General features: G+C 35.0%; 9 protein-coding genes and 2 long non-coding RNA genes across 22 annotated transcripts; 1 reads left to right on the top strand and 10 right to left on the bottom strand.

The window, feature by feature from the left end:
• Nucleotides 1-5,876: 5,876 nt before the first annotated feature.
• LOC142551481 (uncharacterized) lies at nt 5,877-9,472 on the bottom strand. Its single transcript, XM_075660745.1, has 6 exons — nt 9,150-9,472; nt 8,614-8,886; nt 6,773-6,933; nt 6,524-6,629; nt 6,274-6,399; nt 5,877-6,169 (listed from the first exon to the last, which is right to left on the bottom strand). The coding sequence occupies exons 1-6, from the start codon at nt 9,339-9,341 to the stop codon at nt 6,035-6,037; spliced, it is 993 nt and encodes a 330-aa protein (XP_075516860.1). The 5' UTR covers nt 9,342-9,472; the 3' UTR covers nt 5,877-6,034.
• A 4,583-nt stretch (nt 9,473-14,055) lies between these two features.
• On the top strand, nt 14,056-24,794 carry LOC142551479 (ubiquitin carboxyl-terminal hydrolase 17-like). The gene is made up of 11 exons (XM_075660744.1): nt 14,056-14,695; nt 18,947-20,255; nt 20,338-20,426; nt 20,871-20,956; nt 21,070-21,232; nt 21,336-21,456; nt 21,548-21,705; nt 22,516-22,600; nt 22,682-22,894; nt 23,751-23,812; nt 23,894-24,794. The coding sequence occupies exons 1-11, from the start codon at nt 14,385-14,387 to the stop codon at nt 24,564-24,566; spliced, it is 3,270 nt and encodes a 1,089-aa protein (XP_075516859.1). The 5' UTR covers nt 14,056-14,384; the 3' UTR covers nt 24,567-24,794.
• A 3,926-nt stretch (nt 24,795-28,720) lies between these two features.
• Nucleotides 28,721-29,830, bottom strand: LOC142551478 (AT-hook motif nuclear-localized protein 28-like). Its single transcript, XM_075660743.1, has one exon. The coding sequence runs from the start codon at nt 29,766-29,768 to the stop codon at nt 28,929-28,931; it is 840 nt and encodes a 279-aa protein (XP_075516858.1). The 5' UTR covers nt 29,769-29,830; the 3' UTR covers nt 28,721-28,928.
• A 3,833-nt stretch (nt 29,831-33,663) lies between these two features.
• LOC142551477 (chaperone protein dnaJ 1, mitochondrial) lies at nt 33,664-48,340 on the bottom strand. 3 transcript variants are annotated; one of them, XM_075660741.1, is made up of 19 exons: nt 48,209-48,340; nt 48,051-48,135; nt 47,881-47,970; nt 47,686-47,777; nt 47,405-47,488; nt 47,265-47,303; nt 47,023-47,139; nt 46,890-46,931; nt 46,704-46,791; nt 45,395-45,459; nt 45,179-45,241; nt 45,034-45,106; nt 44,135-44,226; nt 43,747-43,818; nt 42,519-42,575; nt 41,571-41,619; nt 41,377-41,446; nt 35,744-35,830; nt 33,664-34,207 (listed from the first exon to the last, which is right to left on the bottom strand). In XM_075660741.1, the coding sequence occupies exons 1-19, from the start codon at nt 48,251-48,253 to the stop codon at nt 34,177-34,179; spliced, it is 1,341 nt and encodes a 446-aa protein (XP_075516856.1). In that variant the 5' UTR covers nt 48,254-48,340; the 3' UTR covers nt 33,664-34,176. The 3 variants fall into 3 exon arrangements, with proteins under 3 accessions (XP_075516856.1, XP_075516857.1, XP_075516855.1); XM_075660742.1 differs by having other exon boundaries at nt 33,664-34,204; XM_075660740.1 differs by having other exon boundaries at nt 33,664-34,168.
• Nucleotides 48,341-51,041: 2,701 nt separating this feature from the next.
• On the bottom strand, nt 51,042-55,797 carry LOC142551476 (AP-4 complex subunit mu-like). 2 transcript variants are annotated; one of them, XM_075660739.1, is made up of 13 exons: nt 55,638-55,797; nt 55,274-55,371; nt 54,809-55,012; nt 54,408-54,524; nt 54,138-54,266; nt 53,345-53,465; nt 53,160-53,263; nt 52,961-53,065; nt 52,656-52,750; nt 52,008-52,095; nt 51,840-51,900; nt 51,648-51,721; nt 51,042-51,360 (listed from the first exon to the last, which is right to left on the bottom strand). In XM_075660739.1, the coding sequence occupies exons 1-13, from the start codon at nt 55,693-55,695 to the stop codon at nt 51,262-51,264; spliced, it is 1,353 nt and encodes a 450-aa protein (XP_075516854.1). In that variant the 5' UTR covers nt 55,696-55,797; the 3' UTR covers nt 51,042-51,261. The 2 variants fall into 2 exon arrangements, with proteins under 2 accessions (XP_075516854.1, XP_075516853.1); XM_075660738.1 differs by having other exon boundaries at nt 51,044-51,360; nt 53,339-53,465.
• Nucleotides 55,798-57,232: 1,435 nt separating this feature from the next.
• LOC142551475 (uncharacterized) lies at nt 57,233-60,686 on the bottom strand. 2 transcript variants are annotated; one of them, XM_075660735.1, is made up of 6 exons: nt 60,249-60,686; nt 59,771-59,855; nt 59,413-59,573; nt 58,207-58,234; nt 57,944-58,052; nt 57,233-57,511 (listed from the first exon to the last, which is right to left on the bottom strand). In XM_075660735.1, exons 1-6 carry the CDS (start codon nt 60,459-60,461, stop codon nt 57,430-57,432), a joined length of 678 nt encoding a protein of 225 aa, XP_075516850.1. In that variant the 5' UTR covers nt 60,462-60,686; the 3' UTR covers nt 57,233-57,429. The 2 variants fall into 2 exon arrangements, with proteins under 2 accessions (XP_075516850.1, XP_075516852.1); XM_075660737.1 differs by lacking the exon at nt 58,207-58,234.
• Nucleotides 60,687-62,725: 2,039 nt separating this feature from the next.
• LOC142551474 (protein ALTERED SEED GERMINATION 2) lies at nt 62,726-86,427 on the bottom strand. 3 transcript variants are annotated; one of them, XM_075660732.1, is made up of 20 exons: nt 86,241-86,427; nt 85,502-85,570; nt 84,211-84,288; nt 81,447-81,581; nt 81,256-81,363; nt 81,033-81,161; nt 80,018-80,133; nt 79,820-79,937; nt 78,726-78,831; nt 77,193-77,341; nt 76,941-77,111; nt 76,738-76,848; nt 76,396-76,507; nt 74,739-75,076; nt 74,039-74,129; nt 65,125-65,220; nt 64,333-64,403; nt 64,130-64,257; nt 63,417-63,512; nt 62,726-62,795 (listed from the first exon to the last, which is right to left on the bottom strand). In XM_075660732.1, exons 1-19 carry the CDS (start codon nt 86,313-86,315, stop codon nt 63,431-63,433), a joined length of 2,283 nt encoding a protein of 760 aa, XP_075516847.1. In that variant the 5' UTR covers nt 86,316-86,427; the 3' UTR covers nt 62,726-62,795; nt 63,417-63,430. The 3 variants fall into 3 exon arrangements, with proteins under 3 accessions (XP_075516847.1, XP_075516849.1, XP_075516848.1); XM_075660734.1 differs by having other exon boundaries at nt 74,739-75,064; XM_075660733.1 differs by having other exon boundaries at nt 77,193-77,338.
• A 1,603-nt stretch (nt 86,428-88,030) lies between these two features.
• Nucleotides 88,031-89,947, bottom strand: LOC142551472 (uncharacterized). 2 transcript variants are annotated; one of them, XR_012821578.1, is made up of 5 exons: nt 89,621-89,947; nt 89,370-89,527; nt 89,264-89,287; nt 89,016-89,063; nt 88,031-88,304 (listed from the first exon to the last, which is right to left on the bottom strand). It is a non-coding gene; the product is annotated as an uncharacterized LOC142551472 (long non-coding RNA). The 2 variants fall into 2 exon arrangements; XR_012821577.1 differs by having other exon boundaries at nt 89,425-89,527.
• A 293-nt stretch (nt 89,948-90,240) lies between these two features.
• On the bottom strand, nt 90,241-94,758 carry LOC142550712 (uncharacterized). Its single transcript, XM_075659789.1, has 5 exons — nt 94,158-94,758; nt 92,952-93,800; nt 91,957-92,012; nt 90,877-91,845; nt 90,241-90,765 (listed from the first exon to the last, which is right to left on the bottom strand). The coding sequence occupies exons 1-5, from the start codon at nt 94,756-94,758 to the stop codon at nt 90,241-90,243; spliced, it is 3,000 nt and encodes a 999-aa protein (XP_075515904.1).
• An 824-nt stretch (nt 94,759-95,582) lies between these two features.
• On the bottom strand, nt 95,583-96,975 carry LOC142550898 (uncharacterized). Of its 2 annotated transcripts, XR_012821448.1 has the most exons (4): nt 96,754-96,975; nt 96,558-96,660; nt 96,397-96,420; nt 95,583-96,197 (listed from the first exon to the last, which is right to left on the bottom strand). It is a non-coding gene; the product is annotated as an uncharacterized LOC142550898 (long non-coding RNA). The 2 variants fall into 2 exon arrangements; XR_012821447.1 differs by having other exon boundaries at nt 96,558-96,975.
• A 1,545-nt stretch (nt 96,976-98,520) lies between these two features.
• Nucleotides 98,521-129,383, bottom strand: LOC142551471 (rho GTPase-activating protein REN1-like). Of its 4 annotated transcripts, none has more exons than XM_075660730.1 (24): nt 129,127-129,383; nt 128,939-129,024; nt 128,769-128,840; nt 128,051-128,087; nt 126,429-126,505; nt 125,973-126,043; nt 125,780-125,858; nt 124,542-124,686; nt 120,649-120,765; nt 119,604-119,681; nt 119,003-119,058; nt 118,851-118,920; nt 112,892-112,976; nt 112,270-112,513; nt 111,027-111,233; nt 110,186-110,485; nt 109,909-109,958; nt 106,239-106,299; nt 106,054-106,137; nt 105,699-105,812; nt 105,458-105,627; nt 100,520-100,592; nt 99,936-100,145; nt 98,521-98,891 (listed from the first exon to the last, which is right to left on the bottom strand). In XM_075660730.1, the coding sequence occupies exons 2-24, from the start codon at nt 128,966-128,968 to the stop codon at nt 98,583-98,585; spliced, it is 2,739 nt and encodes a 912-aa protein (XP_075516845.1). In that variant the 5' UTR covers nt 128,969-129,024; nt 129,127-129,383; the 3' UTR covers nt 98,521-98,582. The 4 variants fall into 4 exon arrangements, with proteins under 4 accessions (XP_075516845.1, XP_075516843.1, XP_075516844.1 ...); XM_075660728.1 differs by having other exon boundaries at nt 98,521-98,951; nt 129,127-129,379; XM_075660729.1 differs by having other exon boundaries at nt 98,521-98,951; nt 110,186-110,479; nt 129,127-129,377.
• Nucleotides 129,384-134,737: the final 5,354 nt, after the last annotated feature.

Genomic DNA, 134,737 nt, shown 5'->3' with positions numbered 1-134,737 from the left:
GAGCTTGATATCGAGACAAATTTGTATGTAAAATTAATGACGTGTTTATCTTCGAAATTGTAAATTTGAGTTTAAATTATATATGAATCGAAAACAAAAATTTCAAAATATTTACCATTTCTTTTTTATCAGGCTTAGTTGCGATCCACCAAAACTTAAAAACTCTGTCATTGGGGATATACATGTATAAATTAATTCCAAAAGAACTATGGTCGGACATACAAATATGGTGTTAATTCGAGTTGCTTTAGTTTTATTTAGACTTTTTTTAATATAATTTTTTTTATTTCTTTTTGATAATATTTTAATAGAGTAGGTCTCTTGTGAGACGGTCTCACGAATCTTTATCTGTGAGACGGGTCAATCCTACATATATTTACAATAAAAAGTAATACTCTTAACATAAAAAGTAATACTTTTTCACGGATGACGCAAATAAGATATATGTCTCACAAAATATGACCCGTGAAACCGTCTTCACACAAGTTTTTACCAATTTAATAATATGTTTAAAGAGATTATGTTAACTCAAATCCATAGTCATCATATTTTATGGTACATGTCCACTTTTGAGTTTTTAGTCAATTAATTAATTGTCCAAATTTTAGTGAACTAACTTTTATTTTCAGTTATTTTAGTCTAACTGCTGACGTGGTGTCGGATATGTAAACAATATTCAGTGTGTCATGTCAGTATTTTTCGACAACATATCAGCATTTTCTAATGCGATTTAGGAATATTTAATAAACCAAAATCCAAAATATAATAATAAGAAGTTAAATGTACGTAACATTTTAATATGCTAGTGACTAAATTTATCTATTCGAATGCTGTAAAAAAATGCAATGCCTATATAATGACCAAGTTTTGTTACAGAAATACTTCCAACATTACATTGCTGATGGACAAAAGGAACAGCCTCTTTTGGAGTGAACATTACATACTGAAGAAGATGGTTGAAGAACGTCTCAGGAACCACCAGTCGATCGATCGGAGCAGCATGCAGTTGGATGTTGAGGAAGTGATGGTGGTGGTTTTGGTGATGCCGTCGTTATAGGTGGTCATAGCATACGCGTCTCAAAGCATCTCATCTCATGTATCAAACGATATAAAGATCGAGAAATCAACTATATGTCATGACTTGTGCATTTGTTCCGTGTCATGTGTGTGTGTGTGAACTTGCTAAGGGTGTCACCGACCGTAAAGTTCTTGCCACTAGTCCAGCTTAATTTCACAGAAGACATCAAGTGACCAAACCATTCGTCGAATCCCCGACCAAATATCTCGTTGCCGGAACTCCGGTAACTGAACTGTAAATCACCATCAAATTCGAAATCCGGCCACCAAAATTTTCGATTGATTTATTTATAAAATTTGAATCAAATCAATTAATGTTTTATGTTGTTAGTAGTTAATTATATTATTTTTCTAAAATAATCATAAGATTTATCTGATTTGATGATAATTGAATTGGATTTAATATCGAAAATATATACGACCAAACACTCAACATCTCAATAAAAAATTCAAGTTTCTAAAAAACATAAAACATGACGATGTCAAGTTTGCGAGTTTAGTACGAGATTAAGTACGAGAAAGCGTTTTTAATTTTACTATAATTTTAATTATATCATATCAATTACAAGAAAACATAAATATACAATATTTAAGAATAAACATATAAATTTTAGAAATTATTTGCTATCAAAAGCAACCATTAAAAGCATTTCGGGGTCTTTAAGGTTTTTTTTTAAAAAAAAAAATTCATATCATTAAAGATTTTAAATTATATAAAAATAAAAAAAATTAAAATTAAAAATAAAATATAACTCAAAATTTATCTAAAAAACTCACACACTTAATCATGTTTTTCTAGCGCTTAATATGGTCAAATGAGGGGAAAATTTGTAAAATAACCTCGGTCAACTATTTATTTAGGAAAATGACCTCATCGTAGTGTATTTGAAATACACATGAGGATGTCATTTTCTTAATTAAATAGTTGACCGATGTTAAAAAACAAAATACCCCTCAAATGAGCTCACCTCACAAGTCACGATCCGGATTTTGTTCGTGTGCCATAGAACTAAACACGAACAAACTCAAGCTCGAACAACACCCTACTCGAGTAATTTTTGGGTAAATCGAGCTCGAACATGACAAACTCGGTTTGTTGTAACATCATTCGAACTTGATTCCACGACCTACGAGAATACCCTTTAATATTTACAAAATCCATTGTTAAATATGCAACTTATGATAAAAACAAGAACAAAGTAGTAACTTAAACAACAGTTAAAAATTTAGGTTCAGCTAAGATGATGTTTGGCTCAATGACAGTACTCTTTCAGTGGAAACAACGGTGGTCGGGTGTAGGCTTTGCCAAAGTGAAGGATTTATTCCACAACTATGAGAACCGAAGCTTGTGCACAACTCAAGATATGCTCGAGCTCTTTCGAGCTTGAATCAAGTCGAGCTTTCCTCGGGCTGCTTGACATGCTTCCACTGCTGGTGAAAGAAACTGCAACACTCATTAATATAAATCAATGTTACCAAATAAACACAAAAGAAAGACCACAATTCAAGATCATCAAAATACTGCATGAAATTGTTGTGGTACAAGACCAAATTCACAATCATTTAGTACTCGAAGTGTATTAAAAGTAGGAAGGATCCAAAACACTAACAGAAAATATCAAAGTATTTCATCCAGTAGGTATATTATACTGTAACGTAACAACATCAAGTACTTCAAAATCAGCCCAAATACCTTTAATTTTCAACATCACTCTGGTTACAAACATATGAAATACTAACATGAGAATTGGACAGAGTATTACAAGTAAATGGCTGCTCGGGGTCTGTAATCCACACAGTAACAAATGAGGGTCTTTCGTTTCGTGCAGCTTCGAATATTTCGGAAGCTGTTATCACTGAAGCAAAGGTAGTTGGAGTGGGGTCAAAATTGTTTTATTCATTGAAGCATAACCAGGATGGGACTTAAAACACTGGTATAGGGAGAGTACAAGGATCCCAAACGAAGACAAGTTATCACATGGTTAACCATGGATTACTACGAGGAAAATGCTACAACTATTACATTGCCTCATAAGATTTGACACCAAACATGGATGCTGTCTGTGAAATGATAAGTGCGAGAATCAAGATTCCTTATAACCAAAGGCATGCCCATATAGCTATGCTTCTCTTCCTTGCAGCGATCTTGATGGTTACATGGATTACGGGATTTAGAAGAAAAGCAAACGCTGAAGATCATATATTATACTCCAGTGCTCCAAAATATGAATGATCTTACATCGAAATACTTACGTATGATCTGAACTATACAGTTAAAATATTAGAGGATAACAAAAAGTAAACGTTGACAAAATGGTTAAACGAAGAGAGCCGAGCTTATGGAGAAATGTAAAAACTCTCAGCCTCAAGTGATTAAACCTCCGCTGCATCAAGTTTCTCTAATTGCTTGGTAAAATTCTCAGACTCGATGGTTACCTTTGTCTCCTGTCTCAGAAATCTTCTACTGCGAGCGGCATGAATTGGTCGTCCCATAAACTCCTGCAAAACAAGAACTTCTTAGAAGTTTTTACTCCAACCCATGTAATTAAAATCCATTCTTGCAGGCGAAAGTCTTCAAAAGTCTCCTGCAAAACAAGAACTTCTTAGAAGCTTTTACCCCAACCCATGTAATGAAAATCCATTCTTGCAGGGGAAAGTCTTCAAAAGTTGTACGAACCCCGATAGGTCCATTAGAAACAATGTTTTTCAATTATAACTCACAAAAGCTAGTTCAAAGTTTATGATTTCATTCTTTAACATGCATCATCGCATATATGCCGGAGATTGAAGTTAATATCATGACGCATGCCTGCACGTTGGGTGTGCTGTGGTTGGTCTAGGTTTTTAATATGGTATTTGCATATCAGGAGTTTAAGCTTGTGACCACCAGCTCTAACACCACATTATTAGAAACTACTTTTTCCAAAAGCTTGCATTCATGAGAGCTGAGCAAAAGGCCTCAAACAGTAGGTAAAAAAAGATTATTGGTGATCAGCTTCCCTTCAAATATGGCAAGTGCTGCAAGCCTCAGCCTCGGTGTTGTAGGAAACAAAGCAAGCTTTCGATAAGGCAAAACATGAGCCAAAAAAAAAAACAAAGATTGCATTTTTTGGTGAAAAACGTAATTATGAAAACATCAAATTCTCCCATAAAATTGATCCCAAATCCTCAAAATGGAAGCTAGCAACCATGATCTTTCCAAATAAAGACTCAGTAACATGTATCTGATACTCCATAAGGGTCCAGGTCATCATTAATTCGGTTTGTTACTTGGATAGCCGAGATCAGAGCCAATATGCCGGACACTTTCCTCAAGACCCGGACACTTCTTCTCTTCCTGGGTAATCACCAGATAGCCCGAGCTCTCAGACATATGCCCGGGTACCTTACCACCCGGGCACCTCGAGAATTGCACCACACTCAAGTATGATTGATACATGCTGTCTAATATGTCAGAACCAATTGGGCTTGGAGTTTCCGAGAAGTCAATCAGAGTATGGGCAACCGACTTACCATACTTAGTAGCTGGCACTGGAATCGAGGTACCTACCTCATTTTCTACTATAAATAGCAGGTATACTTCTTATTAAAGGATTCTGAATTCTTGAATTCTCAAGCATTTACATATATTCTCTCATATATTTGTTTGTGTTCATCCTCAACCTGCTAACTTAAGTATCGGAGTGGCTACGCCAGACACTCCTCCGGCACCCATTCACGAGTTCCTTTCTTGTTTGCAGGTGCCGTTGCAGCCATTATCTTCGCTCAAACTCCCAAACACTAAAAATTACTGGTTTGATCTGTTGGAGCCCCTTATCCTGGCTCATCCATTTCAGCGAGATCACATCAGTATCATACTAGGTGAACGAATAAAACATGCCACCCCATACTAAAAAATCAATATCCCCACACAAACAGAGAGCAAAGATTAAAAAGAACACCTTAATATCAATACCGGAACCATGATTTTCAAAGAGGGGACGAATATCATCAGCAGAGCATGTCCAGGGAACATTTCTTTGAAAAAAAATGTTGTGCTTAGTTGGATATTTTTTTAAAAAACTTTAACCAAATAAATATGTCATATATAATTTTATTACTAATATGTGAGAAAATAGTTAAAGACACGTAAAAAGACACATTTCCTCTCATTTTTTTGAACAATATTCTAATTTATTTATTTTTAAATGAAGAGTTGGACCGTAATCATAATCATTGGTTAACTGTAATTATGATAGGAATCGTCAAATAAGGTTATCGTTAAGGGTTGAACTATTTTAAAATCAATATGAGATTTTTTATTTTAAAAAAAAACTGATTTCTTAATATTATCAATTAAAAAAACATGCTTTCTTAATAGAATGTAGATCACATATTCAAATCATATCCCATACATTTATATACTTTTTATATATAAAAAGAAAACTTTCAATTCATTGTATATTTTTTATTCCTTTAAGCAAAAATTTTGCTACTTGTAATAGACTTTGATTTTTTACTAGATATGATTTGAAATTCAATTATAAAATCTGTTATCTAATCAAATTTCTTTATACAAATTAAACATATCCATCCAAATTTAATTTTTTTTTGGCATTCCATATTGCATTTTTATGCTTCACAATTTATCATTGATTGAATCAAATTTGTTTATGTGCAAATGTTAGGATGGTGTTCTTTGGAATTAAAGCATCTAAGAGTTGAGAATTTGCATGATATAAATTTATTTCGATCAAATTGCAAACTATAGCAGTTTTATTTTTCTTTTAAAAAAAATGGAGAAATAACTTATTCAGATATCATATAGCAAAAGGGGAGGAAAATAATTGGTTTCTTTAACATCAAAATCACTTAGCATCATGATTTCATCCAAGTAAATGTCCCTAACTTGAATAACTAACTATTCACCCAAAAAAAAAAACAGGGATATACAGCAACATTCAGAATATATATGGAGCTACTTCTTGCGTATCCTAGATTTGGGTGAGTTAGAAAGCAGAGGCGAAAGTGGCTGTCTTTGTGAATCAGCGTCACTGTAATCAATTTTCTTCTCCAGGGGACTGCTTGTTTTCGGGCTAGACTTCCGTTTCCCCTGCAAACATATTTCATTGACTTTTACACCCCAACGGAATATCTATGATAAAAAATAGTAAACTCAATGCAACAGATGGTGCGTCTCATTCTAGTACTACTAACCTTTCCAGAAGTACTACTCCTGCACTTTCCGTCGGAAGCAGAAATATGCATTTCTCTGTTACGTTGTCGTATCAACCTTTTGTTTTCCTCATCTAGCTTGCTGCATGCTTCAAACAGAACGTTCACCTGAAAATGCAAGGACTTGTTTTGTTTCTAGGAAGACCTACAAGCTAAAGTATGTATGCACGCACGTGTGTGTGTGTGGTAATACACATATATGAACTTCATATTTTTTATACACATGCCATACCTCCTCTTCAGCTTTATGAAGGTTAACCTTTAAATTATCCTTATTATTTTCCAAGTTCTTAGTTTCTGCTACCATTGCTACAATCTTCTGCGTCACAGGCTTCAGGCTAGAATGAAAAGAGGAACTTCAGAAATCATTTGACAAAAGCAGAAAGAAAAGCATATCGAAATCTGAAGTGATATAATAGATAATACTGTTTGATAAATTCCTAGTTAACATCAGTTGAATTCTTTAAAATATTAGTCTCACCTACTCCACATTTTAAGTATTTTTGAGCAAACTTCAATTCCACTATTTGCCTCCAAAAAGCCAAGTGCAGTTATTTCTAAATCATCCTTGCCAAACATAGAAGTTAATAGTGAATCGAGTAACGCTTGTTCCATATGCAGTTCATTGTCAGGCACATCAACCTTCAGTAATCACAAGAATAGAGTTGTTAGAATCAAAAGAAGTGGACATCCAGAACATTTAAGTAACACATTGTAATTAACCAAATCCATCTGCATAATCCATTGTGAGTAGGTCTTCTGTGAGACGGGTCGACCTTATTCATATCTACAGTCAAAAATAAAACTTTTGACATAAAATTAATATTTTTCCATAGGTCGCGTTGGGTCGGAGATCTGTCTCACAAAATTGACTCGTGAGACGGTCTCATAGAAGTTTTTGTGATCCATTGAACATTCGGGAAAAACATTCAAGGCGACATAGCGGACTAAAAGTAATAACTAACAACCTCTGCACACAAGAAAGTCAAAAGATTACATACAACTCAAAAGATTAGATTATAGATTTTTGAAACCATAAGCCAAGTTACATAACTTAGAAGCAAGCACTTGGATCTTGCATTGACAGACCAAGTTCCTCAGCCTGTCATTTATATTAAAACTTGAATGACAATGATTTTAGTGAATAAATGGAACATTGAAGGTGAAGGCTCTGCGGAAGCATATAAGCTTTCATCATCATCATAGCACATTTTTATTAGTTGCGGATCGATTACATGGATAATAGTTCTCTAAAAGCATATAAGATTTGATAGAAAAGATTGAACTTTGTAATACGGCAGCCCTTTACAGCACAACCAACACATTTTCAACCAAATAACTATATAGTTAACATAGATGACATCATTCGAAAAACAGATGGGACTTGGGACTGGGGGAGTTTCACAACAAATATTAAGATGGAACTATGTTGGATCACATCCCAAGGGCAACTGGTTACAGGGCTGCATGAGAAATGGTACTATCATGTGGTGCCGACCAAAAATATGTCGTAAGCTTCCTAACGCCGCCTGTTATCAAGACGATTTTAGGTCGAAATAACTCCACAGTTTCATTCCTGGGTTTTTCGAGGTCAGGTTTTGAAAAAATGTTCAAACATAACAATGAAGAGGAGTATAATGGAGAAGGTCGACATTTGGCCAGTCAGGAGCAGGAAGATGAAAGTGGTATCTCCCTGCCCATTGTTGTTCAAACACGAGAGAAGACAATGGCAACTGGATTCAACTGTAATAACATCCTCATTTGACAAAACTGTCGCAACAAGCAATGTCTGAATATAATATTCCAACTCACATACAGCACATCCATAATAATGCTTCTCTTGCCAAAAAGGATTCCAAAAAATATCCACATAAAAAAGAGAGATATTCAACTTGCGATGAAAGGCCGATAAAAAGTGTGTCAGTGCATGCTTACACAGTAATGAATCACTCCACAGTGGAGAAAATTTGGGTGAAGACGTAATGAGATCAACAAGTTTCTTAGAAGAGAATCGTGCTGATGGCATTCACAATTTATTGCTAGTCTGATGTAGCAAGTTCGCTTCATATTCTATCATGAATATAAGGAATTATCATCAGGATTTCAATATATTTAATCTTCTAAAAAACAAACTGTCAACAATTATATTTCTACCATCCAAAAAGTTACCAGCTAGAGTGCTACAGACAACGGCACAAAATTTTCCAAATGGTTTGTCAAACCTTCTAAAAGCTTCAGAACAGCAATTTACTTAGCATATAATGCATCATTAAGATCAATTAAGCAACACCATTGACTTAACATAGTCATGACTTGAATTACCGTATGTGCCTCAGATCGTAACTTAAAAAATTGCAACTCTTCTAACAATTTCTTGTTCTGCTCCACCAATTCTTGGTTGCGAGACTCAGCTTCCTTGCCTTTCTCATCTGCCTCATTTGCAAAATCCATTAATGCTTCACGATCTCGGTCGTAAAGTAAGCACTCCCTCTCCCATTTGTTGCTCTGTTCCAACAAATTGGTGCATTCCACGGCCAATTTTTGGTTTTCATCCACAAATTTCTTTAAAGCAATTGCATTCATACTCGCCTCAGCCTGAAAATATAAAAATTCGAAACCTTTTTTTACATGTCACGAAATGCGAGTGTGCAGAAGGGGAAAAACAATGGGTGAGTGTAAAAACCCTAGCCCGTTCAATTTTATACGTTAAATCCTATTCCCAACTTGAACAGTGAACATGAGTCCGAGAAAAGCATAAATAAAGTCCTAAAATCTTTACAAGACACGTCGTCTTTCCCAAATCGAACAAAGAAGTTGACGTGCACAAGGGAGAAAATCAGGGATAAAAGAGTAAGAACCCTAGCCCGTTCGATAATTTCGTCTTTCTCTCTCATCTTGGATTGCAGTGACAGATATTGCTGGCGGAGGCAAAGGTTGGCCGCTTCGACTGCACGAAGCTTATCAAGCACAGTGTTGGAGGACACCATGAGGCCTACGCTGTGATCGATCGATTCTCGAAGATAATCTTCCGTTTCCTGTGGGAGTTCCATTGCTGCAAAAAACACCGATTAGGGTTGATTCCCAGAGCGATTGAAAATTTTGGGGAAAATCACTAGGTTGGATTGATTCTTGCCAAAAAAAAAAAAAATTGGCCCCTTTACAATACATACATACATATATATAGTATACACACACACGAGCATAGAGGAAAAGGTGGGATATGTTCGAAGAAACTAGCCGTTGAATCGTTGAATCCACTATTTATTTATTTTTTGTTTAGATATATTTTAAGAAAATGGTGTAGCATAAAATATCGATATTAGTTTACGGAAAAATATATTTATTCTAAGGTAAAAACTTGTATGAGACGGTTTCACATATCGTATTTTGTGAGACGTATCTTTTATTTGGATAATTCATGAAAAAATATTATTTTTTATACTAAAAATATTACTTTTTATTGTGAATATCGGTAGAATTGACATGTGATAAAGATTCGTGAGACCGTATCACAAAAAACATACTCTTATTCTAACAGAATTTCTATTGCTAGATTCGTATTAAATATTTTTGAATTTTTAATAAATTTCAATAAATTATAGGTTCATGTGTTCTGTTGCAAAGATAAGCTACGAAAATATTTGGATAAAACAAATATTACGAGATAATACTGAAACGTAATAATGACAGATTTAGTGAGATTTATAAATTGAGGATAATTTTTCAGATATTGTGATAAATACTGAGGATGTTTTTTATTATTTCATTTAAATTTATATAATTTTAAAAAAATAAGTCAGTAGGTGTTTAAAAAAAATCAAATAATGTCTAAAAAGTGAAAATAATAATTAGTGAGATGTGAGATTTAGAAAAAAAATAAATTGAGGATAACTTTTCAGATATTGTGATAAATACTGAGGATGTTTTTTATTACTTCAGTTAAATTTATACACAAAGCATATCACACAATTTTATATGAATATATATCCATGATTAAGATCAAAATGTTTGAAATTGAACTGTTTATATTATATATATATATATATATATATATATATATATATATATATATCAACTACTAATGTTTTTCATACAATAATTTTATTGGGGAAAATTATTATCGTAAACTCCTTCTTGGAACTTCACAAAAACAAACATACGAAATTATAATATTGACTATATATATGTTAATTAATAAATTAAAATTACATGATAAAAATATTTTCAACTTTTTTTAACCGAATAAAAAAATCGGTCATAATATGTTTTCTAAGAATATGTTTGGAAAGGATATTTTGAAAAAAAAACAATATAAAATTTGTGAAAAGTTGGGGTTTTTTTTATAAGAAAATTAATGGAGTTTGAATTGGACGAATTTGGAAGATTGCAGCTAAAGGTGAACTTCTATTGTCCTCTTTCACAAAAAATCTGTTGTGGAGGAATAAATGAGCTTAGACTATGTTTGGGCTCAATCTCAATTCAAAATAGTTCTTGAGTTATTCGAACTTAAATGTCCATGTTGAAATTTTATTCGATGGAAAGCCATAAAAATATTTTAAATAAATTATGTATTTTATGATAGTTTTTTGTGTACAAAATATTCAATGAAGATTTTCTGGAAAAAAAAAAAAACAAAAAAAAACACAACAGCAGCTCGACTGTTGGATGGATATCAAGTTTGACACTTCAAAGCTCAAACTCCACTTGACAGTACTGTTAAAGTTCAACTTATTTGAGCTCAAACTGAGTATCACGGAAAATCTGACTTGGATATAATCTTATGAGTAGGTTTTTTGTGAAACGATCTCACGAATCTTTATCTGTGAGACGAGTCAACTCTACCGATATTCACAATAAAAAGTAATACTTTTTCATGAATAATCCAAATAATAGATTCGTCTCACACAAGTTTTTGTCTAATCTCATATATATACTTACATATATTTAATGATTGTTATCATTGTTTTGCACGAAAAGAATGAATAATTTTACAGAAATACAAAGGAAAAATTACAAATTATGATTTTTTTTGTTTTGGTTTTTCTTCTCGAAATCAGTAAATTCATCGAATATAGTTAATTTGAAATTGATTCTCTCATACGTAACATATGTAGCGAGAAGTAAGCACATATTACTCAAACTAAAATTCATCATATAAAAAAGAGAAAAATAAAGTAAAAAGACTTCAATAATTCAAAATGAGCGGAAGAAAATTTGCCGTTTTCCTTTTTTTATTTATGTATATTTTAATGTGTATATTTTAAGTTTTATTCTTGTCACATGAACCATGTAGTAGAGTATCGGCGTCAATTAAGTAATATTCGATGGATTTAGTGGTTTTGGGGAAAAAAAGTCAAATAAAAAAAAATCCAAATTCTTAAATGAAAATCGAACTTGACAAATTACATTACTAAAATTCAAAATAAACCAATTTACGGAACAAAATGACAATTATATCAAATACAAAAATTCAATCGGGGACCATGTCATATAGGACTGTCAGTTTTTTGGAACAGAATATTGTCATACCTTTTTCAAACTTTATTTAGAACACTTTAATATAAATTTAAATATAAATATTTTAATATATATAAAATTTATGCAACACGGCTTTTGTTGACAGGTTCTCATACTTGGACTTACTAGTCGGATTGAAGTGATTTTGGAATATATATTGTTTTGATATGTAGTCGATTTATTATGACTATTTTACGTCAATTAATAAAGTGATACTTATTTATTAAAAATACAATTTGGATACACTTCACTACATCTAATAGGTGAATGTCATCTTATTGATAAATACAGAAGTGACCACGATGAACGTAGAATATATAAAACTATATATATATATATATATTCTAAAAAAATAATAAAAATAAAACAATAAATCCTAACATTTAATTGTTTTGCCCCACTTTTGTGTCTTGTCATCATTTGAAAGGTCCCCTGACTTTCGAGGATGCGATTTTTTTCATTTCTCAAAAAATATTAAGTCTCCCGGTCCTAAATAAATAAATCTTAATTATAATTTACTTAATAATTAATATTCTAAATTTAAATTTTATTTTATAATTTGAGTTAAAAATAATTTAAAATTTGTTCAAGTAATACTATTTAACTATGATCACTCATATTTAAAAAATAGACTATTTAACTCAACTTTTCAGAGCATGATTAGTAGTTTGAGAATGAAATAAACATTTCCAATCTCGTTCTCGTTTTCATGCTTGGTTCTCTATTGAAATGAGAATACTCATTTCAATATGAATGATTATTTTTACTATTTATTATTGTACATATTTATCAATATATTCTATATTTTTAATTTTTTGAATATTTTAATAATAGAAATGTTATCTTTTTTTTATTAATAATCATAATAAAATAATAAATATCACAAATAGTAGCAAAAATAATATTAATAATAACATGATAACAATAATTTTATAAGAACAATAAACATAAAACTATTATTATGATTATTATATGATGGTAAAAATAAAAGATAAGAAATTAATATTATCTGATGGTAAAAATAAAAGATAAGAAATTAATAATAATAATATAATAATTAAATTAAATAATAATATTAAAATTATCATTTAATAATAATATTTCAAAACTACATAAAATTAGTTATTATTTCACAACACAATTTTCATTTTATTTGATATTAATCACATAAATATAATAAATTTCTCGTTTCATTTTCTCTTTTTCTATTCCAAAATTGATTTTATTATTTTTTATTCTATGTAAAAACTTGTTTGAGACGGTTTTACGAAGAGTATTTTGTGAGACGAATATCTTATTTAAGTCATCCATGAAAAAATATTACTTTTTATGTTAGTAATATTACTTTTTATTATGAATATCGGTAGGATTGACTCGGCTCACATATAAAAATAAAGATTCATAGTCATCTAACAAAATACTTAATCTATACTATTATATTAAGTATGAGGCCCTAATAATAACCGCTCTATGAGGACACCAACTTTTTTTCCTGTTTTACCCTTTTTAATTTTTTATATTTACTATTTTATTATAGTTGAGCCCCCTAATAATAACCGCTTTATGAGGACACCAACTTTCTTTCCTATTTTACCCTTTCTCATTTTTTATATTATAAGAGGACTAATCATATCAGATATCTTAGGAAAATCTATCAACTTTGAATAATCCTTCCCAATAAGAATAATAATTATAATAGGAGAATGAGGAATAGAGCCTACTATGATGCGCCCTAATATTCAAAAACTTCCTAGATATTGATTGATGATTTTGAACATGAAAATATTTATATTTATATTGAGGTTCCTCGTTCAAGTCTAGATATATGAGATAGTATGGTACCTGCTATTTTTTGTATGGTACCTGCAATTTTTGTACCTAACGGCTTTTGATTCATAAATTATATAAATTTCTTTCTCTATAAGGGTGGACGATATTATAGGTGTATTTTTTTTAACAAATAATATAATATTCACCGTTATAAGAAACTGCTCACGTGAAAAATAATATTATTTATTCTCCAAACTAGCCACCGTGAAAAATAAACTCTCTTCTTTATGTTTTGACGTCATTATGTTGTAATATCATAAATATTTAATATATTAGCCACATATATTCAGGACACACGCAACATGTGTGCCACGGTTACTGGTCTTTATTATGTTCAAACGTACTCATATGCCTTAAAATCATTTTGTTTAATTTAGAATAATATGCTTAGTTGAGAAATAAAAAGATACTGTTCTTAATTGAGAAAATATAGCCCAGCGAATATAATTTCCGAAGTACAATAATTTTCTTACCTTTTTGTTGTATACTTTCCTTCTGGACAAAATTTCTCTATCAAGATTTGAAGAACAGCCCTTAAATCTCGATCTTAGGATCTGGGTTGGAGTGATTTCTTCAAGAATTTGCGCTGTTTCTTGTGCTGGAGAGAATCTCTCGGTCGATGGTATTTGGGGTATTATTTGTTGCGGGGTTTTTTTTTAGCCATTAGGGTTGGGGAATGTAATCGATGACAGTGGAGGAATTGGGTTTTTCTAGAAGCTGTGTAAATCATTGCTGTTTATGAATAAATGCTTTTGGGAGCGGATCTAGGGTGGTGGTTGTCCAGTGTGGTGGTGGTGGTGGTTGGTTGGTTCGTTGCCCGCCGGAAATGGCGGCGCGCGGTGGCACGAAGGCAGGAGATCAAGAGGTTATTGGCCTTGGCATCGGAGGAAACAGCTAGGGCCGAGCACGAGGTTGTAGCTACTTTCGGCGGTTATGAGGAAGAACCATTAGCCATGGCGCCGGGATCGTCTCCCCAACGAAAATTCCAGTATCAGTGTGAGGTCTGCTTTAGTCCGACTACAACTCGTTGCAAGAGATGTAAAGCTGTTCACTACTGGTACGTTGGTTCACCGCCCCAAATTTTGGATTTTTTAAAAATCATTTAGCTTGTCTCTCCTTATATTTTTGTCTTGGTGCACGAATTTCCTGGTTAAATCTGGCTCAAAAACAAGGAAGCATATGAAGTTCTGGTTTCTCTGACTGTTATGTGGCAAATTAAACGGTGAATCAATAAGAGAAAATGTTATTAGGTTAATTTACTTTACATAGTTTAAAGAATAATTGACTTATATCTTGGATCAGGGAACCACATGTGATCTTATCGCTGGTCATGTGCCTAAATCCACCTTGAAGTGGAAGCAGGTGTTGAATGCTTACTCATATCCTGTTTATAAATGGAAAATATTTATTAAATAGGAAGGACATAATAAAAATTGATTTTGCAAGGAAAGGGACTGTTAATGAGGAGTAAGTACTCCCTTGCAAGCATCTCGACACTCACTAAAATAAAAGAATAAAAACAAATTAAAATTTGTCTTGTCGTATCACAATTCAAACATTTGATATATTATTATTAAATATCGTTCAACTTCACACAAACCCTCACCAGTGCAATGCACGCTGTTTCCAGTTCATTCCACATTTACCCCACACAGCTAACTTTCTACCCAATGGAACTAGTTTCAATATCATGTTATTTCTTCTCTGTTAGTTTACTTGTCTGAAATGTTAGTGATCTTATAAATATTGATCATTAAATCCCAGGGAATGAGGATAAAACACATATAAATTTCCTGAAATAATATGCTTTATTGCTTTTATATAATTTGAGTATGTATGGTACATGGCCAGCACACATTAGTGATGACTGAATGATCCTTCTTTCTTGCTAAGAATGTTAAGTGCTTTTCCCTCTAGGTTGATTAATTTGTATTTTACGATGTGTTTGTCATCTGGTTGGCATGATTTACAAATATCACTTGCCACAAAAAAAGAGGATGCTCTTGCTGAAGATTTAAATGTAGACACCCGTAAAATAATTACTTTTTCTTGATTTATTTTGGTAGAAATCTCATGTGAACCTACTGTACTTAAACTTAATAAATAACTCTATATCTGCTTATATTGTTTTGCCTGTATTTACCCTCGTTATTTATGGCTCATTGTTAAGTGGGTGGACCATAACTATTTGATTCAAATTATTGATCTCATAAATCAGAGTCAACCTACGAGCTAGCATCCTTGTATTAAGTTGTGTTTGGTTTACGTGACGAGTAGCGATTCATAAAATAATCTTGCATATCCCTTTATGTATACCATTTTTGTTAAGCCAAAAACAAATTCATACCCCTAATAATAAAACATATTGTTGATGCCTCATGATGTATGTGACCAATAAAGTGGGATAATTGATTGATTAAGGCCCTAATAACTTAGTTGACGTCGTATTGCTCTATGACCAACCTCACATCACCATCTTACTTATAATATAGCACGTAGGTGTGGAGGCAAAAGCTAGACAATAAAAGGCTGTATGTGAGCCTTGACTATAGGATGGTGATACTTGATAGCACCAGAAATCATTGCTTCAGAGGGCATTGTTTAAATTTTTGAATCATAAAAACTGGAGTAGAGACTGAAAAATATTAAAAACGAGAGGTGATGATGATTTGGCGTGGTGAGGGTGGTGGTTATAATGGTGAAGCTATTGGTTTTGGTGGATGTGGCATAGCAAAAATATCCTTTTTTGTGTTTGAAAGACATTGGAAAATATGAACTTTTCTTGGAACTATTTATGCTGGGAAATTTTACAACTTACAAGAGAAGGTCGGCAGATCGGATCTTTTAAAATACCACGTGCACCTTCTTCATTTGTCTCGCCAGCACTCTCAATGCTTCTGAATTTTTACACTTGGTCATGGCTACTGGCAACCATGAGCTCTTCTTTTCCAGGAAAAGGAGAAACATAAATGTTGTTTTTTTAGGTAAACTTCCATAAATGTTGCTTGCTCTAGTTAACCATTTGACTTGGTGCTAAAATGATTGGAGAGGAAATATAATGAAGAGTTTATGGAGTAGAGAATGACGGTTTTGCCTAAAGAACACGGGGAAGATGAAAAAGGCCCATAGGAAAGATAACAAACAAAAATATTCTTTTATTAACACAATTTCGTCTCCTATAAAAAAAATGGAAAAAGGTCATGGGAAAGACAAAGACAAGCAATTAGTAATTGAAGTTTGTTATCAAAATAAAATTAATGAAGCTGACTCAGTGGAGCATAATTTTTGATGAAATGCTACCTTTTTGGTTATCTTTGGTTGTTCCAGTCGGTCACACATACAACCAATTCACTCATTTTACTTTTGAACCCATCATATGGAATTCCTTATAATTTATGCCATCAATCACTCAATGCAACCAAACATACCCTTACACTTTATACCGTGGAAGATTAGACTTATAAGATGCTACCTTCTTTTATTATTCTCATATAACTTACTAATGTTTTATCAAACCAAATATTATGTTACTATTCTAGTCATTATCTCTAATTTTATTGAGCCAGCAAGTTGGTCTTTTCCTTGTAGTTTTATGTTGTAATGAGTATAATTTCAATTTCCTGTGTAGAAACATTTATTAGACATTGACTTATCGACATTTGGCTTTCTAACATTGGTAGGGCCTTTTCATATAATTACACCATATAATGTGGTTTTTACGATTGCATATCTCCATAAGTTTTCGAGGCTGCTCCTGTACGAACTCCATCAGAAATAAGTGCTCCTACCCCAATGTTTTTGGTGATGGATTATTAAAATATGGCCCTTTTATTTCACTAGATTTGGAAAGAATACGAACATCTGAGTGTCTCACAAATTTACAGGGACTGGAATTTTGTTCTCGTTTAAGATGTGTTGAACTTGTTTTTAATTTTCGTAGGAGTTTTATTCCAAATTAGCGGATGTCTTATCCGCCTATTGTACTAAATCCCTTTTCATCATTAATATTATATGTCTCTTATCAAAAAAAAAAAAAAAAGATTTGGAAATGAGTGCATATATGGGATCTTCTGGATGATTCTTTGTTTTTATGGCTAAAAATCTCCTGATTTGATTTTTTTCCATTCAGACTTAACAAATATGTAAAATAAGAAGTTAATGTCTTTCCGACGTAACTTAGAAAAATGTCAATTAAATATGCCTTCTTATTATAAAGTGGACTTGCATACAGCATACGCTATTCATTTGTTGTGACGAGATGATTAATTAAATTTATATTCACATTCGATTAATTTTCCTAATTGATCATGTATATGGATAATGATTTAACTGCGGTAGAGTCACTCTTTAAATGACAATGCTCACTCTAACACACATATATTGTAGTTTTGGTGTTGACGTGATTTGTCATTCTATGCTATGATAGCTTAATATATTTGCAGCTTAAGAAGTGCCGACAAACAATATTTGCATCAATCTTATGAATCATTGCGAGTAATTTTAGGTCTACAAGTGATTGAAAAATCTTAGTTTGCTATTCTAGATTCAGAAAATCTGGTGTTATTTTTTTGACAATGGTAAGGAGATGCCACAGATATGACATTGATTATGACACTTCTAGAGTATCTTAAATGCCAGTTGAGTGAGGATAGCGACATGTTAATCGAGGGCGCATGTGATGATACACTGTTTGTTGTTCTCTTCATGATATACCTGCAGCTTAGAAGCTTCATTCTCTCGGAAGCATAGGAAAGAAAGAGGAAAAAAGTACAGATTAAATTTGAGTGAGGGTATGTTAAATAAAGCTGTGTATGAACATGATGATTATGTACGGAAGGGTGTTGTATAACGAATATTAAATGAATAGGCGTCGGAAATGCTTAACCATGATATTAACTGATTCTTTACCTGGCATTGCATGCACATAACTCTAATGCAACGTTGTTATTCAACGTTATCGATTATTCTTGTGTACTTGGCAATAGGTTACGTCTCTTTGTTAAGGATGATGTATTAGTACTTAATCATGAATCCATGACGGTTCAATATTTAAGATGTTAGGAAGGCTACTTTTTATCATGCACAGGGTAGACTTCTGCTAGTTTTGGAATGTAGTAGTCACCATGCCACTATTCTTCATTATGTTTGCGTGTAGCATGTTTAAACTTTGATGATGTGTATGTTTTACAGTTTACCATGCAGTCTTATTTCACATTGTGCTTTTTTGTAGTTATGATGCTGCTATATGTTGTCTTGTGTTATATGGGTTCTCGTGTTACATTTATAAATACATTACAAATGGTTGCAGCTCTGGAAAATGTCAAATAATTCATTGGCGACAAGGTCACAAGGATGAATGCAGTTCATCTTCCTCTCACCGGAGCAATGTGGTGCTCCTTAATGAAGATGAGTTTCAAAACAGCAACTATTTGAATGGGATTGCTTCAAGGCATCCTTCATCATCCGGAGACCACATATTTTCTAATCCTTCTGTTCATCTGCTCAATGGGAAGAATGACAATACAATCACAAACAAATATAATGGGAAAGAAATTGGTAATATTGACGAGGCATTAGTTGACTCACTTCCTGACGAGCAAACTGCATCCACCATTTTGAGTGACAGGCCTATTGCTTCAACAAGCAATTTGAATGACTCCATTCAATTTGAGGCAGTTAAGCCCCTCTCTTCCAAGCAATCTAGTTCGGCCAATCTTGTACAGGATGTTGCTGCACCTGGTGTTTCTCTTCAGTTCAAATCTGGTTGCATGGATATAGATGAGCTATCAGAATCTTCAATTTCATCGGGCTGTGATGCTTCAAGATCTGAAGAACTTTCACTTTCTGAACCTTCTACACCTTCCTCTGATTTTTGGGAGGCAACAGTTGAACCCATTAGATCTAACATTGATACACCTGATGAATTGTGCATCAAAAAAGATCAAAATTCTTGTTCTTCTTGTTTTTCCTCTTCAGGTAGAAGTGATGCTCACATGGAAGTGCTCAGTTTTAGCATGAACAAAGTCATGGCAGATACTCTCAGTCCTACATCTATGGCCACAAATCCAACATATGACGCTGCACTATCAGAGAAGGGAAATACAGATTTGATGTCCAGAGGACCAATTTTATTGAACTACCAAGTGCCTATCCATGTTAATGTTAAAAAAACTTCTCCTGAATGGAGCTCAAAGATGGAAGATGCTAAATCCTCCTTTTCTGATACTTGTCTTGAACATAAAGATTCCGAATTTAAAGAGCATGCACCAAAGAAAGATGTTGTGGAAGTACGTGGCTTGCAATATTTGGATCCTAAAATTTCAAGGAGTAAAATTGATAGGACATTTGCTAATTCAGATGCTGTGGAATATCGAGTAAATGATTCTCTGACCCTCAGAGATTCTAAAACTGATATGCCTTCTAATGGCTGCACCAGGAAGCATGCTATTCTGGACGTGCAGTCTGTGAAAAATGGAAGTGACCGTGGTTGTGATGTGCACAATGCTAAAATTGGTGTTAATGCGCCAACAAGGAGAGTGGCGGACCAAATTCAAGCTTCTAACTTCATTAAGCATAGTTGTTTGGGTTCTAAAAGTGGATCTATAGGAATATACGAGGTATGTTTGAAGCTTCCATTATCATTTTAATCACCCGCCTCCCTTGTGCCATGAGAACTGTGACGTGATTCCAATTTTACAGGGTTCATTTTCATACGAACATTTTGTACAGCTTTACAACTGGAACAAGGTTGAGTTACGCCCTTGCGGATTCATAAATTGTGGGAATAGGTAATTTTCAACATAGCGTTGTAAATTGAAACATGAACATAAAACCTTGTGCGTTCTTGGGTTTTCATTGTTCAATACTTTGGCTTGAATAGCAGTAAATATGTCTTGTGACATTTTTCGCACTATAAATTACTATGTTTAGTATTAAATGATGAGCCGCATTATGTCAAACCTATCTGTATGCGTAGAGTTTGCCACATTTTGTGATATGCTGAACATTTTATGTTATATCTTTAGTTTTTATATTCTGGCTTATGACTTCTGATTAGTTGCTTGAGAAACTAGTCTCTCTCAGGCTTGTGTGTATGTGTTTTCCTGGGGGCCTTCTATAAATTTTTTATTGTCGGTCTCATCTTCTGACAGGCCTTTGATACCATCATTATCATTATTTTTATTAAAAATTAATACCCCATGATAGGCTTCTTTTGTCCGAGTTTCCTGCAGTTGTTATGCAAATGCTGTACTCCAGTGTCTGGTGTTTACGCCACCCCTCACAGCTTATTTTCTACAGGGACTTCATTCTAAAACTTGTAAGTAGTTTCCATGCTTATTGTTTTATTTTCCCATTAACTGTTATTTTTTAATACTTAAGTCTCCTGTTTTTTGTTTTTAACTTTTTATGCAATTTTGTTTGTTGTATCAGGTGGAAAGAGAGGATGGTGCTTCACCTGTGAGTTTGAGTTGCTAGTTAAGAAGGCCAAAGAAGGAAATTCTCCTCTGTCTCCTGCCCCTGTGCTGTCTCAGATGGAGCGTCTAGGAAGCCATTTGGGTCATGGGAGGGAGGAAGATGCTCATGAATTTCTCAGGTGAGTTGGTGTTGGCCTACCTGGAATTTGCTTAGCCGAATAGACTCTTCCATGGTTTTGTAGTTCATTAGTCCTCAAGTACATGTGGATTTGCATTCCACAGATATGCTATCGATGCAATGCAATTTGTACACCTTAAAGAAGCTAGGTTTAACAAGCCAAACTCTTTGAATGAAGAAACCACTTTGGTTGGGCTCACATTTGGAGGGTACCTCCGTTCAAAGGTTATTTTGATGAATCTTTTGAATATTTTTAGTGATGTGGGCTTTATCTAGTAGATTAATATTTGGTTTGTGTTGTGTGGATCAAATTCAGATTGAGTGCATGAGATGCGGAGGTAAATCAGAACAACATGAAAGAATAATGGATCTCTCAGTTGAGATAGGAGGAGATATTGGGACTTTAGAAGAGGCTCTACATCAGTTCACTCGCTCAGAGATTTTGGATGGTGAAAATAAATACCACTGTGGCAGGTCTGACTATCAGTTTGCTATACTCACTTTTCTTTCTATGAAATGTCCTGCTATCTTCTGGATGTCCACGTTTCCATTTTCAACGATGACAATATTTTTTCCAAAAAGTTTCGTCTAGTTAGGTAACAATGTTAACATCATGAGCTCCAACAACTACTTGGTGCAACAAAGTAAATTTTGGTGGTTCGTGCATTTTGATTTCCCAGTATGTTTTTTATCAGAAGCGTGACTGTTTCACTGAATTTGCTTATATCATTAAGGATTTGACAAAACGGGGGGAGTGATAAAGGGCACTTTTATCTATTTTTTGATAGTACGGTCTTTATTTAGTTATCTCTGGTAAATGAACTTGGAAACACAAGGAATTGAAGACGTTGGGATCTTAAATGCCGTACACAGCTTTATCTTTCCTGCTACAAGTTTGTTCACAAACATTTCGACTTGCCAAGTTTTTTCAGATAGCTTCTCCATATTTTTCAGTCTTCACGGACACAAGTTGAAATTAAACTTGAAAATTCATGTTTTCTCCAACTAATTACGTCATTTTGATCAATTACTGAACAAGGAAATTGATATTGTTGGTAATTTTCATTTGATGAAAAACTTCTCCAGTATATTGGGACATTTTTTTATTCTGGTTTATGAAGTGGTATTTTCATGCTAATTTAACGCTGTTTCAGATCTTTGGGGAGGTGGGGTGAGATATGTTTTGTTCAGTTCCTTGTTTTGATTATATAGGAGATATATTATATCTAGGAATTGAGATGATAGACTTGAGTGACAATGAATTAGTTGTATTATTTTTGGCAGATGCAAATGCTACGAGAGGGCCAAAAAGAAGTTGAGGGTGTTGGAGGCTCCTAATGTTCTCACTGTTGCTCTGAAAAGATTTCAGGTATCTAGGAATAAAATATGTACTTAATTTGTTTTTTTAGGGGTAAATGGTTGCTTACATCTGTCGTTATTGCCATTGCAGTCAGGTCAATATGGGAAGCTGAATAAAGTAGTCAAGTTCCCTGAGGTTTTGAATTTAGCTCCATATATGAGTGGAACTAGTGACAAATCCCCAATTTACCGGCTTTATGGGGTAGTAGTTCACTTGGATTCTATGAATGCCACATTTTCTGGTCACTATGTGTGTTACCTAAAGAATAATGGGGGATGGTGGTTCAAAGCTGATGACTTGACAGTGAGTTCTTCCTAACAAGTTCAAACATTTTTCACTGTATTGCAGCATCTGTTTTCTGGTTGCTCGGTTATATATCAATATTTTATCAAGGCATTTATATATTTTTCCTTCTGAACCCCTGAATTGAGCCAATATGTTAGAATTTAACTGATTTTACTTTGAACAATAAGTTGTGTTAGTGGAGAATTGACAGGCTTTATGATTTAGTTCCATTTCCCCGAGGAACCATCCTTGTTTTCCAACCTTTTCTACTACAAACCCATCAAATTTAAATAAAACAGAAGACTCTTGGCCCTGTGAAGGGTAAGTAAAAATACAGTTCTGAAATCTCAGTACACCTGCGACCGGTTGCTACTAGTGCTTATGCTGTGACTCCACCTATACAATACGGAGGAATCTATCTGTTTATACCATTATTTTAGTTGTTTGCTTCATATGTATATTCTGATGGCTAAAACTAGGCCTAGTTTAGAAAAATATCTGTCTTGGAACTTATCCATCTCATGAATGGAGGGGTCTGAGGACACATGACCAAACAACCAAAGAGCTGATTAACTTTCCTGTAGAAGATGATGTATCGATTCTGTTTAAATTTATGTGAGAAACATCAATCCCATTGGGCAAGAACATAACCCGCTAGACTTTTTAGGTGGATGTGCTCAGAGCAGGATGACTTTCATCATTTCCTATTCGACGGAGAGATTTTTTTCTCCAACTTTCGGTCCTGTTTTGCCTTTCTGCTATATTTTCGTAGTTCTTTATACCATGTGTCTTTTTTAGAGAGTCTTTATATCATGGCTTTTAGACTCCTAATTATTTACATTGCAATTATGATTCATGTTTATTATGGTTATAGGTCCAAACAGTGGGACTTGAAAAGGTTTTGTCGACAGCTGCATACATGCTTTTTTATGCGAGGTAAGATGTCTAACTCTAAACATTTGGTTAATCTCTATGTTGCATCGGTCTTCCCCCTAACTGGATCATATTCCTTGCTAGGTGCTCTCCTCGTTATCCAAAACTGAGAAAGAGTGCAATGGTTCCTCGTGAGACTATAAAAGTACAACATCATACTTGTAGGTGTAAATTCCATCAAGCTGACCGATGGGATTTCGCCACATGCAAATTGAATGGTCATACCTGCAATGACTGCTTTTACCAGCATTGCTCGAGGTACCAGCTGACTCGGCCAAATTCGGAAGAGGATGCCTTAAGTGACAATTCTTCCTCTGTCTTCTCTGATGCTGGATCCTATAGCACCGAGAGCAGTAACAGGGAATCCACAAGCACAGATGACAGCTTCGATCAAATGCTGGGGGATCTAAGAAACCACTTGAATAAATCATGGAGAAGCTCTTCAGATTCTGACACATCTTCTCCGTCATTGTCTCCATCTCTTCTATATACAAGGCACTCACCGCTTTCTGATTTGGACCGTTACTCTTCAGACACTGAGACTAGTGGTTTTAATCTTGTTAAATCAAGTTCCAAAGGCTCAGTTTCAACTGAAAAAAGGAGAGATTCGTTCTCGTGCCCCAACCCACATACGCGGTTAGTTGGCAGTAATAGTAGTTGTTATTGTAGTAGGGAGAATGACTCCAATAGAGTAGTAGGATGCATTAACTCGCGGGATAACATGAGAAGTGTACATTTAAGAAGATCCATTCGATAAAAGAGCGGATCAAACTTTCTTGCATCGAGACAGGGGAGGACTATGAGTTCGTGGGGACAGGAGAAATGAGAGCGATCAGTGCATGTATTTAAGTATGTAACTAGGCATTATAGCTTGAGCCGTCCCTCGTTTTGTGACTCTTCCTTTTATACACAATATATATAATGTTCATATAATTTTTTATCTCAATAAATATTGCATCCATAATTGATGCTGATTGTCATTTTCTTTTCTTTTTGTACTTGAATTCTGTTCTATTATGCTCCTTTTTACATGGATAAGTATTTGCATAATATTTTTTTAGTAAGACACCTTTTCAATTTAATATTGAACTTTGGTTCCAAAGTTGTGTATCTTTCATATTATGAATTGTACTCCCACCATCTCAGTTATATACCTCGTCTTTCTTTTTTCATTTGTCTCAAATATATAAACATGCATCCATGTTTAACAATTTTTTTGTGTTTTTATTAATTGCATGTTTAACAATTTTTTTGTGTTTTTATTAATTTGAGATCTTATAATTAACTATAAGAATTATTTAATAAGGTAAAATTGAAAATTGTCTGTTAATTGATATTTTTCATTTATTTCTTAATCCGTATAAAAAAACATACACGGACTTGATATGTTTTTTCCTGAAGTCATGTGTCCCTTATCCTTGTGATTATAAATAGGAGCATTAGAAAAATAGGAGCATTATGCCCTGAAATAAAGAATATTTCAAATCTGTAGATTTTTTTAAACTTAAATGCCATATATTTTAGGTGAATTTGTCCTTGGAGTATCGACGTTCCACGGTCCCACCTCTCTAGTAGACTTGTCAAACTGGGTTAGGCTCGTCGGAATGACTCGTCCCGCTATAAAAATTGAGTGACTTGGGTTGATAAAATAGCAGACCGTTTAAAGACGGGTCCAAACGGGTTGAGCCCGTTTGGGTTGCGGGCCAAGACGAATTCATACTTTTAAAATAGAATTTTAAAGCTAAAGTGTTTATTCAACCGCCCCCCTTCTAAACACTTTACTAACCCAAACCGATCCTAACAGTTAGCGTGCCACATTCCTCGACCATCATAGATCTCTTTCACCTAGCGAGGGTTCCATGGGATGATAGTGAGCCAGTTTTGCACAAAAAAGACGATATCTTATTGGTTGGGGAGCTCCTGAGGGATAAGAGAAGGAGACAGATTACTAGTGGCCGGGGAGAGGCTTCAGGGAGTGGAGCACAGCCACAGCCCGACCCACAGGCACCACATGTTAGAGCAGGTGCCCGTCGAGCCAAGTGTTGGTCAAGTGTTCACAATGAAACTCTATGTATAAACAATCTTTATTTTAATAATATTTGAAATTATTGTTTTGTTTCGTCTTTATCTGTATACCCATGCTAGTTGCATAGATAAAGTTCTTGAATATACAAATAGTACAAAGAATATGAGATGCTAATATGATGAGTATCATGAAACTTATATTTGGAATACTCTATATTCTAAACAGTTCCTAGTCGATTCAGCCGCCGCTAAGAAGGATATAGGCCGCTCGAGTTTGAGACTAGTAACTGCGATGTGAATACCATGTTTCATTGGTAGGGGACATTGTGATGTCCGAGTATGCAGATAGGTGCTCCTAGTAGAGTGCACTGAACAACCCACCATATAAGACTTTCCAAGTGGTTTAATTTATCGAGTGGAAATGTCCTAGTTTATGGTTGTACACCATTAGTCCTTATGACCCGGGACAACATTGAGACTCTATATGCTAGCATTGCACTTTGACTTGTTTACCGACTCATATAGGGTCATCAGGTGGCAAGGTTGGGTGTTTTCTCGAAACATATATGAATCGATGCATTGTAGTCGGGATTCACCGCATACCTTCGGGTATGGATATCATATGTGTATGTAGTTTGAAATCTCTTATCAGAGTATGGTGGTAATTATGAAAGGAGTTTCATAGATTACACCATCGATGCAACTACGACGTGACACATAGTATCGATTCTTTGACAGCTCTCGATATACTAATAGTTTTCGAATCGGTCGGGATATATGAGATGAAGGGACCGTACTGTACGCTAACCATAATAGATTGGTTCTTGTAGGCACTATCATTTGATACCTAGGGAATCATGTAAGCGATGCTGCTAGGCGTTTAACATGATTGGTTGGGTACTATCAGACTTGAGTTCTGACGTTCTTATTATCAAGGAGTTGATAAGTAAGAATTGAGCAACTGGGTTATGCTCATATAAGGACATGTTTAGTCCCGAATCACATTGAGATGTGAACCCACGGCTAGTTGTATCATTGAACCATTGAGGGTCACACAAGTGCTAACTTCTAGATCCCGTTGAGAAGTAAAATAGTTCAATGTGTTGAACGGCTTATAAAGGAATTTATATGCGCAAATAAAAATAGAAGTATGACTTCTATAAGGAGAATGTAACTTTTAATTTGAGGAAGTGTTCCTAAATTAAAAGTTGATCAAATAAATGATGTATTTGAAAATTTTGTAATTTGATTTTATCTAATTTATTTGTAGTTGTGTCCCATGCATTAACAGGGCAATCAATAAGTGTAGTCAGGTTTGCTAAATCCTTCCTATATATTATAGAAGAAGATGCACTTCTCATGCAGCGTACATTGTCATATGACAAATTTTCGTGTTGGAAAATTTGCTTTGAATTTTCGTACTCAAACTCAAATTTGCATGCAGTTTTTGTCAAAAAAAAAAAAATTATTAAGTGTTTACACTCCATGACGCACAACAAAATATGTTTGCACTCTTTGAGATCATATGTCTTTTCTCGGATGAAATCAGTACAAAACATTAAAAATATGATATTAATATATGATATTTGATTATCAAATGTTTCAGATTTTGTACTGATATATGATTTTTGAGTATCAAAAGATGTATAACAAAGTTCTTGTCAGCGATCACTTGCTGCTTTTTCAAAAGTTATAACTGATGGTAATAATGCAACTCAAATGTTTTAAACCACGTAACAACCCCAACGTCTAGTTTGATCGTTTTACTCAACAGAAACAATTATTGCACTTCAAAATTATCTTGTTTAAAGTGGCAGTCCGACTGGATCTATTAACTGCTTGAATTAGGGTTGTCCAGCTAGAGCTTGAAACAGTCAACAAGTTTATTATCACCAAAACATACGTCTAAATTTTACTTTAACAATAATAGTTACGATGTTTCATGCTATATTAGATATACAAAAAATACTAAAATTATTTTATATCTGTTTTTGTTTTTTATTTTGATTTCTCTAAAAAATATGTTAATAATCATTTTGATAAATATTATTTTATTTAAATAATAATTTTGCCAATAACTACTTTTTTATAAGAATTATGATTAATCAAAAGAAAATAACATTTTGAGTTACTACAAAAAAGTGAAAACACGTGAAAATTATGAAAAATAAAGAATCACTTATTTACCAAAGAAAGGACAAGCGCGGCGATAATTAATACGTCCAATACCCAACGTTTGCCTTTTTTAAATCCGAATGGCATTTCAATAGAAGAATTTTATTGTCCATTTATACTACAAATTTAAAAGAGTAGTTTTTTGTGAGACAGTCTCACGAATCTTGATCTGTGAGACGGAGCAATCCTACCAATATTCACAATAAAAAGTAATACTCTTAGCATAAAAAATAATATTTTTTCATGGATGACTCAAATAAAAGATTCGTCTTATAAAATACGATCAGTGAGACCGCCTCTCACAAATTTTTGGCAATCTAAAAATTTAATGTATTTCATAAATAATTATACCATTTAAAACCCACTCATTGAATAAAAATGAATGAAGAATTAATTTATTTTAACCATTGAAAAATAAACCATATTTTACTACTGATTTTTTTAATCAAACAAATAAAATAAGCCAAAAACTTGTGTGAGACGGTCTCACAGATCGTATTTTGTGAGACAGATCTCTTATTTGGGTCATACATGAAAAAGTATAACTTTTTATGATAAAAATATTACTTTTTATTGTGAATATCGGTATGGTTGACCCATCTCACAGATAAATATTCGTATGACCGTCTCAAAAAACCAAACAAATAAATAATTGCAAATTCACATACACATATTTATATATATAAATCATATTATATTTGGTGGATCATCGTGAAATATTTTTTCTTGCATATTTTTTTAATTAAAAATATAATAATATTGGTAATTCCAAAGTATACAAATTTAATTTTTTTGAAGAAACAAAATCAAAATTTGAAGATACAGAAATAAGTGGCTTTTGTGAGGTCGGGTCGGGTCGGGGTTGTTTAATGGGCGGCGGCCGATATCATATGATTACATCTCAAGACTAACTGTGTAACTATAAAGGGACCCAATCGCGGCAATGCTCCGCCGCCTCGCCGGAAGCAGCAGGCCGATGTTCATGACGATCTTCTCCTCCGCCGTTCATGGACGTCTCATAATCACCATCAGGTTGCAGCCTGCAAAATGAGTGGACACTAAAGGTCCCGGCAACCAGATAAATGGTCGTCGCCGCGACCATGGGTCCAACAACCACGCCACCCACCAACTGTCCTTGAGGCCCAGCCGCCACGTGTACTGTGAATTGCCCATTTCCAGGCACACCAATGCCACTTTGATCAAGAATCGTGGCGGAGATCGAGAGAATATCGAAACGGCCATGGAACATGATTGCAGCGGCGCCGGGGGTCGTAGAGGGCTGTTTAATTGTGATGTCTGAGATGGTGCCGCTTCCGGTGAGTATGCATAGGCATAACTTCCGTTTCCGGCAGAAATGAGTGGTGGCTTCAATGACGTCGATGCCGGGGGGGAGCTCGAGTATATAGGGGCTCATGGACGGCTCCGATAGTGCCTTTGATGAGATGATGGATGGAGGCTTGGGTCTGTTCCTAGATCCGGGAGGTCGGCCTCGGGGGCGGCGACCTAATTCGATGGTTGCGCCGTCGTGTGGTGGTGGATGAAGATGGCCAACTTGTGATATTTTTCTCACAGAGGAGTTATAAATGTGGCTGGAGCTGTCTTCTTCTTGTTCTTCTTTTCTCTCCGAGGCTGGAAGGAACTCTACGGCTGCGCTCGAGCTGGTGAGGTGGAGCAGCGGCGGTTGCAGCTGGAGTTCGGAAAATATGCCGTTGAATTTGCCGTTCTGATCTTTGTCTTCTCCGTATAATTTCCTTTTCATGATTTTTTTATCTTTGATTTTTGGGCTGTTTTCCCTTTGCTAAGCTTATATATATATATATTTATATATATATACACACGCTAGTGCACCGCAGTCGTTCCTTGCATACATGATATTTTCTCTGATTTATTTGATTTATATTTAAATAAAAATTGAAATATAATTATAAAAAATTGCGAAGATTACGTTATAATTTTGATATATGAATTAAAAAAATGATTAGAAAAAGAAAGGGAAAACCCAAAAACCCAATTAGAAATTGAACATACAACCTGATGCACATGAAATATGATTAGGTCTTTTGTGAGACGATCTCACGAATCTTTATATGTGAGAAGTGTCAATTCTACCGATATTCACAATAAAAGTAATACTCTTAGCATAAAAAGTAATAGTTTTTCATGGATGACCCAAATAAGATATCTGTCTCACAAAATACGATCCGTGAGACCGTCTCACACAAGTTTTTCCCAGGAAATAACGACTCTATGAGCTACAAATGACTTACATTAAAATTTTAACACTTTATTAATATATACAATTATTAAAACAGATATTAACACCAAAAATTAGTTACTCAAAATATCTCAAGCTTAATAATATAGTATAAATATAGAGTTTTGATAGGCTAACCATCCAACGCGTCCATATCTTGCTCACTGATGAGCTGTCATTCATATATTAGATGTAAAATTTAGATATGTTTCATCATATCCAATAGATGATTTTCACCTCATTGATGGACACGGTGAGTAGTTATAAGGTTTTCTGATGCTGCACATCTACCGTGCATATTTATTTGAGCAATGATGAGGTATAATAGATTTATTGTATGTGATGAGACATACATTTTTTTTACATCTAATAAACGAATGATACATCATTGATATTCACATAAATGTATAATAATAGCTAACTATATTTTCATCTTCTAATAATAATTATATTATATGAGACCGAGTTGGATTTTTGTGGTTTCCAACACAATGAACTTACCATGTTTTAGTAGGATGACGATCATTTTCATCTTAACGAGATTTAAAATTATGCAGGATCATCATTACAAAATATGCCGAAAAATGCACACAATATTAGTAATTTTTGAGTTTTGATCTACTAAATTTTTTGATACTTTAATTTTTTATTTTGGTTATTTTGGCCCAATTAGTGATATGACATGAGTAGTTTTGATGTTACACTAGAAAATGATATGAAATCGAAAAATATCAATATGACATCAAAATTGTTAATTTATCATATGTCACGCCAACAATTGAACCAAAATATTCAAAAATTAAAAATTGGTATACCAAAATCATATTTTGAAAACTCAATGAACCAATACCCAAAATGAGACAAATGAGTGTACTAAGAAGATTAATTTTCTTTTTTTTAATAAATAAATAATTTGTTTTTTTACTTATAAAATTGGAGTCATCAATATTATGCATAAGTTTTTTTGATAGGTTAATTTCATTATTTTCTAAACAATTTTCCCCCATAAATAGAAAGTCAGTGATTTATGAAAGCAAAGAAAGTAGGCGTGGTTATGTGGAATATTTATTTGTCCAAATTGTCTGCGCCGACTATGCCGACTTCAACGTATGCCTTTCCACCACTCTCTTCATTTCTTTGGACTAAGCTCAACTATTCATTCTTATAGTAATTTTTAATAAATATTTATATATAATAATATTAAAAAATGCATTTAGATTGCTGTTTCGGACTTTAGACACCAAAATTAGTGTTTTTTTTTTTAAAAAAAAGAATCCAAATTTAGTGTCTTGGTTCTAAGTTTGTTTGTTTGTTTATTTTTAGTTTTAGATTTAATATATATATTTTCTTTTGGTAAAAATGTGTGTGAGACGGTCTCACAGTGTCATATTTTGTTAAACGGATATCTTATTTGGGTCATCTATAAAAAAAATATTAATTTTTATGCTAAAAGTATTACTTTTTATTTTGAATATCGGTAGGGTTGACTCGTCTCATAAATAAAAATTTGTGAGACAATCTCACAAGAGTATGGATGACAACTTTCCCCATGAGTTTGGGGCTTCACGGGAAAAACCAGAAACGGGGATGGGGGCGGGGATGGGAGCGGGTTTGCCATATATATCATTAATAAATCTCTAATTATTAATAAATTAGAAACTGTATAGAGATTAAAAAATATATTATATTACTACTTGTTTTTTGACATTTTTTTTTGCACTTAGTTTAAGCATTATATGTTTGATATATCGAGTTTATTATGAATCTTGATATATTAAACTCTTGGTACTTAATCTTTTTCTATAAAATTTATACCTGGTATCTAGTTCATCCGACTCTAATATAAAATTCTGACTACGCTCTCTGATCTTAGTGCACGAGAGCTTCACAGAAGGTTAGTCATCCGAGTACATCTCTTCTTGAAATTTGAATAAAAACATATAGAATGGTATATTATGGAAATTTATCAATTAACTTTTTTGGATCCCAAAATTAATTATATATATTCCTTTTACAAAATTAAATACATTATCGTCATTTGTTCAATGCATACGACCAAATCATCATCCACCATTCAACCATTTTCTACCTATTTTGGATTTACATGGTTGACTCGATGGAATTAATAGTCTAAGAAATCTGAAATCCTTTAGCTTTATAAATCCACCAATTAAAGTTCATGGAAAGGAATTTCACGGGATAATTTAAAACATTAAATTGATCAAATATTTTTTTATTATTTATTTTTGACGTTTTTCATATTTTTTTTTTTAGAATGACTTTCAAACGTATCGGATAATACAAAAAGTAAACGAAGGGTAAAAATTGAGAATGTCAGATTTCAATAGTCAAGCAAAGGTCATTTAGTTAAATAATCCGGAATTGCAACCGAGTAGAGTTGTTCGATTCTTTTGACACGGATTAGGATCAAATGATATATCATTTCCAAGATTTTGTAGAGGAATTGTTGAAAACTTCTCTTGAATTGCTTATAAGAGGATGAATCATTTTAGATTGGATTTGGACTTCAGTATTCGGATCGATTCGAAGAAAAATTTGTAGAAACGATTTGAATCGACTCCACGTTGAAATATGTTTGAAATTCATTACAATGTCTCAAAAAATAATCAGTCTAAGATTATATTTACAATCCATGGTCAGATGGATCTACCAAACAAATGGATAGATTTTTACTTATAAATTTGAAATCATATACATATATATATATATATATATATATATATGTATGTATGTATATATATATATGTATATTGAAAGGCCAAGAGTGGCACCAACTTGATCAAAGTGTGGTGGATAATAAGAGTGGCTCACGCGTTAAATTTGATTTCTTTTTTTGAGAAAGACTAGTCACAAAAGTGTAAGTCATATCGTGAAGTGGGCGAGGCGATGAATCTGAAACATTAAAATACTAAAAAAAAAAAAAACACACACACACACACCGAAAACGATTTTTCAGTAGTTTAAGAATCTTTTAAAAGAAATGATTTCAATGTAATCAACAATATAGCGTCGAGGAAATGAGTGTTTGAAATCAAAATATTTAAAAAAAATAGAATTAAAATATGCTTGTAAGTTAGATCGGTAAATCAGGCCTTTGATTTCCATAATAGATTTTTTAGCAGACATGATGTCGTTGAATTATTTTACCATTTCCCTGTGCATTACACAAATATTCTTTTTTAGTACAATTCAGTTTATCACGATTCTCTTTGTTTTCTCCTTAAATATGTCTGTTTTTGCGAGGGGTTCTTAAATTGTGCTCCACAGTTATCTTTGAAGCAATCTTACTCCACTTATGGTGATTCTTAAATTAAAGTGACCAGTACTACTTTGTGAAGATGTCTAGATATTGTCAATTCAACAATTCTAAATCAAGGAATAGAGATGAATATGGTCCAATGCTTTTTTAAAGAAATCGCGTCACAATCGTTGCTTTGTTTTCCCCTCGGAAAGCGTGTATCCTTTACACGTATTATAACATATTTTTTTATATAAAACAAATGGAAAAAATACATATCACTTGATGAGCATGACAATCTACAGCATTTTCAGAGGGGAGATGTGATCTTGATTCTTACTGACGCTCATTATCAAGGACTGATGCAGCTGAGCTACCAAAAACTTTCAACTTTTTCTCCACTGGCATGTTGGAATCTCAGATTTTATGCAAAGTATCCGCTTAACACAAGTAAACTATCCAAGCACAATGACGCCTGCCCCACAGATGACCACCATGCATTTTGGTTCCCAGCCAGTCGGTGCCAAAAACACTGTTCATCGGCTCTCAGATCAGGACTTTGCCAAGGAATAGGAGTATCAAAATTAATATTGAGAACTCGAGTAAGAGCTTTGGTCTGGTGTCATGTTGAAGCCACCACTGCCACCTGTAAGTTCAACCAGTATATAGGCGCTGGTAAAGCCTGCTAAACATTACCAAATTTTCACCAAATTAAGAATGGTGACTTAAAGCATACAAATCCAGGCGCCAAAAAAATCTACCCAAAGAAAGTGATGTAAACATCGTTTACTTTCTCGATAGAAGTTTTTTTATTATTATAATCAATCATATAAAATCTAACTAAACAATTAAGATGCCATTTGGTTCGTAAGATAACATGACGAAGGATATATAATATAAAAATGATAAATCAATATATGTGGATAACATAATGATATATAACTCTAATCATTGGTAGAAACTTGAGTAACCGTTGGATGAAACACTCATATGTAAAAATTTGATATTTTATTATTCCTACCAAACGATGTTTTAGGATACAAAGAAGCTATGGCGAGTTAATGAGAATACACGAAACAGAAATTTGAACCTAAAAATGCGAGTTCAGCATATAATTTTAGTAGGGGATGGTGCAAATGCTGAAGCAAGATGATGTAAAACATACAAGTCAGATTGACTAGAAGTGCTTTCATAATTGCAACCACCGTCAAGCAGGCCTAAATGATTCAGTAGAAAACCTGTGGAATATTAGCCTAGTTCTTCGAATAAATCGGGCCAAAAAGAAAATTAAAACCAAGCTTTGAAAATGGACTGAATTCAAATCTTTTCAGGAATGAGATCGTTCAAGCACACAAAAGTAAAAAAAGAAAAATACAAATTCATAAACACCACAACATAGAAAATAGTAAAGCACAATCATACCATATAAAATTTTTGGTAACATGCAGACATTGCAGTAATTTAATCTTTCAAATACTAAGTTATCGCAAGCAAAGAAATTGCAATGACCATGGAAAGCTCAAAATTCTTTTACTTTGTGTTTGGCTTGATGGATATAGATACAGTGAAAATTTTGATTCATGGATTTAAAATGCTTCACTTAGGGGGAACTTAAAATCCATTAGAACGGACTAGACACATACCTCAAATGGTAGTGAATATCTAAACGAGTGCATATCATTTAAATAATGATGAAATACAAAATCAATCAATAAAAACACACCTTAAATGTGTAACAAAAAATGAATACCATCAGAAAAGGAAACTACACTTTCTTTTCCTGCCACCTCAAAGTTTGACATATCGTGAGGACCATAATGGATGGCAATTAAATTCCATATGTAAGAGCAAGATCCTTTACAAAGAAATCCAAAAAGCTCGTGGTGAGGTATTTGTCACATTTTTACAAATTTATTTTCAATTTCTGCCAAAGACATGCCTAGGCTAAGATAGTACATAGTTTGATTAGTTAGAGATCAATCTCACCAATTAAAGCTCAAACACTAACAAGATTTTATAATTGAAGAGGATAATTAGGCCAAGTTTAATGAAATTAACCATATGATTAGTTAAAGGATGGTCAGTGTTACCTGTCATAGCTTCATCCAATTACTTCTAGTTCGGGCAAGTATATATATATATATATATCTGTGTGTGTGTGTGTGTGTGTGTGTGTGTGTGTGTGTGTGTGTGTGGTATACACATGCAGATAGAAACTCACCAACTGCCTTCAGCAGATGTGTCATTCCCGTCACGTATTTCCTCCTCAAATTCTTCAAGTATAGCACGCTGCCTTTCACTTACGGTTCTGAAGAGAAGACAAAATAAACACAAATTAAGATTCCGACTGAAAGAATAATCAATTGACATTGCAAAAACGATGACAAAATTTAATCTATATCATGTAAGAATTACACAAGTAGAGAATGAAAAATTAAATTTTGGGATGAATTAGCGGGGTTGAGGGTAATATAGACTTAATAGATTCTTGTTTTTAAGGGGTTGGTTGGATATTTTTCCTTTTTCCGGACAAACAGTTATACCCAAAATTACATCAAATCATTTTACGTTAATTCAGGACACTTCGAAGGCAAAGTGGGGTCCGACTCTTTTCAGATTGGAGAATGTATGGCTAAATCATAAGAATTTTAAATCAACATTCTCATCGTGTGGAATAAAATGGGGAAGCTTAAAGTAATAAAAAGTGATCTTATAAAATGGAACGAAGAGGTCTTTAGGAATTTAGGAGTGAGATGTGCCAAGCTAGAAAATAAGATTCGACGGTTGGATGAGCAAGAGAGCGAGGACCGGGGGTCAAATGAGATAACTAATGAGAAAAGGGTAGCCAAAAGCGCCTTGGAAGAGTTTTCGTTCAAAAAGAGCTAGTTGGATAATCAAAAGGCAAAAGTGAAATGGTTGAGGGAAGGGGATCAAAACACATTTTTTTCATTTGCTACTGAATCAACGTAGAAACATGTCAACTATCAAAAAATTGGAGCGGGCTGATGGGTCGGTAACATTATATGGTGAGCAATTTGAGTCTCTCCTAGTAGATTTTTTTTGAAAACTATATAGTAAGTCTGATGGAGGGGTTGGAGTATAGAAGAAGTGGAATGGAGCAATATTGATAGTGAGTCCTGGATCAGAATTGGAGAGACATTTTACAAAGGAACATATAAAGAGCAGTGTTTGAAAGTGATGGTTCAAAGGCTCCGGGTCCAAATGGTTTTACTATTGCATTTTACCAGGAGTGTTGGGATATTTTAAAATGAGATATGCTTCATGATGATAGTGGACCACTAGTCCACTGATGTACTCTTCCTTATGTTATTATTAATAAAATATCGTTTCTTATAAAAAAAAAAAAGATATGCTGAAAGTTTTTAATGAATTTTTTGAAAGGGTTGCTATCAATGGTATCATCTATGAAACATATATATGTTTCATTCCTAAGAAACAAGATTCTGTTAAGTTAAGAGATTCTCGGCCTATCAGTTTGACAACAAGCTGTAGAAGATTATTGCTGAACTCTTGTTTTTAAGATTGAAAAAAGTTATACCCATCACAATAACAAAAACTCAAAGTGCTTTTATCGAAGGTTGACAGATTCTAGATTGTTGTCTCATAGCTAACAAGTTGGTGAAAGAGTGAAGAATAAAATAAAAAAGGTGGGTCTTTAAAGTCGATTTCGAGAAGGATTACGACAATGTGGATTGGATGTTTTTGGATTTTGTCTTACACAAAAAGGATTTGGTGAGATATGGAGAAGTTGGATTAAGGGTTGTGTCTCGAATGTGTCTTTCTCAATACTTATTAATGGAAAGCCTAGGGATAAATTTAAGGGTGAGAAAAGTCTTTGGCAAGGTGACCTGCTCTAGAGAGGGTGGAGCTTTCTCACATTTAGTTTGTGGATGATACTTTGTTCTTTGTAAAGAATGTTAACCATTTGCAATTTTTGGTGGAGACTTTGAATTCATTTTGTCATATGTCAAGGCATAAGATCAACTTGGAAAAAAATGCTTTGTTGGGCCAATTGTGAAGAAAAAGTGGAAGAGTTAGCTAGGGAGATTGGATGTGGGAGGGAAAATTGGCCCATTAGATATTTGGGAGTTCCACTAGGCGGAAATCCGTTAAAAATCTCGTTTTGTGAGCCAGTTCTGCCTAAGATGTCGAAGAAATTAGTGAGTTGGAAGAAACCATTTTTGGCTAGAGGTGGTAGATTGACCAAGATCTAAGAAGTGTTGAATGCTTAGCCAATGCACTTCATGTCTCTTTTAGGATTCTACGGGGTATAACAGAGGTCATGGAAAAGATTATGATAGATTTTTTATGGGATGGAGCTGATAGGGATTTACATTGTCACTTGGTCATGTGGGAACAGGTTTGTAAACCGAAGTATAGAAGGGGCCTTGGTATTGGGAACATTTGTATGAGAAAAAGGCACTTCTTAGAAGATGATGGTAGAGATTTTCTCCTGAGAGAGAGTCTGTATAGAAGAAAGTTACAGTGAGCAAATACGGTTTACAGGATAATGGCTGGAATGCGAGCATAGCAAAAAAATGGTATATTCAGAAGCCCGTGAAAGTTTATCTCTAAAATCTACACGGCTTTTCATAAGTCGGTGAGGGCAATTGTTAAAGGTGTAACGTTATCAGGTTTTGGGAAGACAGGTGGTGGAGATTTTTCTTTTACGGATCTTTACTCTTCGTTGTTTCATATATCATCAGTTCATAATAAGTCTATTTCTCATTTCTTTCAGTCATATCATTCTTTCTCTTCGTCCTTTATATATTGGGATTTGCATTTCTGGCAAGACTTGAAAGATAAGGAAGTGAACGAGTTGAGTTTTTGTTAAGAGCCTTAGAGAAGGTCAGGTTGGTTGAGGGGGTTGTAGATACTAGAATTTGGGTTGGCGATCCATCAGGGATTATTTCAGCCAAGTCTGTCTATGAGTCTTTCTTTCCGATCAGTGATTTTACTTCATCTCTCTTTTTCATGTAATATGTTCGATCCTATTTAAGGTTCAAGTTTTCTCGTAAATTGCGGTGCAGGGAAAGTTATCAACTTGTGATAATGCAAAAGAGGCGGCCTACTTATTTTTTTGCCCGAGTTGGTGCATATTGTGTCTGGCAAGAGGTGAAGACATAGGACCATATTTTTATTCATTGCCCTTTCACGGGACGCCTTTGGTTCGGAGCTTTGCAAGAGTTGGGTCTGGTCTAGGTTGTTCCAAGGTCAACGAAGGAGTTATTTGCAGCAGATCTTGGTTGTGGGTATAATTTTTTGGACAGTGGTTGCATTTGCTTGTCAGTTTGAGGAGTAGAAGTATTTTTGACAATATATAAGAGGTGTTTGAACACTGTTGGCAAATATTAAGATTCATTTGGATAAAGAATCACAAGAACTTTCAGACATTCTCGGTTTCAGATTTAGTTAGATATTGGAGTTTTATATGTTTCTAATATGATCCGTGCTTTTGTTGTTTAGTGTACCGAACTTCTTGTCCACTTTTGTAATTATTGTTTTATTATATAATATATTATCGCTTCATATTAAAAAGAAAATTGATGGTTGGATAAAAAAAATTTCTATAAACTCGTAAGAATATGAAATACATGGAATTAGAAGTCAAAAAATTTTTTTAGAGAAACTCCATTGATAAAACCTCTCTCTTGGTGTACAACATAAAAAAGACATTAAAAAAATGAAGTCGATAAAGGGAAAGGGAAATACAAAATGGACGTTGAAAAATTGTAGAGAATTGGAAATGGTTATAAATGCTTAAATCTGTTTTGATAAATTAAAAGCATCAAGAAGCAGTGGTCATTTTAGAGTGATTTGTTGTCTCATAAGATTACTCGTTTCGGCTACAAAGATGCTCAAAATTTATCATTTATACGTCAAGAATGCAAATTACAAAATTTCTCTCACAAATTTTTCAGTTTCTACAAATAAAAATCCACCATGAAGCCAAAAAAACCACTAAAACTGACATCGTGTGGAAAGATATAAAAGGCACCGAGTTTCATTCTCTCTCAGTCCATGTTTGCAGAGATGGAAAATGAGAAGATGCAGGAGCAATGCAGTACGTCAAGAATGCAAATTACAAAATTTCTCTCACAAATTTTTCAGTTTCTACAAATAAAAATCCACCATGAAGCCAAAAAAACCACTAAAACTGACATTGTGTGGAAAGATATAAAAGGCACCGAGTTTCATTCTCTCTCAGTCCATGTTTGCAGAGATGGAAAATGAGAAGATGCAGGAGCAATGCAGTACATCTATTAAGGGTGAAGCCTAATATCATCCAGCCATTTACATCAATGAGTAAATGGGCTCAAATTTGTTGTGCCATAAAAATAGGTGAGTACAACTTTAAAATACAGAACTTAGGAACAATGTCAATATCCCTATCATACATTAATTGTATAACTACAAGTTTACCGACACTCTTTATCAACTAACCCCCACCTCCAGCTTATCCAAAATATCACACACTGATCAGCTTTACTCTTCCCACTTGTCTTCAACAACTCTTCAGCAACCAACTCAAGTGCAGACTATTTACTTTCAATTCTAGCTGCCTTGTAATAAGTCATTGTAACTCAAGACCAGTCTCCTCCTACACACATGCTAGACCATGGTCCAACCATGACTTGACATCAGCCCTGATAACTTTGTGATACACGCAATGGAAGTGCTTTGCTTATGTTCCGTCGAGAAGTTGTAATAAACTCTAAATTATCTCAAAGAAGCATTTGAAAGGAACTTGTGAAGTGAGAATAAGAACCTTAAGGACCAGGTTATACAACCGCCTAGTCACACTTCTTGAACAACCACCAAATCACACTTTATGTGACATAATGCTTTGATTGGGTGCACCGTGCTTTCTTTTCCGATAATTCTTGTTGGGCTTTTGTTAAAATTGATTTAGAAATATAATTTTCATATCAAAATCAAAGATGATCCACAAAGTTATTTCAGATGTCAATATTCATTTGCCTTACGTTCTCACTGAAAGACTGCAATCATTAACATCTTTTTTCCTATAGCTTGATTTCATCTCCCTCAACCCATGCACTTCCATTGTCGTCACCATCACAAAACAGAAACTGTTCAAACCTGTTCCCACTTTTACAGTCAATTCACTAACATTACCATCTACCACCATCATAAGAATAACCAGGCCCAATGATTCAACTCACAATTAATCCAAAAAATCACAGTTTCATCTTAAGTATTTCAAAATTTATTGTCAGCGCAATCTAACAGTACTGACCACCACCATAGGTTCCATTTCCACAATAAACAAGACCCAAAAGCTTATCTTCACAACTGCAAATAACCTCTTGATACGGCATCGATCAATCTCTTCCATGTTGATCAACATGATGCTGACAGGTCATTTTTTTCTCCTTTCAGAGTAGCAATGTAGAAAAAGGTTTACAGTAGACCTACTTCACCCACAAAGTCTTCAATAAACACTTGCCATCCTAGGTATCCGAAAAGACCTTGATTTGTAGATATATGATAAACAGTAACTTCAAACCATACCATCCAAACATGTTGTACGTGAAACAAAAGTTTATACCACCCAATTGTCACATATATATCTACCATTTCCAAAATCCAACCACCAACCTTAAAATACTTGAGGGGAAGTTTCAATGAACGAAAACAAACTATCTTAGTTAGTTTCCACAAGGAAAACTTAGAAGTTTCTTTAAGATGCACTCAATTTTAAAACAGGATATAAAAATTGGAAGTAAAATAATAACATTTTGATCTAGATCATCCTCTAAGGTATTTCTATGTAGGCAAAATAGGCATAATTAGAAAGAGAAGAAAACTTACAATGGAAAATTTATGCAGAAGCGCACGTACTGATCACCATGGTCTATCAGAAAACCACTCCTTGGCAGCCCTTCAGTACATATTGCCCACAACTAAATTCAATTAGTATCTAATGCACATAACTAAACTGATAAACATATGTCTGGGAAGGTTGGTTTTGAGGCAGGCCAATTTAGGACAAAAACAATTCATACCTTTGCCTCTTAGCACAACTAGGTGTCCATGTTGAACCCCCTTGGGTATCTACAAGGAGCACAAACACGTTGAAGACAAGCAAGGTGAAGAAATATTTTCATCTACTGTACAAAATTTCATCCCTTCTAAATATAAGATGCCAAAAAAAAAATCTGCATAGATGGGAAGAAGAGATGCATGAACAACAAATCTATTGAATGAATTAAACAAGAACTTAGTTCCCACGATTGAGTCCAAGATTATCAATCAACTCTTTTAAGAACTTGTAACTGATATCGCAGAACTATTCAATGTGCTATCATCACAACTCTTCTAATATTCAAGTCAAATATAACACCGTAGGAAATCATATGATGTTTTCTCCATAAGTCAATAATGACATATTCATTTTCTTCTACTCTTTCAATCTTTGCATTACTGAATAATAAATATCTACAGGCAGCAGAATAATATCACAGTAGTTCTACAAATATCTATATTTGTAAGCAATTGAAGAATAGAATTATCTACAAAAATATTGTTGTGCAGCTGGCATACAAAAGATGTTTCCTCGTGACCCTATTTACCATCTGAAGAATAAAATGTGATCGAAAGATGCACGCATACCCGCATACAATGGACAAAGCAAAAAAAGAAAGACTTTGATCTTGAAAACCTTAAAGTTCATATGGTGAACGAAGGAGTATTTAAAATGAATGCATTTCATTTTAGTAAGACGATTTTACCACCATTCTCATAAAAAAATTTCAAGATCATATAACTAGGATTTAGGAAAAGCTAGGAACAACAAACTTGCATGACAACTAATGAATAAGAAATAGAAGTAAACAGACAGTCATTGAGAAATGCCAGAAAACAAACATTAGAAATGACAACAAAAGAATAAGAGAAAACAAAAAATCAAATTGTTGCTTATTGATAAGGATAGTTAAGGGTGGAATCCATACTCGTAGCTGAAGATTCCCAGACAGTGTAGGAACTTCAACCTTACCACCCAGAATGGCCTGTTAGAAGAACCCAAATTGACAATTAAATCAAGCGATGTGTATGTCTTCCTCGCATTTATGAAAATGAACAAGAAAAAATCATGCCAAATATCTTATCTGTAATATGAAATGAACAACAAAAATTGTTAATAGTTATGGCACCAAATAAACAGTATAGAGAGCGTATGAGTAGTTATTAACAACAAAACTTTTTAAAAAATTATAATAAAAATAAGAAGATTTTTTAATGGAGTGGGAACTAGAATCTTTACCATGTCCTCTACAGCGAGGACATTGCTTGTAGAAGGAACAACTTATTCAATTATCACATCACAAGTTAAAAATTGGAAGCATAAGTTGAAAATAACTCCAATCACAAGAATATATATCTCGCCGGACAATATAAACTGGTGCAATACTGCACAACTGAACAACAAAGGTTTACGAAAAGCAATCAAGCATCCTCCATGTTTATGACTATTTTGCGTTAAGTAACAAGTAAAACAAGTCTAAATAGCAATCAACAAAAGCAAAATAAAGAAATGTAAAGCAGCTGATAAGCTGAAATAATTATAGTCCACGGTGAACAGTAAGAATACAAATTTGTCTCTCTGTTAGAATGGGCACACAACATTTCAAATCAAATATCAAAGAGAAATTGATTTATGACGTGGCTTGTTTGGGACAACTAAAACAAATAGGCAAACTCCAATAAATGTAACAGTGAGTATTTTACCAATCACAGATCATGATACAGCTCAAGCAAACCTGATAACTTGCGACCGGTTCTCGTGAGAGATTGGTCATTTGAAAATGATGTATACAACCTATTTTTAGATGTATTTGGAGCTTATGGGCCTAGTAAATTGTAATTGCTTAATATGAAATTAGTTTTTTACAAGTCACAAATCCTTTTAAATTTATTAAAAAGTCAACTCCATGTCCAAACAGAACATTTAGAAAAAAATAAAAATAAAATTGCCGGCCAAGTATGAATGCTTTATAATTGCTACTAAATGCACATCCAAAACATTGCATTCATAAGAAAAATTGTAAATAAAAAACTTATAACAAAGAATGTGTACATTTTAGGAACTCAAAACTGATACCAAAACAATAGATGTATCTTCTAAATGTCATATCCAAAAATAGAAGAAAGAAGATTTTAAAGCGAAAGCATGGTTCTCACTTGTGTAAAGTTGATACGATTATTCACATATATATCAGCCCCTTGTCTAGAGAAAATAGGATCATCTGCGACCTGGATACATGCACGGCCAAACTTCAATACCATGGAACAATCAAGAATAGTCAAATTGTCACGAGTGCAAACAGGAGCAAGAATACAGGTGACAAAAGTTGATGGATGCGAATGGAGTGTGTCATTATTAACTATAAACTTTTGGAAGAGAGATTTACCTCAAAGGTCATTCATATATATAAATTAGACACCTTGAAACCCTTTTTTTTTACCAAAATTATAATAATGAAAGAGATGTGAAGATGTAAAACACCAGTAATCTGTCAGCAAATAATGGACACATGAAAACAAGAAGAAGCTGGAAAAAATGATATGCCTTGAGTTTTATAAACAGGTTGCTTGGAGATCTTCCCCATCTACCAGCGTTACCAGCTTTGGGGACATGAACGGTATCCCCAGAATCCACACCTAATCAATTGAATAACAAAAAGACTGCAGTTATTGAAAACTGATTACAGAACCACAAGGAGATAGAGTAAGGTTACGGAAAAGAAAAATAATCCAGAACATTTACACACAAATAGCTGAGTTAGCTTCAGAACAAGTTTCGCATAAACTCATCGAAAGAGTTTTCTAATGTAAGCGGATTGAAATATACATTCATGTAATAACCAGATTGATTAAGGAACTATAGCAATATTTTGGATCTCAGAAGCTATTATGGAAGGAACAGCGTAATAAACCTATACACTGTAAGGCTTATAAAGCAAATGGCCTTAGTGCAATGACTGAAAGTGGATATTTGTCCAGTCAACTGTTTATGACAGAAGTCTTTAACTTGGGAAGCTATGATTTTCCATGGAATTGATTTGAGGTAGAAAAGGAGCTATTCTCATAGTCCTAAAATCAATGTTTCAGGAGACAAGGGTAAATGCACTCAGTTTGTGGATACGTTACTTTAGCTATTTCATTCCTGTGACAACCTCAGCTCAAAGATTCATTCATAGATGTCTGTTAGGATATTCAATTCTAGTTAATAGTTTCACCAAGATAGTATCAAGAGTTGTTCCAAAGCACATTTATATTCGGGTTCCTTGCAGGACAGTAGATTATTCTACAGAGTAGTCAGGCTCGAAGTACCAGCATCTTAAATTTCTGGCCATGACGGTATTCCAACTATTCTCAATTTGATAACCACAACCCCCACTCCCCCCTCAAAAAAAAAAAAGCAAGGTATAACGCATACAAACTTGAGGGAAACAATTCAAGACCAACCTGCTGGTATTGTTACTTTAACATCCTTGACTCCTTCACACACACCTGATCCTTCGCACAACAAGCAGCATTCCTAAACATGCTGTACTAGTATTAGCCAATCAAATATCATTTCTTGGTATACATGAAAAAAATATAAATTGACCTTAATGATTCGCCCAAATCCTTTACAGGTACAGCATGTAGTAGCAAATGGTGGTATTGTTATCTGATAACACTTGCAAAGTAAGAACAACAGCTATGGCAACAAATTATAAAATTTCAAGTACATAGGGTTAAACAATATACAAAATAGACATCAATGCGAAAATGTGTCACAGGTTTGTGCTTTCTTTCCAAATGTTAATCAAAGATTACTTACTCTCCCAGAGCCTTGGCAGGTTGGACACCGTCTAGGCTCAGCATTCAAAGGGTGCCCTTGCCCATCTGCGTGAAAAGAAATACCAAAGGAAAATACTCTCAATCCAAAAGTAAATGGGATATGTAAATTCCAATGCTCACTCAAATATTACTCTAGGATCACGTCATATGTATTCAGCTAAACCAGGTCTACTTTTTTTTTATCGGAAATATTTAATAATGAATGATGATGACCACATAAGAATGACAAATGCCGATACTCTATCGATGAGTGTTTTAATCAAATTCTTCCATGACAAAAGGATGTCCACTTGGTGCTACAGACTAGTCAACCTGACTCATAATGCAAAGCAACTTGGCTAATTTTAAAATAATTTAGTAATACCAAAAAATTAATGTTAATATTAGACAAGATTGTTAAGACATTATTAAATTTAGTCCAAAGATTAAGAATTTGATTTCATACAAGACCAATACAATAAAAGATTCAAGGATGGAACATAGTTGTCGATAGCCCTCGTAGCCCTCGCTATAGCGAATAACGTGGCGAAGCGACACCACATCGCTATGGACCGCTACGCGCCATGGACTTTGCAATAGCGCTCGCTATCCTCGCTATTGGCACTATAGCGACAATCGCAATAGCTGAAATAGCGACGCTATTGCAAAACGAAGCTACGTGCTTATTTTTTTCTATCTTTTTTTCTAATTTTGGCTTTTTTGGCATGTACTTACTTAGGTTTTTGCTGAAAATTATATTTTTCTGCATTTCTTGTTTTATTTTTGTGTCTTATATGATATTTCAATGAAAAAACTTGAAATAATTTCAGGTTTTAGTATTTTACAATTAAAGTTGATGGAATATTATGCTGGAAATTAAGATTTTTGAATTGATGTTACTATATGTTATATATCATAAATTTATATACTTATGTCGCTTTACTTTTAAATAACCCTCGCTACACTATTCGCTATGCGCTATAGCCACGGGCAACCTTTGCGCTACGGGGCGCTATGCGCGATTGACAACTATGGGATGGAAATATGTTGTATGCTATGCATACTACAACCTCCTGTTAACAGGTAGAATCTGTAAATTTTGGTTTGTGGGTGAATTTATTGTGAAAGGAATTCTCAAAATGCAAATCATAGAAATGGAACTTGCGTAGAATTTATTATAAGAACACCAAACTATGAACCATGAGAATTTTCGGCAAATAACTCAAATAGTTTCATTGTGCATAAAAATATCCATGATGTATATATGAACAACAAAAAAAATTGGGTCCATCATTTCTGCTCCTACTCACCACAAGAATCACATGGCACATCTGCATCGAATGACAAGTGCTTTGTGCATCCTTCAGCAGCTTCAGAAAATGTAAGTAAAAGTTCCACCTATGTCCAAAAGAAAATCATGTTGAAACTCCAATTAGCTAAACTACTAACCTAAGTCTCATTTGGTGCCAATGATGACAGCAATAAAGATTCTTTACCTCAATATCAGCAGCTGGATTTTCAGTTTCATTTTCGAAAATCTGTAAAATGCCAAAAACTCGTTTAAAAAATATTGTCGATATCTACAAAAAAAAATTAAGGTAGATGTGCATACCAGCAGGACCAAATTACCTCAGCAAAAATTTTTTGAAATGAATCAGAGAAGCGAGTGTTGTGATCATATTTAAAGTGGCTCCCATCCCAGTTGGTATATTCTGCATTTTTTTTACTTCTTGAACTCTTCCTCATCTGTGGCAAAAACTAATAGATTAATTTCCATAGGTTAATCTCAAGGATCACCTGCCACCTTTAAAGCAAGGGTGAAAAAACAGAAGAAGAATGATCTAGCTTACAAGGAAAAGAAGAAATGTTACCCCATCATATTGTGCTTTTTTTTCAGGATTTCGCAAAGTCTGGAATTACCTTCCACAATAAAAAATGTCCATAAAAATTGTTTCGATAGACAATCACTGTAAAGAACTGAATGACCTACGGATGAGTTAGACCCACATACCTCATATGCATCTCTAATCTCTTGAAATTTTCTCTTTGCTGAAGGGGTATTCTTACTTGCATCGGGATGGTATTTCTTAGCAAGCTCCAGGACAATTACATATGTAGAAAGTGTGGTCAATTGATAGTTTAAAGAATCCCATTGTAAGCCATGGGATATGTTAAACAATTATATAGAAACTCTGATACCAAACCATAGCATAACGGTTAAGCTCATCGAAACCAGAATCATATGAAACAAACAAGACAGAAAGTACCATGGTTAAAAAAAACAGTACTTACTACGTGAAAAGCCTTCTTTATCTCATCGGGATTCGCATCATCAGAAATTCCAAGAATCGTATAGGGATCACGTTCAACTGATTGACAAGCACCTTTTAAATGAAAAATATCATGAACAGAACAACTAACCCAAGATGCAGTGACTAGCAGTTAAAATACTAAACTAAAAAAGTATCTCTTGAAATTAAGTAAGACCTGTTGCATGAATAAATCTCTTCAAAGATGGAAGTCTAAAAGTTGCATAATCAGCAGGTTTTCCCGCAGAACCACTCCAATTTCTATCTCCTGAATATTGTAAACAATTCATATTCAACTATTCAACCCATCAAAAAACTTATAACACTAAAATGTATAATCCTTCTTACCCGCAGAGTGGATCAACCCCCGTTGAAATTGAGAAACATTACCCACTAAAACTCGCGATGACTCTACAGACAGTTTCCATCGAAACTGGACAGATGCATATGAATTAATAGCAAAGTAAAGACGAAATTATGAAGCAAATTTAAATTCGAAATATTACCAAAAAAATTTGCAGCAACGATTTCGGGGAAGAAGAAAACCTCATTAGAATTTCGTTTCAACGGAACGATCAATTTTCGATACAAATTCGTCCTTCGCAAATCATTCTGCTTACAATATAGTTTATTTATTTATTTATTTATTATTAGTGCTTTTTTTTATAAGCTGGGATTTAATTTTATCTATTCGGTCGAGTTAGATTTTTCTTATTTAATATTTTCTCGAGCAAGCCATGTAATCGAATAATATTTTTATATGAATCAAACAAATTTAGGAGATACTGAGATATCGGATCGAGGTGTGAAAATAGATATTTGACCTATTTATACATCATGGAGAGATTTGTACGTTATTACGTTAATTCAGAAGTTTATCTCGTATACATCAAATGATAACGGATGCGAGTTACATTATCATAAAAAAATAACAATCATAATAAAATTTACAGACAAATCAACCATTACTTTTTATTTTGCAAAATATATTGTATATATCAAGTACATAATATTTTCTTAGATCATTATGGTTGTAGTTCAAAAAGATGAATCAATGTTATGTTAATATGATTATAATAATAATTATTGTTGATGTCATAATTATTTTTATTACATTTTTCACTGTTCAATTGTAATTAAAATATTTTTTGAAGAGAAATCTAATTATAGACTTGCAACTCATGTTTTTTTATTTTGATTTGACTTTCAGAATTTAAAAAAATATATATTTGGGGAGGAAAATGTACATAAGACCTATAGCTCGATATCGTCATATTCTTTATTTATTTTTATTTTTATGTGTTATGCATGCATAAAATTATTATTTTGGTTTTTTATAAAGTTTTTATAAAATTTAAGTAATATTTGCAAATACTTTGAAAATACAAATTTTGTAAGTTTGTATTAATCTATTATCATGGAAATTTGTAAAAGAAAAATCCATAATAATTTTTTAAATAATTTGTAAATATTTTCTTAATATCATATAAACAATAAAATGTTTTTTTTTCACTGATTTACAGTGACATTAGATATTGCTGAAATAACATCATAAATACTAGATGATTGTCGACATAGTCAGCTCTTCAATAAAGAAAGGACTAAGAAAATAAAAGAAACCAGGTTTATTGCATTAAAATCTATTTTTAATTATTTATTAGATTAAATTCCAATTCCCCATTTCTAAGCATATTCATTGGATAAAAGATATTAGTACTATGTTTTGACAAGTTTTTTAAAAATATTTTTATTATTTTATAAGTTTTAAAATTTTAAACATATATTTGGAAAAAAAATTGATTTTTTTATGAAAATGTTATTTAAAAATTGTTTTCAAAGTATAATTTTTAAGGAATAACTGATTGATATTTTTTTTATGTTTTTAAAATAAAACAAAATGTGGGTCAACGAGTAATAAATTAAAAATTATAATTAAAAAGTTTTTATAGAATGATTGTATAAACACCTTCTTAATTGTTTTTAGTTATAAAAAAACATTTTTATAAAATAGTTATTCAAATATATATAAAACTTTTACAGGACCGAGTAATAGATGTTTTACTAAAAATTATAGCTGATGGTAGTAATGTAACTCAAATATTTTAAACAGTATAGCATTTCAAAGTTCACATTTTAATTGTTCTACCCAACATGAACAATTATTGCACACAACATCTCCCTCCCAATAATTTCAATTCCTACAATCAATGGAAACTGAGCTCGTGATATTGTCTCTGATATCAATTTAAGGACTGAACGTTTGCCACTTTACCAAAAGCTATAGCTGATGGTAATTGCGTAACTCAAATATTTTAAACAATACAACCGCTCAAACATCACGTTTCAATTACTCTACCCAATATAGACTATTATTATACCCAAACCTTTCGTAATTTTTTGTAAAAAACATTTTGTAAGCATTTGTCCAAAGAAACGAAGTTGACTAACTTGTTATGTTCTATAGACACGTTCTTGTATGTCAGTATCAGTGCGACATCTTGAGATAAAAATATAAAAATAAAATTGGATACCGAGATTTACGTGTAAAACTTCTAAAAATTGTTAGAGTAAAAATCACGGACAAGATGAAAAAAATTTCATTATAATATTTTATGATGTACGACCATTCACTGTGTGTCAAAAAAAAAAACGCACTCTTTACTACATGATAACAAAAAGCTCATAAATATTATAGAACTAAACGCTTGAATACTATAAAATAGGAGAATAGAAAACTGTGAATTTGGGATGCATTCAACTGATAGAGGAGCTCCCCCGTTTAATGAACACAAGAAGCAATATTCAATTTTATTTGCCTTCAAATTTGACAAATCTGAATCCTGAACGTGAAAGATTCCGAGCTCATCATTAAATATGCCGAAAATAAACAATTTGTACTTACATTCAACTTGTCAACATTAATATTCAACTTGTCAACATTGTTCATGTCTATAATACATACATGTTACTGAGTTAAACTTTTAAAATTAGAAACAGAAAGATAAAAAGAAACTGCATATAAACTATTAAAATCATAAATATTATATAATTATGAGACAAGAAAATGCAATTTTCATGGACTAAAGACCTGGATCCATCCTCATAGTGGCATTTACATAATAGGCATCTTCAAGGAGCCTTATGATCCAAGAAAACCTGTTCAACCAGTCACACATATTCGACCTTCTTTATTTCCTCTCCCATTATTTTCTTCATATATAATATTTTTTTCGCAAATAATTAATTTACTCGGATTTACAATCACAGGTTCATTATTGCAATCTGTCGAGGACCCTGCCATAATATAATAATAAAAATAATAATAACAAAGAAATAGGAGAGGACATCTATTACTCTTTAAACATCATATTTTGGTTACATATCAACAATCATTTATATCAGCGGATGATAAAGGTGGCTGAAAAAATTCAATAAAGTAAAACGTGAAAATTTTTACCATTACAAGCTCAAAAATACCAGAACCTCCACTGTTACTTTAACAGTAAAGACATCGAGATTGAAAGCAAACATACAAGAAGGGAAAATTCAGCGACTGCTGTTATATTCGAGCAACATAAGAATTGGCTTGAGTGACGTATCTCACCCACCGATAGGGGTTGTGTGCTTTGCTCTTCTTCGCTATCTGTAAATACTTCACCTACGTAAATGAAAGACGCTATTAAATTTATGTAAGGCATACTGTACTGTCGTCTTAGAATATATGTAAATATTAGTGCAATAGGTTGGTATCGAGGCAAGATAGAATAGTGGATTGCGAAAAGTCCTCCAATCACTTATAGATAGCGTAATCATGCTTTTGATTAGAAGGTCGATCCTTGAGAGGATTAAAGCCGAATATGGCATGTTTTACTGGTCAAATTTAATATCAAGATATTTAAGTGCACCATATTCCAAATCAAAATGAAGGCGCATCCCCAGCTCTACCTCCAGTCCGGAAGGATTATACATAGGTATAGTGAAGCTCATGCTCACAGGTCCAGCTTCTTTAGTGATATTTCCTGTGTTATCAAGCAATATGAACGTAAATATGGAAAACATTCACCGGTAAAACACGACGAAATAAATTATCAGATCGAGGGATGGAGTTGGACTACAATTTCCAAATCATGATCATACCATGCAACACCTGCGAAAAATTTAATTTTGCCCGTAGGGTGTGCTCAGACCCACCGACAAACTGTTTAATGTGAAATATTATCAGCAACAGTGGCAAAATATATAAAGGTGATGAAAGAAACTGAACAACTGCTTTTTTGTGCTGTCTGCGCTAGAATGAGATTCTACCTTCTTCACATTCCATTCAAGTTTCCTGTGTGATTCCTTGAAATCAGCGGTTTGTCCAACTACTCCAGCTTCCAAATCAAAATTAACTCTAAACTCGATTGAAAAATGATAAATTGTTCAGTGTACCATATAAAAGAGGTAAATCATCTGAAATAGGAAAGGACAAAAGCTCATTGATTAATTGCGAGAACTTAAGCTTGGCAAGTGTTCAGTAACAATGTCTTCAATTGCCACAATGATAGAAAGCTGAGAGCTGAACTCAAATTTATGATCTATCATTCATATTAGTGCTTTAGCAACAGAACGCTAAGTGCTTAAGAAGTAATCGTCTCATGACCAACAATGATCATCGTCGGCTAGCCCATTACCACCATTTTTCTGATTCTGGTAGGGATAGAACATTAACGAATCTAATGCTCGTGCTCGATCTATAACTAGACTATTATCTGACGACCTTAAACCCCAATGCCCCACGCTTTGAGGTGAACAATCAGAGGTGTCTTTTAACCACCACAATGAGCCTAGCACCTCTTTCGTATACTCATGCAAACCATGAAAACACACAGGCCTGATGGAGGTATTTGATCCTAAAATGAGTAAACATTTAAAAAAAACATATTAATGAAGGTGAAACCAACTGAACTTTACCTGGTTGTACATGTTGGCAATGGCATCTCTATTAAAACTGTGTTGGCAGTGGTTTTTGAAGGAAACTCAGCTCGGATTTTCAAAATCACTTCAGCCTAAAATAGCAAGAGAAGAAAGTGTGAAGTGGGATCCCTGCTTACACGGTATTGCAATTGATTTATGCATTTAACATTAAAGAAATGATAGTTTCTAAAAGAAACCAAGAAACAGGGCTATCCTTTATCCTCAATTCAGTTCACATGTTCTAATCTCAATCTAAAATTTTAACACTGAAAAGAAACACTGACGGTCAAGACACTACCTACCTTGAGTGATCCAGCTTCTTCAATTAAGCAGTTAATAGTAAACGGGGGCTTGAATTCCTGGGTGATACGATAATTCATGACAGGAAATTCCCCGTCTGGTGGAACCTGGCAGACAAAAAAAGATCAAACAGTAATATTTTAACATGGAAAATACCTTATGAATGATTGGAATATTATCAAACCATCCTGTATTACTCACCAGAGACAATGTTCTGTCAACATCAAAACTACCCAGATGTACAGATTCATGGAAATTACAGTCATCTAAAATAACTGGTCCTGCCCCCAGAGAGCTACCATAGCCTATACAGCGAGCATATATTTTCTAGTTAAAAGAGAAATGCGGTTGAAAGCCTGATAAAGCAACAAGGAGATTACCATAACTTGAAATGCCGCTTCTTCCAATGCTCAGGTCTTCATTAAGAGCTAATTTGATTTCTGGATTTCCAGTTAGATAACTCTTCATTTGAATGGTGCCATCAATTTCAGAAGTCGATATATATCCCTATTCAGCATTAGTTTCATCAGTTGTGGCTTAAGTTCAATCTTTAACAACAAACATGATACATGAAAACAACTATCCAATGTAATGAAATGAACAAGGATCAAGCAGCACAAGATTGCTCCCTTACGTTTCTTTCCCTGGGAAGCTAGAAGCTTGGTTTTTTTCTCCCAAAGTACCAACTCCAGATTCAGGAAGGGACATAGTCCTTTTCAAATGTCAAGGTGGATCTCATGTACACTACCCCAATATGAAAGTAAATCAATCACCTAATTCATTCTGTCAGATCATGATAATAGGCTGACAGTTCATCTCATCCAAAGAAAAGTATGTCGTCAAAACTGGCAAGTTACAACATTCTAGTACTTACTACTGATTAATTAAATGAAGACTTGTGTTTTCTTTACAATATTTTAGATTTGTTCAGCCGATGGAGTTAGGTGGGTGACAAATGAATAACATCTGTAGTAGAAATTAGTTAAATAGGAATAACTTATTCAGCAAAATTGAGTAACAATAATTTAAAATTTTACAGCGAAATGATTTCATTCTTTAATCTTCAGAACACCGTAGAAATGCTCAGATAATGATTGAATTGGGGTTTCAGGTAAAGAATCTAATAGTAAAACTTAGATGGATAAACATAGCAATTCAATGAAATAAAGCATCACTTACACTAGAGCTAAATGTAACACTTATTTTCTCCATTACATCGACAAATATTTCCTCCCTCTTTCTACCCCCAGGTTCATGTGCCACAACAGATTTTGTAACAGCAGTTCCCGGCATCCTTTTAGTCCCTTGCTGCAAGAATTAAAGTTGTGCCATCAAGGCAGAAGACTCGATTAGGCAAAATCAAAATGCTTACAAAGGCCTAACAGAGGAAAACTAACCAGAAATTAAGCTAATTGGCAAATTCTATCGTTAAGAAATACGATGTACTACCATAAACAAGGCTGCAGGACCAAGAGGTGGTAAGTGTGCAGCATCAACCACAATTGGTTCGTTGAATACGTAAGACTTCAAGACTTCAGTAGACGTTGTTTGAACATAACCAAAATCCTGAAATTTAAAAATACATATGGCCATATAAAAAAAAAAAATCAAGAAGAACCTGATGTGATGTTATGAATGCACGAAGAATCATCAGAAATAATTACACAATTTACTCGAGATCAGTACTAAATAAAGGATAAAGCGGATGCAGTCTCAGACACATAATAAAATGTTCTAAAAGGAAAGTTACTAAAAGATTGATCAATGCAACCTGGCTGTAGAGAACAGAGTATAGTGCATTTCCTTTGAAATGTAACATTATAATATTCTGAATTTTGAATGGTACTTACTACAACTTCATCCAGCAGCTCATACACGAGCACAAAATTTTTTCGTAATGATTCTTCATTCAGAACACCAAGGTAATCTTTGATGACACGTGCAATCCTCTGCAGAAGCTCCAGGGCAAAGGAAGGTGAGAAGTTGGTCCTTGTGGTTGCGACAAATAATAGGCCAACCACCTTCACATGGAAGTAGTTCACACCATCCAGATTCTATTAACAAAGACATGATATGGAATAAGTATCCAATTCATTAGTGGAATCATTAATAGAATGCACGTCATTTGAAAGACATTATGCAGTTCACCACAGCTAAACAATTAAAGTGAGTCAAAAACACTATTTACAACTGCCCAATCCTAAATAAATGAAAAAATAAGACAAGATCCATATATGAGACATCAACTTCTCAAAACAATGGAATTACCAATGAAGTGGCAGTGGCATGGGTGGATGTTAAATGTAAATACTCACAAAGACAGGGGGTGCTTCCTCCTCTTTGCCATCTTCTTTCCAGAACTTAACTTTACGGAAAAATATCTCTGCACTCCCCTTCTGCACATCACCTCGATCTGCAAAATTGGAACATTATAAAATATAAACTAAACACAGCCAAATCTTAAAATACAGAGGGGGGAAACATGTTCTACTTGTTTATCTCATCCTTAGTAAAGTTGACCTAATTTTCTTCGACTGAATCCCGACAAGAAAAAAAAGCTTAAATCGAAAATTCAATGCAAATTCGACACAACTGAAAACTGGAGATAACGAAAGCAATCAGATGCTGCATTACATAATAAAAACATAAAAAAAATCGAGGTAGAATTGTGCCACTGACAGTCGCGAAAGACGATGTTGTCTCCTCTCTGAGAAAGCACGAAGAATTGTGAGATCATGGGGGATGATTCACACACACTGTACAAAGAAATCACACCCACACCTATACCCAAAAAAAATATGGGTCGAGTTGAGTTCTCGGGTCAAACCCAAACCCAAACCCAGCAAGTAATTAATAGATTTTGGAAACAAAACCGACAAAAAATAAATCAGTATTTTGGAAATAATCATTAATATAATATTATCAATGACAAAAAAACATAAAAAAAAATCAATGTTTTTTTTATTCATCTGATTCAATTTTCCCCTCTTCTTTGAGTAAATTCAGCTATTTTCTAGTCTTCTTTGATGTCGAAGATTTCATCTGTTGGTTATGCTGATACATTCACATCATCTGGCTTATTTGTAATTTTTTATGGATCTTTTTTTTTTGCGATCATGGAAATTGTTGGTTGGCGTCTCTTGCTCTATAGCCATTTTTGTTTTGAAGATTTCTGGCAACGGCCTTTGGAAGCCTTTCACTACTATGGATAAGGGTTTTTTCTGGTTATCAATTTCTTGATCCAGCTTGAAAAGAAATACATGATCTTCCTTGATTGGGTTGTCAAGAGCAATGAAAAATTTTCATCTGGTTCAGTGTTATAATATATTTTTGTTCGACGGTTTAATGATAAGTAAATACAATAATTGAGAATATAATTTTATCTTTGCATCATTTGAACATGTCGTTTGATTCGCAATTTTATCTTTGTATCATATCTGGCTTATCATTTCTTTAGTCATAATTTTCAATTGAAGGCGGGGGTTGGGGTTCGAAGCGACACACTTTGAATTATTATACTTTTTTTAACCGAGGGAGAGATTTTTTATTATTGGATATCAAATTTAAAATATCTTTTCAAATTTGAAACTTTGGTGAAAAAAGACGTTGAATATATTCATTTAACCATGACATTGTTATTGGAAATAATATCCCATTAGCGAAGTTTCAATTGCCGTATTGAGGCTGGAAAATTGAGTAAATACTAAATACCATTAGTTTTTGACTTTTTTCTACTGTATTTTCAAAACTTTTTTGGTAAACAGAGACAATAAAGTTTATTATAAATAAATAGAATACAATAAAAATATATACAAAAATTCATACTTTTAAGGTTTAATCCACATTTTGAATTTGACAGGAAGGTTTTTTTAAACCTATCTCAAATTCAATTAACACTTAATGTGTTTGCATCATGAATTTCAAATATATACCTGTACAGTAAACATATATATATATATATATATATGTATGTATGTATGTAATTTGAACTTTCATTATTCTTCAGCGGCCCTTGAAAATCGTGTTTGTATAAGGTGCTGCACACGACCCCGTGCAGTCGTCCACCGGGTATTAGCTTCGCCCGTGGATCACATGAATCCAAGGGCTGTACTCCACCGGGTATTAGCTTCACCCGTGGATCACACAGAATTTATAATTGTAATATATACTTCGTGCTTATCACTTTGTATTATTTTCATTTTTCCAACCAGCGTCCATGAAAACGGCCAGTGAACTATCAATTCTGATTCTGAAATCATTTGTTACACGAATCATAACCATAAAAAAGTTCAATAAGTGAAACACATTTACAATATCCACTAACAGAGACATGAGTGCATATGGATCACATCAAATAATTATTTACAGGGTAAAAAGAACAGAGAATATGTCGATTATGTTACAAGGAAACGAGAAAAGCCAGATAGTTTGGCCTCAAGCGCATAGGCAATTCCGAAGTCACTGGTGCAGTTCAGAAGAGCTTTGAAATAACATGACAAGAAGTCCAGAATGCTGCCGAGGCAGCCCTCAAAAGGGCTGGGTTTTGATATATTCTGTCTCATGCCGAGAAGGAAATCGTTGTACGAGTTAGAATGCCAGATTAGACATTACAAAGTTCAAGACAAATGATACGAAAGACCTCAAGTCTGTATTCATATTTGGCACAAAACAACATAGAATGATACAAGCGTAAAAACCTAGAGGAACCAATAACAGGAACACCTCAAAGGATATTACGGGATTTTCATTTTCATTAGCATGCTAAACCCCAAGGATTTTTTACAAAATATAGCAAAAGTTCTTTATTTAGGTCATCAGATTATCAGTAGAAAAAAAAGGAAGTTGTTTCTGCAAAGTTAGACTGGCTGTTAAACAATGTGTCATCGCCCTAATAATAGAACTAACGGTTCCTAAACGCCATGTTATAATAGTAATATGCTGGGAAACAACATTGTGAGTTTGCTAATTTGCTCGAGGTAACTAACCCAATTGCTGTAGCTCCCCAAGATGCTACATTGTAGATAACTTTTGTTCCATCGAAAGCCTTCCTAAGCTTGCCCTTCTTCTTTTTGATAGAGAATGTCTTGCTAAGCACTGAAACCAATTTCACAACATTTTACACCCCTTAGACACTATCTCCGATTACAAAATTCAATAAAGAACAAACAGTGTTGAATTGGCTAAAAATGCAATTTTTTCTCTACTCAGTTTCCAAAACATGACGTGGGAAAAAAATAGTTGGACCCACCCTCTTGAAGCTGATTGGGTGTCAAATCCTGCAAATCATATTAGCAAATAACTTTTTTTTAGAAAAACCATCTGAAAGGATAAGAGCCACATGCAGCAAAAAGAATAGGAAACTGGAAAGCAAGAAAACAGGTGATTATGAAACTCAACAACTAAACTAACACTGCAAAAGCTAACAAAGCATAAAGTCCTTCTGCTAACATTCTGCAAGAGAATCATCCACATTTATCAGCAGAGAAGGTTTGAATCCCAGGTATGCAACTTAAGGTTCTATAGTTTATGGTAGTTTACATCTAGCCACTCTAATTCTGCAGCAAAGGTAAAATAATATAAAAAGGAAAGTTCATGCCAGCCGTATCAAGTAGAAATGAAAAACTGGAATCGGATAATAAATATAATACAATTCTTACTTTTGTAACACACAGATATAATTGGGTAAGAATCATAAATTGTTAAAAAAACAAGATAAATTTTGTATATTCAGAATGTACAATTGCCTGACCTCAGATGGCCTAGTGATTCAGTGAAAGATCTTCTAATATAAATAGAGCTGAGAGTGAATTCAAATTACTTTACTTGTACTGTTGTACCTTAATCCTTGGAATACATACATGCTCCTGCCACAAAATTGATTATACCACTAAACCTTGTGCATGTGGTCAGTTATCAATCAACAGTTGGGACATTTTACTTCAAGAATCGCAAGTACACCAATCATAAAGGGAGTAGATGCACATATACAATTGAATAAAGTAAAAAGGTCAGCAAAACTAAACATTAGTCGAAACTCTGAGAAATATCACAGTGCTCAAGTTGATCCACGGGGTTCCTAGCATCACGAGTTCAACCATTTAGATGATTATAATGAATTAATTAGAGTAAAACCCATTAGAAATTAAGAAATCGAAAAGAAAATATTTAAAGCGGCTTTGATTAATGTCAGAAGTCAATCAACCAAAATCAATGAGATCAAATTGAGCTCATTCATGGAGTTGAGCGTCAATAACCTTCAGATCAATAAATAAAGTGACTATGTAGGCTCAATTAAAACATCTCAAACAATACAGGGTACACAGTACATGGACTTCAGTGGACTGCGACCAAGTACATAAATCTTAGTTAAAGAGGATTCTGTATGTAACAAAGTTGGATCAAATTGTCATGTGATGATTGATTTGAGGGTAAGTAATAAGAAACTTATCATCACCTTAGTTTGTTTAAGAGATGATAGATATGCAGCCATGAAGGCTGCAATACCCTCCATTATATCTTCTTGACTAACTAAAACATAATCTTCTGAGTCTAACTCAACATTTCCACCTTCCCAAAGATCATTTTCGCTGATCATGTCCCAGGAACTGCTTTCCTCTGCATCATATACAATGTAAACCTAAGTTACAGTCAAAATTATATTTGTAAAGGTGAAAAATAGATTAAGATCTCATCACCCTTCCACGAATCTTGTTCATGTTATCATATAAAATCACCCTATTTCAATCCACTGGTCTGAAAAAGAACATAAAAAAACTGCCTACATGTGTCTGAGAAGCAATTTTTATTCATACCAGTCATATTTTGTGGAAGCGACGCCTTTTCTAGTTTCTTGAGGAAATCAGGACATTCAAGTCTAGATTTCAACACATCATAAAACTGCAACAAACATTACACATTGTATGAACTTTAGAGTACTCTTCATATCCTTATAATGGGAATCAAAATCAGAAAGCTAATTTAAAGAACTCAACTTTCCAAGGACAAAAAAGATAATAACAATAATAAATGAACCTGGATCAACAAGGAGAAGCAAAACGGGTGTTTTTCAAATAAAAAATCTTTAAAATTTTATAAAACTACGAGTTCTGTTCCAACTAAATGAAAAATTCTCATGAACCGCTCTGCCAAATCCACCAGTCATCAAACATGGCATAAACCTTACATTTTTCTTTTTTAATTATCCTAAAAATTGGAACTTTTTATGGTCAGCATCACCATATAGCTACATATGAATGAAAAACCCATAATACTTAAAGCAAATCCATTTACCTCTGGCGTGTCGGTGTCGCAGTAAGCAGGGGTAGAGGAGGTGCCCGTTGAGTCTAGAGGAACACTATCGAGCTCACAATCGTCCTCTCGCCTATCATCATCATCATCATCATCTTCACAGCCAGAAGCGAGCTGTTGGATTGCAATCTGACATTGCTGAAGCACCATCTCAAGGGTTTTCCGCTTCACACGAACCCTATCCGAGTCCATCATTAATTTCGCAAATTATGAACAAATACACATCACAAAGGCGAGTCTCGATTGAATCCGATCACTTTGTGCTATCCACTGTCTGAAATTTTCGTCATAATGATTAATTAATTAATTAATTCAATCAATCAATCAATCAATTTCTTTCTCCCCTTCAGCGTGTCGTCACAGGTTGGGTTTCCACGGAGACTCGGGAACAACCAACATTCCCCCGGCTTCAATTAGGTTAAAAAACTTTTAAAAATTAATAATTTAACGTTTTTTAAAGTAATTGTTTTTTTTTTAAAAAAATAACAATAAAAGTTATTTATTATTTTCTGACTGATTTGACTTCTTATCATGGGAAGTGTAAAAAATTAGTATTTTAGATATAAAAAATTATTTTTTTCATTACTCAATTCAACTCATAAAATTGAAATATTTCATTCATAACCATTTTTGTATTACAATTGATTTATTAAATTTTTCTAAATTTTTAAATTTAATAAACAGGTTTAAAGTGTTATGTGGCCACATCGAACAAACTACTTTACTCTTATAAATAATTTTTTTTATTGATGATATGTTATACTAATTATAAATAAAAATTTATTTCCATTTGAAGTTTTATACTTACAAATAAGGTTGACTTCTGATTAAATTCAGTAAAATTACGCTATAATTCCAGGTTATTATAGTTTGATTTGATACGATTAATATTCCAATCAAATACTTGATTATAGTTTTATGTTTTAAGAATATGTCTTGTGAGACGATCTCATGAATCTTTATCTGTGAGATGAGTCAAACTTTGCCGATATTCACAATAAAAATCAATACTCTTAGCATAAAAAATAATACATTTTCATGAATGACCTAAATAAGATATCTGTATAACAAAATACGATCCGATCTGTGAGACCATCTCACACAAGTTTTTGTCATATTTAAATTATTTATCTCACTACCCAAATCAATCAAATTATTGAATTAAAATTCCAACACTATTTTTTGTTAAAAAATTTATATTAATTAATTATTGAAAAACGACAAATTTTAATATTTTATCTCAAATTTAAGTAATCGAACCAAACATATATAATATATTATTTATTCAATACAATTCAAAACCCTACTCGAACATTTTAATCACCACAATATTATTTTACACAAATCGAACCCTTGAAGAGATGCCTCAACGTAAAAAGTGGACTTCGTCGAGGCACTTCGACGACCTCCCAAAAGCATTTTCTTTCTTAAATAAATACTCGGGTAGATTGATTTTATAAGTGTATCCACTTTTAGGTGGTCAAATTTATCTTCAATTTTAAGAAGCTAAATCAAGATCGTAGAGACGCGACAATTCTTCTCGGATTTAAATTTTGTAAAATGACAATTCTTCTCGGATTTAAATTTTGTAAAATTTTTTGACGAGTCGAGGAACAGTTAGCCAATAAGATAATACCCAGTTTTTTTTTTTTACTATGTGAATAACACAAGTGTATGCTTCCCCCTGCCGTATTCTCTCAAATCAAGATTATATAATTATACTCACAAAAATTGATATGAGATCGTATTACAGATTAATTTTAAGATACATACATAAAAAAATATTACTTTTTATGTCTAATGTATTATTTTTCACTACAGATATAAATCATATCTACTCATCACACATATTTAAAATATCCATGAGATCATATTACGTAAGACATTCTCATATATATGAATGAAATAAAACTTGAGAACACAGTTTAATATCCTACTTCATATAATGAATAAATTTTTTTTGAAAAAAAATTCTTGTTTTTTTAAAATTATTATTAGAATACACAATCATTCTTCCCACAAACGAAATTATACGTCAATATTATATTATTAACTACAAAATCTGTATACTAATTACTTTAAGTCTCCGAGAAATACCAAACTTTTTCCCCTAGAATACAGTATACTTTCATACAAAAAACTAAATATAATATAATATAATAAATAGAAATGTACGTATAAATAATTTTACAAAAATTACTCAAATATTATTAGATTTCAAAACATAGAAACTACATTTTATGACAAAATTTAATATACGTACACGTGCCACAAGCCAAAGTTCAATGGTATAAATGTAAACCACTAATGTAATATAATATTGCACAATTAACAACATCCAAAGACAGCTAATGTAATGTACAATTGTGCAAAACCTCACAGCATCCTCACATGTAAAAGATGTGGGATTTTATTAATACATATATGTACTAGTTTCTAAAACACTAAAAGCTTTACACGAAGGACTTGCATCCACAATTAACTTCAGCAGTGTATGGCATGGCCTTATAATTCACCCGTTTGCAACACCTGCTCAAAAGAAGTAACAAGTTCTTAATATGACCCTTGTCATATTATGTTCCACAATTGTATCTAATCTCATCATGTTTAATGATCTATACGTTAATGTCATGTGTATCAAATCATTTTCTTGTTTTTTTTTTTTGGACAAGCAGAAACTCGCACAGGAGATAGGAATGAGGGAAAAAAATAGGTGAAACATGTGGAAATACAAGCTAATCAATCACATTTGAATAATGGCCCGTAATATATATACGCCAAACTCCATTCACAAACCAGCAATTAAAATTCAGTATTTACACAGATGTGGTTAAGCAAGACGAAAGAATATGTTGAGAATGAGTGAATACTTCCCGAAGACAAAAAGCATACAAGCTTCATCCGAGATAAAAATCACTTAGGCTGTGTTCAGACGGGAATATTGATATGGATTGAAATTTGAAAAATGGGTTTAAAATCACTCATATGGGGTAATTACCATCACATATACATAAATTAACAAAGAGGTGAATTTGAAATTCACACAACATAAATCCATCAAAGCAATCATAAGATGATATATATATGTATATATACAGAAAGTTTCTGTAGAAAATGCAGTAGAATAAAGGGTTTCTGATAGTTACTAACCAATGGAAGCGTAATTAGCTTTGTGTGCACTCAAATGGATGAAACCTTCCTTCAGCAAACTCATGCATGCGGAACCGCTCCAGGATTTCGAAAGGCCTGAAGTGGTATTGAAAAATGAATGAATGAATGAATGAGAACCAGTATAAGCAGAACACATTTAACAACCAAACGACTCAGCAATAAACAGTGGACTAGCATACAAATGTATATTCACTGGACTTGCTCGATCGAGCTTAATGGACTTGTACACATCTATTGATTCACACCGAACGTAATGGATATTTTACCAGCAAACATAGACCTGAACTAAGAAAACAGAAGACTCTTCTTGAGCTGAAAAACAGATTTTAAACAAAACAGCTTTCCCAATCTAAGCTTTTACATCTTTTTAGTCTGGCTCTAGGAGACAGTTATCGAGATTGGCAGAAATCAATTTTCCAGAACCACAACCAACTCAGTCTCTGTTTTGTGTAAAATCTCAGATGGTGGAATTGCTGGTAATTTATGAAGCCCAAGTTGCCATTCTCAAGAAATTTCTACTTTGTGATCGCCAAAATTTTATGCATGATGACCATGTGAAGGGGGAAAAACACCACATAACAAACTTTAACTATCAATGCGGCAGTAGAAACAAATACAATTAACATGTAGCATAAAAGACGACAGCCACTCAAGTCATTTGTCAACAGAGTAAATATATTAATCAAACATACAAAATTGCTTCCCGAGTGCGACATAATCTGCGTTGATTTTCTTCCATGGCATCTAATACATTTGAAGTCTCTGGTCCTGCTGCTCCCCCAGCTACAATAGAAGGGACGGGAGAATTTGGAGTCCAGATCTGTGTAGTTACAATTGTGATTAAGCTACAATACTTTGAAGCTCTAATAAACAAAAATGATAAATTCCCACTCACCTTTATGGTGCTGTCAATTCCACTTGTTGCGATGACACAGTCATATGGATGGGATTGTATACAGTTCACAACTGTGCAGAAAAAAGAGTAGTGGTATCAGAAAACCAGGAGAGGGTAACTGGAACAGGGGCATATCATGCGCCCAGCATCAGAGAAATGACTTTGAACTCAATTGGCAGGTAAATGCTTGACCAGAGAAAGAATAACAGCAGGGAAGAATTGAGCGTGATGAAAGCAACAATAGTATAGATTCTAATTAAAAACACTTCAATCTCATAAAAGACATGTATTCAAGGTCATTATTAAATGTGTACATTGTGCACCAGCATAAAAAATGTGATCCATTGATAGCAATAAACTCAAGCAACATAAACAAACTCTCAATTAACCAAGTCAATGTGTGCCATTACATCTTCCAATTAAATAACAAAATACCGAGATCACAGAAAAACTGGAAATCTTATGAAAGTTGGGAAAAATAATATCCTATGATCACTGTCAGAGGATCACAAACATAAGCAAATAGCCAACAATACTCCATACCCAAATTAGATATTCACCAAACAGAGTGTTGTTATATCCACATCATAAGAGTCATATAAGCAAATAAATCTAATTTAAAACAAAAACAAAAAAACAAAAAGAGAACTGAAGATTTAACGAAGTTTGCAAGACTCAACACACAGAAAACCATTTCTACATAAATCAAAGCTAGTCGATATCAAACGATTAGCAATTCATTTGCAATGATCTTGTAAAGCTAACAGATCTTGGTGGAGATGGGGACACTACCAGCTTCATCTCCACGCAGCATCTTTAATAATCGGCCAGATTTTTTTTCCCAAATAAACCATCTTCCGTCATCACTTCCACTGGCAACATATTCACCTGAATACAATTAATAAACAATCAATTTTGTCACTCAGATAACCAAAAATAACACTAGCAAATCCAAATATTCAGAAAGAATTTCACTCGAAGCACACCTAGTTTGGTTGAAGTACTTGTATCTAAATAGTGGCAGCTTTTAGCCCACCCATCTATCCTAAACAAGACATCCCAAGAAAGGAACATCGGTGCTCTGTCGGATGTTCAAATTATTTGAGAAGAGGAACATAAACCTTCACCATTTTACGAGCATAAATCTAGCAGAACCAGATTTTTTTGAGAACTTAGCGAAGTATACCTGTTTGTTGGTTCTTTATTCTCATGACCAGCCACATCTAGTTCGATTGGTATGATTTTTATCAGGAATGAGAAGTTCAAAAAATTGATATACATCATTCTTATTTTCCTTTTCACTTATCTTCCTTTTCCTAATTCCAAATGGAGTGAAAAAAGGCGGAGAGATGGACAAGAAAATCAATACTTAATTGGAATGATTTGTCCAAAGTTCCGACACACGTTGAATCAATTTACACTGTTTAATACAAGTTCAGCCAGATAAATTTCTGTAAATTTGGTCCGAATCTTGTTTCAATTACTCAATATGTTTTCGGTCACATAAGGAGCAATAAGCAAACTTTAAGTACGATTATCCGCAATGCCCATTTTTCAAACAGTAAACTTGTCTATTTATTTAAATCAAACCGCACAGTATTTTGGTGTGGTCATGAAATGCCATTACCAAATCAGTGCATGTTACTATTAATTAGCTTCAAGAAGGGATTCCCAGTGTTCTTTGCTGTTATCCTTTCTTTAATCCTAGCCCAAACAGTTACGCAAAATTTGAAAAATGCTGCTGCTTCTCTGAGGACCTCAAACCATGAACCCCCATCAATCATATACAGAATCAACTTTATTGACATAAGCATACTCAATGGTGTCATAATATCTTCTTAGACACAAAAATAGCAAAAGATCTTTTATGATAACAAACAATTCATTAAGAGAAAAGTAATTTACGATAACAAACAACTCATTAAGAGAAAAGTAATTAATACAAAATAAAAGAATATTATCCTCCACCCATTAAAATAAATACATCTACAATACAAAAACCAAAAAGGATCCTTCCATCACCACCCTCACCTAAAGTATCTTCTTATACACAAAAATAGAAAAAAAAATCTTTTATGATAACAAACAACTCATTAAGAGAAAAATAATTTACGATAACAAACAACTCATTAAGAGAAAAGTAATTAATACTAAATAAAAGGATATTATCCTCCACCCATTAAAATAAATACATCTACAATACAAAAACCAAAAAGGATCCTTCCATCACCACCCTCACCTAAGTTGCCTTTCATATATCGAGGTCACTACCTACATAGATTTATCTTCATCAATCCGATAATTAGGCACTACAAAAACTTATGTGGTAATAATATTTTACGGCAATATCTACTCCAACGAATTTTACCAAGAGTTGAGTATATTTTAAAAGAGAGGGTAGAATTCCACTGTTGTAACTTCTGCATTCTTAGTGGGCTTGGTTAGAATGACAGAAAATAAAATTAACCACATATTACTACATTAATATTTTCGTTAGAAGTCTTATTTTTTATTTTATAGGAAACTAAACTTTATTATTAAAATAAATTTTTTTACAATAGTAGCGGATGAGTAATCCGCAAAACGAGTGTGGTTACAATCGAGAAAACACAACCACACTATCGTCATAACCATAAAAATTTCAATCCCGAACTAAGTCTGAAATAGATAAATTATTAAACTATGTCAGTTTAGTCGTCCAATTCGTAACTCTGAATTTGATCTTCTCTCAGACGTCATCCATGGTCTCCGACAAGTCTGCGAATATATTTTTATTTCTCTCTAACCAGATTGACCAAAAAGTGCATTGTATTACCAAGTACCAGAATCTGTTAAATCTTTTCCGAGTTGGACGGCCCGACTCCATAATGAACATGTCTTGTGCCCTTCTCGGAAAAGCCCATTCAAATCCCAACTCTTGCAACACTTTTGTCCAAATACCTCTCGAAAAAGAGCAATGCACCAATATATGGTCTTGATTCTCTTCTTGCTTCTGACATAAAGTGCACCATTGCGGGCATAACATACAGACAGGCAACCTTCTTTGCACCGAGTCACAATTGGAGAGTTTCCCCAAAGCCACAATCCACGAGAAAACTTGAACATTTTGTGGGATAGGTACTTTCCAGATATTATCATAATAGGGAATGATGGGAAGTTAGAAGTTGGAAAGAAAGAATCGTAGAAAGATCGAACAACAAACAGACCTGAAGAGCCTCCCAACCAAACTCTTAAATCCCCCGTGCCCAACTCTAACCTAACTGAGTCTAAGACCCCTAAAAGATCAGCGAACTCACCTAGTTCGACCTCATTTAAATCTCTTCTAAAACGCCCGTCCCATTGAAAGCTAGAATTGACTCCACTAACGACAACATCTAAAAAGTTACGGATCAGTTAACTAACTAAGGTGCATATCCAAAACAAAGATGGAAATCGTTCTTCAAACGATTGAAACCCCCCCCCCCCCCCAAACATCTTCCCAAAAACGAATGATATTACCCTCTTTTAGCACCACCTCAACCAATTGATGAAAAGCCGGGTAAGAACGAGAGATAAATTTCCAAGAGCTTCTGAATGTCGAATTCCTGGCCAACCCCACGTCTCACCCATTATCTTGAAGACCATAAATACTGCATTTATTATAATTTTTTCCACGTCTCCCTTTCCACTTAACCTCCCACCACCATTTCCCTAGTAGTGCTCTGTTCCTCAAACAAATATTCCTCAATCCCAGTCCTCTACTGTCCTTCTGTTTACAAACCTGATCCCACCCAATAAGGCAATGCGTGTCCCCGTCTGCTCCATCCCACAAGAAATCCCTCGTCAATTTTTCCATCTTTTTTGCCACCCGGCTTGGCACTTTAAACAGAGACATGAAGTAAGATGACATAGCGCTCAACACTGATTGTATCAAAGTAAGTCAACCCCCAGATAGGAATGCCTTTTTCCAGCTTGATAGTTTTTATGCCATTTTGGATATCACGGGTTCCAAAAAGTTAAAGTCGTAGGATTACCTCCCAACGGAACCCCGAGATACTTAATCGGCCAAATATCTCTTTTGCACCCAGTAGCCTGTGCCAAACCATCGACTTCCTCTTCCGAAAAATTAATCCCCAACACCACACTTTTTGCCAAATTAATTTTCAAGCCCGAAGGAATTAAGTATTTCCACTAATGCCATCACGTGCCTCTCTGACAGAACCAAAAACAAAGTATCATCCGCAAATTGGATATGTGAAATTTCCAAATTTCCTCTCCCTGTTTTGAGCCTTCTTACTTCATTCAATGCCTTGGCCTTGTCTACCAACCTCCCCAAACCATCAACGACTAAATTAAAAAGGAAAGGGAATAATGGATCCCCTTGTCTAAGGCCTCTCTCCCTTTTAAATTTTCCCCTAGGCCTTCCATTAATGAAAATCGAGAAAGGCACATTAGACACATACCCCATAATCCATCTCCTCCATCTATCTCCAAACCCTTTCTTTTGTAGCACATAATCTAGAAATCTCCAATCGACATTGTCATAAGCCTTTTCCAAATCAAATTTAAGGACCCAACCTTTCTTTTTTTTTCCGTCGATATTCCTCAACAACCTCATTCACAATGAAACAACAGTCCAGAATATGTCTTCCTTTAATAAGAGCACACTGGTTTTCTGCTATTGTACTTGCCAAAACTTTCTTCAGTCTATTAGTCAAGACTTTGACCAATATCTTATACATGCTCGTTGTCAAACTAATTGGTCTAAAATCATTTACCTTAATCGCTTCTTGTTTCTTTGGAATTAGGAAAATATAGGTTTCGTTTGTGATGCCATTAACAACTCCTCCTTGAAAAAATTCAGCAAACACCTTCACCGTATCCCAACTTTTTTGAAAGAAAACCAATGTAAATCCGTCCGGCCCTGGAGCTTTGGATCCATCACTAGCAAACACCGCTCTTTTAATCTCTTCCTCCGAAAATGGACTATCCAACTCCTCCACTTCAGGCCTATCTATAGGGCACCATTCCAACCCATCGAAACCCCCCATCCCCGTCCGATTTTCTATGCAGATTCCTATAGAAGTTAATAATGTTCTCTTCAATCTGTCTCTCCTCCGTAACCACAGACCCGTCCTCCAACTCCACTTTATCTATAGTCGATTTGTTCCTTCTGTTGGCCATTAATGAATGGAAGAATTTCGAATTATAATCCCCTTCCCTCAACCATTTCACTTTCGCTCTTTGATTTTCCATTTGGAATCTTCTGAAAAACAGAATTTCCAGTTCACACCTTGCGGATCTTCTTTTCTCATGAAGAGTTTCTGACCAACCTCCCTCAGCCTCTAACTCATCCAACCGATATATCTTATTGGCCAACTCCGTGTATCTGACACCAACATCTCCAAATAACTCTCTATTCCATTTGGAAACCTCCACTTTAATTCCTTTAAGTTTTTTCATAAACTTATGCCCTTCCCACCCCTGAAAAACCCCATTATTCCACCATGACTAGACTAGATCTTTAAATTTATGGTGTGACAACCAAGCATTCTCAAATCTAAACGGAGTAGGACCTCACATCGACTTTGCGGTATCAAGCATCACTGGACAGTGGTCTAATGTAATTCTGGGTAACATCGTTTGTCTGAAATTGGGGAAAATGTCCCTCCAGCCCCCCGGATATGAGATATCTGTCTAATCGGCAACAAATCGGTTCGGCCCTAAAATTTGGCCACGCGTAATTAGCGTTCAAAAGTGGAGGGTCATGAAGTCCAATTCCCCTATCAATTTATCGAAACACAGCATGCTCGTGGTGTTTGAAAAGCTATTCATCTTTTATCCTGTATTTCTGACCACATTAAAATCCCCTCCCAGACACCATTTGTCACCACAGATAGAGTTCAAGCCTGCTAATTCATCCAGAATAACTCTCTTTCTCTTGGCTTCACTGGTCCGTAGATGGCTGAAAACCACCAATTTATCTCTTCATCCCAACAAATTTCAATCGACACCGAGAAATCCCCTATCAAGTTATTACTGACCACCACCACTCTCGGATCCCGCATCACTAGTATACCCCCAGATCTTCCAACCGAAGGTAGACAAACCCAATCAACAAATCTAGAATTCCACAAACTAGCCACGAACCGTTTATCCACCTGTTCTTTCTTAGTTTCCAAAATCACCACTATATCCGGAGTTTCCTTACGTATGACAGCTCGAACTAGTTCTCTCCTTCTTGCCGCCCCTCATCCCCTTGTATTCCAAGAGCATATTTTCATGACAAAGAGTTGGAACCCATCGAATTCGAACCTCTCTCATAGTTGATTCCGCATTTGTTTTTATAAGAAACAATATTTTATTAATAATAATATAAGAAAGAGTACATCAGTGGACTAGTGGTCCACTCTCATCATGAAGCACACAATATCAATGCAATCTTAATGATACACATAATCCCAATCTCTCAATAAATCTACTATCGAGACATTCTTGAAGTCTTCGTGAGTGCCGATCCACATTGCAATTTTGATCTTAATTTTTTCCGAGCATATTTCTGTAGTTTCTTCATTGTCATAAAAAATTCTTCGATTTCATTCCAACCATACCATCCAGCATATACAATGAACCACAACTTGCCAAAAAATTCTATCACTGGTACCAGTTAGCTGTCTTAAATCCATAGAAAATAGTTCCTTTGTTGACTTAGACATAACCCAAACCAATCGAAGCTCTTGCAAAGTTTTAGCTCATAATGAGATCGTGAATGGACAATGGATAAACATATGATCCTGAGTCTCTGTTTCATTTCTACACAGCACACACCAGTTTGGACACAAAGCAATTGCGGGCCATCTTTTTTGAATCATCTCCGAGGTCGGTAGCTTACCCTGAGTTGCTATCCAAGAAAATAGCTGAATCTTTTTTGGAATGGGAACTCTCTAAATAACATGGAAAAGAGGAAAAACTGGAAAACGATTATGTGGGAAAAACGACTCGAAGAAAGATCTAACTGAGAAAATACCCAAAGAATCCCCCCTCCACTCAAGAAAATCATTTACCCCTTCAACTAACCTAATCGAGTCTAACACACCTAATAACTCGGACAACTGAGCAATCTCCTCATCTCTCACATCCCTTCTAAAATGAAAATCCCAGGATTGGGTAGACGTGACATAATCAAAACGTACAAAATGTAATATAGGCAGTGAATTGTAGATAACTGAAATAATGCTGGAAAAAGATCTTTAAAAGGAAATTCCCCCCACCATCTATCCTCCCAAAATCTAGCCTTGTTTCCTCCTCTCACCTTCATTGAAACTCTCTGCTTAAAAGTCGGGTATAATCGGGAAATAAACTTCCATGGGCACCTGAACGTGACGTTTCTTGCCAACCCCGCATCTCACCCGTTTTCTTGTAACCCATATTTGTTTACAATGATTTTCTTCCACAATAGTCCCATCTTCCACAAAAAATATCCACCACCACTTTCCTAACATGGCCTTGTTCCTCAATATAATATTCCCAACACCCAATCCCTTTTTTTCCTTCGGTTTGCACACATGATCCCACGCGACCAAGTGACTATGTACATCTCCATCCGCTCCGTCCCCTAAAAAGTTTCTTGAAAACTTTTCCACCGTTCCGCTATACCTTTAGGCACCCTAAATAGAGACATAATATATCGGAATCGAATTTAAAACCGATGATATCAATGTTAATCTTCCACCTCTAGACAAGAAAGCTTTCTTCCAACTTGCCAATTTTTTCGACATCTTAGCCACAACCGGATCCCAGAACGAGGCTTGTAACGAATTTCCACCCAAAGGCACTCCCATGTACTTAATAGGCCATATCTCCTTACCACATCCCAATTGTTGTGCTAATATTTCTACTTCCCCTTGTTCACGGTGTATACCCAACAAAGCACTCTTATCCCAATTGAATTTTAATCCAGACATTTCACAAAACGATCTCACCACTTGCACCAAGAACCTAATATGATCCTCATTCCTCACAAAGAAAAATGTATCATCCGCAAACTGAATGTGAGATATCTCTATCTTGTCTCTACCCACCTCGATCCCCCTTATGAGATTCCTTTCCTTGGCTTTGTCAATCAATATACCCAGCACATCCACTACCAAATTGAACAAAAAAGGAGACAATGGGTGTCCTTGTCTAAGCCCTTTATACGCCCTAAATTTACCTCTCACCCTCCCATTAATCATTACAGAAAATGAGAATTCGACACATTTCCTTTGATCCAATTTCTCCATCTTCTTCCAAACCCCTTTTTCATCAAGACAAAATCCAGAAAATCCCAGTACACATTGTCGTAAGCCTTTTCGAAATCCACCTTCAAAGTCAAAACCCATCCTCTCTTTTTTTTTCTCCTTCCCTCTTCGAGCAGTTTGTTCGCTATAAGACCACAGTCTAGGATTTGTCTTCCCTTAACGAAAGCATTCTGAGATTCGGATATAGTATCTGCTATCACAGTCTTAATCCTTGATGTTAGTCTGAAATCCTTAACTTTGTTCGATTCAATTTTCTTTTGTATCAAACAATTATAAGTTTCATTAGTTGTTCCATTTATGATTCTGCTGTGAAAGAACTCATCAAAAACCTTCATTAGATCTTGTTTGACTATATCCCAACACTCTTGAAAAAAAGCCAAAGTAAATCCGCCAGCCCCCGGACAACGTGTTGGAACCGTGATGGAGAATAGATTGTTGAGTCCTTCTTTGATAACTCCCTGACAGCAACTTACCCAAGGTATCCGATATGATCTTCCATCCCCCTGAATTGTAACCGCAGGGCACAATTGTAATTTGCTTTCTGCGCCTCATACAGAATTTGTTCACCTCAACGAATCTTCCACATTTGTTGTTAAATCTCTGTGTTGAAGACCGTGTTCCTTCCCCTATATCGATGGAAGTCCGAGCTTGAATAGGGGTTAGCGATGAAGTCCTTGAATCTTAGGCTTATCCAACGTGCCTCCTCATGGTCGAAGTCCAGCATGTAACTCGATCTCCTAGTTCTTTCAGCCCACCAGATCGAACCGCCCCCTTTTCCCAGCCGCAACATAAATACTTTGTGTTCAATCTTTATCACTTCATCCTGTGCTACCAGCCCACATACTAAGGGCATACTCCATCTGCTTTTAGCATACATTTCTTGCGAGATTAAATCGATGGGCTATTCCAGCACCAGGCGTGACCGGCATGCGCCACTAACAAGAGAAAAAATGCGTCGGAGTTGTGCGAGAATGAAGCTAGAGTGCGGACGCACTAAGTACAGCAGAAAAAATCCCGTCTAAAAAAAACGAAACCGTTGAGCTTGACAAAAGTTTTCCAGCAACCGGCAGTCGGCCCGGGACCAGTGGTGAGGGGTGCGGTCGACGATGATGGAGGTCACAGGGCACTGTTTGGGGAAGAGAGTTGGGCGCTGGAACGAAGGTTACACAAGGAAGAGAGCATTTTTTAAAAATTCTCTCTGTAGGGCTAATTTGAAAAATACCGCTTCTAGTTGTTCTTTTTCCATTAGAAGGATTATGAATTGTCCTGTAATGAAATTTGCATAAAAGAACGAAAGGAAGAACCGACAGAATAATAAGGTGCATCAAAAAAATTCTAAGAAATCTTCACTTGTGTGTTTTACAACAGGCAGTCTTATTTGAGAGTTCACTCACATAAAGATTGCATAAAAGATATAAAAAAAATACCTCTTCGGCCAATAAAACTAGCTTGTTTTATGTCGGTGCCTATGTTACAGTGACCAATATATCTCTGCTTCATATCTGTTATGGTCTCGGGCTGCAATATGAAAAGGACAAGAAATTCTTATGCTAATGCAGAAAGTAACTAGCAGAAAGCAACAATGAAAAATCGTCAAACAGCCTCATAGAGTTAGTTTACTACTTTAGCGTCGAGTGTTTGTCACCCACACCAGAATTCGAACATGGAACCATAAAATTGAAGTAAACAAACAGATCCACATTCAATTCTGCTTCTGGCAAAGAAATGAAAAGAAGGGGTTATGGAGAAAGAAAATAGTCCCCCCTCCTGGTAATAGGACTTGAAAAATTGGGACTGCGGAGGACTTTGGGCATGCAACGTGGAGAAGAGAGCTCACAAAAATTTCAAATTCACAGTGTACCAAATGTGGGACCATGGCTAAAATGAAAGAGGAGATATACAAGCCATCACCAAACGAAGAAGCCTGAAGACAAGTCCGCAACCGAATCACAGTAGCAACTACAAATCATAATAAAGAGCTAATAAAAGGAAAATAGCTAAACAATGAAGTGAAAGAAAGGTTCACAGTAGACTTGACACATTTGTACAGTTTGCTAAAAAAGCAATTGCATAACATGATACTTAATGAAAGAACAAAATTTTAAAGTTAACGGAATAGACAAGAACCTGATATGGAACTTTATCATTTTCGCTTGAAAATTGGAGCGACCCACAAGTATCGTTAGGTCTTCCATTTTCCAAGGCTGTAGCATCTCTCCTGCGAATTCTTAAATTCAAGTTCCTATCAAGAATAGCTGAGTCAACACTATCTCCTCCTTCACCCGATATTGATGTTTCAAAATCCAATTCTAGTTCTTCATAGTCAGAGTCTTCTCTTTCTGGACCATCTAGTAAAGCACTGTCTGCTTCTGAATGGTAGATAATATCACTCAGAGAAAGTACTCTTCCAGATTGATATTCAGACTTCGACCCTCCATCGCCATGCATGTCAGCTTCAATTTCAACTATCAAGTCATGTCCATGGAATTGTGCAAAGATTAAGAACCAGTACTTAACCTTATATTATATTAGCTGGTTCACATAATCACACAATTTTATAATCTTCTTAGATTTGCTTCTGTGTATTAATAGGCTGAAAGGTGAACTTGCAAATCACAAGTTTAACATACTATTGACAGTTTAACATACTATTCACACATAAAACGGATTTGGAAACTATGATTACTGCTCATGAAAAGATAAGATTTGCTATTGCAGCATGGAATAGATACATCTAACACCTAATGGCGCGAGACATTAAAATTATATCGAGCGCAATGGCATCTAGAGATACCATATATCATTCAGGCATGTACCAAATAATACTTGAACCAAAAAAATGGATATTCAATAATGTGAATGACAGAAGAATTTGTCTATCCTAGCCTAGCATGCAGAGGGCCCAATATATCTACTCATGATAGAGAAGTAGAAAGCATGAGAGATGTTCAACAAGTTATTACCAAAACAAAGCTTCAAGGTGAAACGAGAAATTCATTGAGTATGATACTTTTTGTCGAACAAGATAGTTAAGCATGATTAAGATAGAATTATCAAAGAATAATCAAAATTAGAATATAACGCTTTTTAAGTGGGGAGATAAACGTTTAATGAAATTCCGCTTTCATTTTTAAGTTAAATTAAATGACTAAAGTTCTCTCTTTTATTGAAGAAGTCTGGATAGATATGAATCACAAAAAGTCAAAAAATTAAAATCAGAACAAGGAAATGCATTTTAGAAGAATCGAAAGTTTTAGTTGGGGAAATGAAAATAAAATATAACAATAATAAATAATATAAATTGTCTTTCTTCTTTTTGTTGTAGCTTACGTAAAACATGTGGCAAGTAAATATTTGTTTATATATATTTTTTTGAATTTTAAATATTTCAATCTAGATGTGATATGATCAAACCATCAAACACAAGCCACTTAACTAAAAATATTAGCTATGCACGATGCATATAATATCGTCATGGATGTCATTAAGAAGTCGATTTTTGTCACACACTTTTGAAACTATGCAATAGCTTCCTTTATTTGTTGCACTGGGTTTCTGGGATTTACCCTTAAATAGTTTTCTTGGTTGTCAACTCATATATTATTATTATTATTTGTGCATCCAGTGATGATACTCTAATTATGCCAAAAAGAGAGAATCCTAATATAGGGTCACTTTCAGGTTAGATGAGATTATATAAAATTCTCGATCTCATGTCTAGCTCATGATGACCCTGAAGGGCCAATTATGATATTAAAAGGCAAAAAAGAGGAAAAAGGCCAACCTGCAGCGATGCTCTTCTTTATATTTTCCACCTTTTCCATGACTTCAAAATCTGATGGAGCTAGAGCTTGAGCTGCAATAGCAAAGTTCAAGGCTTGCTTGTGCTTGTTTAACTGCAATGCCAACAAACCGAGTCAGTAACACCAATAATAGAACTACAGAAATGACAATTGTCTTCATATCTGCAGCAAAAACAAAGTGAGTGCTTTAGTTATACGATAGTCATATTCTACGGAGGGGTCCTGAACCACAGAATTGCACACCGGTCACCGGACAGGTGAATTCTAAAACATTTAAATCAAGGACTCCGAAAAAAAAATTTGCCTGAATATCACTCAGTTACCATGGTCAATCCTTCAGCCATACAAATTAATGCCATAACTGAAGAAGGATCGATTTTCCGGGCTTGATAGCAGTCCCTGATAGCCATGTGCACATCATTTTTCCATCTCCGCTGCAACAAGGGCAAAAATGGTCGATTTAATGGAAAACACAACTCTTGCATAAATCTAGACAGGAATTGAAAGATACATAGATCATTAAGACCTTGAGCAACAAGGATGCACGAATACACAAACATTCGAGCACAATAGTCGGCTCAATCTCAAGACCAAGAAAAGCTAAAACTTCATTACAAGCCTCAATTCCATAATAAAAATCCAATTCTCCTTTTAAAGTTCTTTGCGCAATCTGGATCAACTTCCTGCACTTTTTAACCTGTAAGCACATAATTAAATTAATCATCAGCAATAAAAAACCTGAGTGATAAATCAACTTGGAGTAGAAAAGGGTTCATGCCTTTGCAGAAATCTTGCTTCTTACAGGAAAACCATTCAGAGACCTGCCCCATGCAGAGGAGTGTAAATCTGTTCCACCGTGTGGGGGATAAAAGCTGATAAGCTTTGTGACGTCTTCTGACGTGTACCTCATTGTACTCCCAGAAGCTGCTAAAAAAAAACTTTCCATGACTTCAAATTTTCCAATCAATCTGATTAATACCTAGATCAACTTTACAAATAAATCAAATCATATATTTGAACTGGCATGAGAAGAAACAAAATATATCCATGACACGAAAAATGAAACTTATGGTAGCAGCGCTCTTTCAGGTTAGATTATGTGGCTATAAAGCAGTGGATGATAGATTGAAGGGTAAGGCCTATAGAACTCTGGTCGGTCTTATTATACTACAATTTCTTGGATTTTCTAGCATAACCATGTTAGTGTCAGCTGGTCGTTGGGTAAACTGCACTTGCAAATATCTTTATGGCAAAATGTATAGCATCCTACATCAACCAGAGCTCTGATACCTAAGCCATGATTAAAAAGGAGCCAGCAATTGTAACTAGCAACTTAGAAGAACAATCAAGGAAAAACTGAAGTTAGCTTTACTGAAGAAACTTGATATTCATGTAAAGAACAGCAGATGCCATCTCGACAGTCTACAGTAGAAAAATAGCCCGAATTTGAGTTTCAACTTCTCTAAGAATTAGATAAGAATCCTGTCGTGTCATTCAGTTGTAAACTCTAGTCATCCATGGTTATAATCCCTCCACACATGGATGCAGCATTCCATTGGTGAAAAAATTTGTACATGGATAATCTCATAGAAAAAGGAAAAAAGACGTGCTTTCACTTGCTCCCTGAACGGCAGGGTGCCTCTTAAACCACCACATTTAGCTGACAAAATTGCCATCATTTGGCTGCCAAAAATAAGGCTGCGGCAAAAGGGTTCAAGCAATTAGCTTAAATTGAATTTTATTGTTTACTACACTATGCTCACAAAGCAAACACAATCGAGCTTGAGCATGATAAGCTTAATTTGAAAGGCTCGAGATGAGCTGAATGGTATTCATTTTTCAAAAAATTGATAAGGCATTGTAGCTGTTACACAGGCTCGAAATGAGCTGAATGGTGTCCATATTTTTTTAAAAAATGGTATGGTATTGTAGCTGTTATGCATTAACTTTTACAGATAATTTGACTCATGCTCTCACTGCATTCATGTAAATACGATAACCTCTCTCTTTCATCTAGGTATCAAGAGCTTCTAACTAATAACCAAAAGCCAATGAAGCAAAATATTGAAAACTCTACCCCCATCATTAGATATTAGCAAACACCTAATACCAGCATACAATATAAACTTTTTGCTGAGAAACATCCAATATTCCCAAAAAACCCAGTCATGTCACATGAATGAAACAGTAATATCACCCCATGCTCTAAATATTTAGACAACAAACAGCATATAAATAAGGCGAGGATCATGTAAAGAAAAGCACAATCTTATTTTATTCAATAACTGAAAATTAAGCGTAAAAAACGTACCAAGATTTGCATCCATCAAGTACACATGCTCACCACTGTAACTAAGAAGAACCTCCTCACCGTTAGGACTAAAAGCGACATGAGTAAGATGCAAGCTAAAATTACCCTGGAAAGAAAGAATAAATAATATAATAGCTACGAGGCAGCTTCTGTTTCTAGGACGACAGAGAATCTTGTACATAAACTGAAACAGATCAGGTATACAACATACACACTTGTACACAAAGACGCGCACAATAAATATCATATCGACTTAAGGAGCAAGGTAAAAGGTGTACCAAACCTATTATATTTTACCCCCTTTTTAAAGTTCACCACCCATTCTGTTGAAGTTAGAACTAAGCTAGGATAAACTGCTCATAGAAGAGAGCAAAAAATCCATCAGCATCGAAAGAAGGTGGAAGGATTGTGTGCTAAGCCCGCAGTGGTGTTGCTTATGCAGGAAAAATGAAGAGAGTCAAGATCATATATTACTACATTGTTCATTCTCGAGGGGTAATTGGATTAATGTCTTACGAGAGTTGGGATTCCGGTGGCCTTTTCCGAGGCATGCCAAAGATCCTTTTATCTCCGACTCCTACTGCCTATTGGAGAAGAATTTCACTGATTTCTGGTTTCTGATTATTCATTGCATTTACTGGTCTATTTGGTTGGAAAGGAATAAGAGAATATTTGAGGACTCATCCGAATCTATTGATTAAGTGTGGGAAAAGATCAAATTCAGAGTGGCATCTTGGACTATTACCTTGGAGCGCTTTAATTATTTGTGTATCGCAGACCTAGTTAGGGATTGAAAATTTGTAGGGTACTGAGTTAATGGTTTTTATGCATTACTCATTAACTTTTAACTTGAATTGTAACCTTGCTGCGGATTACTCATCCGCGTGAACTTTGTAATGCTCTATTTTTATAATAAAGTTAGTTTTCTATCAAAAAAAAAAAAAGAATGAGGCTTTCAATATAGCTGACAATCATGATACACCTGTTCACTAATGGAAGCAATAACTACCAGATAAACAACAAAAATTATAATTGTTGTGAATTAGTTTACAGAGAACAGAAGCAATGATCTCAGGACAAATTTATATACTAACAAGGTCAGAAAGATGCATCGGGCAGAAGTAATTGACGCATGGTGGCGATGGCGTCTTTTTTTGACTAGAAGACATTGGCGGTAGCATTCGTCTATCATACAAACGCACAAATGAATCACTGCAAGAATTTTGCAAGGATATTATTAGATTCAGTCAATATTCTTTAACATGTATATAGCAAAATTAACTATGATCCACCTGCCGCCAACGAGAAGTAAATGAGGTCTAGCATAACTGATATCACAAGACTTCAACATAAGCACGTGTTTGGGTGGATCTGTTAATGATTTTTTAGCTCCACAGCGCAAATCAAGCTGCAAACAAGAAGCACGAGGCCACGTCTTACAGAGAGTGGAAGAAAACACAGTTACTTTTTACAGGAAACAAAAATCCAAAACCATTACATTATGGCAGATGAATGTGTGCATGTGTCTGTTTGTTGGGTTCAGAAAAGGGGGTTGACATCCTAGAATACCTAAATCAGCTGGATAACATTATAATAACATACAAAATGAGTGTTTGACCGCCCAGTTGCTAAAACACAATGCAAAAGATGACAAAGGTAACGTTTACTTCCCCTGAAGCCCTTGCCAGCATAATACTCGATAATGTACATACAACCTGATGATACTCTATTACTAGCACTGTACCCAACTCTATCTTAAGTCTCCCATGAAAAACAATAGTCCAATGAGATCACATTGAGTGAAACAATTAATTCACCGGGTATCACTCCATGTCACCAGTTTCAACAAAAAATAGTCACAAGAATCATTTGTCCAAAACGGGATGATAAATTTAAATATGTCCCTGTTATTATTCGCACATTCTCTCAGCTTAGAGGAATCTTGTATAGCACCAGGACATTATAGGCTCCATTTAAAGCTTTGGGGCTATAATATCTCAGCTAATGCATTTGTGTCAACTTATTTAGTTCACATCTATGCTCTTAACAATAAATGCGAGACCTAATTTAATAGATGTTAAGGTATTAGCAGTGTGGGTCCTGAAAACTAAAATGCAGGGTCTTAATGATAAACCTTTGCCGTGGTGTGGCACAATACACAATTGATTTACAAGAGACGATGACACTATTTAAGATTTTGACAAAACTGAGACATGCATAATGCAAAAGGATTTTTAGATAGGAGAAAGACGATGTAGTAGGATACAGCAGAAATGTAAGACGAGGAAAACATGACTTAAAACTTACAAGGACGTTACGACATTCTTGGTGAGGGGACCCAGCAGCAGGGCATGAAGCACATTCACGAAAATCATGTTGTCTCAGTGTCCCATCTTCACTGGCACTCCACACCACATTGGGATTCCCCGGTTCAACCTAAAAAACAAAATCAATAAATTTACAAGCACAGAAGCACAGCTCCCATTGAGTCAACATGGAATAACTTTAAAAGGAAAGAAGAAGAGTTTACAGCTAATTTTTTAACCCTCCTTGTGTGACATTGAAAAAGTGCTAATGGGTTGATTCCACCACCATCCTGTTCTCTGCCCTTTAAACGAGATAAATCGAATAGTCGCACCTGTAATAGAATAGAATTCCTTCAGCAAAAATAAAAAAAATAAAAAGTTTAGAAATACGTGATAATCTACAAAGAAATATTACCTCAGCATCCCCTGCCCCGGAAACAACCAATTCATCTGAAGTTTCGGGGACAAATTTTGTACAGAATATGTTAGCTGAATGGCCGGTGTCAATGGAGAGTAAAAGTTTTCGGCTTGAAAAAGACCAAATATTAAGCTGCAGCGAATACAGAACACATTGTCAAATCAAAAGCTAGATAAATTATATGACAGTACATCACTAATAAGGCCCCCAAAGGAAGTCCTACCACAATAGGAAGAATAAAAGGAAATATTCCCACAGAAAAGCTGCCCGCAGAAAACTAAACAATCATGTTCAAAAATAATATATATGCTACGTCATACTCATATTATTGCCACTGAGAAAGAAGATAAATTATTAGGGACATTCACGTAACAGCTTGCTCGCTATATTTTTTATCCTAATGATGACCAACAACTAAAAAATATAACAAACATGAAGGATAGATTAAATAAGCTTGAGTTAAATGTACTGAGATAAAATCCCCCACGGTGGCAGTTTCTTTACAAAATCTAGGACTTTCAGATGGTAAGATTGCATTCTGCCAAAGGAAAAAAAATCTTTTCGAGAAACAGTCCAAAGAATGTTCTTTGGATAGAAATTGCTAACCTTATCCTAGGTGTACATTGGGGATTGTTTAAAACTTTAATGCTGATGTTAGTGGATCCAAAACATTCACATGTGCGAGTCCCTTTAGGGGGGAATCCATTGAAAATGTCTTTTTGGGAACCAATCTTGATCAGGATTACCAGAAAATTGGCTATGTGGAAAAAAGCTTTTTTGTCCAAAGGGGGAAGAGTAACATTGATCGCTGCGGTATTGAATGCATTGCCTATATACTTTATGTCACTTTTCAGGGTACCGAAAGGAGTAGCGGCGAAGATGGAAAACATAATGAGAAATTTTTTGTGGGATGGAAACGAGGGTGAATCACACTGTCATATGGTAAGGTGGGAACAAGTTTGTAGACCGAAAGAGAAAGGAGGATTGGGGATCGGAAACATTTGTTTGAGGAACAAAGCACTTTTGGGAAAATGGTGGTGGAGGTTTGGCGTTGAAAACGAACCGCTGTGGAAAAGAATAATAAGGAGCAAATATGGGTTACAAGAAAATGGTTGGGATGCGGGGTTGGCGATGAATGTGACGTTTAGCGCTCCGTGGAAATTTATCTCAAGCACTTACCCGACTTATCACCAACTATTGAGATTAGTGGTTAGAGGGGGGACTAAAATCAAGTTTTGGGAGGATATTTGGTGGGGGGACGTAGCTTTCCGGGATTTGTTCCCTTCTTTGTTTCGTATTAGCTCGGCTCGTAACTTGCCAATATCTTATTTCTTTGATTTCGACAATGTGTCAAATGATTACTCCTGGGATTTGCATTTTCGTCGGCTTCTCCGAGAGGAGGAGGTTGTTCACTTGTCTTCGTTGTTAGGTATCTTAGAAATGGTTAGGCTTGTCGAAGAGGTAGATGATTTTAGATTGTGGGAGGGGGATCCGTCGGGGAAGTTCACAGTCAAGTCGTTTTTCCATTCATTCTTCTCCGCGAATAATGGTGTCCAAAACTTCGAATTTAACAAATTCATTTGGAAGACACCGATTCCTTCAAAGATTAAAATTTTTTCTTGGACGGCAATTCTTGGTAAGTTACCTACATCAGAGTTGATGCAAAAGCGATGGCCTAACTGTGCTCTTTCTCCCAATTGGTGTGTGTTGTGTCGTAATGAGATGGAAACGCAGGATCATTTGCTGATTCACTGTAAGCTTGCAATTGAATTGTGGTCAAGGGCGTTGAATGAGCTGAAATTCGTTTGGGTCGTACCGAAGACAACCGCTGATTTGTTCAATACGGATCTCGGACAATGGGTTGGTAAAAGAGGAAGAGTTTTTTGGAGGGTGGTGATCCATGGCATATGCTGGGGCATCTGGCTAGAAAGAAATAGAAGAATCTTAAAAGATGTGGAAGACAGTGCAGAAGAGTGTTGGGAGAAGATCAAATTCAAGATAGTCAGCTAGATTGGAATTAATAAAGATTTTCAGAGTTTATCAACACTAGATCTTTTAAGGGATTGGACTTATGTGTATTGCTAATTTTGAGTTTTATAATTTCCTATTAGTGGACCACTAGTCCACTTCATGTAACTGAAAAACTATTTCAAATTAATATAAGTAAGTTTCTTATCAAAAAAAAAAAAAACATTCACATGTGCAAGGCTGGTTCCACTTTTTTTTTTCGCATCAATTCAATCTTTTTTGTGATTTCTCATCGTCTATAATGGGCATTTCTTGGAGATTTGGTGATACTCGATCCAATGTAATCACTAATTTTGACTCTATATATTTGGTGGGAGCGTGCTAAACCGCACACAATTAGGGAGCAATGCCAACCAAAAACAAAAAGTTCAAAGAAAGCATAATATTTCTGGTCATCCACATATTGTTAAGTGGGAGTTTATTATCATACGCTCACCAAAAAAGTGCCAAAATGATATGATTACCCTGGCCATCCAGCTATTTGATAATTATTATAGAAGAAAACATAAAGAATTAGTACATAAATCTGCAGTTCATGAAGAGCATAGGAGGTTTTTCCAAATTTACTAGTGGATTAGGAAGCGACCTTGAGCATAAGTTTGCAGCGAGCTATACTTACTGCTAAATGTTAAGCAACATCAAGATTAACCACGCCGAGAAGTGTGGACATCGTCCAATCTAGGTCTTTAATAATGTTAGGTGATTATTTATATAATCTATAGTAGAATCATACTCGTGCATCATCAGATCCTGATACCAACAGCGAACCTTCTGAATTCCATGCCAAAGCATTTACACAACCACGGTGTCCCTGTCAAACAAAAAAAAACCCTTTATCTAACTATTCATAATAATTAACCACTACACTTGTATATTAAAGTACACATAACACAAACTGCTAAAATGTCTTAAAAGTGATGAAACAAATTCAAAACACATCAATGACATTTAAATACAATCAGCATTGGTATATGGCTATTCCAGCCAATAAACATGCAGTATCAGAACTCAGAGCTCACACATCGAAACTCTACAGGTTCCACAAAATCATGAGTTCTTAAGAAATTATTATGACCCATAGAATCGCATCAATATGAACCCCCAAATATATTTTGGGCCATAATGAAATAAAACCTCTCGTAAACATAAAAATTTTGAGGCTAACTATCAATAATAGCGACTACCTATAAAGTTCTCAAAGGATCAGCTAGCTGAAAGATACTCTTAAAATAGTAAGTAGTTTTTTTTCTTAAATCATATTACTTGAGGTATTTGGCTGCTTGTTCGGTAGACTTGTAAATTCAAAAAAGAAATTGAAAACTATTACTATTATTATGTCTAAGGCTATAAGCATAGCATAACAGAGACAAATGTTTGGTGTCATGATCTGTTTAGTTTTTTTTTTCCTTTTTTTTATTTTTTTCATCAATTCAAATTGCCGTTCAGTCCCTCATTAATTTATACATTATGGTATGACCCCCATATAAATATAATCAATTCAAATTGCAGTATGACATTTCATTACTTTCAAAATTATAACATTACCCATATTTGAATATAAATCAAATTAATGATATAAAGATTGTACAAGCTCGTAAAGCATGCGCCGGTGCAGTTTTAATTATGTTTGACTGATTTGACATGAAGCCACTAGAAATGACCTAATTAAAACAAACAATTCTGAGATCTATTTTTCAGTGGTAGTGTTTTTGTAAGCTCAAAGTAGAAGTTTTACATCAAAGTAAATGTAGGTGCTGACATTCAGCTCACTCTTTTCAAAGCATGCAGGTCGTAACAAGTCACTGAGAGACAGCAGAAACAAGGAGTCATTTCCCAAGTAAGAACAAAATTTTCAGGAAATGCCATTTGGTATCTGTTCAAATTATAAGAATTTTTTATTGGCTACGCCATTAGAAATTCATGTTGGTAGCTGTTTCTCCCACTCAAAGCACCATAAACTAATTGACTCATTTTTCATATAGATCAAATCAAAGTCAAAATATAAGGAGAGTGTTCATAAATACCTCCAGTTCTCTTTCTAGTGACAGCCTTCGCAAGAGTGAGGAATGTGTTTGCACATCTTTATTAAAATCCTGGACATAAAATGGAGGAAAAGTAATTGCACAATATTCTCAGCCAAGTACCGTGGTTTAAAGAATCAAAACACCATGATTGTATCTAAAGATAGGTATTTGAGAGATTTCAAGTTTCAACATATATATTCTAGTTTATGTTCATTCAAACACCAGAACCACAAATTCACACCTTTCACAAATTCCAGATAACCTTCTACGTAAGGGTTTCAAGTGCCAGTATGCTTGTTCAATATTTTCAACTACACATTCAGACTACTTCACTTCATAGGGTACTTATACTTGTCTTAATTTTCCAAATTGGAAAAAATATATTCCAAAACAGGAAAAAGTATCATAAATTCTGGCATTTCAGAAACCCCATTTTCTCTCGAGAAACTTTAACATTCCCAAAAAGAACTCAAAGGTTCTGGTTCATACATTTCCTTTCGCAACAATTTAACCAGCAAACCCCATTAGATGATAAAATCCCTCGTATCACTGAAACAAATTAATAATCAAATCTTGGCGAGAATTCAACAATCCTATCAAAGCCATAACTCATTAAAGCATACGAAACTTATAAAGAATCGTATATTCGGAGTAAATTGGTGACAAATACAGAGCACTTAGACCAGAGAATGATAAACAATAAATCAGCAACGAATGTGAGATTAATAACAGAACAAACATGGTGAACCCCGATTGTTCGACTGTCAATGAAATTTGTGATGCTGCCGTCGTTAAAGCAGATTGATGACTCCATTCAACAGGCGAAAGAAACAAAAAATCGCCGCTGGTTTATCGTCAATTTACCCTCTTCATCAAGCATTCGTCTATTTTTTCTCCACAGTTAAAACACCCACTACTCCACGCTACGCGACGCTAATGGGAGAAACACAGGCCGATCATGTATATATATGTTGGCAGAAATGGAACACGTGTCGTCCTCTAGGTGTCTCACGTGTGAGCAGTGATTGGGCTACTAATAACGGGCTTCTATTTGGGCTTCTGTTCATGGGCCCAAATGCAAATAAAGGGTTTTCAAAATCAAATGGTATTTGACGAAATTTTATGTCATTTGGGTTCACTAAATAAATTTTTTACAAAATTGAAGAGAGTTTATGAGATTTGATTATGGAGAAAATAAAAATTATTTTTAATATTAATTTTATATATCCACATCATAATTTTTTTTAAAAAACTTGATAAAATATGATATTCTGAAATCATGTAAAGCAAATTCACTCGTTTTATTATAATATTTTGAGAAACTTTGGTACAAATCAAATAAAATCTTTCTATACTCAAAAAAATTTATAAGTTATTAAAAATCTTATTTTTAATATTAAAAGTTTAATTCATCAAACATTTGGTCGAAACCTCAAACTTTATTTTTTTATTTCTCGAAAACATTATTTGATAACAATATGGATTTTTTTTTATACTTTTTAAAAATATTTTTTTCCTCTATATCAGAATAAAGATATAAATGTTTACACAAATGTTTATTAATAAACAAGATATAAAAAAAATAAGTGATATACAGGTCAAATAATATTATTTTAACTGTAAAATTAAATTCTTAAATAACATTTTAAGTTTTTTGTCAAATTCCAAGATGGAATTCTTAATCCATGAATTTAAATTCCAATTCCAAAACTCATTTTCTATTGATACAAACATTTGTTCAACAATCTATCTGTACAATGTTACGAAAAGTGCTAGATTATGATATCATGTGCAATGATCTCAGATATATATAGCAATATTTTTTATATAAAAATAATAATTTTAATTCAAATCATTATATACTACACGATATCTTTTAAATATAAAAGTAATATTTTTAACTCAAATCAGCATATATTACACTATAGTTCTTAATAACATAACTCACAAAAAATGATATATTTATAGTGAAAAATAATATTGTTGACATATAAACCAATAATTTTCATGGATCGAATTCTTTTACTCAAATCAGCATATATTACACAATATTTATCCATAATATAACTAACAAAAATGATATTTTTGAAGTGAAAAATAATACTTAAGACATAAAAAATAATATTTTTAATGGATCGGGTTGGCTCAGAGATCGTTCCACGAAGTTGACCATCAAGACATTCACATGAGTTTTTTCGGTATAATAATTGTTAATTTTTTTTAAAAATAAATCTCAATTTTTTCTAAATTACCTTTTTCGTCCTCATACACTTATTTTATAGGATTGGAAAATGTGAGGCTCATTTACTCTAATGACAAATAATGATCAAACAATAATGGTTTGATTTAGATTTACAGCGGAAATGATTTAAAATAATTTAAAACGGACCTCAGTGCCTAGAAAAATTTCGGCATGACCTCCCCGTAAATAGGACATCCAGAAAAACTCAAGCATCAATTTATATCAAAATATACTCCAACTAAAGTCATTAAAACAAAACCAAGGTTAAACAACCTATAACCGCACTGGCCAGGACTAAACAGAAATTAGAACTTACCAAATACTCACCAGATCATAAATATCACAGAGTCGATTCAGAACATTGCAAAAACAACCAAATACCACTACAGATACACGGGGCATCTCCCCGGCAAATAGACTACAATACAAGACTGAAACAAACCCAAGACATACATATAGACTAACTGGGAGACTCCATTGAACAGAACCAAGAAATCCAACCTCAATCCCGAGCTCCACTGGCGGAACCTCGGCCTGATGCTGCAAAACGACTCGGGAGATCTACCATGCTGCCCAAAAGCAACCACAGCAGCCCCCCAGTAAACAACTGAGGTTAAGATTCTGGTATGAAACAGTCCAACAATAACAGAAATCATGCATAATCATATAATGAAATATGATATGCAATGCATGAAAGGCTCAACGAATAATCGGGATAACAGGAGCCAACAAACGGTACGATAACAACTGGAATAATGCTCGAGCAACAACACAGGGGAGCTACATCGTCATGCAGCTAAACCGCCCTGCCAAGTATGCGAGGTATGCCAAGCTGTGCTGAATAACACCCCTGACTCGACCTCCATACAGCTGATACGCTATAACAGGATGGCACAACAGATCGAACTAGCTGACACAATCCCAGCGCTCACCTCAAAAGGCTGCACTAACCACATGATTGTTCAATCACATCTACGGTCTCATGTGTATAGGCCTATCAGCCACACAATGATCCCGAGATAAACAACAGTGCCAGATAACAACGGATATCAACAATGGGCTAACAAGAACGACATGGCTCAACATGAATGTCATAACAGTATGCCCGATGCTAAATGCCAATAATATGTCACAATAATAAACATAGATCATAACGAAGGCATTTAAGAATTTACAACAGCCAACAAGTCATACACCCGATTAATGTAACACGGAATGACAATTAAACATAATTTATGTTTTACCGTTGTATGTTACCGAGCTGTAACATACCTAAACCGACTCTAAAATCACAACAAGCTCAACTTTAATCTCCTCGACCTAACAATGATAAAAATAGGTCGAATAATTCACAATTCGCCAATAAAACTAAATTAATTCAACTTATTGATTTTTAATTATCAAAACTAAATTCCCAAATCAATTTCAACAATTCTGAAATTTCAACTAAATAACCGTATTTCTGCCAAAATAATCACACGATTAACTCGATACTAATTCACAAACTCTTCGATTTATACCTCAAAGCTCTCCAACGATCGAACCTACAATATAAACCCAATATATACGTCAATATAATGCATTAAAATCGACAAAGCGAAATTAAATCGAAGCGAGTAAAATTACACTTCGGGGCAGCCTACTTATGCACTGAAAAATCTGGAATTGGATCCAAAATTACCAAGATTGAAGTATAAACTAGTCGTTAGCGGTCCAATGTTGCTACTCGCCGGAAAAGACGTCGGAAAACACTATTCACGACCAAAAACCGAACTGAAAACTAGCTGGAAAACGCAGGAACAGCAAGGTAAGATTTAAGCTTCAAATCCTTGCTCAATATACTCCAAAGAACCAAGAAAAACCAAGCAATAGCTCACCTAAAATCGAACAAGAAACTCGAACAGGAGCAGTCCCGAAACAAGGTTCGATTGAGGCTGAAACGAGCATCAAAAGTAGCGATTCATGGTTCAAAACGAAGCTACTGATGTAAGGAAGAAAACCCCTCAAACCGTTCGTGATTTCGACGTCGGACGGTAAAGTTATGGCTTCTCCAATTTGAAGGTGATGAGGGTGACGGGAATTTTGAAGAAAAAGGAAAGCTACGGGAATTGGGTTTGGGAAAAGTGTTTCTTCCTTCTCTCTCCAATAAAATAATTTATGTGTGTATGTATATGTATGTAATGTAGTATTCATGCCCCTTATAACCCGATTTTTGCACTAATATTGCTCCCGTGTGTTATTTAAACTCTATATGTATTTTATATCGTTAAACTCTCCGATATTCTAAAATACATATTTTTAACACACCTACAAAAATTATTTGGTATAAATTATTATTTTAATTTACAACTCAATAATTATTCTAATTATGCAAAAATTACCGGATAATTAATTTCAGGACCTTACATTTCTCCATCCCATTAAAACAAATTTCGTCCTCGAAATTTCTGTTTATACACATACATCTTACACACAATACGAAACCAACAATTCATTACTAGGAATCAAACAAATATGGATAAGATGCTCTCATCTTCTCTTCTGTTTCCCACGTTGATTCTTCTACACCATGCCTCGACCATTGAACACGTACAAGTGGAATAACTTTATTGCGTAAAACTTTATCTTTACGATCCAAGATACAAACAGGATACTTTGTATACGATAGAGAAGGGTCGAGTTCAACCTCATCAGGCAGAATCACATGAGACGGATCGGGCTCATACTTACGCAACATAGAAACATGAAAAACATCGTGGATTCCAGACAATGACTGGGGCAAATCCAAACGGTAAGCGCAAGTCCCAATACGCTCAACAATCTCGTAGGGACCAACGAAACGAGGTGACAACTTACCTCTCATGCCAAAATGAACAACACCTCTAAACGGAGAGATCCTCAGAAATACAAAATCTCCAACTTGAAATTCTAGAGGTCGACGACGCCTGTTAGCATAACTAGCTTGCCGATCTTGAGCAGCTTTCATTCTTTGACGAATCAACTGGACTTTATCATGCATTTCCTGAACAATATCAGGTCCAGTCAATTGCTTCTCACCAAATTCATCCCAACAAAGAGGTGATCGACACCGTCTGCCGTACAAAGCTTCAAAAGGAGCCATACCAATAGTCACCTGGAAACTGTTGTTATATGAAAATTCTACTAGTGGTAAAGCTTCCTGCCAACTGTCTTTAAAATCCATGACCGCTGCTCGAAGCAGATCCTCGAGTGTCTGGATCGTACGCTCTGTCTGACCATCTGTCTGAGGATGGTACGCAGTACTCATCGCAAGTCGTGTACCCATTTCTTTTTGGAAACTAGTCCAAAACTTTGATGTGAATCTAGGGTCACGATCTGAGACTATCGCAACTGGAACTCCATGAAGTCTCACAACATTTTCAATATACAGACGAGCCATTTTCTTATACGAATATGTCCTCTCATACTGAATAAAGTGTGTCGATTTAGATAATCTGTTGACAATCACCCAAATGGCATCGAAATGACGAGAAGTACGTGGCAAATGCGTGACATAATCCATAGCTATGTGATCCCAGTTCCACTGAGGAACCTCAAGACTATGCAGTAATCCTCCCGGTCTCATTTGTTCCGCTTTGACTTGCTGACAGATCATACAACGAGACACAAACTCAGCCATATCCTTTTTCATATTCTTCCACCAAAACTGAGGCCGTAGAATATGATACATTTTCCTTCCTCCTGGGTGGATACTATATCGACTACAATGAGATTCTTTAAGGATGGCTGTATGCAATTCAGGAATATCTGGGACAACCAATCTACCATTCAATCGAAGAGAATCATCTGAGTGAATTGAAAAACCAGATTGGTGTCCTTGAGATACTAACTCATAAGATTTCAGAACTTGATCATCAGTTTTCTGAGCTGACTTTACAATCTGAATCAACTCTGGCTCAACAGAAATATGAGATACACAAACAACATTACCTTGAATTTGGAAATCCAACCCAGAAGTGCAAATATCCTCTCGTAACTTAGAAACATGAACCGAGGATAAACTAATATCAACAACCTTACGACTCAAAGCATCGGCAATGACATTCACTTTTCCCGGTTGATACTGGATCTCACAATCATAATCTTTCAAAAGATCCATCCAACGTCTCTGTCTCATATTCAGATCTGACTGAGAGAACAGATACTTCAAGCTTTTGTGATCAGAATAGATTACAAATTGCTCCCCAAACAAATAATGTCTCCAAATCTTGAGAGCAAAAACGATAGCAGCTAACTCCAAGTCATGAACATGATACTTAGACTCATGCGGTTTCAACTGACGAGAACCATAGGCCACAACTCTGTCATGCTGCATCAGAACACAACCTAATCCTCTATTTGGTGCGTCGGTACAAACAACGAATCCTCCAGAACCACTTGGAATGGTAAGAACTGGTGTAGAAGTCAATCTCTTCTTCAACTCGACAAAACTTGACTCACATTCATCAGACCAAATGAATCTCTGATTTTTCTGAGTCAGTTGAGTGATAGGTCTAGCAATCTTTGAGAAATTTTCGATAAATCTCCGGTAATAACCAGCTAAACCCATGAAACTACGAATCTCTGGTACATTGGTCGGTCGTGCCCAGTTCAGAATTGCTTCCACTTTACTTGGATCGACAGAAATACCATGTTGAGATATGAAATGGCCCAAAAACACAACTCTATCCAACCAAAACTCACACTTGGATAGCTTGGCGTACAACTGCTTCTTTTGAAGAATTCGAAGAACTATCCTCAAGTGTTTGACATGCTCTTCCTCGGACTTGGAATAAACAAGAATATCATCGATGAATACAATCACAAAACGATCGAGATATTTACGAAATACTCGATTCATCAAGTCCATAAACACAGCAGGAGCATTGGTCAAACCAAAAGGCATAACCAAAAATTCAAAGTGTCCGTATCTCGTGCGAAAAGCTGTTTTCGGCACATCTTCTTGTCTAACTCGCACTTGATGGTACCCAGAATGGAGATCAATCTTAGAGTACACCGAAGTACCTTGCAACTGATCAAATAAGTCATCAATCCTAGGGAGTGGATATTTATTCTTGACAGTAAACTTATTCAGTTGCCGATAATCAATACACATCCGCATCGTTCCATCTTTCTTCTTGACAAATAGAATCGGTGCACCCCACGGTGAAGAACTCGGGCGAATATAACCTTTACTCAATAAATCTTGTAATTGTTCTTTCAGTTCTTTCAGCTCAACAGGGGCTAAACGATATGGTGCTCGAGATATGGGTTCCGTTCCTGGCATTAATTCGATACTGAACTCAACTTCTCGTTCTAGTGGAAAACCAGGAATCTCTTCTGGAAATACATCGGGAAACTCACAGACTACAGGAATATCAGAAATCCGTCGCTCATCTTGCGATAGATCCACATCATAAACCAGAAAACCTTCATGACCAGAATCTAACAATCGATTCATCTCAATGGCAGAAACTAGAGGAATCTTGGCTTGAGAACCACGACCATAGAAATTCCATTTAGGAGCAAAGCTAGGTCTGAAACGAACTATTCCTCGATAACAGTCAACAGTGGCACGATTTGCAGTCAAAACATCCACACCAACGATACAATCAAAGTCATGCATAGATAGGACTATGAGATTAAGATATAGAACATTTTCATCGTGAAACAAAATCGCATTGAACAACACATTATCAGTGATAATCATTTTGCCCATCGGAGTAGCAACAGATAGATTGGAATTCATACTAGTGGTGCAAAGATCATGCGAAACAACGAATGCATGAGAAACAAAGGAATGAGATGCTCCAGTTGCAAATAACACTCGTGCTATAAAACCACATAGAGTACAGTTACCAGTAATGACAGTACCTGGAGCTGCCTGAGCCTCATCCTCAGTCAAAGCAAATACATGAACAGATGACTGATTCTGTTGACCACCTTGCCCTCTGCTCTGATGCGAAGGGCGACTAGGCTGATGGGAAGATTGGGACGCTGCTGGAATTCTATTACTTTGAGCTCCACTACCTGCCTGGGCTGATTTCCCCGTCTTACTAGGACAAACTCTAGAAAAATGACCCGGCCGACCACAATTATTACAAACCCCTTGAACTCCAACACACTGATTACTGGAATGCTTGCCCCCACAGTGATCACAATAAGGTCCACTCTAACGATATCCACCACGGTTCCCTGAACTCTCTGAACTCGAAGAACTAGAACCAGGCTTCTTAAATTGTTTTCCACGTGGACGAAGAGATGCAGAACCAGATGAACTGAATTGTTGCCTCCCCGACTGATGATGTTGGGTAGGAACTCGATTTCCACTCCTCTTAAGACTAACTTAAGCCTTTTTTGCTATTTCCACTGCTTCAAGATAATTCAGTGGCTTACCGGTAGAAACAAAAGGATGCAGATGATCGTTCAATCCTTCAATGAAACTTTCGACGACAGCAACCTGACTCACAGCAACATGAGGAGCATATCTCAGCATGGCATAAAAAGTATCCGCATAATCCGCAACTGACATATCGCCCTGCTTCAAGTTATGAAACTCTGAAGCCTTAAAACTGTAGAATGATGGAGGACAATAACTCTCCTTAAACTTCAGCTTGAATATATCCCACGATGGAACAATCCTCTGAGCATCTAAAGTCATCAATGTAGTAGACCACCACATTTTAGCACGATCTTTCAACTGATGCACAACTAATCTCAATTGACACTCTGGAGGATACTTGATCAAATCAAACCATTCCTCAATCTCAGAAATCCATAATTCAGCTTTCTCGGCTCCCTCCGAACCACTGAATCGAGGTGGATGCATAGAATGGAAACGCGCAACTAATTCATCCATCCTAAGCTGGTCTAGATTATCAGCAGCTTGCTCAACAAAAGTATCATCAACAACACGGACACGAGGTCTACCACGTCCACGACCTCGACCTCGAGCTAGAGGAATCTCATCAACAGGAATTTCTCCACCCCTCTCCATTCTATACGATAAAACATCAAAACAATTAGAATGGAAGCCAATAAATCATTTAATTACATAAACATGCTTTCAAGTAGCATACACAAGCGCAACAACCATTTTAGTGCCAATGCTCGAGTGTCCTAGACTTTAGTTCGAGCATATCCCAGTTTACGCTCTGATACCAAGATGTGAGGCCCATTTACTCTAATGACAAATAATGATCAAACAATAATGGTTTGATTTAGATTTACAGCGGAAATGGTTTAAAATAATTTAAAACGGACCTCAGTGCCTAGAAAATTTTCGGCATGACCTCCCCATAAATAGGACATCCCGAAAAACTCAAGCAGCAATTTATATCAAAATATACTCCAACTAGAGTAATTAAAACAAAACCAAGGTTAAACAACCTATAGCCGCACTGGCCAGGACTAAACAGAAATTAGAACTTACCAAATACTCACCAGATCATAAATATCACAGAGTCGATTCAGAACATTGCAGAAACAAACAAATACCACTACAGATACACGGGGCATCTCCCCGGCAAATAGACTACAATACAAGACTGAAACAAACCCAAGACATACATATAGACTAACTGGGAGACTCCATTGAACAGAACCAAGAAATCCAACCTCAATCCCGAGCTCCACTGGCGGGACCTCGGCCTGATGCTGCAAAACGACTCGGGAGATCTACCATGCTGCCCAAAAGCAACCACAGCAGCCCCCCAGTAAACAACTGAGGTTAAGATTCTGGTATGAAACAGTCCAACAATAACAGAAATCATGCATAATCATATAATGAAATATGATATGCAATGCATGAAAGGCTCAACGAATAATCGGGATAACAGGAGCCAACAAACGGTACGATAACAACTGGAATAATGCTCGAGCAACAACACAGGGGAGCTACATCGTCATGCAGCTAAACCGCCCTGCCAAGTATGCGAGGTATGCCAAGCTGTGCTGAATAACACCCCTGACTCGGCCTCCATACAGCTGATACGCTATAACAGGATGGCACAACAGATCGAACTAGATGACACAATCCCAGCGCTCACCTCAAAAGGCTGCACTAACCACATGATTGTTCAATCACATCTACGGTCTCATGTGTATAGGCCTATCAGCCACACAATGATCCCGAGATAAACAACAGTGCCAGATAACAACGGATATCAACAATGGGCTAACAAGAACGACATGGCTCAACATGAATGTCATAACAGTATGCCCGATGCTAAATGCCAATAATATGTCACAATAATAAACATAGATCATAACGAAGGCATTTAACAATTTACAACAGCCAACAAGTCATACACCCGATTAATGTAACACGGAATGACAATTAAACATAATTTATGTTTTACCGTTGTATGTTACCGAGCTGTAACATACCTAAACCGACTCTAAAATCACAACAAGCTCAACTTTAATATCCTCGACCTAACAATGATAAAAATAGGTCGAATAATTCACAATTTGCCAATAAAACTAAATTAATTCAACTTATTGATTTTTAATTATCAAAACTAAATTCCCAAATCAATTTCAACAATTCTGAAATTTCAACTAAATAACCGTATTTCTGCAAAATAATCACACGATTAACTCGATACTAATTCACAAACTCTTCGATTTATACCTCAAAGCTCTCCAACGATCGAACCTACAATATAAACCCAATATATACGTCAATATAATGCATTAAAATCGACAAAGCGAAATTAAATCGAAGCGAGTAAAATTACACTTCGGGGCAGCCTACTTATGCACTGAAAAATCTGGAATTGGATCCAAAATTACCAAGATTGAAGTATAAACTAGTCGTTAGCAGTCCAATGTTGCTACTCGCCGGAAAAGACGTCGGAAAACACTATTCACGACCAAAAACCGAACTGAAAACTAGCTGAAAAATGCAGGAACAGCAAGGTAAGATTTAAGCTTCAAATCCTTGCTCAATATACTCCAAAGAACCAAGAAAAACCAAGCAATAGCTAACCTAAAATCGAACAAGAAACTCGAACAGGAACAATCCTGAAACAAGGTTCGATTGGGGCTGAAACGAGCATCAAAAGTAGCGATTCATGGTTCAAAACGAAGCTACTGATGTAAGGAAGAAAACCCCTCAAACCGTTCGTGATTTCGACGCCAGACGGTAAAGTTATGGCTTCTCCAATTTGAAGGTGATGAGGGTGACGGGAATTTTGAAGTAAAAGGAAAGCTACGGGAATTGCGTTTGGGAAAAATGTTTCTTCCTTCTCTCTCCAATAAAATAATTTATGTGTGTATGTATATGTATGTAATGTAGTATTCATGCCCCTTATAACCCGATTTTTGCATTAATATTGATCCCGTGTGTTATTTAAACTCTATATGTATTTTATATCGTTAAATTCTCCGATATTCTAAAATACATATTTTTAACACACCTACAAAAATTATTTGGCATAAATAATTATTTTAATTTACAACTCAATAATTATTCTAATTATGCCAAAATTACAGGATAATTAATTTCAGGACCTTACAGAAAAAATATAAAAATAAAATATACAAAAAATTTAATATGTATATGTACGTATGTACACACAAAGAGACATACGTTGCATGGAAATGGTTGCTAGTACTATAATTTAGAGTAGATATATTGTGAGACAAGTCAATTCTACTCATATTTACAATAAAAAGTAATAAATTTAATGGGTGACCCAAATAGAATATTTGTTTGACAAAATTTGACTCATGAGACCGTCTCACATGAGTTTTTGTGTATTACTAATTATCAATATTTGAAATAATTATTTCGATTATTTTACGTGAATGTGAAATTTTTTTTTCTTGTATTGAATAAAATGACAAAAAATTAGTTTGCAAATAACTATTGCGAATTGATCTCCCACAATCTCATCACATTCTCAAATTCTTTAACTTCTAATCATAGTTCTTTATTTTTTATATAAAAATCTGATTATGTATGTTTAATTATAATTATAATTAATAATTATAAAAATCATAAAACAATTGAGTAGATTGAAAATCATTTGAGTGCAAATGACCATGCATATATATTGCTGATATGTTTTTTTGTTTTTTTCCTTTTGTTTTTTTGTTTTTTTCCTTTCTCTGAAACAATTTTATGTAAGACACGTTTAATGCATTTATAATAACCTGGTCCAATTTCAATATGGAATACATGCATCATAGTAAAACATGCAAAAATAGAAGCATTGAGTTAGGATCAAATCATAGGATTCTAATCATCCGATGGAACACATTCATTATCGACTACCGCTCAAATTTAAGCCTCATGTTCAAATTTAAGCTTCAAGATGCCAGTGGTCGAACTAACCTAATTCCGTCGTTTTGACTCATTTCCTTAGATTCCGTGGTCAAAATTCAACAAAGGGGTTCTCGACATATTTATTGATAGACCCAAGCTAGAACTACACGACTTAAACAGCCTACCCAAATCATGTTGACAGGTTATGCTTGTGAAAGTATACCATGACCTTACAAGTTGGCAGTAAACATAACATGTAGAATCAACAGCTTCGTGCTTAAAACCATCGTGCTCATACATAAGCTTCAACATGCCAGTTGGTTATAACTAAAAGCAGGAAAAAGACTGTTTCCGTGTTTATAAATATAAGGAAGCTGTACATGAGAACCAAATTTTGCCTCTAAACGAGCGTGAAAGGTGAACCTGACCCATATGAACTCATATAAGACGCTTGCCCACCATCTTTGTTATCTGAATTTTGTTATCATCAGATCATTCTCCATAATGCAGAAGGCATGCTGGAAGAAGATTCAAAATGTCAGCGCGAATCATCTAGAGTAGGTTCTTGGAGGAACTCTTGATCGAATTTTATCATCTACTGGGAAGCTTTCTGATTTTCCCCGGTCTAGATTTGGGAACACTTCCAATTTTGTTCCCCTGTCATTTTGGTCATCGGACTTGTGGGATGATTCAAAGTTCTCCAGTTCTTGTATTTTTTCCAAGGATTGTTCTTTAGAGTTTTGATGTGACTGGCAATTCTCTGATCCTCCACTATGTCCAAGGTTTTGGATGGGCTGAGATGAATTCTCACCTTTATCTAAATTTCGGAGCTCAGTTGCAATTTGTGAGCGTCGTTCCTTTAAGAAATTAAGTCGGTTTGTCAGCTTTGACAGAGCAGAAGTGGTAGAATTAGTGCCCTATCACACAAGCATGAATACATTTTTATAAGCAACTCGGATATAAGCTTGAAGTGCCGATAACAATGTTAATAAAACAAAATCAATTAAGTGAAAAGATTCATTCAGTGTTAAATCATTCAATGTTATAAGAAGATTCCGCTGTCCGCCATCTTCTGTTTGATAGAAATAGGCGAACCAAATATCATATACAGGAATACTAATAGGACCATAGAGATGCATGTTAAATGAAACACAAAATTCAACTTAATAAAAACTAGAACTTTAACTACCTCATACTTCATAACAGTATTATATTATCCAAACTAGACATACTTCATAGTTTTTTAAAACCCGGAAGCCTAAGAAAATTCATCTGTCACCATTCTTTTTCTTTTTTCCTTTTCGTTTAAACAAATAAGCAGACATCAGGATCAAAACCTACAAACAGCTCAACTGATGACTCTAAAATCTGAATAGGACCATAGAAATGCATGTTCACATGCGACACAAAAATCAATTTAATCACAGTAGTTTAATCACACATTTTGATTCAGAAAATATTATCCAAACTAGACAAATGTAAAAGTGCTTGAAATTTATAAATCCTGATTTTTTTTTTCTGTTTTCCGTTTAAAAAAATTAAAAAATTAGAATCAAAATCTTTAAACAGTTAACTGATTATGTTAAATACTATCACATAAGGTCTGATTTTGTTCCCAAGAGAAAAATGTGAAGACTGAAAAGATGCCATAGTTGAAACTTCAATGAACGAGAAAAGGATGAGAGGAAACTTTTTCCCTTATTTGGTTTTAAAAAAAATAAAAATGGTGAGAGATACTTGGCTATTTCATATATTCAGTATATTTCAAAATGTTTTTCAGATCATTACTCCATGGACTCCTAGACCAACGCGAATTTTAATGACAAGACAATCCAGCTGATATTATAAAAAAATAACATGCATAAAATAAGCAGTAAAAAGAAAAATAAACGAAATTGTACCTCACCCCTCGGATTAGACTTTCTAGAACTGGTCGTACCGGGTGTATTTGTGCCTAGCTCTGTGTTGGATGACAAATTCAAAGCTCCAGTGGCTTTCGGATTTCGAAAGGAGTCTGTTTGTTGGGGCAGAGGCAATGATTTTCTCGTGGAAGATGGAGAGTCTAATTTCCTGTCTTTATATCCGTCTGGCTTCTCCAAATTGTACTCATGCTGTACATAAGAAAAACATCTATGACATTTTTTGAGATTTTCTTCACAAGAATCCTCGCAAACATTCACCAAATAAAGATAATAATAATCTACTTAGTACTAGTGTATCAATAGAAGATTTTATAGCTATTTTTAATAGGAGAGATTGATTAAGAATATGAATCTACAGAAGATTTATTATAGTTTTTTATAAGAACATCAATTTATCTTAAAAACTCAATATTACACCACAAGAGCAATCAACAATCACAAGTACAACTCAGTGTAATAAGAGGAAATCTAATTTCAGTACCAGTCAAACTTAAATTTACATGTCTATACTATGGAATCAATGTTAAGCAACGACAGTTCATGCCACTGTGAAAGTTGCATACCTTACTTCTTGAAAAATTATCTGTCGCGCCGGAGATAGTTAAGGCTCCAACATCTATCTGTTTCTTCTTCCGGCTGCAAGACAATAAAAAGGAAAAAAGGCTTGCATCCTTATAATTCAAAAGACAAAACAGCTTGTCTACAGAAATAAATAAATAAAACCTTGTTCAACAGTTGTCCAATAACCAAGGAAGAGGATTTGAGGGTTACTCCTTAATGTGTGCAGTTGTGCTAGTTGTTTTGATCACTAATAACATCTAACAATCTTGAACAAGTAATTTATGACTGTCATGTAATGTGGTTTATGATATAGGACAACAGCAAACAACGAAACTTGTCTATTACCTAAGAAAAGGGAGTAGAGCTTGGGACAGGTACGCAGGCTGCCCTTTTTTTAGTTATGGCAATCTATATGGTGAACTTCACACATAAAAAAATGTTTGGTATGTCTGATGATGTTTCCGGCTTCCTTTGGAAAATTTGTTTTGAAAATGTGCTTCCAAAGTTGAACTGGGGAATGTAATGCATGTTTGTTTGGTCATGTATCATGAAGAAAACAGTTTTCACTACAGATATCAAGTCATATTAGAATTTGTTGGATTATGTAATTTTTTCATAGTAAGCGACATTTCATGTTATTTCTAAACAAGTATTCATTATTTTCTATTCGAGCATTAAATTGGGAAATGCTGCTTACACAAATAGATTATGCAAGACTTCAATATTTATATTGATCTACTCGATTAAGCCAGTTTGAATGATGATTTTTACCTGACTGTTGGGTTTATTTAATTAAATTCAAATACAAATATTTAGCTGCTTCTGATAGGAGAAATGAAGGGTGTTTTAACATGATTAGTGTGTTTTAGAAACATAATTGCATGTGCACCTTCAAGGAAGTGTTTATTTTTACGTTTGGCAATACAATTTTGTCGAGGTATATCATTACAAGTAGATGGATGATGAATGCATTTTGTTTAAAAGTGGCTTAATCTGTGTTTCCTATGTGCCAACCACTCAACAGATTGCTGATGTAGTTACCAAAGGCTTACACAAAAAACAATTTGAAGAGAAAATTATTAATTTCTACATGAATCTGTATAGGAAATCGGATGGGAAAGGGGGGGGGGGTTTGATGGGGTAGGAGGGCTCATAATGGTTTGGATTGGAGTCCTTTACAGAGTATTGATGTAGAGGAGTTGGAGAAACCATTCGCGGATGAAGAGATTAAAAAGGCGGTGTTTGACAGCGATGGTTCCAAAGCTCCGGGCCGGACGGTTTCACATTGGTTTTCTTCCAAAAAAATTGGGATACAGTGAAAACGGATCTAATAAAGGTGTTCGCTGAATTTTTTGAAGATGAGATTGTTAATGGAATCACAAACGAAACATACATTTGTCTCATTCCAAAGAAAAATTATGCGAGTAAGATCAATGACTTTAGACCAATCTGATAACGAGTTTGTATAAGATATTGGCTAAGGTCTTGACAAGTAGATTGAAGAAAGTCATGAGTAATACCATTGCGGAGAATCAATGTGCTTTTATTTAAGGAAGACAGATTCTGGACTGTTGTCTTACTGCGAATGAAATTGTGGAAGAATATCAACGTAAAAATGAAAGGATGGGTGCTCAAGGTTGACTTCGAAAAGGCATACGATAATGTTGATTGGAGATTTCTAGACTTTGTGTTACGAAATAAAGGATTCGGTGATAGATGGAGGAGATGGATTAGGGGCTGTGTTTCTAATGTATCTTTTTCAATCTTTATTAATGGAAGGCCGTGTGGGAAAATCAAAGGGGAGAGAGGATTAAGACAAGGGGATCCATGATCCCCGTTCTTTTTTAACCTCGTCGTCGATGGGTTGGTGAGGATGGTGGACAAGTCCAGGGCAGTAAATGAGGTAAGAGGGATCGAAGTAGGGAAAGAAAAAATTGAAATTTCGCATATTCAATTTGCGGATGATACTTTGTTCTTCGCAAAATCACAAAGGCATGTGCAAGGTTCTAAAGTTCGCTAGGCGCCAGTCGGGCGCTAGCCCAGCGCCTAGCGCCTAGGCGGGGACTAGGCGCCGTTAATCGGATTCTACGGAATCAAAACATAATAAATCACATACTAGAACTTCAACACAACATCAAATTTAAAACAACTTCGAAATATTCTCAAAATAGTCTAATGTGTCATCTCAATAAAATAAAAAAGAATTCAGATTTCTTCCAAAATTCACAATGCAATAGTCTAAGCTAATGCAAGCATAATGAAGAGAGCACACTGCACCATAGGTCAGCTAATGAAGAAATTATATACACCTCATCATTCACCCGCAAAAGCTAGTACCAGTTCTCTAATGAATCTATAATCGGTTTCCATTTAGTATGAAAGGAAGAAAACATAAGCAAAGTTCTCAAAGATGTTTGAATGACATTGTATTGAATACAAATACAAGTTAAAATATCTCTCAATCAATGTGCCTTTACCATATACACTTTAGGAAAAATACACAAAAGAATCATCATCAGCAATTTAGCTAAATACACGAAAGAATCATCATCATCAGGAAAAATACATGAAAGAGTCATCAACAAATAGATGATGTTGAGTTCTTGAATCCAGAATTAGACAAATCACAAAATTCCCAGCAATGTTTTATCAAGAATTTCGACTAAGAAGCAACTCATTTGTCTGTTATAGAACAAACACCTTGAAGCAGTGTTGGAACAATAATCAGAGAGAAAAAATATATGCAAGAAAGTGAGAAGAAAGAATAACTTGAGCCTCTGGAACGAGATGGTGCCTCTCGAAAATAACCAGAAAGAAAGAAACACAGCAGTTGGAGGAGTGCCTCTGGAAAATAACCAGATGGTGCCTCTCTGGAACGAGGAGTGCAATGAAATAGAAACCAAATAACGAGAAAGAAAGAAACGCAGCAGCCCAGAAAGAAAAGCAGCAGACCTAGTAGGCCAGAATTTTATTTTTTTAAATGGGCTTCTTAGCGATCATTAAATTTAGAAGCCCAATTTTTTTTTTAAAAAGCAGGCCCAGCCTCCGCTAGGTGGGCCCAGACCCGCCTAGAGCCCGGGCTGGCCGCCTAGCCCCTTATCGGTGCGGCTGGCCTCCGCCTAGCGCCTAGGTGGCCGCCTAGGGCGCAATTTAGAACACTGGGCATGTGTTGGCAATAGTGGATATAGTCAAATTGTTTGGTACCAATTTGGGATTGAAAATTAATCTGGAAAAAAGTGTTGTGTTAAGATTGAATTGTTCGGAAGAGGAAGTCGATGAATGGCATTAACAATCGGGTGCAAAAAAGAAAGGTGGCCGACTAAGTATCTTGGGGCACCTTTGGGAGGTAATCCTACAAAGATGGAATTCTGGGAACCTGTGGTATCTAAAATGTCCAAGAAATTAACAAGTTGGAAAAAGTCGTTCCTATCGAGGGGGGGCCGACTGACTTTGATAAAGGCCGTGTTATGTGCGATGCCATCTTACTTCATGTCTCTCTTTAAAGTGCCTATTCGGGAGGCTAAAAGAATGGAAAAATTGATGAGAGATTTTTTGTGGGATGGTGCAGACGGGGAGAAGCAGTGTCATGTTGTTGGGTGAGAGCAGGTGTGTAAACCGAAGGACAGAGGAGGATTGAGATTGGGGAATATACGCTTCAGGAATAAGGCTCTTCTTGGAAGATGGTGGTGGAGATGTTCAGTGGAAAGGGGGACGTTGTGGAAAAAAGTAATTAAGAGCATCTATGGTCTTCCAGACAACGGGTGGAACATGGGTTTGGCGGGGAAAAGCGACATTCAAAAGTACTTGGAAATTTATCTCTCGTTCTTACCCGGCTTTTCATCAACTGATTAGGGCTGTGCCCAAATAGGGGTAATATCATTCGTTTTTGGGAGGATGTTTGGAAGGGGGACCTCGTTTAAAGACCGTTTTCAATCTTTGTTTCAAATTTGCATTTCAACCAACAAACCTATCCGTAATTTCGTATATGTTGTCAATAGCAGTGTCAATTCTTCTTTCATTTGGGATGTGAGGTTTAGAAGAGATTTTAACGAGGGTGAGTTAGGTGAGTTCACTAATCTTTTAGGAGTCTTACACAGAGTCAGACTGGAGGTGGGTATCGAGGATTTTAAAGTTTGGTTGGGGGACCTTCAGGGTTGTTTTCTGTTAGATCTTTTTACAACTCTTTCTTTCCGATCTCAAATTTCTCGTTATTCTCCTATTTTCATAATATCTGGAAAGTACACGTCCCACAAAAGGTTCAAATTTTCTCGTGGATCGCGGCCTTGAGGAAACTGCCCACATGCGCATCTACTTCTGCATTGCTCATTCTCGAGTGGTATTTTGACGAAAGTTTTAAAAGAGCTGGGTTTCAATGGGCTTTTCCGAGGAGGGCACAAGATCTATTTATTATGGAGTCAGGGTGTCCCATAGCGAAAAGATTCTCCGGATTCTGGTATATGATAATTCATTGCATATTTTGGTCGATTTGGTTGGAAAAAAATAACATAATATTTGAAAATGTGTCGGAGTCCGTGGACGAAGTTTGGAGAAAATAAAATTCAGACTCACTAATTGGATGACAAAGTTGCCAGAGTACAATCATTTATGTATTTCAGACATAGTTAGGGATTTGAAATTTGTATGGTCATGAGGATAGTGTGATAATGTCACAGTAGCGACTACTCTTGTATCGCTTTTTGCGGATTACTCATCCGCGTCTATTGTAAAATTTTACACTATTATAATAAAGTTAGTTTTCTGTCCAAAAAAATATAATTGTACCTTGTATCATTTTTTTTAATAGAATAAAAATAATTATCATCCTATATTCTCTAATAGTTGTATTGAACGAGGGAGTGGTGTCAGAAAAGACAGATGCAAAAAGGCCAACAGGAAACAATCTGGCACAAGTAATGAGGGAGAGCAAAAGTATTTCTTACAATTTTGATTGATCATTTGGACTTTGATTGAGCTGATTCCCTATATCATACCCGATCCTAGAGTTTTGTTCACGCTGTTGAATAAGATGCAGTTCAAGATCAGCAGCCTTCTGTTTTAAACTAAAAACTTCTGCCTCTGTTCGAGCAATTTCATCCAGCTCTGCCTTAATCTATTGTAATTCAAAGTTGATTACTTACAGATTTTGGTAAAAGTAATTATCAACACGAAGAGGCACTTAACCTTTTCATTAGCAATGGATGGAACAGAATGAGGTTGTTGGGATATTCTGAGTCCAGCTTCAAGCGCTGTCCTCAGCTCTAACTCCTTCTTTAAATGCTCTTGTAGCCTTGCCACCTACAATGCAATTCCCTTGAGTCCTTACTGTGTAATAAGGCTAAGAAACCACAAATGTTTTTTTACAAGTACAAGTGACAAGTAAAATTTATATCCAGCACACAAGAACAAGGGCAACATCTTGAAGAGCAAAACCCAGGTTTCATGCAATAACATTGTGAACATACTCGGTGTATCTGTGTCAAAAAAGATGAGGTCGAGCAAGAAGAATAAATTTATAAAATCTTTGTGCAGAAATTACATCTTTCTCAAGAGCTAAACGACGTTCATGTAAATCACGCTTCTGCTTCTCCAGGGCATCCTGCATATGCAAGTTTGCCATTTCCTGTAACATATAAGATGTGTGCGAAGAACAATTTCAAAGATAGAGATGAAACCGAATTGAGTAAGAATGTTTCAAAAGAGAAGACACACTTAAAATTATACCTCCTTAGAGATCTTGTTCTGCAAATCTGATTTCATGGACTCAAGCTTTTTTATTTCAGCCCTAACAATGACAAGCTAATGTGAGCATCAATTTGAATAAATTTCCATCAATGCTAAGAGACCGTTGCAGTAGTGCCTGACAGTAGAAAAAGTGCATATGATGCATGTGATTCAATTGTCATCTTGCTATAAAGTTTTATGTACCTCAAATGGAAGGTCTGGCATGGACCCCAATCAGTCTTTCAAGAAGAATAAAGGGATGTCTCTCAAGTAAAAAGAGATAAAGAGCAATTCTAGTCGAGAGTGCATGTTAGTTATACTATTCTACTATAGCTAGTCTGCTAGTGACATCTACATTTTAAGCAATAATTTGGAAGCATCATATGAAGGAGACGCCAGATCGGTTTTCTCTGATAAATAGAGTCAAGAAGAAAGAATATGGTTGCAAAACTACAACTACCAGTTCTAATCAACTGTATGGTCGAATAGGAGTATAATGATCCAATAATATTTGCAGGAAAGGCAATAACTGTAAGGCCCGAGAATTTTATCCTGTTAATCTGAAATGATTTGGGGATAATTGATATGATTATAAATGGAAAGGATTAGACCGGAAAAGACGAAAGAAAACACGGAATATGTGCGAGGACAGAACACCTCGCGCATATGCGCGACAAGGAGCCGCGCGCCGCGCATATGCGCGTGGATGGCAGAAGACCTCGCGCATATGCGCGAGAAGTGGTCGCGCATATGCGCGAGCTGTGCACAAGGTGAAATTCGGGTTCCGAAGGCTGGGAGCACATGCGCGACCTAAAGACGCGCACATGCGCGAAATGTCCAGAGAAGTTGGCGCATATGCGTGAGTGCTGAATGCGGAGACAGTAGGTCTCGCGCATATGCGCGGAGGTGAGGCGCGCATATGCGCGAGCTGCCGAGATTACACGCGCTGAGACTTAAGGTCTCGTGCATATGCGCCGAGTAGTGTCGCGCATATGCGCGAGACGTGCAGTGCAAAGAGTTGTGCCACGTTTCTTGAGCATGCATGGGATATATATATAGGTACAATTCGATTATTCCTTCAGAAATTGGAAGAAAGAAGCACCGAGAAGCTCTGTAAAATCCTTACGCCTTTTAATATTTTAGAATTCGATTTGTTCAAGATCTGCCTGTCTGATTTTGAAGCTGAATACAGTACCGAGTTCCTAGCGACGACAGCTACAACAGGACGAAAGTTTTATTAAATTCTGATATCGTTGGAAATTATGATATTGGGGGAAATTATGATTTGACTGATATATTGTGTCCTGGATGTACTGCTCAGTATATAATTGAAGTCAGATCGAAGAACATACTTTTTATGTAATTGTTATGATTTTCTGAAATGATATGACTGAGATTGTACAAATTTGAGATTATGATCTGTTATTGCTTGGAGTATGAGTTGTATCGATATCAATTATGTCTCGTGATATTATATCTGTGATATTGAAATTGACGGAATTATCGAGACTGTATTGTCATACCGTCGAAACATCAGTAAAGTGATATTGATCAGATTCAGTAGCGATTTCGATTATATCGTGATATCGTCGATATAGATTAGATTGTATCTTGATTCGATATTGATCAGATTATGTTTGATTTGAGTATTGATCAGAATAGATTTTGAATTGAGTTGCATATTGAGATTGTGCCTATGCGATATTGTATTTCAGATTGATATGGACAGATTTGACTTCGAGACTTCGACTTCGTCAGACCGCGAAGACAAAGGTATAAATTTATGTTGATGTGGGATTGCACAACTCGAGTCCGATTGACTTGAGTTTCCCAAAATCACATACTTTACTTTATTGCATCGATATTTGCAATTGTATGAGATTGATACCTTTGATTTATTGATTTATGTATTGAGTCATTAAGCGGATACGCCTAATTGTGAATGAGTAATCTTGTGACAGTAGTGCCGGATAGTGATGGAATCGTCACCGGCACATTGCACATTGTCACAGGATAGGATATTGGTGAAAATGCCAAAGTCTGTGACGGTTAGGTCAAGACACCGGACGTTTGGCTATATCGGAGTTGATAAAATTGGAGTTTCTTCTATTACTGATGTTCGATATGGAAAGAGCCAAAGTCCGTGAATAAGAATATACTACCACCCCGATCGGGAGTGTAGGTGGGTGTATGTTCTTATTCCGAACGGGATCCCTAAATTAGGACTGAGTCGAGTCTGAGTCTGAGAATCACGGAGAGTGATTCATTGCTTGATATGGAATTATGTTCCTGATGATGGTATATGGTTAGAATATAATTTATTCTTGATATTGATTCATGTATAGGATTATAATACATGTGATGAATATTTGATTCATGTTCTGATTTTGATACATGTTATGAATGTTTAATTCATGCTTTTATATTGTTTATATGAAAGGCATGTGATGAATAATTCTCACCGGAGTTATCCGGCTGTTGCTTGTTTGTATGTGTGCATGACAACAGGTGAGACAGGATCAGGGTCAAGACAAGAAGAGAGAGAGATCATGATTAGAGTGGAGACTACGGACTTGGATTAAGGATAGGGTGGAACACTTGATAATTAGTTGTTAAACCTTAGTTTTTATTGAAGGTAGATTGTACAGGACTTGTACTTTATTTATACGAATTTGTATATTAGTTAGATTCCATTACGTTCCGCAATTAAAGAAATTTTTTTTATGACCCAAATTACTTGAATTAATAAATTGATCCTAATGATGATTAAGAATTGAATTAGCGTCCGGGTCCCCACAATAACAATAACACTTAAAAGAAAAGGTGTTGATTAAAAGATAACCCAGAATTTTTGGGATATAATTGTTAATTTATCTTGTTCATGCCGTATAGCTTTATGATTGAGTAATTCAGTTAATAAACTTCAATTTATATTTGAATTCAATTATTTATATTTATTGAATTGTGAGAGAAAGGAAACCCTTCAATAGAAAATATTATTCGAAGCAGAAGCCAGGTTATTTCAGCAAGTTATGAGTGTTGTGCCTCTATCTTACAAACTTTGTTGTTCTTCATGGAAATAAATTTGATTTTGACAGATTGAAAGAAAGTTGGGATGTCACATCTATTTCTAGACTTAATTTAAGACAGCCATTTCTTCTTCCAAAACTAGATCTCCCAATGAGAAATTATATGATAGATAGGCTCAAACTAATTCGTGGCACTCAGTTAAAACTCTGTTCTTAACGTTCTTAAGTAAACCAAGGGTATCATCATTGGTTTTTTTCTTCGTGGAGTCTCTCATGGTCTGCAATTAATCTTACCTTGAAATGACCAAAGAAATTTAAACCATAAGAGGATATCGTCTTCAAAATAGAACCAACAAATTTTGAATTTAACTTTGAGATTAAATCTCCAGAAACATGAATAAAACAAGTCTAGTAAAAAAATTCAATCAGATCATATAAACAGTCAGTCCAGTTCACATGGTTGCACAAGGACTCCCGAACTTACTGCCTTTGGAAATGGTTAAGAAGGATAGTGCAATAAATAAGTGATGAAATCGTAACACCACTACATGTAAATTGAGAGGATCGTGGTTTATAGAAACTGAAAGGACACATGGATGTGCTTAATTTAGTTATTGATTGAGGATGAACCTATGACTTACTCGTCTTCAAAAGGAATGTCAATAGACTCCATGGAAAGGTTCTTCTTTCCCTGAACCCAAATTCATGAAGTTAGTTTTGCTAAACTTTCCCAAATCATAAAATGCAGCAATGACATGTGAATTTTAAAATTAACAAGGGCAGGATCAATGAACAAAAATTTGAATGGCCGGTGATACAAAAACTAGATAATTTTGGGTGTGGCTGATAAAGTTCGCTGTACGTATCCAGAATTAGTTTCATCATATATGCGGACCAAAGAAGCACTGGTTTACTCACAGGCGTGCGTCCCCAAACAGCAGGTCGTCGTACGCTCCGAACTGGTTCATGTGATGGTTTAGAAGAGTCTTGGAACATTGATGATTCACTAGGATAAGCACCTAATATTTCATTGGAGTCGTTGAATTGCATTTTGGCATCATCATCACACTCGTTTTGAACTTCATCAATTTTCTCTTTGCAACCATGTTGAAACAATTCATTCTGAGAAGAACTTGATGCATATTTTGGACTGGATTTAAGAACATCATGTACTTGATGAGACTCGGACCCTGAGCTGTGACCTCCAGAGATCTGCATCTTCAGATATTTGTCATTAGATTTGTTGAATCTAACTGATAGAGCATAAGAAAAGATACCGAGAAAAAAATAACAAAGTAACACAGAAAGAAACTGTAGCACCAAGAAACATTTCAAATTGATACTGGAATTAAGCCTAACAAAGGAAGAGCTTGCAATGATGAAAACTAGGATATTGAAAAAATGACAAATACATTTAATAAAAACAACATGAACAAAATTAACTTATATCTTTGCAATTGAGACTGTCAGGTAAAACCTGAAATACCACAAGGCCATTACATTTATGAGATCTCGATCATGTTCACCAAGGAAGAGAACTTTACAAATAACTGGACACAAAATGATAATGGAAGATGTCAACGTAAAGCAACAAAAGAGACATAGAAAAGAAGTTCCACTATTTTGCGCAGCTAAATTCATCACCTCAGAGAGGCCGGAGGCAGATTTAATGCTGGCTTAAATGGTTGAATTTGTGGCTATCTATTAGACGTGGTTACTTATTAATAAAAGGTGGAGATGGATGTTAACTAAGTATTACCTTTTTGTGATATTCATTTTCAGAGGTGTCACTACTAGTATCACTTAATTCATTCTCAAAATCTTTGTCCGAATCTGCACGGGAGTCTTCAGTTGCATCATCATCCCCATCATCGTCAAAGCTATCTTCATCATCATCTGTAATTTCCTCGCTCTCACTACCACTCTCTTCAGAATCAGTATAGGGTTCAGGGGTTACAGAACATTCCTGCAAAAGTTCTGTGTTAATAACACGTAATAACTTACAAACACAAAAGGATTCTATAAAAAGATAGTTCACTACTTCATTCCATACGCATAATTTAATTGTAAAAGACTGGTCAGTTTTAAACCTTCTATTGATGGAGAGTACTGCCACAGGCTGTTGTAGGGATTTTGGTGCAGAATATGTGTCAAAACTTGGCTCCAGAGGGGCATATAATATAGATTTAAACAATCTCAAATCCAGGTAGTTTTGCAATAACTGTTTACTCCATCTCAGGCTTTTTTCTCCATAGAATATTGTACGGCAAACAATCACTTTTGACCAATATTTATTGTGTAAAAATTTTAAGTATATGAAAATGGGCAAGTGATGTTTTAAAACAACTGAAATAACTGAAGTGTAGTTTAAAGATCTCATGAAACTAAACAGTAAACAGTCGTTTGGTTCGATGGTTTCAACGGTGGCAGCTGTGGAATTCCAAAGGTGAGAAAATTATTACCAGACCCAATTCAATCTCTCAGGCTAACACCACTTCAATTTCGACCAAACTATATGAGATGAATGTCGGATGCAAATTATCTGAACTTTCTGCCATGTCTACGGATTGAAAAATGACTCAAATGTTATGGAATGACTAGATGTTTGGATAACTGATCAGCTAAAGAGACTCTATAATGTTTGACTTTGGCACCAACGGACAACAAGTAGATAGTTATATTATGGTCAAACTTTGTACTTTAAGGGCCTTGAAGTAACTTGTTACTTTAAGAATTGTTGCGTCATGTGGATACCATTCATAGTGAGACTAATACTATGAATTTCTGGTGTCACCTGGACTTGAACTTCTGCTATCCTTTTTAAAACACAAACGCTAAGCAAAATTCAATGTGATAACAAAAATGAACAAGCACAAATAGACTCACGCAAAATTTAATGAAAAATTTCACAGAGAGTGGCAGCATCAATATTTCCACATTTAATATGCCTGAGGCAAACACAGCACAAGGACGACATAACAAGGCAAATAACCATAGCATACCCCAAATATATTATCGTATTCCTCGAGTAATGTAATAACAATGGTCTGTGCATGATTAGCTGCAGCAGCTGCTTGCAAAAGTTGGACAGAACCATCACCGCCCACATCAAAATCATTTTCTAGCTCACAATCACCAGCAAGAAGGGGACGAAGAAGTAAGGGAGCCATGCAAGCTGCTACAGCTGATGTGCTCATTCTGTTCACAGCCTTGTTAGAAGCCACCTTTTGCATCATCATAAGAATTCTGACACAGAAGTGACAAAGCAGTGTGAAATGCAGAATATTTATGAAATATTGACGAGATAGTAAGCGATATTTCATGTTATTTCTCAACAAGTATTCAGTATTTTCTATTCAACTGAAAAGGTGAATATAATAATCCAACAATATGGCTTAGAAGAAAGCACATCTAGCACTAAATACAACCATTACCAAAAATCAATAATCATCATAAAAAACATAACAAATTGAAAGAAGCAGAAGCTACACTAGAATTAAATAAAAAGGAAGCAACATTTAGAACTGAATAAAAAATACGATACGTCAAACATGCATAAACCAGTATTATTACAAATCAGAAAATTAAAATAGACATAATTGTCTTCAGGTCATTTTGGATTACCTTTGTAACAAGCGACGATTGGGCTCCGGAAATGTTTCACATATTGCTGAACGCACAACATTTACTCTCATCCCTCGCTCAGTTCCTAGTCATCATAATAACGTGGAAGAATTAGTATTAATGTATCTATGCTGTGGTACTTTCCACATGCAACAACATTCAAAATTCCTGTTTCTTTAATAAAAAAAATACTCTCAGAATTCCGATTTGAATGTACATTTGGAATTTGAGACCAAAAATAACTGAAAATTGATGAACTAAAATAATTTTGTCCTTAACTATTGAAATCACAATAAGGCTAATTATTGTTAGTTATAAACCAAGGAATATTGTGACTAATTCTAAAACCAAATAAATATTCCATAGATTTTCAAGGTCGAGAATTAGTCAAATGGTCCAACTAGACGACGATTTTTCTACTACGCAATTCACATAGGAAAACCATATAATAAACCATATTCAGTAATTTGTTTCACGGGTGCATTGTATGATTATATCTGTTGACGCAGTCTAGAGAAATCTTAGGCTAATTGTTAGAATAATTGCAATAGTTTAGGTCTAGAGAAATCTTAGGCTAGAATAATTGCAATAGTTTAGGTCTAGAGAAATCTTAGGCTAATTGTTAGAGTGATTGCAATATTTTAGGATGTGATTAATTAGTTTTATTCTTTCCTTTTTTATCTCTTGTAACCTACAATATAAATAGATAAGTCTGTATCTTAATTTTTTTTTATGAATGAATCAAAAATTATCATCTCCTGTTCTAGTGCTTTTATGGTATCAGAGCAATAAAAGCCTTTTTTGAATATTTTTTCATCTATGGAAAAATCAGAGATGCAACCTGTTCTCAGTGCCTCTGATAACTCCCTTCCATTCCAAATTACCAGCTTTAAACTCAGTGGCCGGAACTACTTACAGTGGTCTCGTTCCGTCCAACTCATTATCCGCGGGAAAGGACGATTTGGATACCTTGATGGTTCCATTTCGACACCAAACCAATCTGATCCTTCGTTTGCAGCGTGGGATATTCAGAATTCCATGGTTATGGCCTGGCTTCTTCACTCTATGGACGACTCCATTGCAGAGATCTACCTCCATTACCCAACAGCAAAGGCTATTTGGGACGCTGTTGCCTTAGCCTACTCAGATCTTGAAGACTCGAATCAGATGTTCGACCTCCGGACTCGCTCTCGTAATCTGCGACAAGACGATGGTACTGTAACTCAGTACTTCGTTTCGCTAACAAAACTGTGGCAAGAACTCGATCTCTTCACTCAACCTGAGTGGACCGATGCTGCCAACCGTGAGATCTACCAAAAATTGCTCGCCAAAGAAAGAACCTATGACTTCCTCACCGGCCTACATCCATCCCTGGATGATGCTCGTGGACGGATTCTGAGTATCAAGCCATTACCGAGCCTTGATACCATTTTCTCCGAAGTCCGTCGAGAAGAACAGAGGAAACGAATTATGCTCGGTGAAGCTACCATACCCGTTGCCACCAATCATGATGCCTCTGCCATGGCCGCTCGAGGATCCCGCAAACCGCAGCTGTGGTGTGAACATTGCAACCGACCTCATCATACTAAAGCCACATGTTGGAAGCTCCACGGCAAGCCAGCTGACTGGGTGCCACGCAGCCAGCGTAACGCCGAGTCCACCAAGCCAGCCGTACCGGTGAAAGTCGACAACAACACACCATCATCCGCTGCAACATTCTCTCAAGCACAACTCAATCAACTTGGCCAGTTCCTTTCCACCTCGACTTCACTGATGGCGCACGGTACTTCTTCCTCTGTTACCGACCCTGGTAACTCTGGTGAGTGTTGGATTATTGATTCAGGTGCATCCGAACACATGTCCGGAGTTCGCACCCTTTTCTCATCATATCAACCATGCCAAAGATCTAGATCAGTAACTTTGGCAGATGGTTCAATTTCTCCTGTTCTTGGTATTGGCACTGTTTCGTTGAGTCCCCGTATGATATTACAGAATGTCTTGTTTGTCCCTCAATTGACTTACAACTTGCTGTCGATCAGCAAACTCACCCTTGACTCCGATTGTATTGCCAATTTTTCACCTAAGTTGTGTATTTTTCAGGATCGGGCCTCGGGGAAGACGATTGGGCGTGCTGCTGAGGTGTCGGGTTTATATCACTTTCTACGAGCTGATTCTACTGTTCGGTGCTGCCAAGTGGTCCATGATTCTACACATCAATCTCGTCCCCAACAAATAATGTTACTTCATCAACGCCTTGGTCACCCAAGTTTTTCTTATTTAAAACATTTGTTTCCTTCGTTGTTTCACTCTTGTGATAGGTTTGTATGCGAAGTATGTCAGATAGCTAAACATACTCGCATACCTTTTCCCATTCATCTTTATCATGAATCTAGGCCATTCTCTCTCATACACAGTGATTTGTGGGGTCCGTCTCGAGTCGCTTCAATTTCTAATAAAAAATGGTTTATTACATTTATTGATGATCACTCTCGTGTCTGTTGGATTTTTCTCCTTCCTAACAAATCTGAAGTTTTGAAAATTTTTGAACAGTTCTACAATATGATCCTTACTCAATTTAACTCTAAAATACAAATCCTTCGGTCTGACAATGGCACCGAGTATTTCAATTCATCACTCAATGAATTTTCTTCAAAACATGGTATTATTCATCACAGTTCATGTGTTGATACCCCTCAACAAAATGGGGTTTCCGAAAGGAAAAATCGACACCTTTTAAAGGTCGCTCGCGCCCTTCTTTTCACAAACAATGTTCCAAAAATCTATTGGGGGGATGCTATTTTAACCGCATGTTACCTAATCAACAGACTTCCGTCTCGGGTGTTAAAATTCCAAACACCATTAAATACCCTCAGAAAATCATTCCCAAAGTCCAGAATATTCACTGATCTTCCTCTACGTACGTTTGGATGTTCGGCGTTTGTTCATATTCATGATAATTCTAGGTCTAAGTTGGATCCTCGTAGCCACAAATGTATGTTTGTTGGTTATTCTTCTACACAAAAGGGTTATCGATGTTATTCTCCATCCAAAAGAAAATATTTTATTTCACGGGATGTCACATTTCTTGAATCGCAATCGTTCTATCCCCCTACTCCGAATCCAATTCTCATCTCCCCTCATAATTATGCTCCCGATCCTACTTCCTCGCCTAGAACCAAAAATTTTTTTTGGGAATATTTATGGGAACCGAATCCAATACAAGAGTCACAAATCCCACCTCCATCCCAACTTAACACTCAAATCCCACAAAATCAGGAATCTCCCTCTTCCTTAGAGCCAGAATTATTTTTGGGATTTCCGTCCACCTTGGAGCCACATTTAATTCCAGAAAATCCGCAGCCTTCACCCAGTATACCACAAAATCCGCCTACTACTCCTGCTCCAAATCCAATTCCACCTTCAAGTCCACCCGCTGAAATTTCTGTAACACCAACTCATCCTCCTCGTGGAACCACTGACCGCTTTGCAGCAACTTACAGCAGACGCAAGCACAAGAATATCGAACCTGCACCTTCTGCATCGCCCCCGTCAAACCCAGCGCCCGATCCGGATACCACCGAATTGGCAAATTTGGATATCCCGATCGCCCACCGCAAAGGTACTCGGATATGTACTCAACATCCTATTTCACATTTTTTGGGGCATTCTAAGTTGTCGCAGCCGCTACAAGCCCTGGTCACTAACCTGTCACATTCCACCGTTCCCTCAACCATTGATGACGCCCTTCGCGATGACAAGTGGCGTACAGCAGTATTTGCCGAGATCAAAGCCCTCGAAAAAAATGGGACATGGGAGATTGTTCCGAAACCCGATGGCAAGAAACCGGTTGGTTGTAGATGGCTGTTCACCATCAAGTGCAATAGTGATGGGAGCGTTGACAGATATAAAGCGCGACTTGTGGCTAAGGGATACACGCAGACCTATGGTATCGACTACCTAGAGACATTTGCACCAGTAGCCAAAATCAACAGTATCCGAGTGTTGCTTTCTCTCGCAGCAAACTTGGATTGGCCACTTCACCAACTCGATGTCAAGAACGCGTTTCTCAACGGCGATCTCGTTGAGGAGGTGTACATGGATCTACCACCCGGTTTTCACAATCAGGGAAGTAACGACAAGGTTTGCCGGCTAAAGAAAGCTCTCTACGGTTTGAAACAGTCTCCGAAAGCTTGGTTCGACAGATTTTCCACCACTGTTCATCTTCTCGGGTACAAACAGGCTCATTGTGATCATACATTGTTCTATCATCGGGTCAAGGATAAGATTGCTATTCTTATTGTATATGTTGATGATATTATAATCACCGGGAATGACGTGGCTGAAATAGAGCGAATTAAGAAGAAATTGGCCACTTCTTTTGAAATGAAAGACCTCGGTCACTTGAGATACTTTCTCGGAATGGAGGTAGCTAGAAGCAAGGCTGGAATCTGTGTTTCACAGCGACAGTACGTCATTAACTTACTCAATGATACCGGATTGATGGGTTGTAGACCGGCCGATACCCCCATGGATCCTAACATCAAACTCGAGGCCAAACCAGATGATACACCTGTCGACAGGGGGAGATTTCAACGGTTAGTCGGCAGATTGATATACCTCTCGCACACCCGGCCGGATATTTCCTTCCCCGTGAGTTGCATTAGTCAATTTATGCACTCACCATACCAATGTCATCTTGATGCTGCAATCAGGATATTACGGTACTTAAAGGGCACTCCGGGCCGTGGTCTCATGTTCAGAAAGCAAGAAAAGAGGTGTGTTGAAGTCTTTGTTGATGCCGATTGGGCTGGATGCCCAAATGATCGACGCTCCACGTCTGGTTATTGCTCCTTTGTCTTTGGAAATCTGGTTACTTGGCGCAGCAAGAAGCAATCAGTTGTTGCACGAAGTAGCGCGGAGGCAGAACTTCGATCAGCGGCTCTTGGAATTTGTGAAGCTCTTTGGATCAAACTGTTATTGGAAGAACTGAGAATAGAGAAAAAGAGCCCTATGCTTATCCTATGCGACAACAAAGCTGCCATAGCTATTACTCACAACCCGGTTCACCATGATCGTACCAAACACGTTGAAATTGATCGGCATTTCATAAAGGAGAAGATTGATAAGGGGGATACTTGAAGTGTCCTATATTCCTACGTCGCAACAAACTGCTGATATCTTAACAAAGGCTTTGTTCAAGCCTATGTTCGAAAGACTGATTGACAAGCTTGGGATGTACAACATTTACCATCCAGCTTGAGGGGGAGTGTTGACGCAGTCTAGAGAAATCTTAGGCTAATTGTTAGAATAATTGCAATAGTTTAGGTCTAGAGAAATCTTAGGCTAGAATAATTGCAATAGTTTAGGTCTAGAGAAATCTTAGGCTAATTGTTAGAGTGATTGCAATATTTTAGGATGTGATTAATTAGTTTTATTCTTTCCTTTTTTATCTCTTGTAACCTACAATATAAATAGATAAGTCTGTATCTTAATTTTTTTTTATGAATGAATCAAAAATTATCATCTCCTGTTCTAGTGCTTTTAATATCCCAATGTTTCAAATTTAAAGATATCAAGCCTGAAATGGAACTTTGGAACAAAGCTGGATTTTAGGGAATATAGTGTTTGTTATATTTTGAAGTAGAGTATTATCTAATAATAGAGTTTTTTAAAAAAATATTTTTATCCATAGAATGCTCTCTTCATGAAACAAATGCTGCTTGTGAAAAGTCCGGAATTTCAAAACTCAAAGATATCTCAGTTTTGCCGGTATATTTCACTAGCAAATTGGAGAAATGAGTCTGCCATGCAATCATTGAATGGGAAAACATTTAATTAGAAAAATTAATCTTCCATAACAAGATATACACACATTTTCATTCAAAAAATATTCCTTGTCTATTCTAGTACTCAGATTCAACATACAAGGATAAAAAAGAGTACACCATAGCAAACTTACGGCATGCTTCAAGGAGGGCCTTGCAGCAAGATGCGGGAACTGGTGATGAAGGTAACTCTCGAATAACGTACTGGCAATAGACCATTAAAAGAAATTATTCACTAAAACATTATATAAAGATCTTTAAACAGGTCATGTGTTTAAGAAAATACCTTAACACAGTCAGCAATAACATGTGGATCCTCGTCCGAAGAAAACTCACATTTCCCTGAATTTTGTTTAAAGTTATATTACTGACTATTGAAAATAGATCCTTATGCAGCATATTTTAATCAAACAAATTGAATGTTTGTAAATCCAAATCTCATATAAGATATTGAATAAACACCCCAACATATCTTAGACTATTAAATATGTGAGATGTCTGGTACTTATTAATGTTGTGCCCCTTCATGTGTAGGTCATGCTCTTTTGATAAAGTCTAAACATATAGAAATCTCTTTTATGTATAGTAACTGTTGATGTTGCATAACTTACATTGTCACTCACATAATACACTTGGAAAGAAAATGTATGAACCATATTTTTGCAAATAGCATTTTACGGTACGAATTCATAGTATAGTTTATTAATTAATATTTAGGAGATTTGACTATTACAACTAAATATGACGTCTAGATAACTTAGTCAACAAACTAGGGAGGCTTTTACAACTTTCACGAAATTCAAAGTAGTAGCAAGGACTCACCAGGAGGATTTTGTTTGCATGAATTATCGACTACAAAACAATCAAAACTATGCAATAAAACAAACCTTTTTCAAACTCTCTTATTCGATGCTCCACATCGTCTACATCAGCAGCTTGCCTCAAGATGCCTTCTGTTTTAACGCCTGTCAAAAAACCATCAAAGATAAGGACCAAACAAACCAGAAAAGTCATAAAGTGGTGTCAAGTGTATAAGTTGTAGTGATAAATAAACACCACAAAAACAAACAAATAATTTAAGTTAGGGATGTAAAAAAGTTGAGAATAGACACCATGCTAAGCGAGGAAAGAGGATCAGACCTAATTCAATACAAGAAGAACCATAGATACACTATACAAAAAAGAGGAGTAAAGACATTCCATCAGCAGACAAATCCCAGAAAACTTTATCGTAGAATGCAAAAAAAAAAAGAAAAGAAAAAGAAAAGACACGATGTTAGTATATTCAAGGGAAATCACTTTTACATGTGCATCCTAATATCTATCTGGCACTACGAGTTTCATGCAAACTAGTGGGCAACAGACTCCTCGACAGATGAGAAAGTATAGTCTACCTTGGCTCACTCGAAAACAAAAGAAGATGGCAATTTTATTGCATCTTTCCAACACTATTGGGCCGGCTCTTATGATCATTCAATTGCTATTTTTTAATTTGTTAAAAGACAACAGCCGCAAAATACACCATAGTGAAGGACACATCCCTAGGAGATCTAAATAATAATTTATAATACAAAGTTGACAACTTAGTACTAATCTCAAATGTATATTAGGACCATCACATTGAGCTGACTAAGTCCATATTCCATGATTCAGCGGAGAACCAATAAAGTAGATTTAATTTGAACGATCTACAGAAAATACATCTGTTGTAATTCACAATCATATAGTGAATTTCTAGAGGAATGCTACAATCTATTCAAAAACGAATCTCACTCTTACTTTTTTCCCAATAGCATATACAATTTTTTCAAAACTTTGAACCTGTTTATTTGGTGGTATTCATGTGGAAACACTGGTCAAGAAGCATATCAAGAATAAGCATTTTTCCCATCTGAGCTCATCTGCGGAATAAAAAAAAAGTGAGAGGCTTACCATTTTCCTCGACAAATCTAAGAGCTTTTTCCAAAAAGGATGGAGTGCCATCTATATCTTCTAGAGCAAGTAAAATTGGTCGACCGATGACCAAGGATTTAACCCGTCTATCTTTAGCTACAAAAAAAGTAAGAGACAGAAAAAAATCACTTATTGTTGAATATGGTGCTTATTAATAGTTAGGATTCTCAAGCTCCTATTATTAGAATATTATCATGTTAAATTAGAAGTAGATTATGGTAGGGCTAATGTTAGACTTATAACTAAGTTGTATTCTTCATTCTAAATATCTATGTGAAAATAAGTTCTCTTCAATATATTCTATATGGTATCAGAGATCCGAAAAAACCCTAGCCATGATCATGTTCGGCAGTATGACATCTTCAAGTAAGAATCCGCCACCCACTGCGTCAACCATTCCTGACGTTCTGCTCATTTCCTCCATCATGTGTCATAAATTAACCGGGCACAACTATCTCCAACGGTCTCAGTCCATCAAGATGTTCATCTGCGGCAAGGGAAATGAGGATTATCTATCGGGTGCCTTGAAGTGTCCAGCCACTGATGACAAGACATTCAAGACCTGGAATGCCGAGAACAACACGATCACGTCCTGGCTCATTAATTCTATGAAACCCGAGATACGCGAGAATTTTTACTCTACAGTACGGCCAAGGATATATAGAAAGCCGTCCGCGAGATGTATTCATCTCAAGAGAATACATCTGAATTATTTCAATTTGAAGGATTGCTTCACATTCTGCATCAAGGTGAAGATAATGTCACCACCTACTTTAACGCACTCACTCGACTTTGGCAGATTACAAAAATTCCACCAGGAAACGAACAGTGGGTTGCAAGTGGATCCTTTACGGTTAAACATAAGGTAGATTGCAAAATTTTTTTTTTTTTTGATAAGAAACATATTATATTAAATGCTTGAAAAGTCTTAAGTACAAACAGCGGATAAGAATATCCGCTAAGCCGAATTAGTTTAGTCAAATGAAATAAAAAAAATCTACAACACCACCATCAAAAGAAAACAAAGTTCCAATCCCTGAATAAGTCTGAGACACTGAGGTGTTCATATTCCGGCTGTATCTTCGTCCAACTCGCAACCCTGAATTTAATTTTATCCCATACTTCGTCGACCGACTCCAACTTATCTTCAAATATTCGTGTATTCCTTTCCAACCAAATGGACCATAATATGCAATGAACGATGATAAACCAGAACCGCATATGCTTCCTCCCTTTCTGCAAGCTCGGTTCCACAATATACATATCCTTAGCTTTATCTGGTACGGCCCATACCAAATCCAAAGCTTTGAAAGCCTTTAGCCAAATCTGTGAAGAGAAATGGCAATGAACAAATAAATGATCCTGTCTTTCCTCATTCCTACAACACAAGCAACACCAATTAGGGCTTAATACACAAGCTGGCCATCTTCTTTGCACCACGTCACAAGTCTGCAACTTTTCCAACGCCACAATCCACGAAAATACTTGAACCTTCGTTGGGACATGTAATTTCCAGATATTGTAACAGTAAGTGAAAGGAATAGAACTAGGAGTATGAAAGAAAGAGTTGTAAAAATATTTAACAGAAAACTGCCCCGAAGAGTCCCCAACCAAATTCTATAATCCTCAACACCCCGCTCCAACCGAACATTCTGTAAAACCCCTAATAGATCGGTGAACTCACTCTCTTCTCTCTCATACAAATTCCTTCTAAACCGTACATCCCAAAGATGAAGAACATTTCCAGTGCTGTTGACTACATCAACAAAACTTAAGATTGGTTTGTTAGTTAAAGTTGAAATCTCAAATAAGGTATGAAAACGAAGAAAAAACGGAACCCCCCCCCCCCACCCACTCATCCTCCCAAAACCGAATAATATTACCCTCTTTAAGCACCCCCCTAACCAACTGATGAAAAGCCGGGAACGATCGAGAAATACCTTTCCACGGGCTTTTGAAGGTCGAATTCCCCGCCAACCCCAAATCCCATCCATTTTCTTGAGTACCATATATGCTGGTAATAACTTTCTTCCACAAATTCTCAGTCATATGGAATTGATTATAAGGAGACATTTGCGCATGTTACCATGCTTAACACCATTAGACTGTTACTCTCAATTGCGGCAAACCTCGATTGGCCTTTATTCCAACGGGATGTCAAGAACACTTTTCTTAACTGGTGATATTGAAAAAAAGTCTACACGGATATACCTCAAGGTTTTATGCATGAAGCAATGAAGAATAAAATGTACAGGCTTAGAAAATCTTTGTATGAGATAAAAATATCGTCTTGAGCATGATTTCACCGGTCTACAAATGTTCTGACTAACGACGGATATTTCCAGTGTCGGTTTGATCACAACTTGTTTGTTAAAAATTATGATGGAAAAGGTAATTTTCTCATTGTTTATGTGGATAAAATTGTACTTACCGGAAATCATGAGAGAAAAATGAATCAGATAAAATGAATATTTTCAAAAGAATTTGAAATAAAGAACCTTGGACTTCTTAAAAATTTGTCGTGCCCCTACTGACAAGGGAATATATCAACGCTTGGTGGGTAAACTCATATATCTTTCTCACACCCGACCTGATATTGGTTTGTCGTGGGTGTGATCAGTCAACACGTGAATAGTCAAACTGTGGAACACATCGAAACAATATATCACGTACTGAGATATATAAAAGAAACCCCTTGCAGGGTCTACTCTTTAGAAAAACAACTGTAAGAAATGTCAAAATTTACAGTTATGCAGATTAGATTGGTTGTCCAATTGACAGACGATCTACTTCGGGGTATTGCTATTTTATTTGGGGAAATCTCGTGACCTGAAAAGTAAAAGACAACAAGTTGTAGCTCGCAGTTGTGCAGAAGTGGAATATCGTATTTTGTCCAATGGAATTTCTGAAGGAGTGTGGATTAAAATACTGCTCAATGAATTGAGATTGGAAGACAATCATTCAATAGCATTGATGTGTGATAATAAGGTAGCCATACAAATAGCTAGACATCTAGTGCATCGTGATAGAACCATACTTGTTGAGATATACATACGGACACTTCATAAGTGAAAAAATTGAGAATAAAATAATGGATCTTCATTACGTTCCGTCTCACTTGCAGATTGCAGATATCTTGAATAAATCTCTTGATCGGCCTACCTTTGAAGAGTTGAAGTCCAAGCTGGGCATGACAAACATATACCACTCAGTTTGAGAGGGAGTGTTGAATATTCTGTTTATTAATAGCTAAGATTCTCAAATTTGTATTATTAAAACGTTATAAGTTAAATAGGATTAGATTACTTTCCATATGGTAGAGCTAATGTTAGGCTTATAGATTAGGTTGTATTCTTCATCCTAAATATCTATAAGAATAATAAGTTCTCTTCTGTATATTATCTACGTATTATTCTACTCTTATATCAGTTTCATTATAAGGAAAAAGCTAACAAAATATGAAACACTTAAAAAATCGAATGCTGAGTGCTACTACATATTCTCTTGTAACCACATCACATCCCCATACCGGATAAAAAATAAATGACGAGAAAATTCAAGTTAAGAGAGGTAAAAGGAAGTAATCCCTTCAGATTTGGAAAATTTTAAGCTTCTGAGGATAAAGAATCATTAGCTAAAAATACATAGAAATATGGAACTTTTCTTTAGTCTCCATCTGTCAAAAGAAATACACTGTAGGAACATGTTCCTAAGGATGCATCACATGTTGTAGCTGACTAAATAACAAAAAGTAGTAGTGAGTAGTTTTATTGTACTTGACCTAATGACTTAACTAGACATTTGTGATGATATAAATAAAAAAAAGCTATTTCACTATGTAGTCAAATTTTCAAAGCAGCAAAAAATCTTACATTGTTCTGAAGAAGCATCAGCTGCATTGAGCTGATCGTTCTTGAGTTTACCATTTGGCCCGGTAACAAGAGCCGCACTAGGTGCATTTTTAAGAGCTTCTTCAAGAGCAGCCTTCCACTCGTACAGATCTTCCAGTGTCTCTGCCTGTGTTACAAGAAATCGAGGAAATGGAAACAATAAGAAGCTTAGATGTACTTTGTTTTGCTTCTGGAGTTTCCGAAGGTGTTTTTTTTAGAATTTTTTTTTTTGAAATTATAATGGGTAGGGAAATGTAAGTTTGGTTTTGTTTGAAAACATATGTTTACTTTAGCGGTCAAATATCGTAAATTTTGTCCGAATGATTGATTTTAATGAAATTTTGAGTATTTTAAAATTTTAAATTCTATTTATTGTGCTATATAATATAAATAGGAAAATAAATTTAAAGAAATAAAACAAAAATAAGATCATAGTTTTGTTATTGTTTTAAAAATATGTTTTTTTTAAAAAAAAAAATTGTGTGATCATGACAGTCGCACTAGATATAATGAACATTAACATCACAAATCACCATGCAAAGAATAACCGTGTCGCAAGTAGGAGTATATGATGGAAAACCACAATGAAGATGGTTATTACAACACCTCAAAGTGTGTGACCGTGGCAGAATTCCAAGCAATAGCTATTATAACAAACACTAATATCCTTAAGTCACATCCCAAACATAACCATGTTGCAAATTGTAGTGTAAAATAACTCGAGCTGGCTTGATTCAAGCCGGATCAAGCTAAGGATGTTTAGGTCAATCTCAAAAATTGCAGTGCACGAGGCTTGCAAGCTCAACGTTAATGCTTAAATATTTTCAAATTTTAGTAATATAATAAAAATTAAAATTCTACGATATATCTATATGTAATTAATATTGATTGCCGTTAATGAGGTCAAGGTCACAACTAAACTCATGATTTAAGCTCACTAACATGTTCATGAACAAATTTTGAAGATATAATTTGAGATTAAGAGCCAGCTAATTAGCTGAACTCAAGTCTAATTTTCTGTAATCGAGCTTGTGAAATTTCACGGAGTCAATCATTACACCTCTTGTCACAAGTCATAATTTCGATTTTAAATGAGTGTAGAATTCCAGTGAAATACAAAGCATGGAGCTTTATGATAAAGCTCAACACAGAAGACAAACAGATGAGGACAACTAATTCCAAAACTTTGGTCACACAAAGAAATATAAACAGGATTGCACCTTGAGTGTGAACGCTCGTCCATCGCGTCCATCAGGGAAGAGTACCGTGAGCAATTTCTTATCCTCTTTGACAACGACACTGAGAGTGGGATCAAAAAGTCAACATCCAGTCTAACCATTAATATAGTAGGAAGACATAGATGATAAACAGCCAGACACACAAAACTCTAACATCTATGTATAAAGTGCCAACCTGCCTGAACTATTTAGATCAATCCCTCCAAGGGTTAAATTGACTTCACTCCCTTTCTGAGGGATCACATTCTGAAAAAAGTTAGAAAGAAAATTTAACATTTGCAATTTGAATAAAAATTGTAAACATGGCATTAAATGTGAATTAAATATAAGCCATAAAAATACACTCCGTCAACAAATCAGCTTCTATTATTGTGAGATTCAAACTTCTTCATGGAAAGTAGCGTATGAATTTCCTAAATATGATGATACATCAATAAAAGTATTCAGGCCATTACACAGTAAAACATTAATATTGATAAATGAAACAGCAAAATATCAGACCTCATAGTACAGCCACTACTTGCGTAGAGAAGCATCAGAATAAGTTCAATTTCACTCAAAACTTTCACAGAAATCTGGTTGAGCAGCTGTGTTAAAATATAAGAAATTCTGAACAAAAGTGGCAACTTACTGGATCACTTCTGAAGAAGACCAAGGACGTTTGAGTTAAAATAAACCACCTTTTCTTCCATGATGTCCATCCAATACCTATTAATGGCGCAAAAACATTAGGAAGAAACTGTTTGCTCTGACAAATGATGTATCGTTTTACACAAATCTGACACTAAACAATAATAGTACGGTGATTAGTATAACATTTCACAAGAATAATTTTTAGTTTAAAGATCTCATGTCCTCCGGAAAGAAGTGTGTATTATTTTTTCTTGTCTGGCTTTTTTTAAATGTCAATCTGCAAAAGCAAATTTCGAGGGTGCAATGAAGGGGCCACTAACTGTTGATGTATGGAAAATAGGAACTTATATTTGTGTATGGAACAAAATTGAATACCAAATTAGTCTGTCAGATGAATGGGACGCCAAGCAATTAGGCTTATGTTATTAAAAAGAACTTGCTATGGATAGAAAAAAAATGCACTGTTATCTACATAGTTGTAATGAATGTACATTTAGGCCATGATTGGTTCGAAGGATGAGGAATGATTATTAAATGAATGATAAAAAAAATTAAAGATTGGGAAATGTATATATGGTGATAAAATAGTATTATGTTCCACACGATTTTTTTGGATGAGATAAATTAAGGATTGTTCTATATTATGCCTAAAATAACCTTGGAATGCCCTAAATTTTTGTGGATGGAAAAGGGTATTCGTGGAATATATCATCATGACAAAATGGATAAAATTTAAATGTGAATTGTTAATACCAAGTGGGTAGGTGAGTTTATTTTCCAACTTTTAATACCACATAATCATGGACTTGTTTAACAAAACGAGTTTGATAAAAACCAACCAAACAATGGCTACAACACTAAATCATCCCACAATCCACCACAGACAATTAGTTTATTAACAAGCCAATAAAATGTCAGCAACTATCAGATGTCAAAATAGCAATGTTCTAGGATGCCATGGTTGATGAAAATAAACACCTGGCATACATTATGACTATTTGATCGGTACCAACTACTTGACTGGACTTTAAGCATGGAATGGACAGAGAAAACTTATTCACGAAACATAGGGCAAAAATAAACAAAACAAACATCAGATTACATAGAAAAACTCATTTGCCACCATGCTGATGAATAAATTTATCAAACATATCAGAAGGCTTGACATTTGACAAGTGCAGGTTGATGTACCTACAACATAGTGCTTTGAGCAACTCTAAATGAGCTCATTCTGTATTGTAATCAAGTTTTATTTAGTGAATTTTTTTATGGGGCATTATATGGATAAAACAACAAATTGTTAATACCGGTGAACGGTATAAGTAACACATAAAAATAAGCCACGATAAACAAATCATAAATATAAAAAAGAATTACAGGAAACACGTGAAAATCACAGTTTCATTCAAGCTTCTAGACGCACAAACATACTGCATACTGTATGTTATCATGGATTAAACCCCGTGTACCCAAATTCACCATCAAAAAGCCCAATTTATGACATGGATTCAGCAAATCACATTTCAAGTCCCTTAAAAGATAGGAAGTAAAGAAGCATGTTATATATTGCCATCAGTTTTCCAGAAAAGGAAAAAGGACCAAATCAAGTAGCAAACAGACCTTTTGAGGACAAAAATAGCGGGCCACTCTTATAGACCTGCAGCATGATATGAATTTAAAGCTTGGATCAGCTGTCTATTACAATAATGGTGTCAACGTAAATTTAAAAATCTTATAAATAAAAATTAGGTCATACAAAAAGTATGATAATTAGGGAACATTGGAAGCAATGCCTAAGAGAATTCAATAAAGCCTGTTGTCTTGACTCTTTGATACGAGACACATCTGTAAGGCACCGTAAAATCAAAAAGTAAAATCTTCTCTCGTCCCCAGAAAACTCTTTCTAAATTACATGGTTAACCCTGAGGGCCTCTCAATTCTGGTACGTATGGCAACTAACGTAGCCTATAAATTTGTCCATACAATCTAAATCAGTTCTCATGCAATTTAATTACCATATTTACCACCTAAAAATTTCCAGATATGTTACTTTTTCATTATAACTCATGTTTCTATCAAAATTGAATCTAGCGTGTCCATACACAATTCAAATGCTTGGATGTTTTCCACTTATCTTTGCAAGTTTACCATTTCAAACTACCATAAGAAGTTGAAATATCTTGAAACCCGTGGCCCCACACATTCCACGCAAAATCACACCAGGCAATAAAATTGCGTGGTACCCTCTTTGATGTACCATAAAATCCCACTTCTAAAATCTGTGGACAAGCATCGGAACCCACAATTTTTTTATACCGTACTTTATAAACAAATGTACCTTATTGCCACCGTGAAAAGCGGGGCTCGGATGTGCAGGTGGTGGAGATGGCTCGTTATTGCCACCTTCCCCCTGAAACAGAGCGCAAGGTTCCCATATTACAAAACGCAAATTACGATAGTTATAATAAATTGGAGTGATCATGCAATGATATATCATCGAGTACCTACCTGAGATGAATCTGCAATTACGTTTGTCATTTCCTGATCACGAAAGAATCACATTACAAAAGTAGCAGTGTCCCATTGGAAGGACCCTGCCAAAATGTATCATCGAAACATTTATCAGATCCAAACCCAAGAACAACGAACTCAAATCCGTCTAGTATCAAACAAAACAAGGGGAAAAAAAGATGTACCTTTCTTGCATACAACATTATCAAATCAATATTTTACGAAATGGGCAGCATGAAAATCAAGAATGCTGGAGAATAATTCAAGATCACGTGTGTTGGGAGGAGAGAGAGAGAGAGAGCATTGGACATGTAAAATTGACGCATATTTTTGGATGGAGTTTGTTTGTAGAGAAGGGACCGAAGAAGATACAACGGAAAGCCGAGGGTCAAGCATGGGGATAGTGAATCTTTCCTTGTGCTTATATTGCATTTGTTACACGTTTGAATCTTCATCGCGTGCCATTTATGTCAATGTAATAATTGCTGCAATCTCAATCGATATATCGCAAGAATTTTTATTTATTTGAAGTAATTTTTTTCAACATATTATAAAAATAATAAAAATTCAAAGTTAATATAATTTAAAATTTGATTTTTGAATAAAAAATATTTATTAAAAAATGTTTACAAACTTGATTTTTAATAACATGACAATAATGTCTTTAAATTATATAACATTTATCGTGAAAATAAAGAATATTGAGCGAATCTTGTTTTATTTAATAAAATAAAAAATATTGATATCCAAAAAGATAATTTTGCTCATATAAAAATTTAACTTTTAAAACTCGATTCAAGTATAAAAACTCGACTCAAACTCTACTCAAACGAAAAGCTCAACCCAAAGTCAACTCAAACTCCGTCTCAAATGAAAAAAACTCAACCCAAACTCGTCTAAGTGATGAAAAGTTACACGCAAACTCGATCAAATGATGAAAACTCGATTCAGTGATAAAAACTCGACCCTAACTCAAATCAAATATAAAAACTTAACCCCTTATTCGAGTCTCAATCATTTCAAATAAGTTGATGTCAATTTCTTTTATTTCTTTTAAAAAATAGTAGTAAAAAAGACTAAAATACTCTTAACTCCGCTCTCTTTCGATATAAAATTAATAAAACTTTTAAAAAAGCAATTGATAATTTTTTTATAAATGTACAAAATATTTTAAAAATTCTGAAAATTGAAAATTATAAAAAAAATAAAAATATATATATAACTGGAATTCTATGAATTTCATCGAATTCTTAAAAAATTTAATATAAAAAAACTTAAAAATATAAAAACCTCCAAGACTATATATATAAAAATATGCGTGAATAAAATTTTTTAGTTAAAGAAATGAGTGTATTTAAACTAATTTTTCATCATAGATTTTTTAATATCTATTAAAAAATAAAATCGATACCATTTTATACACTTGAAAATAACATAATAAACTCTTCTTTTACATAGAATATGAATATCGATCGAATTTTTATTTTCTAAGGGTATAGTGCAAAATGGAAAAGTTAATATAGAACGCTCTACAAAAATGTGAATATTTTGATAATTAAAACCAGTGTCGTATTTCAAATTTGAATATTTGAATCGAACTTAAAAAATTGGATTCTCAATAATAAGCAGTTGCTTTTCATTAAAAAAAAAGTTTTTAAAACATACCATGATCGTCATATTTATTTGGATCAGTTTTCAACTAATATTTACATAGCACTTTTATTATTTTTCACAATTTATCTTGTTCATGAACATTTAGCAGCAAACTAGCTCTTTTAATTTATATTTTTATGTTAAACATTTTTTATAGTATTACCAATATATTTTTCATTCTGTTCATTCATAATAAAAGATCAAATATCTTTCTCATTAACATTGTCATTTATATATGAATCAAATTTTTGAACATTATTGTTGTTTTGATTTTCTTATTACACGTCCATCATGTTAACAATTGTCTCTCTGAACACTATACAATTGCCACTAAGATATTTATCAATATTTATACTTCTATGTCTTTTTTTTTCTTGCTATCCAAAAAATATTTTGATGACATTAATTAAAAACCGTCGCTAACACCTGATTTTTCTGTAGTGATTCTTGTAATTATAAATCATGTATCTTATAAATTTGTAATGCATTTCTATATTAATATGTTTGTGTTTCATTTTTATAATTTAATCGTTCATTTTAATAATAAACTTGCCAAATTTACTAACAAAAATACCCGATTCATAAATTGTTCTTTGAACAATATAGGAGATTTGGCATTTGATTAATAGCCATTTCTTATCCTATTAAAAATAATCATTTTTAAGCATAATCTACACAGCACAGCATAAATACAATGAATTTAGCAAACAAAACATTCATTTAGGAATTCTTGCTGCCAAGTTTTAATGATTAAATCTTAAAAGTAAAAGCTTTCTCTCTGATTTTACCAGATTTTTTCGTCACCTTCATTTACTGGGGTAAATCCCTGCAAGCAATTTCAAAATTTTCAATTCTTCATCCATAACATTTCGCATAGCAATATAACCTGCAAAATTGACAAAAAAGAGAGAAATGTTATGGATGAAGAACATCCTTTTATGTGCACCGAGTATGTGTAAATATTTAGTTAATTTGTAGGGATGTAATAATTGTTTTTATTTGAAGAGCCGTTGAATCCTAGTGTTCGAGTTGTTGCATGATTTAAAAAAGATTTAATTTACATTTTTTTACTAATTATAATTTTTAATAAAACGAAAAACAACTCAATCCCATAATCAGTATCAGATGCGAAATGTTCGATCCTTCAGATAATCATATCTAATTGGACAGGTGCATCGCATATTTTTCAAAGTCACGTAAAATGAGTCCTTCCTCCTCGTTTTCTTATTTCAGATTGGTTTTCAATGTTATTTTATATCTCAATAATAAAAATACCAAAAAACTACTTAATTAAATGTTTTGGCATATCTTTTATATTTTTATTAAAATCTTACAACTCAAGAATATAGAAATGAGCCGACTTGCAAATTTGAGTTTAAATCACAAAGAGAACTAATATGAGTGCAAAACGAGAACAAGAACCCAAAAAATAAAAATAGATTGAAACCTTTTATCCGGACGTAACAGGGGAGAGGATATCGATTGTATGTATTAATGAGGTGCAGAGGGAGGAGATTGTAGTGCATCTTTCAGGATTTTCACCGCACTATCGTAGTTAAAGAATCCCATGAACCAGAACTCGTGATTATCGATCGAAATTATCTGGATGTACTCTTCGGCTTGATTTAATTTGCTAGTTGAAGAATTAACCGCTTTCAGATCATGCAATGATATAATCACCTGATTCATAAAGTGAGATTCTGACCGATAAAAAAAAAAAAAAGAACACGTGAGATTCTGTGGAATATGATTAAACTGATACATATGAAACTCAATCTTTGGTAACACAAGTGACGGTCAAACATGATAACCAGATACCATGTAAAAATCGATCTCAATCAACCAAGACCTACGATCAATGATAGAACACAATAACTTTGACAAATGTTCAACATTTTTGTAGAAAACAAGAGCATGCTGCACCAAGAATGAAATTACAGAAAATAGCCAGCTGGTACTATTTTTCAGAAATATAGCCCATAAATTTATCTCACTTCAGGTAGTCAAACAGAAAAACAGGGATAGGAAACCACACTGAATTCAAACTTTAAAGGTTCAAAGACAAACAAGCAGCATATGCAGACTCAAAATTGTACATCTAAAAGAAAAAAACCATTTATTGATACAAGTCTATGAAACTAATGACATAATTTGACAGTATTTGCATTTCAAAATGGTAGAATTACAAATAAAAGGCATATGTTTCATAAAAAGTCACTTTGAATGCTGTCAAAGGAAACAAACAAGAGGTAAAATCCATTAATATGGGGTTGAGGCAATACCATCCAATTCACTTTTGCATAAAGTACAATTGGAGATGATCAAGGTTCTGCAGCTGTTTTATTTCATGGGATTACAAATACATCAATGGATATTCAATGATTATTTTAGTGATTCCAGGACAATCAGATAAATGAAAAAATGGTAAGATATAACGTTAGTAATATTTTTAAAAACGCAAATAACACTTATTTCATTATTTTTAATTTTTTATAATCAGAAAAACTAATTGTCCTATAATATCCATGATTCAGAAAACATTTTACAAATTTATTTAAAAATACCAACTTTATTTTTTCGTTTTAAGGAAAAAAGAACAAATTTAAACGTAAATTAAAAACCCACTTTTTAGCATTACTCCGATGGTTCCAATGGAAGATATAAACTTTTTATTAGAAAATAAGATAATGGGAACTTGAACAAATCAGATAGATTACACAATATAAGTTATGTATCCATTCATATTCAAATTCTTAAAACTTAAATTAATTTAAGATCCCAATTGAAATTACACGTGGCATTATTTTTCTTCCAGCTTAGACTATTTAACTTTAAAAACTGGAATAAAACAATAAGTTATAAGTCCTCACTTCTGATTCGAAATTTAGAACCGAAAAAAAGACAACGATTTCCATTCAGTAATTTGAATTTTTTAACACAATGAGCACAAAATTTATTCCAAACTAGTGAAAATGAAATCAAGAAAAATAAAATATACTCCGCAAGTGTGAAGGACAGAAGATTCTCTTTCAAAGAAGATTATGTTGTGAAAAAGTAAAAATTTATGATAAAAAGTAAAAATCTCAAACTCTCCAAATTTACCAAACTACACACTTTATAATATTTTTCTCTCTACTCAATTGTGATTTTCTTCACAAATGAGAGATTTATTTATAGGAAATCTTTACAAATAATCCAAAAATAAAATACATCATTACCTACATCATCACACACTAATTTTCAATATTTACAACTCTTATTTTCAACATTCAAATATTCAACATTCAAATATTCAATACACACATTTTAAATATTATTTTCCAATACTCCCCCTTGTGATGATGATCATGATACGATGATGTCTTCATTACGTGTTTTTGTACTGCCTCGTTAAAAACCTTACTTGGAAAAACCCATTGGGATAAAAACCATAGTAAGGGAAAAAGAGTGCAGTCACGTAAACTCTCCCTGATGTTGACATGAACAATTCTTCACAAATTTCGTAGATTGCGCATCCCAATATTATATATGTGCTTTCTGAATATTGACGTAGGAAGTGCCTTTGTGAAGAGATCTGATGAGTTTTCACTTGATTGAATGTGACGAACATCAATACATCTATTCTTCTCAAGCTCCTTGGTGAATGCGAAGAACTTAGGATGAATATGTTTAGTTCTGTCGTTTTTTATGTATCCTTCTTTCATTTGAGCAACACATGCAGCATTATCTTCATATAGTATCACATGCTTCTCATCAGATGATAATCCGCATGAAATTTGGATATGTTGGGTCATTGATTTTAACCACACACATTCACGACTTGCTTCATGTAGTGCAATAATCTCGGCATGATTTGATGAAGTTGTTACGAGCGTTTGTTTCTGAGAACGCCAAGATATTGCAGTGCCTCCACGAGTAAATACATATCCAGTTTGGGAACGTGCCTTGTGTGGATCAGATAAGTATCCAGCATCAGCATAACCAATTATACTTGGATTAGCATCTTTTGAATACAAAAATCTCAAGTCTGTCGTTCCTCGTAGATAACGGAATATATGTTTAATTCCGTTCCAGTGTCTCTTTGTTGGATATGTGCTAAATCTTGCCAACAAATTTACGGCAAAAGATATATCAGGCCTTGTA

This window comes from Primulina tabacum, chromosome 7 (assembly GCF_025594145.1).
Source record: "Primulina tabacum isolate GXHZ01 chromosome 7, ASM2559414v2, whole genome shotgun sequence".
Classification (NCBI taxonomy): Eukaryota; Viridiplantae; Streptophyta; class Magnoliopsida; order Lamiales; family Gesneriaceae; genus Primulina; species Primulina tabacum.
The sequence above is the reverse complement of the archived record's forward strand: the minus strand, read 5'-3'. Positions and strand labels throughout refer to the sequence as shown.

What these genes read in the sequence shown, in the direction of transcription:
- LOC142551477 (XM_075660740.1), bottom strand. Translation starts at nt 48,253, where the DNA reads ATGAGGTTTTCTTCTTCCCCGAAATCGTTGCTGCAAATTTTTTTG. An exon ending in GGGGTTGATCCACTCTGCGG is followed by an intron (nt 47,971 to 48,050) that starts GTAAGAAGGATT and finishes TACAATATTCAG; the next exon opens with GAGATAGAAATTGGAGTGGT. An exon ending in TGTGCCATGTGATTCTTGTG is followed by an intron (nt 45,460 to 46,703) that starts GTGAGTAGGAGC and finishes CTTTTCACGCAG; the next exon opens with ATGGGCAAGGGCACCCTTTG.
- LOC142551475 (XM_075660735.1), bottom strand. Translation starts at nt 60,461, where the DNA reads ATGATGGACTCGGATAGGGTTCGTGTGAAGCGGAAAACCCTTGAGATG. An exon ending in GCTTCCACAAAATATGACTG is followed by an intron (nt 59,574 to 59,770) that starts GTATGAATAAAA and finishes TATATGATGCAG; the next exon opens with AGGAAAGCAGTTCCTGGGAC. An exon ending in ACCCAATCAGCTTCAAGAGG is followed by an intron (nt 58,053 to 58,206) that starts GTGGGTCCAACT and finishes AATTGGTTTCAG; the next exon opens with TGCTTAGCAAGACATTCTCT.
- LOC142551476 (XM_075660738.1), bottom strand. Translation starts at nt 55,695, where the DNA reads ATGATCTCACAATTCTTCGTGCTTTCTCAGAGAGGAGACAACATCGTC. An exon ending in CAACATCGTCTTTCGCGACT is followed by an intron (nt 55,372 to 55,637) that starts GTCAGTGGCACA and finishes CCAATTTTGCAG; the next exon opens with ATCGAGGTGATGTGCAGAAG. An exon ending in TTGAATGGAATGTGAAGAAG is followed by an intron (nt 51,901 to 52,007) that starts GTAGAATCTCAT and finishes CACATTAAACAG; the next exon opens with TTTGTCGGTGGGTCTGAGCA.
- LOC142550712 (XM_075659789.1), bottom strand. Translation starts at nt 94,758, where the DNA reads ATGGAGAGGGGTGGAGAAATTCCTGTTGATGAGATTCCTCTAGCTCGA. An exon ending in GCATCCTTTTGTTTCTACCG is followed by an intron (nt 93,801 to 94,157) that starts GTAAGCCACTGA and finishes CGGGGAAATCAG; the next exon opens with CCCAGGCAGGTAGTGGAGCT. An exon ending in CATATAACAACAGTTTCCAG is followed by an intron (nt 90,766 to 90,876) that starts GTGACTATTGGT and finishes GATATTGTTCAG; the next exon opens with GAAATGCATGATAAAGTCCA.
- LOC142551479 (XM_075660744.1), top strand. Translation starts at nt 14,385, where the DNA reads ATGCTTTTGGGAGCGGATCTAGGGTGGTGGTTGTCCAGTGTGGTGGTG. An exon ending in TGTAAAGCTGTTCACTACTG is followed by an intron (nt 14,696 to 18,946) that starts GTACGTTGGTTC and finishes AAATGGTTGCAG; the next exon opens with CTCTGGAAAATGTCAAATAA. An exon ending in TTGCTCTGAAAAGATTTCAG is followed by an intron (nt 22,601 to 22,681) that starts GTATCTAGGAAT and finishes TTGCCATTGCAG; the next exon opens with TCAGGTCAATATGGGAAGCT.
- LOC142551474 (XM_075660732.1), bottom strand. Translation starts at nt 86,315, where the DNA reads ATGGAGTCATCAATCTGCTTTAACGACGGCAGCATCACAAATTTCATT. An exon ending in GGAGGGTTAAAAAATTAGCT is followed by an intron (nt 81,162 to 81,255) that starts GTAAACTCTTCT and finishes TTTGTTTTTTAG; the next exon opens with GTTGAACCGGGGAATCCCAA. An exon ending in CTTGATGGATGCAAATCTTG is followed by an intron (nt 77,342 to 78,725) that starts GTACGTTTTTTA and finishes GTTTTTTTTTAG; the next exon opens with CAGCTTCTGGGAGTACAATG.
- LOC142551478 (XM_075660743.1), bottom strand. Translation starts at nt 29,768, where the DNA reads ATGAAAAGGAAATTATACGGAGAAGACAAAGATCAGAACGGCAAATTC.
- LOC142551471 (XM_075660728.1), bottom strand. Translation starts at nt 128,968, where the DNA reads ATGACAAACGTAATTGCAGATTCATCTCAG. An exon ending in GATCTAAATAGTTCAGGCAG is followed by an intron (nt 125,859 to 125,972) that starts GTTGGCACTTTA and finishes TCCCACTCTCAG; the next exon opens with TGTCGTTGTCAAAGAGGATA. An exon ending in TTATTGCTGACTGTGTTAAG is followed by an intron (nt 118,921 to 119,002) that starts GTATTTTCTTAA and finishes GTCTATTGCCAG; the next exon opens with TACGTTATTCGAGAGTTACC.
- LOC142551481 (XM_075660745.1), bottom strand. Translation starts at nt 9,341, where the DNA reads ATGGAACTCCCACAGGAAACGGAAGATTATCTTCGAGAATCGATCGAT. An exon ending in AAATTATCGAACGGGCTAGG is followed by an intron (nt 8,887 to 9,149) that starts GTTCTTACTCTT and finishes TTATATTTTCAG; the next exon opens with GCTGAGGCGAGTATGAATGC. An exon ending in ATACTTAAAATGTGGAGTAG is followed by an intron (nt 6,630 to 6,772) that starts GTGAGACTAATA and finishes TTTTCATTCTAG; the next exon opens with CCTGAAGCCTGTGACGCAGA.